This window comes from Sturnus vulgaris, chromosome 2, assembly GCF_052056855.1.
Source record: "Sturnus vulgaris isolate bStuVul1 chromosome 2, bStuVul1.hap1, whole genome shotgun sequence".
NCBI lineage: Eukaryota > Metazoa > Chordata > Aves > Passeriformes > Sturnidae > Sturnus > Sturnus vulgaris.
In genome coordinates, this window is record NC_142244.1 from 89,994,748 (window position 1) to 90,134,475 (window position 139,728).

The following is a 139,728-nucleotide window of genomic DNA, read 5'->3' on the forward strand; positions in this document are numbered from 1 at the left end:
GGTGACCCGTCTTGCCCTGAAGAAGAATGTGCTCCACCAGCGTGTCCTTTCTGCTTCTTCTGAGGTACCTGGGTTAACTTGTACCTGGTTGTACAGTTTTACTTGTTAAAAGCAAATGTGTGAGAGCCCAATGCACTTTAAAGCAGCCTCAGAATATAAGTTTCTTAATTAATGTCCATCCCCTAAATGGCTAGAGCCAAATTTTCTCTTGGCTGTTCTCTGTTTTCCTCATGACTTACAAGTTCCCAACAAGTAGCATCTCAGTTTCAGGATACAGGATGGAGTGTTCTTCCTCAGATATAGAAGCCCTTGCAGACCTTAGAAGTTGGGTCTTCTGGTTTCTGGCTAATTTTCTGTCTGAAAGCATTGTGGGCTTTGTGGATAGTTCTCAGTATGAGTTGTAAATCACTTCACTTTTATGAATCTTGTTACTGTCTGGGTATGCAGTGTCTGACCCAATCAACTCCACATCACCCACCTGTCCTGTCACATCTGCAGCAGTGTGGGAATGTCTGCATGGAGGCTGCTGAGGCAGTAGGGAGCACCCTCGGCTCAGCCTAGCCTATGATCAATGTGTTACCTAGTGTGCAGCTCTGTAATGTCACCTGAGGATATCAGGCAACGTGTTTAAGACACAAGAGCCTCAAGATCCTCACTGAGCTGATCAGTGCTCTGGACAGAGGGTGTGGCCCTCACTTATGCAATTATCTGAGCAAAACATTCAGGGTTGCCTGCACTTGCTTGGGAGTCCAGTACACATTGCACACTTAATCAAGAGTATGTGAGGGCTCACTTGCCATGATTTGTCAGTCTTTGCAGGATGAATATTCACTGAACTCATATGTATTTTTTATTTTTCTTTCAGAATTTTATTACTTACTTCTACATTAGGGATGTTTATCTACCTTGAGAGATACCAGCTTGTCCACATTAGGTGATAAAACAAAGTATACTTGAGTTTTCCTTCTTTTAACTTTTTCAGCTGTAAATAGAAAGGAGATGAAATATGGTTTCTCCTTCACACTGAGGTATAGTTTCCACAGCAGTGGAGGGACCCAGAAGCTCCCAAATCTGCTGCTTTTGCATGCACATTTTTTCCCCAAATTCTCTGCTTTAATGCTTACAGTCTGCAGTTGAGATGATGGCCCTGTCAAGCTGTGTGATGAGTCTCTAGCCTAGATCTTGCCTCTGTGGAACAATACTTCATATCTCACTGGCAATTTGAGCACAAGGCAAGTTTCATTTCCATTTGCACTGGCATGGTGCTGAGTGACCAGTTGGCAAAGCCCAGAAGGTGAAGCAATGCCTGTAATAGAAGACCATGGCTCTAGAGAAGTGCTGCTGAGCAGGATGCCTACAGACCCTATGTCCAGCCTAGGTGGGTGAACTGAGGTTTCAGCAGAGCTGTGTGGTGCTGTGGGACATTAAGTGGCTAGTCAGAAACACCAAGGTAGAGACTGCCAGAAAGCCTGTTTCTCAAAAGGGTTTTGACACAGTACTAAAACTGGGATTTGGAATGGGAAACTGTTGGCATAAAATATTAGGTTTCCTTGCTTAGAAATGCAAAATCATGCCACTTTACATTTATTCTCAGTGCTCAAAAGCCATCAGTTTAATTGTTGCCTCTCTGGAGAAGCATTTTTGCATATATCTGCATTATGCTATATTTCTGAGCCACAAAGAATGGAAATTTATTATTGTGAGATTTTTTTTTTCCCCTAGAAGGTTTTTCTGCTCCAAAGTAAGAACATAGGGGAGGAAAGGAGCAAGCCCTTCCCAAAAGCACAGCTTGAGACCTTACAGGAACAGATCTCCAGACTCTGCAGGAATTCCAGATTTCATAGAAAAAAATCCTCTTTTGGCTCTTAGCAGAATTATTAATTACTGTTCTTGTGAGATGTAATTAAATAACTGACAAAAATAAAAAAGGAATTTAAACTCAAGTGAGAGTTACCTATACTTTGCATTTCTTCTGTTTCCCTGTTCATGTAAGAAAATAAGAACTGTCATACCAGCTTGCACAACTTCCCCCACCTACCATCCCCAGGTCTTTATCCTATTGCTAACCAAAAGCACAAGCTATCAGTAATGAGTGAAGAAGAAACTCTGCCAGTGTCAACCACAGGGGATGGACATCCTCAGTTTAAAGCAGCTTTCCCAACAGCACCTTAAGTGGTGATCAGTGTGCCTCTCCTTGAGTCATGCCTCTTGAAACCAATTGTGCATTTACTCTACTAACAACTTCACATGGCAATTAGGTTTGGGTTTTTCTTACGTGAAAGAGTAGTGTTTTCTGCTTTGACCCTATGTTTGATCATTTCCCTGTTTCCTTTTTCATGAGAGGTACCGCAAAATAGTTTCCAGTGTAATTTTCCTGGTGCTGAAAGTCCTCTCCTTTCTCAGCCACACAGTGACAGACAATTTAGTTTATTCTTGTATCAAAAGCCCTCTTTGCCTGTGATATCCTTTCTGCTCTTTTTAATAAATTCTTTTCGGGCTACAATATCTTTTTTTGTCAGTAGAGACAAGAATCACACCCAGTGCTCAAGATAAGGATGTGTTGCATCAGTATAATAACATTTCCTGTATTCTGTTCTCTGTTCTTTTGCTAGTAACTCTTCACAATCTCTTTGTTCTCTTGGTAGCTTCTGAACATCAGGCTTTTTTCAGACAAAATCCAAAATGGCCTGAAGATACCCTTTCCATGTAGCAAAAGATGATCACTTTGTATGTGTTTGTAGGATTATTTCTCTGATTATTCTCTGAGAATAGGGCTTTGTGTAGTTCAACAGCTGAAAGAAACCAGATAAAGCTAGAGGACACCTGATCTCTTGGCATTTTCCATGAAAATTTATCTACTGTCCCAAAGCAATCATTCTGCTACAGAACTGACTGGCATTTCAGTTAGTTTCACAAGTTCAGGGAAACTTCCAACTTTGGGAACTGAGTTTGGGCCTCATCCTGGAGCTTCAGTCCTGGACTGATGTGTTTGGAAGAGACAAGTAGAGAGTATGGCTGTTGGGTTCTGGCATGTGAGGCTGAGGTGGTGCAGGAGGGCAGGTGACGTGCTCGTGTTACAGAGTGCAGAGCACACCCTTCACTGCTGGTGGGGGAGGTCTCGGACAAGCTCGTTCCTGCAGGCTGTCAGCTGCAGAGGATAACTTCAGGAAGTTTGGCTTACGGTCATGGACCCTGAGAGCAATTGGGCAGGAATGCTTGAAACCTTCAGCTCTTTGAAAGCACTGATGTCCTCAGAAGCTGCTAGCAGCCTGCAAGCTCTGCTGCTGGCTGTGGGGACGAGGTGGAACAGAGATGCTTACAATTGACATTCTTGGATATGAAACAGGTGAGAACTGATCTCCATGTCTGGCTCAGTGCACACTGAGGACTCGTATTTGTAGTGTAGGCGTTGATTAGCTGGGGGTTAATTTCCTCTTGGAGGAGGCAGGAGCTTGGGCTCCATTGCCTCAGACAACTGCCTCACAGAAGTCATGGCCCCAAAATCTGAAGAATAAATTACTTTAAACGTTTATCTTATGTTAAGTGACTCCATCATTCAGCATTGTTTTCCTGTAGAACTGTGGATTGCCTATATTGTAATGCCTATATCCTGTGGGGAAAGAACATGGGGTAGAGTTTCTACTGTGTCCTTCCTGCAATGTCTGCTTCTTACTGGCACCTTGCAGGACAAATTTTTGAACAAAGACTCGCAGATCTGTGAAGTAGTCCTGGTGAAGACCTGCCTATGTTTGCAGCAGGCCATATTTACATATAGGTTCTTTTCCATGTAGAATCCTAGAGGAATTAGGATTTTGGCCTGGTTGACAGTGGCAAAGTGAGTAATTGATATACCAAGACCATGTTATACAGTGGTAGTAGGCATGGTGGCTATGCATAAGAATAAACAGCTCATTTTATGTTGATGGGAAAAGAAGATTGGCTTCTGGAACAGCTCATCTCCCAAGAAGATGTGCAGGAAATCATGTGGAAAACTGTAAGAAGGCTTTTAATAAAGACAGGATTCTCAGATTGTGAGGGAAGGCAAAACAGATTATGTTGAGTTTCTGTTTTCATGGTGGAGAAACAAGCCTGAAATCTGGGGTAATAGGTGCTAAAAGGCATTCTGCATACCATTTGGTTTAGTTACAGTTTGCAGAGGTAGGCAACAGTCTACCTCTCATATTCTCAGAAATTTTTAAAGCTGGCCAAAGTGGGAACATAGAGTACAATTAACAGCCCAATTTCTGACATAGTCTATCCTAATTTTCATGTGAATAGCTGCTGAGAGCCAGGCCTAGAGAAAGCTTTCAAGTTTACAGCCCTCCCTGTTTTTACAGGTGCTCTAAGTTCTAAGAATTAAGTGCTCTAAGAATTTCTGAACTCTACCAGAGGAGTGCTTGGTGTTTGGATGGCTGGCGCTTCAACTGTAGAAAAAACTAACAAATACATTGATTTTTTTTGTTAGAGAAACAAATAACTTGGTTGATATTTCATTTTTATGAGAAGGCTTGTTTTTCTTTCCAAAATACTTTAAACTTTCAGGGAATGAAAACTCCAAGTTGCAGCCAGATCTGATAAATGCAGTAAGATAATATTAAAGAGAATAAAAGTTATTCCAAAAACCTAGTCCATAATCTAGAGAAAAAAAAGGAAGACATTTTCCTAATTAGTGGTATCATAATTTTTATTTATAACTAAAGCTCTGCTTTTGCATGCTGTCAGTACGTCATGACCCTCTTTATCAGTGACATTAACTTCCAGTAACTTGTAACATTACAGAACATACAAGACTATTTAGTAAGAAGTATTATAAACCACATATTTTGTCAACAGATTATCTTCAGTGACTTTCCAGAGAATTGAAATTCATTTTAGTTGTGGAAATTAATAAGAATTGTGTTTTATGCATCCAAGTTATGATTTCCAGAATGCTACATATTTGTAGATATATCTTCCTAAGAAATTGTGTAGGAAAAAGCCCTTTGTTCTCAAGGAAGAGGTCAGATAGGAACAACAGAGATGTGCTAAATAATTGTTTCCAGAGTAAAAAAAAATGGACTGTGTGCTGCATGGAAGGAAGTTAGCTTCCCATGCAGTCTGAGGGGAGTGTTGGCTGTAAGGACCTGGGACGTCTGGAATGAGTCTATGATGCTGCACCAAGAACTGGCCTCTTTAACTTAAAATTGGGAAGATTTCACTTATGGACATCTTGTTTCTGCCCTGAAGTTATTTGGACGTGAGAGTGATGGTTACTTCAGTGCTTCTTTTGTATATAAACTTAGGATAGACTTCTTGCTCAAAGATAATTGCCTGTTCAGACATGCTCACCTCTATACTGTAAGGCATTCTGGCATCTAAGGACAGGACCACCTGTGGGAATGGAAGATTCTGCAGACTCAGCAGAATGTTTGAATTTCTATAAGGGCAACAGATGTGCTGCACAGATCCTCTCTCTGGTGGGCTTTATGGTCTCCCCATGGGGATCCTGCTGGTGGCCTGGTGACATTCAGACATTCAGAACAGCTGCTGTTATTTTCATTCTGGTTGGCTGTATTCAGACCCTGTGGGATGGCAGTGCAGCTGCTTTCCTTTTGGGGCAAGGCATGGAGCAGAGAAATTTAGAATTTCTTTAGAAAAGGAAACTGGTTTTAAGATACAAAGGCTTTGTTACTGATGTTATGGTTTTTTGTTTGATTATTGTCCTTGGCCTGACAAGCATAACTATCATTGTTAGATCTTTTATAAACTACTGGTGATGAAATAGCATAGCGAGTAATGTATCAGTGTGCAAGCCAAAGGAAGTACTTGCCACTTGCAGGACACATATTGAGAAAGTAAGAAAATTACAGCCTGAAAAATATTCCAGCCTGAAAAATATTCCAGCTTTCCAGCTCTGTTCCCAGCCAATAAGCTGGCCCAGCTCAAGGCTAGGGAGAATTTCTCCCAGGGTGATAATTTACTCAAAATAAAAAGGAATTAATAACAAGATAGAACACCTGTTGTGGTGCATGACCAGGCCCTGGGAATGGGGTGTCTTCTCTCTGAACCGATCACCTTTCCTCTACTCTTGGAATTGCGAGTCATGCTATAAAACCAAGTGTGTTTCTCAATAAACTTGTCTCTTTCTTCCATGAAAGATGACCATGTAGCTGTGTCTTATTTCCGCCGCACATAAAGGGTTAAAACCCCTCTCCACGGCTACAGCCACCCACATAAAAAAGCCTTTTAAGGCTTATAAGGTTTTCAAGAAACCTTATACTTACTTGAAAACCTTATACTTAATATTTCTGGCTTGGTGGGATGAAGGAATGAGATGAGTAGGGTAAAAACACTGATGGCTTTGTAAAACTTAAATTCTTATTAATCCTTTGCTGTCTACATGCATGCCCTCACTGCTGTGTGGGAGCCTGCCGTGCCAGTTGACCTTGCCTGGCCACCATGGCCCCACCAATCTGCTCTATTACCCCTTGCAATAGGACAGGGGGAGGAAATACTACAAAAAGTCCATGGGTTGAGAAAAGGACAGGTGGATGACTTACCAATCACCATCAAAGGCAAATCAGACTCAGCTTGGGGAAATTATTTTAATTTGCCAATTATTAACAGAGTAGGATAGTGAGAAGAAACCCCAAACTAATCCCATCCTCTCCCAACCTCTCCCTTCTTCCCAGGCTCAATTTCACTCCCAAGTCTCTTACCTCCTCCTCCCAAGTGACATAGGGGGATGGAGAACAGGGGTTGCAGTCTGTTCATAACATTTTGTTTTTGTTTCTTCTTCCTTCTCTCACTATTCCCCTACTGCAAAGAGTGTGTCCCTCTCTAAGGAGACACTTCACAAATTTCTCCAGTGTGGGCCTTCCCATGGGCTAGAGTTCTTCACACACAGCTCTAGTGTGGGTCTTTACATGGGCTGCAGCCCTCAGGAACAGACTGCTCCAGTGTGTGTCACCTTCCAGAAAATCTGCTCTTACATGGGCTCCCCTGTGGCCTCAGTTCCTGCCAGGAACCTGCTCCAGCATGGACTCTCCATGGACTACAGCTTCCTTCAGGTCACATCCACCTGCTCCAGTGTGGCATCTTCCATGGCCTGCAGGAGGACAAACTGTCATTATGATTTTCCCCATGGTCTGAAAAGGAATCTTTGCTCCAGCACCTGGAGCACCTCCTCCCCCTCCTTGTTCACTATAGGGTTGTCTCAGCCCTCACTCACAGTTGCTGTGGAGTAGTTTTTACCTTTTCTTAAATGTGTTCTCACAGAGTACTTGCCAGTGTTGCAGATGAGCTGAGCTGTGGCCAGCGTGGGTCTCTTTTGGAGCTGGCTGGAACTGGCTCTGTTCAACATGGGGGCAGCTCCTGGTGTCTTCTCACAGAAGTCACCTCTGTACCCTCCCAAGTTTTGCCAAACCAAATACACTCTGGTTAGGAATGTGTCCACCAATAGTGTCTTCTTAGGGTAACTGTCTTGAATTTCCCAATGAAAGGAACGATCAGAACTATATAGGGACCAGTCCCTTTATCACCCACAATGTGGGTGGTACTGGGACTGCATGATCAATGATAAAGGCCAAGGGAAACCTTTGCCTTGGAAAAAGTCCATCTCTATTAGAATACTAGAAACCTTGAAAGATCTTTATGATTTGCCTTTTACACAAAACATGAGATGCCTTTGCTAGCCACAAGAAGGGCACCATGACACAGAGGAACAGGAAGAACACTGCAGCCTCAAAAAGGTGGATCCCCACCAGCCAGAAAACATTAGACCTGACACAGATGCAAGCACACCCAACAACAGCTTCCCCTGCCATCCCACCATTTGCCAGTTCCACCAGAGTTGCCTGGGTTGGCCTCAATAAATGGAGATAGTGAAACCTTTCCTGGCAGGGAATTCACTTATGTCTGAATGTTTCCCTGCTGTGTCCATTGACATTCTGCAAGTAGGGTGCAAAAACTGTAGCAGCAAATATTTCCTGGCTAATAGAGTTAGGTATTAGGCAAGCAGGGCTAATGTGCTGCTAGTCTAAGCACTGCTTCTTGCAGCAAAGTGAACTCTGATGTTGTGAAATTTCTGTTTCCCTATCTCTGCTTTTTATCTCAGGACTTTATCTTTCAATGTCATCGTTTTTCCTCTTGCATGGTTGAACTCCTAAGATACCAGTAACTTCTTTCAATCTGGGTTTTCATTTTTTGTATCTTGTGTGACTTTAGCTGTGTATTTTTCACAGCCTAGAAGAAATTTTGCCAACACCTTTGAGTTAAGTTCATACACTCATGCTGTGCCAAAACGGTCATTGAATCACTGATGGTTGAATCTCTGGGTCATTGACTCCTAGTACTGGTAAGGACCTGTGGGGCCAGCTACCTTTATCTTGATACCAATACTAAATTGTTCTTTAACACTGAGTGGCAGCTCCACTAGGTTCCCAGCAAATTTCCAGTGCTTCACTACCTTATCTTTTAAAAATATTTTTCTGCTGTCTTGCTTAACTATCCCCTGCTTCAGTTCAAACCCATTACTTACCTCTTTGCTTTGAGAGCAGATGATTTCAAAGAAATCTCGAGGTATTTCTGTAAGCTCTTTCTTTCCATGAATTTATCAGTAGGATTTTGTTTTAGAAGATGGGCCCAAAGTTATGAGGCATTCAGCATTGATTTTAGTTTCTTATGAAAGCTGTAGAATGGCTTTTGCTCAAATGGTAACTATCCTCTTTAGCCAGGAGCTCAGTTTCTCATCTGCACCATGATCTGGTAACAGCCTGGGCAGCAGACTACAGGATTAAGGGCTCTTCTGAGGTATGGAGCAACACTATAAGCACCTCTGATCTAAGCTTCAGTGGACTTTGTGATAGAATAACCTTTTATGTGTCCAGGCAATTGAAGTTAGCTTTACCTGACTGTATTTAACTTTCCCTAGGTGAACCTGACATTAGAGGATATTGAACCCACTACTGTATGAAGAAAGTTACTCCAAAATTTTTCTTCAGTCTCTCACATCAGGAAATGAAGAAGACCTTGATTCTCATGAAGCCTCACAAACTTGAGCAGGGAGTAATTTGTGAGCTTTTGAAAGCAGGAGTCTGAACTGTTTGACCAAACATTGTGAGATTTCATTGTTGCAGGTTGGTTGGCTTCTTTTTTTTTTTTTTGTCATATGGGAAGTGCAACCCCCAGACCACTTCAAAGGAAGTGCTGTACCAAGAACTGGGGAAATCGTGCATGTGACATAGGTAAGATTTTTGCATACTGGCATATAATTGCTACATCTTTGGGTATTGATGTGGAGTTGTTGCATGCTGACAGTAGAGTCCCAGGAACACTGGAAGGGACAAATGGAATTCACAGCTCTGCCAGGGAAGGGAAACAAAAGTTTGAATGACCATAGGATAAAATCTTCTTTCCCTCAGAGACTTCATTTACTGATGGTGCAGATAACTGTTTTTTCAGCACCTTCTTTGATCAGCTTAGCTTCAGTGAAGCAGTTTCCTTCATTAAAAAATTATTCCTGATTCTCCAGAGACTTTTCAAGCTGTTCTCAGGGAGCTGCTGCTTAGCTAGACCACACTAGGCTGTTACTTGTTTTCAAGCAATATCTGTTTCAAAGTGCCTTCTGCCATCTGAATGTCCCCTCTCTGTGCTCCCCAGACAGCAGATTTTTTGCACTATAATTGTGCTAAAAAGAAACAACTTGCAATAAAAGAAAACCTTTGCTAGTGGTAAAAATATCTGATTAACTGGAACTTTAAGATGCTATCTCTTATAGGCACTTAAAGTAAATTGCTACAGTAATTTCCATATTCTGCTCTATTCAGTGGGAGGTGCCTCAGAATGAAGCTGTTTATCTTGCTGCTACAGATATGAACTGCCCAAGCCAGATAAAAAGAGCTTACAGTAATATCTGGTACAAGTTAAGCAGAGAAATCCCTGCAAGAGACCCATCCACAGAGAACAAGCCATTTCTCTGTTTTCTGAATTTTCCAAATGGTAGGTTAAATTTTTATATTTTTTTATACTTAACCAGAAATAAGTAGAAGTATTTGATAAGAAAGTTTATTTCAGTTCACTTATGTGCTTCTTTATCTCAAGAAATAATATTAGATTAAAATAGTGGGTATGCTTCCATGATAGACAGTGTTGGGAGTAACATAAAAATTTACCTTGTAGTGAAGTGTATGTAGAAATGGATTTTGCCATCAGTTTCCTGGCATATATTTTTACTAATGAGTCAAATACACAGAAAATCTTTACTCTGCAACTGATTTTTCAGAGTTTAGTATATTTATGTTTTTTTTTGTTTAAAAAGATTTTTTAATAATAATGTGTATATCAGTTCCAGAAATTCCATGCTTTAATACTGAAATTCCTAAATTTTACACCTACTGCTGTAATTGTTAACTCTTGTGAATGCTAGTTCTGAAATAAGTTCTGTTTTATTGTTGCAGTTTTAATGGGATATTTTCAGTCAGAATGGATTTTCTGGTTTGATAGAAGAATGAAAGTCACTTCCAAAAAGAGTGTGGGTTGTATCTGTCAGTAAAAATCCCACAAAACTGCTCTTTTATGGTATGTTTACATTGTAATATCTGTTAAGTTTTTTTGGGGAGAAATTGCAATACTATTTCCAGGTTTTGTTAGTATGCAAGGTAATATTTGTCATTTATATAAACAGTATTATAAACATTTTGTTGGAAAATAAAATTTTGGAAAGAAAATCAGATATATGTTACTAACGCAGTTGGCTTCAGAGAAGCAATGAGTTAAGCCCACAGACCACTGCTTCTGCAATATGCACAGTGGGTTCCTTCTTCTCTCACCTTCTCTTGGTAGTGGATCATTAGGAGCTAGGTTTTGACCTCCTCAAATAGTTATCCCAAATTTTGGATCCAGTGCATTTTCAGCACCATGCTGAAGTTTTCATTTACAGAGCTTAGGCTTACACTCATACCACGCAGTCATTCTAGGCTGTAGGAAGAAGCTGTAAGGCACTGTAGAACCAGTCCTTCTCTTGCTGTTTTCTGTCTGGACCTGCAACCTCTATTTCACTTCATATTGGGGTAATTTGTTGTTTACTGCTGACTTTGGAAAATGCAAACAGAATTACCTTTTAATTGCATGAGCTCTTTGAATTTTCAGGGTACATTCGTCTTTTATTAGAGCCCTCTATATTGTACACATTCACACACACAAACCCCAAACCCTACTTGAACTGCTGCTGATTCACAGAATCTTAAAAATGGTGGGAAAATCAATAAAATAATCATCAAGTTTGGTGAGGATCATCTCAGTGCAAATATTTTGCATTCTTTTGGTGCAGGCTGGTAGCCCAGTATGTGTAAGGTCTCTCAAAGGCATATTTTTTCAGTAATCATAAAGCTAATTGCAACAACTGCCAAGTATGGAGATAGGAAATTATTAATTCCTTACTCCTGAATCATCTGGCACTTGTTAGAAAAGTTGGTGAGAGTAAGTAATTGGCTGTCTCCCTTCCTGGAAATAGATGTATCACAAAAATGGTGAAAGCACATCTCCTTGCAACTTTCTGGTAATCACCAGCCTTCCATTTCTAGGGCTGCAATAGCACTGGCAATAAGGGACTTGCCAGTGTCTCCGGCAGTGATACTACTCGTGGCTAAATTCTTAATAAACACTTAAAAATAAAATATCAAATGAGAAAAACCCCTTCATTTCAGAAAGACTCCAAACTTAGTCTATGAAATGATTTTCTTTAAAAATCAATCCGTTTAGTTTTTGTCATCTTGCTGAGGTATCACTCACTTCAACAGTTAAGGCAGTTAATGTAACTGCTGGCACACCTTGTAGGGGGCAAATAAGTTGCTGAAACAAAACCAAACACTTGGAGGGAAAACACTCCCAGTAGAGAAGGAATATTCTGGATGTTTTTGGTCCCTGCTAGTGATGCCTTGAGAGGCTACCTGGAACAGAGGCTTGACAGTGTTAAAGAATGAAGTAGGTATTTAATAAAAGGCCTTCAAAGGATACACCTTGGGCAGTGCAAGAGCCCGGCCATGGCTCTACCCAAGATGGACTCTGGGCCATGAGTTTTCACACTTTTTAAAGTTTTGGTCCATTTACACATTGGGGTTAATTGTCCAATTGCCACTTCAGGTGAAGTCCCATCCTCCCAGTTTGCTCAATCCACTGTTGTTTATACTTTTTGGGCCTGAAGCTGCAATGGTGTCCTTAGTTCTCAGACTGGAAAAGGATTGTTTTGTCCAACTAAACTATGAAGAGAGCTTGCTAACACTCAGTGAAGTTCAGAGTTATATACTAATGCAGTACGGAATCTGGAAAATATGAAAGCTAAAACTTAAGGCATGAGTAGTGTTAGAAATAACTTCTGGGACCAAGCCTCGTGTTCTAAATGATGAACAAAGCTGAATGCTTTACTATGCTGATGCTGTGAATTTCATTGTGCCATTTTGTGACATATCTTTTTCTCCTAAAGGTCTGTCCAGTCCCAGGTCATTCATGAACTCTGTTCTGGGCCACCTTGTTCATTCCTTCCAGGGCAAAACTTTTGATGTTAGTGTTGGAAAGTACCCTCTAAAAATCAGTTCACCTGGCCTAAGGTTTCCTTAAAATTAAAGACGTCAATCGATTTGCACTTTTATGACGTGCTTTTCTCCAGCAGTAATGAAAGCAAGTAGATCCTCACACATAATATTTCTCCAGACTGGTCCCTCACTTCCTGTAAAAGGCATGGCATCAGCTTTGCTGTGACATTGCTGAGATGCTGCTTTTTTTGGTCTAAATCTCATCCTTCCTGTGATTTGTGAATATACCTGCACAATACCTACAGTGGAATTCTCACACTTTTCTATTCGAACACTATATTTTGTTATTGTTTTTCCAAAGTTTAAGAATAAACCTCTGGATATTATTAAACCTTCAAAAAAGAAGAAACTTTCCATGTCAATACTAAGCCGATGATACTTCTGAAAGCTTGAAACTGAATTTGCTCTGAATTTCAGACTTGGCAAAAACATAGGACTTGATAAGTCTTGTCAATGTTTATTTAGTCTGGAAGGTTTTGGCACTGAAATAAAAATTCCTTGCAGTAAGTGTGATGACAGTACTTATATTTCTTGCCTGTTTTTCACTTCTCCCCTTGTTCTCGCTATCTGCAAGATAGATTATATTTTCTTTCTAACTTGATTTCACTTGAAAACAACTTGTCTACTGTCTCTAGGACTCTGTGACTGCTGCTTACTCATACACCACAATAGAACCCATTGCTCTGTGATCTGCAGTGAAGAATTGGATTCAAAGCTTCTTAGTGGTAAGTAGAATGCTTATGGCTGTGTAGTATAGCTGGATTGCATGCTTGCTGTCTTCTGAGGGTATTCCTGGATTAGGTCAATTTACTGCCCAAGATCAAATGGTCAGGTTTTTTTACCTGTATGGGTTTGCTGGAGAGTTCTTGAGCCACACCATGAGGTGTGAATTACAGCTGGTGTGTATCAGTTAGACACAAATGAAAACATCAATGAGATACAGGATCTGCCCTGCTGCTGTTAGCTAAGTAAAATATTATGCTTCTTTACTTACCTTTCTAGTCCATTTCTTCAGTTCCCCTTCATCTTAGCACTGTTTCTGACACTCATCTGGTTTTGATCATACTGCTAAACACTTACCTAGAGAAGCTGTCACTGAAGATAACTCACTCACTGCATGATATAATTTCAATTGTCTGTTCACTTCAATTGTCTGATGTACACTGATACAGCATTTCTGATGCAGTCAGATTATATTCTAAGATATCAATGTTTTTCTTCTTAGTTTAGAAATATGATGGGGCATATAGATTTGATTCTCCTATCTACCTTCCTCTCGGTTTCCATGACATCTGAAACATGTAAGTCATGTTTTAAAAATACTTTCGGATAAGGTTTGTTCTGTAGAAATGAGTAGGCTGTTTCCAAATTGGTGGTTTTATTTTTAAGCCTAAAGTTAGTGAGTTCACCTCAAGCCAGAAATCACAACTTAAAATCTAGCTTTTAGTGTATATTAAAATGCACCAAACAGTGTCCATTTCTATGACAGCAAGTCTAGGTTCAGCTTCTGCCACTTGGCAGAAAGAAAAGAGTCTTCTTGAAAGAATTTGAGAGTAGCTGGTGCTCCAGGTCCCAGCTAGGCACAAACTCCAAGAGCATGCTTTAATTGCACGGAGCAGCACATATGCATGTACACTTTGTTGAGTCAGGGGTGTAAATGGATGCTGTCCTCCGTACAAATGCTTTTTAATGTCCTGAACATTAATATTTGGGGGTGTTAATTGAAAAATGCAGTGTAACAATGATGTTTCCCTGCACAGGGGTGTGTCCAGAGCAGTGAACTATTTCTGATGGGCCAAGTCTACTGACTCAGCTATATAATGCTGACCAGTGACACAGTGTGGTACAGCACTCATGTACTTCTATTCTCTACCTGAGATGCTAATTTATCTGAAAAATTCTGTAGGATATGATCTCTAAATATTTATCCATATTGTCAATTTTAAAATAAGAATGCTAAGATTCAAGCAAATTAGATTTATTAAAATGCCAAATTTTGCTGGAGAATTTGCCAAGAGGATTTTCATGGATGTCATTGAGTTTAGATGAGGCCTTTCTTTTTCATTGTCTTCTCTCTCCACACTGTTTTTCCTCAAAGAAATCTGTATTTCCATTGTGTTCCACCTTTGGCAGGGCAATGCTGCCTTTTCTGACCCCATGATGTGTCCCAGTGTCTTTGCAAGGCTTGTGGGTGGGAACACTGTTAGAATGATGGGGTTGGGGCTACTCATACTCATACCTGGCTAATTTAGGAGCCCCAAATGAATAAGCGAGATGACAATACCGGTGGAGATGGACCACTTCTTTAGAAAGAGCCAGAGCAGATGTGTTCATCATGTGGAGACTCTCACCTCCTGATTTGTGCACCTACATGTCTAAAGCCACCACTGCCAAGTGTCATTTTTGATAGACACTGTCTGTTTTGGTTAATTGTTTGGTTATCTACTTTTATTTTCATGCTGCCTTATCTACTACAGTTCCTCTGCCAATCTCAATCTTTGTCCTCTCACCATCCTTACTGATACTCCATCTTTTTCTTTTCAGAATGCAATTTAACTTTCAGATTAATATTTGTTTTCAGTGGCCAGGACACTATTCAGGTACCTGAGCACTAAAGTATTTATCAAAATTTTTTGATTCTAGTTTCTCAGAATCATTTCAGTATTCAAAAGTAGAAGTATACTCAGTTAAAAAAAAAAATTAAAAATGTAGTGTCTTACTCCCAAATTTTCTAATGTGTGACCACATGTGGTTTATTTTTCTAAGCTTCTTACTTGTCTCAATTATTTTTGGTATCTTTTCACCTTCCCACTTTCTCATCAGATTCTTCCTTTCAGGCTATCACATTGGTTTCATTATTTCCCACCCTGTTTTCAGGAACTTCAGAGACAAGCTGGTTTTTTTGGGTTTTATTTCATTTTATTTTTCCTAAGGATCTAATCTACAGACTTCCTTCTGTGATTTTTTCTTCCAGGAAAAAAATCAATTTAATTTTTTTGTATTAAAAGGCAGAAAAAAAGCACTAATCTATTGCATAAATACTCATTATACTGAAGTAAGAAAAGATAACTGCATTAAAGCCATTATTTTTTTCTGTGTTTTAATTAGTGTTTTGAATAAAACCAGTATTTTAGGCAAAGATTTACATAATAAGCTCATTATAAGGAAACACTATTTTTTCAATTAAGTCCTCTTGTTTTTTACTATGTGTGCTTAGAACATAGGGATTTGTTTGTTTGTGCCCCCCACAGTAGTTACTGTTTTTGGTAACAAATGGCTTCATAACTCAAGGTAAACAAAATTTTTATAGAAAAACAATCTAGTGAAAATAAGCTTGCTATGTATCATCTCTGAAAGCTCAAGGAGGGTGGAGGGACATGGTTAGCCTACTGATCTAGGGATGCCAAATTCTCTGTTTCAGTGGACAAAGGTTTACTTTATCTGAGATTTTAATATTTTGCTCATTTGCAGTTGATCCTGTGGAAGGTGAGGCTTTAGTTATAAGATGTCCCAAATGGAGTTCATCTGTGAAAATCACCTGGTATTGCATGGATACTCATAAAGTAATTCCTGTGGAAGAGGATGGGTCACGAGTATTTTCCATAGAACAATTTCTTTTTTTTCTGCCAACATCTAGAGAGGATTCTGGGAACTACACTTGTGTAACACTTTTGTAAGTGCCACATGGAAAGTGGAAGGTGTAAGACTGGCAATAATATATATTTTGATAATATATTCTAATTCTAATTTGTGTAAATGATGACTTTTCTCTTAAGTTTTCACCCTGCAACTGCTATATTTATGGCAGAGCATTAAAATCAAGCTGTGACTGAAATACAATAATCATCCACATTTATAGAATGACACGCATTTGTTATAAGCATTAATATATTCAGTATAAAAATGCAGTCACTGACATACCTTATTCCATTTTTAAAGGTCAAGTAATCGCACCAAGTCCTACAATGTGAGTGTGCAAGTGCATTCATACAAGCCAGGAGCATGTTTCCCAAGTCGGACTCATTACCCAAATGACACTGGAAGAGGAAGAGTTTCTTGTCCTACCATTGATAACTATAAGAATGCTACCATTGTCCAGTGGTATAAGGTAAATAAAACCCTGATAGTGCCAGTGTAGGTCAGAATACTGAAAAGCTCTTTGCAACCGAATGTATTTTTATTTTCCAGGACTGCAAGCCTCTTCAGGGACAGAGATACTTGAAGGAAGGAAAATATATTTATATTGAGAATCCAAGAAGGGAGGACGATGGTTATTATACTTGTCAATTTATTTATACCCATAAAGGAAATATTTTTAATGTATCAGCAACAAGAATTTTCATAAGTGAGGGTAAGACAGTAATTCTGTAGCTTGCTAAGATAAAAAGACTAAGGTCAACTTAGAGCAAAGGAAACTCCTTTTGCACATTAAAAAGAAAAAGACTTTTGGTTGGTTTGCTTTATCATCTTGTCTAAGATTTAGATCAGCTTTATTAGATGAATTTTGTGGATGGTCATCCACATAGAGCAAGATGGGGTAAAGTTAGACCTGGTCTCATTCAGTTTTCTGTTTAAAATACTCTGATGACTCTGGTAAGGTACTGTGGTTGGTAGAGCTCTCTGGTAGCATATTTCTGAAATGAAAGGTCTCCTCAGTGGGATGCCACAATGCTCTGCTTTCTATTTTTTGAGGGCAGCAGAATTTGTGGCTAGTGAGAATTGTCTGGTGATCACTAGATCAGTCGTGTGTTGATGGCCTACAGCTTAATGCCTCTTGGTCCATCTCAATCGTCTGACATTTATTTGATAGTAGGACTGAAAAAAATTTTTAAATTTGTTTTGAATGAGATAAAATGAACAAGATATATACAGAAATAGAAAATAGGATGGATCTCAGTGATTACTATGTTTCTGTGATCTTGAACATTGCTAATATGACTGAGGTGTGTGGACTGTGGATTGCCTCTAGGATGCAGTCTCCTCAGGGAGGCTTTGTATTTGAATGGTGGTCAGGAAAGGGCACACAGCAATTTGCAGTTTCAGATTGCATCAACTTGCAAAACTTCAAAATGAATCTTCAATTCTGAAATCAGATCAGTAGAAAAATAATCAGAAAGATCTTTTCTTGGGGGGTGATGGAGGGCTTGAGTTTGGCTCATGTGGTGGTTTTGTTGCTGTTTAGTTCGTTAGTTGGTTAGTTAGTTAATTTATTTTTTAAAAAGTAATGTCCGTTTGCAGACTGAACATCAGGCCTTTTTGCTCTGGGGAGGCACACAGCTTGTGGGCAGAATGCAGACTTGGAGCGTGGGAGCCTTGGTTGCAGTTTTTGTTGCTGTGCCCAGATCTCAGTAGCAGAGTTCGTTCTGATTATTCTGAGTGGGACAGGAGACAGATTTGAGCAGAGACCTAGTTCAGGTCTAGCTGAGAAATGTGCTTTTCCTCCTTTTATACCTGCTGCTCTACATGATCATGATCATGCTTTACATGATACTTCTCTGCCTAGCAATTTTTGTTTAAATGTACTTGCATCAAAATTTCTCTAACTGTTCTGGAATACTGTTCTTCCTGGGTTACAACAAAAATTTCTGGGTTTTGTTTGGCCCAAAGACATTCAAATTAACAAGAGCCTTTTTTACATCCAGGCACATCTTGAAGTTATCTAACTTTCTGTTGAAATCCATACAGAAAGAAGAGATTGCAACATAGCATGTGAAATCTGGGCTGGGTCTGCTCCAGGTTTTGCTAAACTCAAAGTACTTAATGAAAACTTCTTTGAGTTTTTATCAGACCTTATCAGATGACTGGAGCTGTTCTGTTTTGTTAATATTAGAGAACTATGATGTGCATTCCTGTTGCTTTGTAGATCCATGCTGTTCCAGAGAATTGGAATGCTGGCAGCTAAGAACAGCATAGTCAGATAGCTGGGAAGTTACTGGCTCTCTCCTGACTTCTATTTTATCATATCCGGTCAGTCTGGGGAGCAGGAACTGAAATGTGTTCCTACAGATTCTTTTGGGTTTCACAGAGGTGCCTTGAGATGAAAAGCTTAATAAGGAAAGGGTTAGAAAGCAATATGTTTGGAGTTCAGATACTGCATGAAAGTACATATTAGCTATTTAATATAATGGATATGAGTAATTTCTCAAATGTCTCTTAAAAAACCCCCAAAACAGCTGAGAAAACATACAAGCCTATAATACCATTTGCTTTTTTTCACCACTCAGCTAAAACAGGATTTCAAAAACGAATATTTTCCTTACTTTCTATGTGCAAAAATTAAATAGATAGGGAGAAAATACTGAAAATATTAACATGTACATACTCCCCAGTACAGAGATACCTCCCAGTACAGAGATATTTGGTTGTAGGAATAAAACCAGATGATCTCAACAGGTATGTGAACACTGTTAGTTTGCAATTATGTTTTGTGATCACAAAATATTAATTGTACAGATTACAAATCTTATCTTGCAAAATGCATTTTCACAACTTGCTGATGTGTGTTTTATTTTCCTCTTTAATTTCTAAAGTGAAATACTCACCTCTACCACCTCAAATCATATTTCCAAAGAATAAAGATGTAGTAGAAGCAGAGCTTGGTGAGTACAAATTTTAATTTGTTTTTAAATTAACATGTTGTAATGGTCTAGGAAACATGGGTATCTTCAAGAAGATGTAATGATGGAACTTTTCATCACAGTTTTGCGCCCTAATATTTACCAGATTTAATTGCCTCCAGGTCCCGGGGTATGAAGTTAGGTGTAACTGATGGGTTATTTAGACATTAGGTGAAGTTAAAGAAGACTTAAATAACTTTTTCTACTTTCACTGGGATAGACTAGGATTATTCACAGAGTGAATCATTACATCTCAGCTGAAAGGTGACAGCTTCCATCCACTTCAAAGAGGGCTGTGGTGAAATCCCTGGAAACTGCTTGATAGTACCCCTAAGAGGGAAGGATGGACTATTCTTGTGACTAGAGCTACTCCTTGCTGCTTTCAGTCCCCATGTGGAGACAGTGCCTGTGTCTCTGCTGAGGGTTGAAGAGAGCAAGGAACTGGTTTCTGGCCCTGAGGCTGAGGAGCACTGCCTGTCTAATATCCATGTTGGCTAGCAGTGATCAGACCAGCCTGCTTGGAAGATACTGGGAGGGCTGAAGGACAGGACCAAGCAGTGAATTTGGACAGAGCCATTTGGACAGCTCATGATGTGGAGCTTGCACCTGGCTCCCTTCTATTCAGGGCTATAGATGTTCTCAGGGATTCAGATTCATTCTGTGTAACTTGCATCAGGACAAGGCGTTTCTGGTAGGAGTAAGAGCTCTCTGGGGTTTGTCTGTAGTCAGTGGAGAAAGGTGGAGCTCTCCAGCAAGAGATTAAACTCATCTGAAATCTAAACAGGTAATCCAGGATGCCTGTCTCCCAAGGCAAGTAGGATGAGGCTGGGCCAGTGGCAGAAGGGATTGGAACTACCACTCGTCTGTTTCTGTCCTACAGCAAGACTGCTCTGGTAGCAGATACTGTAGGGGTGCACAGCCCTCTCTGTGACACGTGCTGGGGATCAGAGACTTGTTAGTTGACTCACATTCCTGTTCTCTTTTTCCTCTTTCCCCCAGCTGTTTTGTTGCTCAGAAATTAGATGGTCTCTGCTTGAGGTCAAGCTTTCTCTACTAAGATGGTCAGTGCCTCTGTGGGCTCTGCCTGTTACTCTGGCACTGCTTACATGGAGCAAATTCACTTTACATTTAAAACCCAATTGCTGTACTGATTCTATTGTCTCCTCTTTACAGAAATGAAGAGATTTCTCCATGCTCCCTAATACCAATTCATGATCTAACCATAAGATTTGATAATCTTATCTAAGACCTGCTTAGAGGCAGACTTACATGGAAATTTAACATGTTTTAATTATACTTGCTTTCAGTGCAATTGTGACCCTTACTTTGGAATAAATATTTCCTAATGGGAAATATTTAATAAGTAATTTCCTATTTTAGTTTTGCTTGGACTGGTTTACTTTACTTTTGTCCAACTTGAATAAAATCCAAGATAAGGCTGTCTTATGCAAAATAATACATACTGAAATAATATGTAATATAATATAGAATAGAATAGAATATATGCTAAATAATATATACTGAAATTTAATTAGGTTACTTCTGTGTGCATTTGTGTGTCAAACACCATATCCTTTCTATGTTCCTCACTAGCTGATTACATGTGTCAAGCATCACAAGTACAGGGTACATTGTCTTCATCATGATAAATATAAATAATTCCTTTTGTAATCCTTGGTGTATTATTAGCTCATTTGTTGAAAAATTAATTTTACTATTTCTTTTTCTCTCTTCTATGTATCATTTTTTCAGCACTAGTTCAGAAAAATTTGTCAAAATTGTTATGAGAAAACTCACAAGTTGTATGAAGATTTGTAGAAAAAGATGTTACAAGGAGAATAAAATTATGTTTTTCATCAAGGAGTGTTTACATCTCTGTATCTTGATTAGGTGCTGCTTTATCTCTGAAATGTCAGGCCCGCCTGGGGATTAAGAAACAGCCACTGGCTGCTGTCAGATGGGATGTGGATAATATCCCAGTGGAAAGCCTTGTTTTTTCAAGATTTCATGAAGAAACTAATTCGTAAGTGCATATAACACAGAATAATCTTTCTTCTATGCAAACTGTGCTTAGCCAGTGAAACTAATGTTACCAGTTCTTTCTCTTTCTATTAGTTTCAATGGGCATGATCAAGTATACTATGAAGAGACAAGTTTGAATATTACTGAAGTAAAAAAAGAGGATCTGCAGTCAAATTTCACATGTATAGCATTGAACACAATGTACAACACAAGGGTCACAGTGACATTACAACTCAAAGTGCAATCTGAGGGTAGGATTTTTCATTTTGATTCTTTATACTTTGCACTTAGTTTGAAATGATGAGTTGATGAGTTTATTTTATTATTTGTTTCAGATAGTAAAAAATTTTCAGTTAAGAAGAAGCAAAACCAGCCTACTTCTTCCCTACATGTTCAAGCCAGTTTCAAAATTCTCGTGACTGAGTCTTGGGGACTGGGGAGAGGGGGGACATTATTCAACAGTATCAGCAAGAGATTAAATAAGCAGAGTGAGACTGTGATAAGAATATCCTATTTCTAGGATATTTCTCCACTGTGACAAATCAAACTATTGTTTCTAGTGTAAAAGTGTAGCAGAAAATATGCAAACTTTAATAAGAAGGGTTTTAGCTGCTGGTTTGCCAGTTTCTTTGCCTTCCTTACTATACTGGATCCACTGCAGTGCCCTTTTTGGACTGAATGTTGTGTGAATCACCTCTTCAAAATCACTGTTTATGTTCTCTGAGTGCCACTGTGTTCTCTCTGTGACACACAGTATGAGTAGCACTTCAAAGGCTTTCCCTTGATTTTGTTTTTAAATTCCTGGTTCTAGTAGTACCTGAAAGAGAAGGAAAATCCAGGGCAGTAAGTGATGGCAACAGGGATAATCCTTACCTCATATCAGAATTTTCTTTTTTGCTAGGGATAGCCAGATCCCTATGCACTGTTGCCAACACCTCTGAATCAGATTCCTATGCAGAAAATGCTATTTTGTCTATGTAGGCTCAAGAAGCAGCTGTGATCAATCGTTTTCTTTTTCATCCTTTCAGTTATGCTGAACCACCAAGAATCATGGAACCATAGAATGGTTTGAGTTGGAAGGGACCTTAAAGATCATCTAATTCCAACCACCCTGCCATGGGCATGGACACCTTCCACTAGACCAGGTTGCTCAGAGCCCCATCCAGCCTGGCCTTGAACACTTCCAGGGATAGGGCATCCACAACTTCTCTAGGCAACCTGTGCCAGTGCCTCGCTACACTCACAGGAAAGAATTTCTTCCTAATATGTAATCTAAAACTACTCTCTTTTCTCAAGGACTTTGAAAGTAAATGTCAAGAACTTTAACAGGGGGAAATATAGGTTAGATATTAGGAAAAAGTTTTTCATGGAAAGAATGATAAAGTACTGAAATATCTGCCCAGGGAGGTGGTGGAGTCACTATCCTTGGATGTGTTTAAAAAAAGACTGGATGTGGCACTCGGTGCCATGGTTTAGTTGAGGTGTCAGGAAACAGGTTGGACTTGATGATCTTGTAGGTCTCTTCCAATCTTGTGATTCTTGTGATTCTTGTGAAGTGCACTGTGATCACAGGGTGTGCACAGACCCATGTCCTGCTGTATTCTCAACTGCTCATGACTTTCTACAGGATCATGGCTTCAAAGCCTAGACAAATTTCCTTGCTAGACTAGACTAGAAGCGATGTAGGTGAATTGTAGCAGCAGAATAGCACCCAGCAGGAAGATGGCAGAAGATGATTTGGTTGGATAGGCAAGTTTGAGTGTAGCATCACTCAGGACACTGGAAGCACATCAGCTCTGCACTGAAGTACCTGAGTGTGGGAGTGTACTTGCAATGAGAGGGAATGAAGCTGAGTAACAGTCTCTGCTCACTGGTTTATCAATACAAGTCCATTGTTGGCCCCATATTACAGACTAGATGAAGGAGAGCATATAGCATATCCTGTATTCATCCCATGAATCATTTATCTAATTTCTGTTATAGACAAATATTTTGGTTTTTATTCATAGGTTTTCAGTAAATGTTCATGAAAGCTCTTGACTGTGACCTTGCTTTCACTGCTGCCTTTTTTGTATGGATATCTGTGCCCTTGTCCTTGTTGCTGCTGTTAACAAGGTGTCTGCTTCTCCTCCTCAGCACTGTTGGTGTCAGCAATGCTATGTCCAGAAGTGGCTGTGCTCTGCTTTAGTTTTCTTCACTCAGTCCTCACACAGCTCTGTAATATTTCTGCTAAAGCAATGCTGCTTGTTTCTCAGAATAGTAACAGTTCTATAGGATTCGCTTGTAGCTCTCATCTTGTTAATGTGTAATAAAGATGTGCACACTCCTTTTTTTTTGTGTTTTGTTTGTGTGTTTGTATTTAATAGGAAAAAAATTCCAAATATATGTTTGCTCCTTAGTGTTTCCCACAGCACAACTTGTGTCTGCTAGCTACTATCCTCTTAATGTTTTTTTTACACAGTCATTTAAAGCAGAGATAAAGTTCAGCCCAAAGCATCAGCTCTGTTCTTCCTCAAAGATGTTTAGCGCTAAAGCTAACCTTTTGGCTCATGTTTTGTAGACTGATGTGGACAGGAGCTCTACACCCAGATCTCTGCCTTTGCTGTCTGGAAGTGCATCCACCTTAGAAGCCAGAGAAGCCAGAAAAAACTGTTGCTCTTCTGGAGTTTGTCTGGAACTCCTTCAAAAGTTGCTTTCTGACATGTTTTCTCTGTCCTTTCCAATATTAGTGCTTGTGAGCTGATAGTTCTGTATTCCAGTCGCTCTTGAATATAAGTAAAAGACGGCTTACTCATGAACTCAGCTGCTAAATGATGCAGTAAAGTCAAATGGAACAACAGGATCTGTTCAGCCTTGTTCAGGGGCTTGTGGCACTTGCCCCCATTGTGCTGAATGTTTGCAGCAAATTAAATTAGTGAACATTCATTAGTTTATTCCAGAGAAATGAGAGGCTAAGCCAGCATTACTGGGAATTAAACCTGCCCTTCCAGGAAGACACCTCTGTGGGGCTCTTGTCTGGCATATTACCAACTGCATGGGCACATGGCTGGACACATGGCTTCTTTTCCAGCCTTGGTCTAATGAGTGCAAACACAATATAAACAGCGTTTTTTAGGTTCGTAATTGCAAAAGTTGTTGTTGAAACCTCTTTCTTCTCTAGATGTATATAAAGACTTAATGCAATTGTAATACACCAGTAATTGTAATGTTGCACACTGTCAGCAAATGCATCAGTAAGAAACATCTGATGCTTAGGTCAGCCCCTCCACATAGTGAAAGGGATTTCCTTACTTTGTGTGTGTGTGTGTATTGACCAGGAAAATGGATCAAATACTAAAATTTGAAGGGGTAAACAAGGATGAAGTTCCTTCATAGGCATCATGTGACACTGTTAAAAATATGATCAAACTTTAGAAGGAAATGATTGCATTCTTGCCCAATCTTATTGGAAAGTGTTTCCTCCTGATCTAGTTCTGGTGAGGTAAGCTTCATCACAAGCCTAACATTTCTTTTTCCTTTTAAATGCAAAGGAAGAAATTTAAAGAGTGTGCAAATCTTGTTAAGTTTACCTCACATCCTACCAGAGGAAAGGGAAAATACATATGTAAACTCTTCATTTATATACCTTTTCAGCAGAATTTCTCAGGCACACCCTCCACTAGACCAAGTCTCTTAGCACTCCATACAAGCTATTCTGGAACATTTCCAGGGATGGGGCATCCACAGTTTTTCTGGGCAATCTGTGCACAGTTTTACCACCTTCAATATAAAAAATGTCTTCCATAAATCTAGACTTAATCTAGCTCTGATAAGTCTTCATCTCTGAAGTAAAGGTGGACAGATTCTAGAGCCCTTTCATGAGGGAAACTGGAACTAAAGTGGGTGGCTCCTTTCTGTCCCAATTTTTCTTATTCATCATTGCTATTACGTACTCCTTGACCCTTTTGAACAGAAAAGGCAGGAGAAAACATCATCTGACTTCAGCGTAATTTATTTTATTTTTGATTGGGACATGGTCTGTTTTTCAGCTTGTCTAGTGCTATCTTTGTCTTACCTTGCAGATTTCCTTACTTACACATGCTCTTTGTACCCTATTTGTGCAATCATGCCAGAAGCCTCCATTTTTCCTTCTGTGGATTTTCATGCATAGGCTTAGATGTCTCACAAAATGGTTGTGTTATAACCGGTTTTTAAAAGTTACAAAATACTTAAACATCATTGTCAGCTATGGTTTTTAGTATAAGCAGGTCTGGATTCGACAAAGTGAATATTAATTATATACTGCATAATATGCTTCTACTTCAGGGGTCTGTGTGTTGGCTATGCCAGCTGGGGAAGGAAAAATCTTTGTCATCTCTGTTTTGAGCTCCTGAAAGCTGTAACAGAATTAAGATGAGGCTAAAGCTTCAGTACACGGTTAACTTCACTGTGACTAACCATGTATTCATCTGCTTTGCAGAGGTTCTTCCTTATGCCCTCCTGATCACAGGATCTCTAGTTCTGCTAGGTGCAATAGCAATCTCAGTTATTCTTTACCAGTCTTTCCGAGTTGATATCGTCCTGTTGTATCGGGAGATATTCCAGCCCCACCCAGTCAAGGATGGTAAGTGAGATTTGAGAATGAAAGTTTAAAAAAAGGAAAATGACAAATCATAGAGAAAGTAATTTATTTGATAGATGCTAACTCTTGACACCTAAGCCTGATGCTTCTCTTTCTTACACCTTTAGTAAAGACAAGTCATAGATAGCTCTGCAAGTACTTTACATTCCCTTGTTTCCTGGGTTCTGTAGCACTGAACTACATAAGAGTCCTGGTTTTGTAGTTTTTTAAATGAAAATATTTTCCATAAAGTATTGAATGACGTTGAAAATCTGATTAACAGTGCTGTTAACTGTACTTATTATGTGCTCTCTAATGCAAAGGAACAAACTTGATGGCTAACATGTTAAAAGCGTGAGTTAGAGCAACACAGTTTTTGTAGGCCAAAAAGAAAGATACCAATAGTGTAGAAGACATTTCTGGAGGAATACATCCCATCTAACTTTATTGGTTGCTTTCAGCTCAAGATTCACACATCTACATTTAGTTATATGATGTGAAAGTGTTCACATGCAAGTTTCCATCTTAGACATGGAACCTGGAGATCCGTGGCTGGGTCCAGCTATCTAACCATAAGTAATTCGTGCTGTTGGGGCTGCATTAGAGCTTAAGTGAGACCTGAACCCCTCTTCAGGGGACAGCTGAAGGGCAGGCAGTACCTAATGACATGATGAGGTACATGCTTTTAAGAGAACAAATCCAGCTAAATGGACAATTTTAAAATCTGAAGCTGACTCCTACCACAGATGTCTGCATGGTAGATATCTACAGCTGATCTAGTTACTTACCTTCTCATTGAAGAGGAAAGAAGTATGCTTTTTAGGACAGTTTCCATAATAAGTATTTTTTATGATGAAATTAATCAAACTCTGGAAATGGACATTTCATTATTATTACAGAATCACAAAACCACAGATTCACAGAATCAATGAGGACCTCTGCGATCATCGAGTCCAATCTGTGACCAAACACCACCATGTCAGCTAGACCATGGCATTCAGCACCATTTCCAGCCTTTCCTTAAACACCTCCAGGGATGGTGATTCCAACACCACCCTGGGCAACCCATTTCAATGCCTAATCATCTTTTCTATGAAGAAATTCTTCCTAATGTCCAACCTAAACCTCCCCTGCTCCAGTTTAGCACTGTGTCCTCTTGTCCTGGTTGCCTGGGAGAAGATGCTGACCCCCCCTTGCTACAACCTCCTTTTGGGTCATTATGGAGAGCAGTAGGGTCAAACCTGAGCCTTCTCTTCTCCAGACTAGACAACCCTAGCTCTCTCATCTGCTTCTCATAGGATCTATTGTTAGAATGGTTTGAGCAAGAACCTCAGCAACAAAAGAAAAGGATATGGCCATTTCCACCAGAGAGGAAGAAACATTTGGGATTAGAATAAAAGTGCTGTAATGGAAAACTTCCTTTAGAGAAATGAAGCAAGGAATGAAATAAATACTTGACTTTGTACTTTATTCTGATTGTAAGACTGTTTCCTAAGAAATGAGATTTTCACTTGGGAGTATGATATGTTGTGGGAATGATGAATAAAATATTCAAGATGGAAGAGTTTAAATGGAATATCTTGTGCTGAGAGACAAAGCCTGTTAATTCACTGAAATAACAAATGCTGAGCTTCATTGCTATATCATGCTAATATGCATTGATCAGTTGAAATCTTACTGCATATACTTTGGAATACAGCCTTCACAATACAGAGGCCAGGTTCTCCAAAGCTACAAACACACAGGACAAAACAACTGAGCATGGAAAACACCAAATATGCACAGTCTTTACTTTCCAAACATGTGCCAGATGATATACATGATTCAGATTGGCCAGAACTTCTTCTTAGATCTACTTCAGTGACTGATATTTTTATTTCTCTCATACTTTTTGCAATACACAGCTCTAATCCATGTTGACACAATACTCCTTCCTCTTGTTTTTCCTTATAGATGGAAAGATATATGATGCGTATGTTATCTACCCCAAAAACCACGCCAGTGAAGCTAATTTTGTGGAATATTTTGTTTACCAAGTCATGCCAGATATTCTAGAAAATAAATGTGGATATAAATTGTGTATTTATGGGAGAGATATATATCCTGGAGAAGGTAAGTTTCAGATCTGATGATGCACTGAATTACTTGTCAAGCTTGAGCAAATCGTGATTCTGTACACCTTTTAGGTGTACAGGAGGTCACTCTATGTTCCTCACCTTGAAGCTCATCTCCTCAGCAGCCATCTGTCTGCCCTTTCAGGCCAGGTGTCACAAGGGCACTCTGTGCTTTCCAGAGTGCTAGGAAAAGCAAGCTACAAGGAAGGGGCACAGACTTCTTATCATCTTGGAACGCACAGGAAACATGACCCTGAGTGTGCCTCTTTTAGACATACACTTGCTCTTTGGAAAGTCAAACTCTGCACAGCCATTATCTGGGCAAAGCCACAACCAAACTGAGCCTGAGCTGGCTTGGCTGACTATGAGACAAGGAAGAGGAGAAACCCACAGACTCAGCTGAGGAAACACCTCTGCTGTTACTATTCAGGAGTTTTCAACCTTTTATGAGGGTGTTAGAGTCACAAAAAGTTCAGCTTCTTTTCACTGGCATGTTCCATTTTCTCTTCATGCAGTTCCCAGCATTAGTTCAGAAGAGAATTGGTATGCTTTATTCCTGCTTTCTTGTCTTTCAGGATGAAGTAATGTTAATTAATCTGTGCTAATTTCCATATAGACACTCTCCACACTATTGTGTATTTTTGCTGCCACCTAGTTGCTATCTGCTCTCCTCCAGAGCTGACTTGTCTATCCTGTGCTCTGGTTCTTCTGTAGACTGGATCTTCTCTCTCTGTCATTGAGCAGGCATGAAACCTAAGCTGCTGCATTTTCTGTTTCATATTTCTGAATCATCTGCATTGGGCCAGGTGTCATTCATCTTTGATGTACTTCTCTTCTGGAAAGTTGTGAAAGGGCTGCCTGGCCTGGGCAGGCTGCCTGGGAAAAACGAAGGTAAAGAAAAGCTGCAAAAGTTGTTGAGCCAGACCATTCCCAGGTCCAGCAAGGAGCTACAGGAGTTCACAAATCTGTCAGTGGCAAAAATCTATACCACTTGCAGTGGCCTGGCAGCCCCCAGCAAAGGAAAAAAAGGTACATATGGAGCTGGCTGATACCTCTGCAAATCAGCTGCCTTGTTAAATAACTGGTGCGTTGAATTTCCTCAGCTGGGCTCCCACTTCTTTCTTTTGCCCAGCATCACAGTGATAGTAGCATTGATCAGCTGTCCCTAACATGCCAGTGGGAAATTCAAACACCTTCAGTTGTGCTGACACACAGATGCCCTGAAAGTCTGGATCTATCCCTGAAGGGTGAAGGCCAACATAATGTACAGATTAGTGTATAAATTAGCATGCATAACTCAGGACAATTAACTGTAATTAACTCTAACCCCACCTGGAGATAGGCCTCTTGGAAGCAAGTCACCCAAAAGTCTCCTAATGACTAATTTCCATGGGTAAGTATTGCAAGATCATCTCTAAGGCATTAAACTCTGCAACACAATTCCTTACATGGAGACTATTGATTAAACAGAGTTTTGATACAGTCAGATCTACTGAACTTGACCCTAGGTCACTGGACTAGAAATTACTAGCAGTAGTTAAAAACAGTGAAAATATTAATGTTCCAACCAATAAATCCCAGTTGAAATGAAAGGTTTGTGTTTTGGGCTTTTTGCTTTTCTCTTCAGCTGCCTCATCACCTTTGGTTGGTGGTTAGTTTTTTGTCTTTTTCTAATAAATAAACAAACTATGTCAGACTGAAGTGAGATAGAAATTACGTCTGGTTACAAAGCAATGAAAATGGAGTTTCCAATCTCAAAACAATTTAAAAAGAAATATCAATGTCTCATTATTTTCTTGTATATTGCTAGATGCAGCCAGTGCAATTGAGAAGAGGATGCAGAAGAGCAGACGGTTGATCATCCTGCTGACACACCAGCTGATTAATTCTAAAGAAGATGCTTATGATCAACACATTGCTTTATACAATGCCCTCATTCAAAATGACACAAAGGTGATACTTCTGGAAATGGAGGCAATTGGGACTTATGGGAAGCTTCAGGAATCTCTTAGGTTTGTTATTAACCAGCAAGGTACCATCAAATGGAAAGAGGAGCACACGGTGCACCCACAGTCACCCAATTCCAAGTTCTGGAAACAGGTGAGGTACCATATGCCACTGACACACCGGTCCTCCCACTCAGCTAACACCAGGTGAACAGGCTTGGAAAACAACGCTGCACTATCAGGGTGGACAAGCCCACAGCTGTTTTTCCTTTCAGCAGGTACATGACTGCACAGTCTGGAAGTGTGGCTATGTTTTTTGAACTTTATTCAGTCCTTCAGTTGAGTAATGATGGGGTAAGTTGATGGAAGACGTCTAGGAAATGGAGGGAACATTTTATAGGTGTGAGAGTTCTGTAAAGAAATAATTCTAGATTGTGTGGGGAATTTTGCAGAAAATCAAACGTACCTATGCTCTTTCTATATATAGTTGTATATAAAACAGAAAGTTATGATTGTGAATAACTGAATGCCTTGCAGGTTTACTTCATCTTTCTAATGCAGTTGATAAAATATGAATGTCTTCTGTATTATTTGACTTGAAAAAATAATGTGAATTTTGCAACTAAAAAGTATAATGTTATGCTTTTGTTAACCTTTTTTTCTGATACTTATTCCTTTTTGGTTCAATAGTGATACTCACAAGATGAAATTTTATTTTATCCTTGGTATAGATGCCTCACTAAAGGGTCTTTTGAGACTGATGTGAATACAGCAGTAAAAAAAAAGAAAGCAGTATTAAGGGAAATAAATGCACATCTATATCTATCTATCTATCTATCTATCTATCTATCTATCTCTATATGTCTATATATCTATACATCTATATATCTTTATAAATATAGTATGCATTGTTCCAGGGAATAAATGCACTGATATATACATATATATGTATATATTACATGCATTGTTAAGGGAAAGAAATGCACTGATACATATTAAGGTATTTTATATGCACTTTAAAATATTTTATATATCCATTAAAATGAATCTCGCACAAAGCGGAAATTTAAAATCTTTCAGGTACAATAATCATGCTGTTACTGTAATTATTATCTCCAGATAGAAATAACATGCTAAAATTTAGGATGTTCTTTTGATACACTGACAGCATTCCTTTAAGTTACTGAAAAATAGACTGCTTTTTTATAACAAGAATTATCCATCTTTTTTTCATGCCTTGGCCTCATGTGTAAATGTACTTTCTAATAGGAAATAACCTTAGATGCAAAGGTCAGAGCCAAATCTTCTAGTTCAGGGGAACAGGAACAAGATGTATTCTTTCTTGTATTATATACAAGATGTGGGGAGGTATCCCTGCAAACTTTAATTCTTTTAGGTTTTCAAACCCAGCAAATTCTAACTGTCAAAGAAGGCTAAGTTTTCAGCTTTAGACTTGCTACAGAATGGACTTAAAAAGTGAAAATTAGATGCAGAACACTTATTGTTACCAAGTCCAGGATTACAAATAGGCAAGTTCTTTCCTTTTACTGCAAGTTTTTATTGAATATGGATCTTCAGACTTATAGATAGTTATTTAGAGTAGAGAAACTGTGCATAAAATATATGTATAGATATTTTTCAGCATTCAGTTAAAAGATCTATGACAAACTAGGCAGTTTTTTATTAGTGAATTTTATTTTCAAGTGTTCATTCACTCGTTGCTGACTTCATTACAACTATAAAACACCAAATGTTGCATTTTGTTATTACCTCATTAGGTTGTGTGCAGTGTTGGGTTCTGTTCCTAAAGATGCCTCTGGATAAACCTTACAGTCTCTGCAGAGGCCCCACAGGATGGATTCATGCCAATGTGAGACTTGGTTTATTCCTACAGTACCATTTCTTCCCACAGAGAGCATTCTAACACTAAGGCATATGTAAGCAGGAAAGCCTGTTGCTATAAACTGTGAAGATTTTTCACATAAGCTACTGAGCAAGAGAGAATATTCACTTCCAAGATTATCACAGGATAAGTTTTTAACACAGTTTGAGTCCTGGGCTTGTAATGAACAAGAAAGGATGATAAGCGAGTATCTTGGAAATGGAAAATCTAGGATGACTTTTGAAGCTGAAAAGGGATGAGAAGAAAGAAAGTATAATGAGGAAGTACACAGGATCAGCAATGAACCAAATTACTCTGAAATATACTGATGTGTCATTGACTTCTGTTAGCCAGGCATGTAGTTATGGTGGTGAAAAACAAACTCACTACGAGGCTCTTGTGGTGATACTACTTTTTTTAAAGTTTCACAGTAAGCCCAGAAAAAAGATAAAAAAGATGAAAATAATTCTTATTGTGGTTTGCCAGCAGTGAACAAAAAGTGGCTTTGACAGAAAGAAAAGGGGCAAATTCAGACAGTGGCAAAGAACATTTACAGTATCAGGGGGTGAGTATGTGACCATAATTATGAAAATGATGCCATTGTCACAGGGTTTTTTGTTATTCCTTAGTGTTTAGTAAAGACATATGAGATATGCATTAAAATGGATATCTTCTACAGATATTATAATATTTGTAATGTTAGAGAGAAAGCACAAAAAGAGCCGTGGAATACTTTTACAGCATCATTAAAATATCAGCAACCCTGAGGCCACATCAGGAATTCTGCGTTCAGTTCTGGGCTTCTCAGTAGGAGAGAGACATGGACATTCTGGAGTGAGTACAGCAAAGGGCTGTGAGGTTGGAGAAAGGATTGGAGCATCTTTCCTATGAAGAGAAGCAGAGAGAGCTGGGACTCTAGCCTGGCGAAGTCCCTCATCTGAAGGGAGGGTACAAAGAAGAGGGAGTCAGGCTCGTCTCAGTGATGCCCAGTGACAGGACCAGAGGCAATGGGTGAGAACCTAAAAACAGGAGGTTCCCTCTGAACATCAGAAAGTTTTTTTTTTTAATGGCGAGGGTGACCCAGCAGTGGCACAGGGTGCCCAGGGAAGTTGTGAGTCCCTAGCTTTGGAGATACTAAAAAACCTCCAGGGTTTGATTCTGGCCAGTCTTGAGCAGGGGATTTGACTAGATAACTTCCAGAAGTGTCTTCCACCCTCAATTATTTTATGATATATAACTTACAAACAACCTATATTTTTAAAAACTTTTTTTTAAATTAAAATTGGTGTTTTTTACACTAAGAAATCTGCTTTCATGGAATAACAGAATGACAGTCTGCCCTGTTCCCCCCCGCTCCCCCCCAAAAAAAACCCCCAGTGTTCTTTCAACATAGAAATAAATTAACATAGAAATAATAACATAGAAATAAACATAGCTTATAGAAGATCCAGTTTGGATGCTTTAAGCTTAAACTAAACAGCAACAAGGCAATTTGTTTCTGAATTATATTATCCACAAGGAGTTTTAATGTTCTTTAGTTTCTGCCCTCTGCTTCTGTTGTTTTGGCACCTCAAGGGACTCTGGAGAGCAGATTTGCTTTCGCTTCTTAATAGAACAGAGTCATCTCACCCTCTCGTGGGTGAACAGGCACCCAGAGATTCTGACCAGCTAGAAATCCTATAAGGTTGAGATTTGATGTTCCTACAGCTTACATGGTTGTGAAGCCCAAGAGACTAACCACTTAAATTTAGGAAGTTTTTAGACGTTTTCAGGAGTTTACGTAGCAAGCTATTATTTGTAGTATATGCTATATTAATATCATACAGCACTGGACAAAGCTTGTTTGGAAGATGAAGTGTAAAATTGATAGTATATTGAATTGAATGTACAACTATATGTTCCTGACTCTTTCAAGGGTTGTAAAACTACAGCTGTTGTTTTAGACACAAATCATGCATATCCAGCTATGTTTTGGACAGTGAGAGGGCACTGGATGCTGCATATCTCGTATTGAGCAAGGTCCTTGACACAATCTTTTCTAGATAGACAAATCCACAAAAGTGATCAGAAAAACAGTGGGACCAAAGTCCCTGTGGGACTAACAGATTATGACCAGCATACAAACTTCAGATCACAGCTAATCACTAGAGGCACCCCTCAGGGAGTGATATCAGCACCTGGAGTGTTTAGCGTCCTTACTGATGACCTTGACAATGGGACAGACTGCACAACCAATGAATTTTCAGGCAGAATATCAAACTGGGGAGGCATACTTGACCCATTGGAGCACAGGGCTGCTGTTTTGGACAGCAACAGGCTGAAGAAATGGACTGATGAGAAATCCACAAAGTTCAATCCAAGGCGTGTGCAAAGTGCTGTTCATGTGAGATGGAATAAACCCATTCAGCAACGCAGCCTGGAGGTCACTAATGCAAAACAGCTTTGCAAAAATAGACTGGATGTCCTGGTTGACACTAAAGTGAACACAATTCAGCAGTGTGTCATTGTGACTAAGATCAGTCTGCATCTTACTTATGAGAATGTAGTTGTGGAAAGTGGTTATTCCCCTGAATGAAGTATTTGTGAGATCATCTCTGAGGCACTATGTCAAGTTTTGGGCTCCCAAGTACAAGTGAAGTACTGACATACTGAAGTCCAGGGGAAAACTACCAAGAGCAGTCCCTTTTCTTCAGATTACTGTAGGTAGAAACAGGGCCTCTTGTCCTCTCCTTGTATGACCTGTGATTAAAATTGGTCATACAGGGAGAGGACAAGAGGCCCTGTTTCTACCTATAGTAATCTGATGAAAAGACAGAGAGAATGGATGGAACAAGACTCTTCTCAAATGAGCCCAGAGATGGGATAAAAGAGTTCCTAATTAGAACAAGAGAAATAATTAGAACATAGGAAATTTATATTACATATTAGGAAAAAAATTCACCATATGCATGTTCCAAAACTGGAACATGTGCCCAGAGAAGCTGTGGAATCCCCATCCTTGTACGTGTTCAGGTCTCATTTGTGTGCACCCTGAGGAGGGGCTGGACCTGAGGACTCCCAGAGGTCCCTTCAAACCTGAATTATCCTGTGATGCTGTGATGTGGAGGAAAGTTTGAAAGTGTCCAACTTCTCTATTTTGAAATTTCTGAGAAACATATGAGGCTCTAACAGACACATTTTATCAGTTTGTAAACTGCTTTTTTGATACCAGGGGAAGATAATGCTGAAAAACTATTGAATATGACTTAATGTCTGCTAAGAATTAATATAACTTGTATATTGAGATAATGGCTGTAGTTTAAGAAGGACTATTGCCACCTAACAGCAAACAGATTTAAACTGTGGTTACAGGAGTTGGATGTGTTGCAATTTATGACGGAAATAATTTCAGTTTTTCAGTTAGCACCTTGGTATAGTTTATGTTGGATGGAAAGGAAAATGTGAAATCCTGTGTGAAATAACTGGTCTTCTCTAACTGATTCTCAACTGGTTGTCAGAGTTTCGTCCAAATATCTGTTTTCCAATATTAGTGCAAACTTTCACGTTCATCATGACATTGTCAAAATTAAAATCTAAGCTGTAGCTATTTTTAGTCAAGTTACATATCAATTACCAGACTATGACTTCTCCATTAAAATTGTATTAGTCTGAGAACTAAAAAGTGTAAAGTTTATTCTCTGTTCACATATGTTCACATACCACAGAGCTAGATATGACATTAGTTGAAAGGACCAATTGAACACAGAACTTTCTCCAATTTACTTTCTGCAGATTTACATTAAAAAACGAGAGTATTTCAAAAGAATATGAAAGCAAATAAATGTGAGAAAAGCTCATGGAAAATATTGCTGTAAAATATGGACTCAAAAAAAGAAGTTTCCAAACTATCACTATGAGGATAGTAAGTGAAAGTAAAAAGCTGATGACATTTTACTTTACCATTTTATTTGTTGGCTACTAAGTAGTTTCCAGACTGTCATGTAGAATCATTATCATCTTTATGATATCGGCTTTCTTTTAGGTTTTAAAATCAGGCACTAAGTCATAAAACCAAAAGCACTGCAAAGAATCTTCTGCACGTTTTTAAAGCAGTTGTAGTTAGTTAGATCCTTAGCTTACTTTCCTGGAATTGTGCTGACTTACATTATCCAAAGGTCTAACTGTTATGTTGCTTCATTCTGTGATGAGGAAAACAAATAAGACAGTCAAACACTCTAAGGTTTCTTTGCTTCACTTCTGCAATGAAAATATACAAGAAAGCCAGCTCTCTGTAATCCCTCCCTCCTTTTAAGAGTTACCTGCTTGTTTTACCTCTAAACTGTCCCCTCCTGTTGAAATGGGGAACTTCTGCATTAGCAGTTGTCCTGGGTAAAAAACCCAAAAGGTAGCTGTCACCAAGCAAATTTCAGAAGATGAAAAGGGTGATATGCAAGTGAAAGGATTCCTGAGGGAATTATTTTTTTCCTGCTGTTATCAAACGAACTTTATTTAGAAGTATAGTGAATCATTGCACAGTACTTAGCAGATAAAGCATTCATGGAATTAACAACGGCAGGCATTCATTTACATAGGAACGGGACTCAAACAAGAAATATTCCTGGTGGAACCACAGTTCATATACCAACATTTGGCTAACAAGCAAACTTGACTAACGGCATGATGGCTTATTTAGAAGTGAATACATACACTCACTTTGCAGCAATGGAGCTACAAAATGTTTCACGTCTTCAAAGTTTTCATTATTATCCCCTTGAAGGGGATAGCAGCACAGAAAAAAATAGCACTGAAATGGGGACATTGCTCATAAAAAAACCAGTGTAGAATCGTATCTTTTGCCTTATCTCTTTTCCTGCACACCATAGTTTGTTATTCTTTTTGGCGGGATATTATTTGTGTGTGTGTGTTCTGAGGTCTTTACAGAGTATCAGCCTTTCACTGTTAGCTTTTGGCACGTCCTCATTCTCAAACCAGGCAGCAGAGATAAAACCTGCTATACTCAGCCCAATATACTCGTTCCTAGCACTCTGTCCTTCTTCCACCACACTCCTCGGAAGAGTCCTACAGTGTGAGTTCAGCGGAAAAGAGAAGGAAGAGGCGTTTCGGCTAAAGCCATCGGAAGACATCACCTCCTTACGCCTTTTCTTTCCCTGAAAGGTCGTGAGAGGGAAGAGACGCGCACACCCCACCCCTCTCCGCCTCCTAAAAAAGTCGATCATCTCTCGCCGTGCTCTCGGGGCGCGCCTCTGTGTTTGGGGGTCCGGCTGCCAGCGCAGCCCCCTCGCCGGCCGGGCAGCACCGCGGCTGCTGCGCTCCGGGCAGCGCTGCCTCCCTGCCGGGCTGCACCCAGGTAGGGCGGGGGGAGCCAAAGCTGGGCAAGGACACCTCCTTCTGTCCTCGCTTGGAGGAGCCGAGAGCCTACCCCGCTCAGGGCGGGTGTGCGGGGGCCGCCCTCGCTGGCCGGGGACCTCTGCGGGACATCCTGCCCGTCCCCATCCCTGCCCTTCCCCATCCCTGCCCGTCCCCATCTCTGCCCTTCCCCATCCCTGCCTGTCCCCATCCCTGCCCGTCTCCTGCCCTTCCCCATCCCTGCCTGTCCCCATCCCTGCCTGTCCCCAACCCTGCCTGTCCCCAACCCTGCCTGTCCCCATCCCTGCCCTTCCCCATCCCTGCCCTTCCCCATCCCTGCCCTTCCCCATCCCTGCCTGTCCCCATCCCTGCCCCCCCAACCCTGCCCGTCCCCATCCCTGCTCATCCTCAGACTTTCCCGTCCCCATCCCTGCCCTTCCTCAAACTTTCCCGTCCTCAACCCTGCCCGTCCCCAACACTGCCCTTCCCCAACATTGCCCTTCCACAGCCCTGCCCGTCCCCAACCCTGCCCGTCCCCATCCCTGCTCATCCTCAAACTTTCCCGTCCCCATCCCTGCCCGTCCCCAACCTCGCCCGTCCCCAGCCCCGCCCGTCCCCATCCCTGCCCGTCCCCAACCCCGCCCATCCTCAAACTTTCCCGTCCCCAGCCCTGCCCGTCCCTAATTCTGCCCGTTCTCAACTCTGCCCGTCCCCATTCCTGCCCATCCCGTCTCTGTCCATCCCCAACTCTGCCCGTCCCCAGCCCTGTCCATCCCTGACCCTGTCCCTCTCCCACCCTGCCGTGCTTCCCTGCCCGCGGCACTGCTCGCCTCTCGCCGGTGCCACTCAGCTCCTACACCTCTGTCTGTGCTCCATGCTGTACTTTTTCCTTATTACCTAGCTGTCATAAACAGTTTAGCCCTGAAAATGGCTTATTTCGACATACAGCCCTGTCACCACTCTGCGCTGTCCGCAGCCCTTTCCCTCACCTGGGTGGCTTTGGAGAAGGATGAGCTCCTTCAGCATTGCTCTAATGGTAGGCGCAAAAGATTGTGCCGAAAACATTTGTGTACCAGATCTCAAATGCCTCATTTAGAAAAAATATTAAGGACTTGCTATTAGCTTTCCATTAATGTTAGCAGAAATTAATTTCTCACGTCTCCCTTTTCTCTTTTCCTTCCTTCAATCAACAGTTCTCTTTTCCTTTTTCAGAAGGTTTTTCAAACTGAAATATCTGTGTATTGACTCACTTGCTGAGAGAGACAACTCTCTGTTTCAGTGATGAATGAGATTCAGAAGAGTTGCAAGTTCAAGTTGCAACTCTCTGGAGTTTGGAATACTCCCTCTCCATCCACTTTCCACCCGGCAAGACTTGCATAGTAAGTAAACAGCTTTGCTTATGTTCTTTAAAATTAAGACAGATTTTCATTTTTACCAAGACTTTGCAATCCTGGCAGAATGTGCATTGATCTAGTATGGTTAAGACGACTGTTTGGTAAATATTTTTGTTTTCTTCATCAGTGCTGCACAAATTATGGCACTTTTGGTAATATTTAAAAATACTCACACAAGAAGCCATTCTTAAAGAGGAAAGAGTCTTTCCTTACTTGACTCCAAGATGATTGTTAGAACGTCTCATGTTCAGGATAATCTTTTGTGGTTTTTTTAAAAAAAGGAAATCACAACCCTTCAGGACAAAATTGAGTTTTCCAAAAGCGTTGATCAAAATTAGTTACTTGTCCAAAATTGAGGATCAATCACTTCTATGTATCAGCTCCATTTCATTCCAAATTCTTCTGGTGATTCTAAAAAAGTGGGGAACAATTTTAATGGTGCACAATTTTCTAATTCATGAGACATTGGTAATACACTTTACAGAACTTAGACTTTTGGTTTGTTTAAAGTTTTTGTTTCACAGTGGCACAAGTATTTTAAAGTACCATATTTTATTATTAAAACTCCATCGGTGGTTTAAAACGTATAAAACTTTAAAAAATTCTTAAAGCTATTGTTACTTTGAACCTTATAGACAACTTGTAATTTAATCAATTTTCATTGAAACTGTCATTTCCCTCTATTGCCTTAGCATCTTGCCCATTAGTATTCTTGTAATCCTTTATTAGGCAGAGAATTTTTGCTTTTACTTTAAAATAACTCTCAATTTTTTTTCTGAAAATCAAAAATCTTATTCTGTTTCTCAAAGATTTTATTTGTATTAGCCATCTTTCACTAAAATAACTTCTTTTTTTCACCTTTCCTCTCCCCTCCAACTTGTCATTGAAGAATGCTCAAACTGTATGGCTCAAATGTAAAGACTTTTAGCCCACAGCAGAAAAATTTCAGACAAATTGATCAGGTTCAACAGCAATGAGAGAGTAAAATAAAGGTCCTGTGTCTTGATTTTTAGTAGTCATGAATCTCAAACCTGGTCATTATTAAGTTGCTTCCATTATATTGTGTGCATTTGACCAACCTTCCACTGTGTGCTGATGTGATATACCAAAACAGAAGTGGATTTAGAATTAAAAATCTGATGTTAAATAATTTTGTCTTTATGTAGTGGATCATAGTCTTGCAGTCTTTAACAGCTGTATTTCTTCTGAATGTGAAAGGATAGAAAAGAAAAACAAAATTCAAGAAATTAAAGAGAGAGGCCCTTCTTTCCTCATGAAGTGTAGGAGTTTGAATCTCCATGTGTAAAAAGGAACTGAAATTGCTTGTTGCAGTACTCAGCATCCATCTTTTAGCTTTCTAAATCTGGATCTGCCTACCAGGATGTCTGAAAAAAGGGATGTGAAACGCTTCCTTCATTTTACAGTGCTTTAAGGGATGATGACACACTTGTAAAGAACTGAGAAGAAAGATAAGAGAGGGAGAGCAGCTACACAGTTTGGTGTCCTGGAATAATGCTTGAAATGCAGTAGCCTCCTGCCTCCAGAGTCTTCAGGCCACAGGAACTTTCTGACTCTAAATCTTAGGGCAGTCTCTTAAAGTTTGTTTTCTCAAATTGTAACAGGTTTGCTTCATAAAAAAGAAATGGATTGCTAATGACATTTCTTTTGGCAGATCTCTGAAATATGTCTCGTGTCTGTGTGTGTCTCATTTGTCCATCCATATTTGTGTCACACTAAGCAATGTTATCTGTTTTGGGTTCAGGGGTTGAACTGAGCTGATTGTGTAGCTCACCTGTTTGCTTTGTAAGCAAAACTGAGGCAGAGTCTCAGGAGTAGCTCTGTCTTTGGTTGTCAGCTAACCTGCTCTTCTGAGGAACCTCAGGTGATGGATGATCCAAGCTGGTCTTAGTGATGTTTTTCTCTTGCCTTTGAAATCAGTTGACTACACATGAAGAAACTGAGTATAGGCTGCTTCGTCTCCTCCCCCTCAGTGGAAATTTTAGCACTCTCAGCTGGAGCTTATTGCCCCCACAGACCAAATTGTTTAAGAAATGACATCTCATTGTTTTCCAACAGGCTCAAAGTTAGCCATCAAGATATCCAATCTACAACATTATGCTATTCTCACTGAAGGCAAGAGAAGTTTCCACTAGCTGTTTCTACAAGGTCAAGTCTTGCAAAGTTTATTTTCTTTGTGAATAAAAAAAGGACTGTACCTGTCCTGTGGTAAGTATCTACTAGCTCGGGATTTGAGAGCTCTTGATAATACTGCAAAATGCATCTATTAAATAAGAACATGGAAGAAGGAAATCCTGCAGTGCTTTCTGAATCTGAAATGAATTTGCAAAGAAAAATCTTAATACATTACCTGATGTATGAAAATAGCTGTTATGATACAAATACGTAACTTCCCATTTGGAAAACCCTCTTCAGCAGCAGGCAATAGTTACCCTGCTCACATGCTCAAAGGAACCTGTTTCACTGCACTTGTGGTGAATTGTGAATCTGTTTTTTCTTCTTAGGCTTCCAGAACAAGCAGGAGCTTTTCAGTTTCGGTTGTTTTTGGAGAAGAAGTGAGAAGTAACTAAAGAAAATGACTCTGATTATTTTTTTTGTAATGTTGATAATGGAATCTGCTGCTGGTAAGTAAAAGTCTTGAATAATAGAAGCTTCAAAATATGTGCCAGCTTCTTGGCAGTTGCTTGGAGTAGGATAAGTTTTGTGTTTTGCAACCAAGAACAAAAACTTAAAGGTTTGGCAATTACAGCCCAGCTCCAGACTTGGGAAATCTGTTCCCAAGCGCCAAAATTATGAAATGAAAAAGCAAGGATGCTACCTGGAGAAACCTGATGATGGTTGTATGTGACCATGACTGTAAGAAGAGAAATAGAAAACAAATCTGCTTCTTTGTGTGCCATTCAGAAGTGTGGTCACAATGGTTGCTAAACAACAATAATCTCTGAGAAGCTCAGGAGAAAGAGACTGAAGGCTGATTTTATTTTTGACCCTTAATCCTAGATCATGGTTCCTTTTCTGTACTTTTAATAACTTCTGTATGCAAAAGTAAATTTGGGAAATTTGTTTGGAAAAGCAGACTTGAAGGCTAAATTTTACACACATAACCTCATTCCAAGGTAGCTTTCCAAAGATTTGAAGTTTTTCAGAAGTATATCTATATAATCATTTAGTTTTAATTAAGAAGGTGAGGAAATGCAAATGTTAATTTGTAGGATCTGTGCTTTTATCTCAGACATGTTTGTCAAGTCAAACCATACGTGAAGAATTTCTCCTTTCCTCTTCCATTTGTGGCAGCTGCTTCACTGTAGAGTGAGGCCAGATTCTGTCCTTTGAACCAATTTGATTTGGACACTGTGGAACTCCTGGGAAAGAATCATACAGACAGGGAAATGTCCTTTTATTTTCAGCTCCCTTTTCCTTCTGGTGCTTTTGTAAGATAGAGTAAAGGCTTGGAAAACTGATTTTTTTCACTAAATATAACAGGAATAAATAAATAAATAAATAAATGCTTCCAGACCATTTTTCTGAAAGAAGCATTTTTATAAAATACCAGTAGCACAGCAAATCACTTTAAAATCAGGCTAATGCAATTTTCTGAAATAAGTACTTGGCTTCCTAATGTATCTTTTTACCCTTTTCTCTGAAGAGAAGCTGTGCCCCCTTCGTGCCTCCATTGATATTCTAGAAGGAGAATATTTTTTCCTTTGTTATCTTGAGTCAAGGCAAGAACATTTTCAGGAAGAAGCATACACAATAAATTGGTACAAAGAAACTGCTGGAAAGCAGCAACTGATAAAGGAAACAAGCAGAATTGTTTCACAAATGAATTTTCTGGAGTTTTGGCCAGCTGAACTCAGTGACTCTGGGAATTACTCTGTCATTCACAGGTGGGTACATAACACAATGGGGAAATGTCTTGCCTGTGCACATGTCTATGATGAAGATAATTTCTTTGTTTTGTTTTCTATAGCTAGTGGCATCCATATAAAAGGGGCTTAGGGAACTGCATTAACTGCAGTGTCATTTCCAACTTCATTTCACAATAACTATCAAGGTGGACCTGTAATATTTATAAATATCTGTAGGGAGTTTCAGCCTTTTAAATGCTCTGTAAACCTTTTGATAAGGCAGGTGGCATTTTTTCTGGCTTGTGATTAATTAGCTAAGCAAAATGAGTGTCAGACAACCCTTCTGTCCACTGCCAAGAGAAAGGAAAAATTTGCTTGTCTTCTTGCCTTTGCTTGTCTTCCCTTCCCAGCAAGACTTGCTCTTGCTTGCTGTGTTGAGTGGATCTCATGCTATGAGGCTTGCCAAATCATCTAACTGTGTATTAAAGGTTAAACATAGCATAGCTGAACTCTGCTTTCTGTGCAAATCTTTGCCTCCATGGAGCCATTTAAAGAACAAATGAAATAATGGGATTTGATTTCTTACTGCTGTAGAACATCATGGGTTAAAAGGAGAAATAGGGATGGGCCTCCATTATTTGCTTGCAATCTTCATTGGAACACCCTGAAAGACTAAAGGATTAAAACAAAGGTTTGCTGCACAGAGTTCTTATGACTAACTTGCACTAAACCCATAATTCAGCATTTACAGTTGAAACATTAATACATTTGAAGCAGATTACCTTGCATGTAATGATTTGTGCTGTTCTCCAAGTAATACTTTTAAGGTTCTAGTCAGGTTTGTAAAGGGTATGGGACTATGGATACTAAAAAAGGCTCTCCATGTTTTTCCAGAAATATTGCAGACTCAAGTTTGATAGTTTACAGCTCTAAGCTAGACTTCAATTGTAACTTCCAAGTCAGCTTGGAAGCTGAAAACATATTTTTAAAATTTTTAAATTTTTTTCTATGTATCATTACTGTTATCTCCTTACTGATAATATTTTAATAAGTAATACTTACGGTACATGAAGTGCAAAATATTTTTAATTTTAGGGTAAATACTGAGAAAAATTTTATTCATCTATGTTAAATTCAAGAGGATTTTCTTTAAGGATGATGAATATGGTAGCTTGTCTAGTTTTGTTGTGTTCATCAGTTGTCTATATGGTCACTTCACAAAAAAGCTATTAAATCTAAAAACTTGCTCTAACGCCACCTAATCAGTGGCACAAAATGCAGACTGACTAATTTAGGCATGGAGAATGATAGGTGGAGGTCATACCTCAATTGCCAGGCTACTGAAGGAGACTGCCATGAGTCTAAAATACAGGGCAAAAAGAAGAGAGCTATGATAACCCAAGCCTTAATTCACGATCATTGTGGTCTTCTGATTATTTTAAGGTCTTGGGCTAATGACAGTAAATCCACAGTAAATCATAAGAATTCTATAAAATTATTATGAAAAAGTGTGAACCTCAAAACTGAAGGGAACAGCCTTACATATAGAAGAAGTATGATGACAGGAAAAGAAGTAAAACCATTAGAATGAATTTTGTTAAAATAAGTAATTGTTGGAAAACACAAAAATATCAGAATCCATTATGAAATGTCTTAATTTATTCATTTGCTTAAGAGAGAAACTCAGAAAAAAAGTTTTGATACATCAAAGCTTCCATTTGCAATTGAGAGTTTTGATTTTCTGCCTCTTCCCCTGTCTTCTAGAACTATGTTAACTGCTACATTTTAAAAATCAGTTTTGAAAGAAAAGAAATTTTTTCCTCAAAAATCCTACTCTGAAACATCTTTCTGTCTTTCCTTTTTGTTTTTTTTTGTTTGTTTGTTTGTTTGTTTGTTTTGTTTGTTTGTTCTTTTAATTTCTTTCTGTTAGGATCAGAATAATGCCAGAATCTTGCAATCCTCCTATGGGAACTCTTCACAGGTCTCACTGCTGGAACAATAGGCATAAGGGATTTTTTTTCATGGGATTTTAATGGGATCATGGGCTTAGTTTATATGATGGTTCTCACTATTGGCAGGCATATTAAATGAGTTACATTTCAGTAAATACGGAAGATTACTGCAAAAACTGTTTTCTGCAGAGACAGAGGACTTTTAGAAGTCTCTGTAGGGAAAAGTTGTGAGCTATTGTGGACTACTGAACTTGTTTAAGATATAACAACAATGACTGAGTGGAATTACTTCAATTCCAGAGTATTTATGTTAGGTTAAGTTTTACTTTTGAAAAAAGATATGCTAAGCATATTTTTATTTATCTTTTAAATTTTCGACTATTTAAATTAGAGATAGGTAGCTATTTAAATTAGAGATGGGTATTTGTAAGCTATATGGGAAATAATTTTCAGAATACTTGTAACTGCTTAGGCAGTTTCAGGAAACAATGTGACAATTACAGATACTGCAGATTTTCAAGAAGACAACATGTTGACAGATTTTGCAAACTAATTAAACGTAGGATTGTTTTTCTGATGTCTTACAACTGACAATATGCAAGAAGCAAGACGTGATAGTGATGTAACAATGTTTTTATGATGTTTTAACCACTTATTTTTTGCTTAAAGAGGAATCAGAAATTTTACAGTTAAACCAGAAGTGTCCTGCTGAGACATACATAGTGTGCCTGAATGTTTGTTGATGTGTTCACATGTGTTTGTTAGTACACTAGACTTAGGATGTGAATTCAGGAATCAATGGATATCACCTATAGGCCTGAATGTGTCCATCTTCAGAGACCTTCTTGAAAATAAAAATTTCAAGTATACTTGTAATTAGTGTGGTAAGCAGCAAAAACTGTGTCACAGATCTTTGGAAAGATTTGTAAATCGTATGGGGTGGTTTGTGGTTTTTTGTGGTTTTTTTTTTTTTTTTTTTTTTTTTTTTTTTTTTTTTTGTGTGTGTGTGTGTGTGTGTGTGTGTTTTAAATAGCCTGTATCCTGCGGTTGTCAAAGAGAAAAACAGAATACAAAAAAGCAGGTCATCAGGTTGCTCTATTTTGGTGACTTAGAGGTTCCTGGAAAAAACAAAAACTACAGAAAACCATGATAAACACATGATAAATTTTTAAATCCTAATATTGCTTTATTTTTCAATATGTTTAGAACAATTGAAAGCTGTGGGAGCATACATACAGAGTTAATAGTGCAATTTTGAAAGCAGAGTGACAGTTTCTTCAGAAGATTCTAATCTCAAGATAACACTGGCTTGTTGCAATAAAATAGCTAAGGGATTACTTAGAATTGGCAAATATCCACTAAACTTGGTTTATATTCTCTAAAGACTTTCACTTCCCTGTATCATCTTCTGAGTTAAGCTAGATTTTGTAGTTCCTTCTTGGTGGGCTTTTTAGGGGAAGATTGAAAAAACTGCTAAACCAGAAATGGTTTTGTACCTGACAAAGTATCACTGAAGACTCTCAACAAGTAAAAACCAGGATAAAAATATATAACAATTAAAACACTAGCAGTTTAAAAAATACAACTAAATTGTTTTTTGTGTGTGTGTTTTGAAAACCATGCTGTATGGCAAACAACTAGAAATTATGTATGAAAAAAATTCATTTTTGTTTGCACAGGTGTGGTTTCAATACCTTCTAGGGACATTCTCCTTGGAATTCCAAGGACAATCTCCTCAGATTTTGGCTCATCAGGTAGAATATCTTGATCTACTTTGAGTGATTTCCCCATATGGGATCACAGAAGAAAGCCTATGTGGAGTAACAGTGCTGGGAGAACATGTGGCTTTATGGACCCTTTTCTTTCATCTGCTGAATCTAGAGAGTAAAATCATTTGCATTTCATGGCTAGATCTGTAATTAATTCTCTGATAGTATTCTGAGTAGATTAGTAGATTAGTAGAGTGATGCCTTAAGAAACACACAGACTCAGAATTAATTGGAATTAATGTTTATGTCCACACCTAAACTTATCTTAGGTACCTTTGCTGCCAGGGAGAGAGAGGCCTTTCTGGGTCATAGATAATATTGTCCTAAATAAAACATATAAAATAGGTTGTATAAACTGCACTGGAACAGGGTGACTTCTGACTATGATTAGTAGCTCTGATTTAAATGTGCAAATAAGATGTTGAAGAGTAGGTGAGAAGAGCTCCGCCCACCATGAATACCCATATGAGCTTATCTCTGATGGAAAACTTTTGGTAAGGCTTTTCCTGTTTGTAACAGCATAGTTAGCTGATTCACCAAAACCACGTGTTGGCTTAAAGAGTCAATTGCAATTAGGAGTAATGAACATCTCAAGTGAGTAAGGAGAACCTGTGTAGCTTGAGAAAGGGCTACAATACGAAGAGGATGAGCAGAATACATAAATATATTTGTCTGGGGAGCTTAAGAAGCAGAAAAGAAACAAACCAAGGCTTGGTCTAAATTCATCATAAAAATGATGTCCTAATGGCTCTTCTGAATCTTGTACACTCAAAAGGTATTTCAAGAATGGTGTTCAAGCTGAAGTACTCACCAGGGACGCTTCTCCATGTGAACTGCTTTGTCCTCTTGGCCTTTCTTATTGAAACAATTCTTGACTAGTTGCAGTTCTGGAAGAAATTTGTTTTTCTTTTCTTGGAGGCAGAAAGATTCAAACATATTTATGAAGATATGACTGACATTGGAGGGAAGTGCTCTGTGGTTGCTGCTTTTCCTTTGTCAGGCCCTGCTTGTTCAGAAAACAAGTGAGAGCTTTATGCACTAATTGCAAAATCTCACCATTAACTGACAGAATCTCACCCACTAACTGACAGCAACATATGGCTTTCTCTTAAGCTCTAACTTTGCCAAATTTAAGTCAAAAGTCCTCCAGGTTCCTTTCCCTTGGTAGTCATGTCTTTGGATATATCAAACAGTGAAATAACAGCTATAATCTGATTCTTTAAAAGAATATATGGATAGAATTTAGTAGATATCTACATGGAAATGATCAGCTCCTAGATATTGAAAGGAAATATTTTTGGAGCATATTTGTGTGGTCTTTTATAGGCGCTGGATGGGATGTGATGACTCTGCTGCAGAAGTGATAGTTCCTGCCACTTTCAGTCAGCCTGGGGCGCTCAGCTGCTATAGATCTCTGATCAGTCCAGACTCAAAAACAAATGGATGCATCCTTTCCAAAGTGCCTTGTTTTGCAGACATGCTTGAATGACAATAATGCTGTAATTAATGAGACTTGTGGAGTTTAGTAATATTTCCAAAATACCATTTAATTCCAAAATATTCCAAAATACCCGCAGAGTATCTAACAATTAATAATTGATTAATGTTGCTCTGTGAACAATACCAGACTTGCCTATCTTATTTCTCATTTTACAAATATATTTTTCTGTCATGGCTTTTAACCTTAGCAGCACATAGGAAATTAAACCTGCAAAATCCTTAGTTGATTCAAGGATGCAAAAGTCTTGGATGCTCTCTTGTAACTATGGGTGATGTCACAGATTGTTGTAGCCTTGTTCAGGTCAATGTAGCATACATTGTCATGTTCCATGGGTATAATTGTATTGTCAAATGTTTTGTGACAGTGCATTTAGTTTAGGTAACCTGTTTGGTTATAGGAAATTACACTCATTTGGGAGTGGGAAAGTGATAAAGAGGACTAAAAATAATTGGGCAACTGTAGGTGTGCTTTTTACCTAACAGAGGTATTTGAGAATTTATTTCTATTTCGTAACTCACTAAACTGCATTATTTTAAAAAGCTCCTAAAACTGATTTTACTAATTTTTTTTCTTAGCAATGGAAAACAAAATGTCACAATTCAAAAGTGGACTTTGAATGTACTTGAAAGAAATAAAAGCAGCTGTTTCAATGAAAATCATTTAACTACAGAAATTAAAAGTGCTGGAGTTGGTCATTCACTGAAATGCAATGATTTGTCTGTCTATGAAAATGACAGCATAACATGGTACAAGGTAATTACTGAAACACTGTCACTCAAATCATTGGCTGTAGAAACAAAACATCTGATTGCAGGAAATATTAATTGCAAACAGATTTTTAGAAGCATCTACAAACTTTGTAAAGCTTTAATTTCTCATGGGATTCGGGGCAAAAAACTTCAGACAGATACACGAAACAAAGCTTTTGTCTGCTCTCAGATTTGTTAAAAAATATACCTGTGTCAGAAGTTATTAAACTAGTAGTTTGGAATGATAAAAGATCTGATGTGCATGTCTATTTGCCGATTTAGGCAGCAGCTGGTTTAGCCAGCTGCTGCTTTGCTGATACAGATATTGTACTGATGCTAAATGAGGTGCCAAGATTTTTATTTTACTGTTAGCACGTATTCGTAAAGTAATTGCAAACTTTTTCAATTTTGCCATTTCTGAACAGTTTTTAAGTGTGTAACAGATCTAGTTCTGTTCATTTTTGTCAAGTTATCTTTTTGAGGCGTGTTCCTTATTCCTCTCAGGGCTCCTGGTTGGAGTCAGACCCTGTTCACTCCCAGATCAATCAGATTTGGGAAGGGATTTTGACTGATTTAGTACAGGCATCTGGAGCAGCCTGGCAAGAATGAACTACACCCCTGTTCTCCTGTCCTTGGGGGCCTGGGAGGATGAGATAATTGATGGATAGAGCCATAGGTTATATTTTTCTCAACTGCAGTGTTCTCAACTTCTAATGGGGTAAATGTTCAAATGTTGCATTTAAATCACCATGAGTGAAAGTTGAGCCTGCACCTCTTTTGGGTCAGACACGTGTCATTGAGAAAGTGAAAAGGTGATGGTGACATTTTGTTTCAAAAAAATAATCTTAATTTCTTTGATGTTTTCAATGCATGTTTGCTACAGAATAGTATTTTCTGGTTTTATTGATGCAGGACTGTAAGAATTATGAACACGAAACAGAGAGGGAACTAAATTTTAGATCCTTAACAGTCCAGAACTCTGGGATATATACCTGTAAAATTTTAATCAGTCGTGAAGGAACGATATACCATAGCACAAATACAATTAAACTTGTAGTAGAAGAAGGTAAGAAATCTTTCTAAAATTTTGAAGCATGCTTTTTGATTCACTTTACTATGGAGATATTTAATTGCAGTTCTCATTTGATAAATATATACCAGGGAGAACAAGTCTGGTAATCTGAACTACTTCAGAATAATTTGAGAAGTAAAAAAGCAGAAGTTAAGATGAAATATTACCAACTTTGGAAAATGTATTTAGTATGTTTTCCCTGCAGTTTTATCTTTTCAAAATAGCTGCTCTAAGTAAGTCATACAACTTTACTAAGAATTTTGTACAACCATTACAAATTGTACTCTGTATATATATATGTATGTGAAAAAAATTCATCAAGACATACTGGGTTTTAAGCTACTCAGTAATGCCAGAATCCACATATTGTTCTGTGAATTAAATGGAATGTTTGTGATTAATTTTATATATAGAGCAATTAAGCACAGTAACTTTTACTGTGGAAAAATGTAAGTAAGGCATTACTTCAATAGCAATACTTCTATTTTAGATGCACCAGAGGCTTTCACTTTGGAGATAGTTGGACATCATGAAGAAATTGAAACAGAAATAGGTATGAAATTAATATAAAAGTCTTTGAGGTAGCTACTCTACCTACATGCTTTTGTTCTGATTTCTTTCGGGTCTGGATAAGTGTAATCAAACTAAGAATTGTCAGTGCATCCTCCTGTATGTGATCTAACCTCACATCTGGTAATGCTTTCCCTGGTGTATTACATGATTGATACACTAAATATACCCTTTCACAGAGGCACAAACTGCTTCTTTCTCTTGCTACAACCTGCAAGAGAAAGTGATGGTGGTGATAAAACATCTCTCCATGGCTTTCTTTTGTAGATAGTAAACCCCATGAAGCAAAGTGTAAAAGATGTATGGTTTACTCAGTGAACAGCTGTAATAAGTAATCCCTCTGGTACCTGATGTGGTTGAGCATGTTATTCTTCAGGGAAATGAGGAGTGTGAGGTGTGAAAATCCTGGCAATGTGTGCATGAATATCTGTCTTGATGAGACCCTACCTGTGCTTCTAGCTGGAAGTAGGTTAGATAAAATAATCTGGAGGCTTCATATGGTCTTGGATGGGATCCAGGATTTTGTGATTGAGGCTGTAATTAATTTTTAAAAACAGAGATTTACCTGTTCCTCTCCTCTCCTCTCCTCTCCTCTCCTCTCCTCTCCTCTCCTCTCCTCTCCTCTCCTCTCCTCTCCTCTCCTCTCCTCTCCTCTCCTCTCCTCTCCTCTCCTCTCCTCTCCTCTCCTCTCCTCTCCTCTCCTCTCCTCTCCTCTCCTCTCCTCTCCTCTCCTCTCCTCTCCTCTCCTCTCCTCTCCTCTCCTCTCCTCTCCTCTTCCTCTTCCTCTTCCTCTTCCTCTTCCTCTTCTGGTTACCTAATCCTTCCTTTCCTAGTCTTACCTCCTCTGTGTCTCATACCTGCATCTCATTTATTCATTTAGGACCTCAGATGCTAATTTTCCTTCCTTCCTACAGATCTCAACCTTTCCCAATCATAGTACCCCAATCCTATGATGCCTCATGCCTTCCAACCTCCCAGTACACCCTTCTTGCACATTTCCTCCTCCTTAATGTGGTTGTCCCAACCCTTAGAATTTAGCAGAGTTTGGCATCAAATGCTTATGAACTACCTGTCTTCCATCCCTAATCTGCCTTGATAAGATTGTTTGATAAGGTCATTGAACTGCTGAATGATGAGACAGATGGCATGGTGGAGAGTGAAGGGAATTTAGGATCAGTCAGGCCCATGATCTTTAAAACCTATCATTGCTTAGGATGGTGTTCTATATTTGCCTCCAAATAGGTGTTGTGTATGGTGAAAATGCTAGAGTTGCAAGTCAATGAATCTAGGTTAGGTCTGTGCAACTGTAATTTGGATTTCTAAGGTCTGAATCTATGATGGTCAGTTTTTCAGCTGGATCTTGCTTTGAAGGTTCCAGAAGTATCTGATAAATCTCGAGGTGTCAGCTTTGTGTGCTCTTACAGAATTGCTGGATAGAGCCTGCTTACTTGAAAGTACTTGTGCATGATGGTCTGAAGAAGGACTAACATGAACTTTTCCTGGCTTAAAAAAGAGCATTCTGGACATGTTTCCTGGAAATGATGCTGCAAAGCCTAGAAACTGTGCTTGCAGCTAACTTCAGGTCAAGCTTCCCATGACAGAGTTTAAAAAATCTCACACTCCGTAGCTGCAGTCTTCTGCCCTTTTATTTTTCAAGTGTACAATTGTCATTTGAGTTTTGCAATTTCTTAAAACTATTGGAACGTTATGGGGTGGTTCCTGTAATTTACAGTTAGTGCTTTGAAATGGGACAAGTAGCTAACTGAATAAATTACTTGTTCGTGTATTCAGGAATTTCCAGTTGTGATATTGAGATAAGAATTTGTTCTTTGCATGTTCAGCAAGGGCTTTGGTTTTGTTGAGTAATCGTATATGGTTTCCCTGTTATAATTAGTTGGTTGTAATTCCCCTTACCAGTTACTTACTTTTACCTGGCCCTGGAGCACTGCTGATAGGTTTTCCTCTTCTGTTCTCAGCTTGCAGAACAGAGTCGACTTTATAGAATCATAGAATACGTCAAATAGAAGAGATCCATAAGAATCATCAAGTCTAATTCCCTTTATCTCCTAAAGCCTGAAATTCTCAAGTCTATTTAAACCCTTCTGGCTGTGATGGTTTATCTGAAAGAAAGCAATGGGTGACTGTCACTCTGCAACAGTGCATGATTGCTGAAACCACCAAGAGTACAGGTGTAACACCTATAAAAAATTGAGCAGGGGCTACAAAATTCAGAAAGGAGTACAGCTTATCAGATATATTTCCTGGAAAGCTGACACTACTGCACTGTGTACCTGAGTCCTACTTCTCACTAAATCTTCCCATGTTATGCTTTTTTTGAAGGTAAAGAAGAGATACTCAATTGCACAGGTTTCTTGGGTAATTATATGAAAGAAGATGCCAGCCTCTACTGGTTAATTAATCAAACATTTCCAGAGCAATGCACAGGTATCCCCGAGAATGAACCTTCAATATGTGAAGAAGAACTCAGAAAACTACAGTAGGTTTCCTGAAAGTGCTGCATTTAATATATGATAATGTCCTATACTTTGTGGAACCACAAATTCAGTAAAAACCACAGTCTGAGGGTTTTCTCTAGAACCTTTTTCTCAAAATCTGCCTCTCAGGTGGTTGTAGGTTTCTGTACAGACAGTGTTGCTAACATCATTCCTTGTTGCAGGTTGGGAAACAAGTTCTATATCACAAGGTTACTACGGATTAAAAAAGTAAGAGATGAAGACATGCATCATAATTTCACCTGCATGTTGCAAGCTGATGAAAGCACACGGATAAAAATAGTAAAACTGAAGAAAGGTATGGCATAATCTAGAACTAATTTATTAATCAGTCTTCTCAATCCTGAGGGCATTTCAAAACACTGCTCCAAGTATGTCTGTCTGCTTATGACATCTGGTGCTGGACCTAACTACTCCTGGGTTATTCCTCCTGCTCTCACACAGGGGCAGAAGGAGTGCAAAGCAGAAGAGTTGGATTAAAATGAACATGTGTTGAAAGTGTCTTCATGAAAGCTTCACAAAGCTTAAAGTGTTTGAAATCTGTATTTGAAACTAAAAACCCAAAAGATATAATAACAATAATATTATTATTTTATTAATAACAGCAATAATAATAATAATGAAGAAAAGCCTGAAGGAGAATAGAGCAAAAAAATATAAAAATATCTCAGCCAAAGAGATTAAAGACATTAAGAATTTATGGATAGGACAGAGAGAGGGGTAAAAGGTAGATCATAAGAGGAAATAATAAAAAAAAACGGAAGGAAACTCATCACAAAAGTGACTGACCATCATTTTGGGATGCTGTACATCTATGAGGATATGTAATGCCAATCTTAGTCTCACATACCCTGCACACATATAAATGAACTGTATGTGATTGCGTCCAAGATTGTTTCTCCTGTTTTTACAGTAAAAGGAGTTTTGTAGTTTCTCTCTATCTTAGGACCAGTGGCATGCATAAGTGCTAGAAGCATTAGCAGGAAAGGATTCCCATCAACACTGTGATTTTTTTTAGGTGATTTTTAGGTGCCGTTAGTATTTGATACAGTAATCTTGTCATATAATACTCTTTGTGAAGGCTGTAATTTGCTTTGTTTCTCTTTACAGGGAAGACTCAAGACCTGCCTGTGCACATATTTACCACTGGAATGGTCCTTGCTCTGCTATTTCCATTTGTTGCTGTAGCTTTGGTGTTTGTGTTTGTGGTGTTTAGGGTCGACTTCGTTCTATTTTACAGAAGTATATGCAGGAGAGATGATACTGCTGGAGGTATGGCTTTACTAATGCTGTCATTGAAATAAGCATATTGATGTAAAATATTTTCTGGCAGGTTCTATGAAATAATCGGCTTTGAGGAAGATAAAATTATCTTAAATCCAGGAGCAGTGTGAGAAGAAACAAAGAATATATAAAAGAGAACTTGATGGTCAGGTGTTAATGTGTATTTGTTATATACGTGTGGCACTGACAGCAGATAAAGACAGTGAAGAAGCCGCCTCTGGAGTAGGCAGCGGAAGGGATGTGGTTGGATGCTGTTCAGATGATCTCTGTTCTGACATACTCTTCATCACAAAAGTTGATGGGTGGAGAGGTTTGCAGTTGTCTATCCATGAAGAGGATGAACACTGGAGTTTTCAGATGGGCAGACTGACACAAATTTGTTTTCATCTCACTGATGCCCTTCAGTAAGGTGAAGCTTAAAATGTTTCCTTGACTGTAGAGGCCATTGCATGTTTATAGGTTTGTCACTACATGCACATAAGGAGAGCAGGAATGTACATTCCTGGTATCTTGTCAGGCAGCAGCTCTGTGGCCTTCACAGCAAGAAAACCTGACAATTACTCAATTTTAGGAATTGTTTTTCTGAAGATTGTGGTGGCAAAACTTGCTGTATATATGGGTCTGATCTTCTTGGCCTTCCTTGGTCTCCATCAGTTTGAATACAGCTTGAATGAACTGCAGTGGTTGGAGATCTTTCATTAATGGGTGGCTGTAACTTTTGCCTGCCAGTGTTATTATCTACTTGTTGATATCAGCTACCACAGTGTACACTGACTTACACTCACTCAAGAAGGATCTCTGAGAACTTGGACTATGCTGCCCTGGAGGAGCTGCCTGTTGGATAGCAGGCTATGGATTTCCTACTCCTAGAGCTCTTGAACGTGTAGGGTTTCATGGAGTTTACTTTGTGCTCTCTCTTATGAACTACATGCAGTAAAGTATTCAGAAGGGGAAGCAAAGAGGTACAGTTTAAGAAGCAAAGCCACATGTGCTGGTCTATCAATCCTGATAATTGCTCTGTGCCAGTGTGATGGACCTGGATCTGGATTGGTCTTTGATTTCTGTTTGTAAATTAGTGCCCAAACCATGACCAACATGGCATACTCTCATAACAAAATAATTAACTGGTTTGCTCTCTCTTTTGCCAGTACCCATTCCACTTGATACTCTTACACACAGTTGTACAATGAATGTTGAAATCTGCAATATCAATTAAATAACATTTTTTTCAGGTTACAGTCACTTTTTTTATTTTCTTCATATCTTGATATTCACAGATGTGACATCAATTGCTTAAATTAATCTAATTTTATTTTAAAAGCACTTTAATATAGAAAAGAAATATTTTCAAGTATTTTCCAAATGCAATCAAAATCTTTTTGTATCAACCTTAAATTTCTTCAGGACATTTTTTGAATATGATGAAGAGTGTTTGAAGACTGTTCAGAGTCTTCAGAAGAAAGATAAGGGGTTTCTAGACGCTTTGCTATTGATCCACTAAGTTTGAAAATCAGAATGGTGAATTAGATACTGGATTTCTAATGGTTAATAACAAGACAGCAATTGTTGGTTTATTTTCAGATGGAAAAGAATACGATGCATTTGTGTCTTACCTGAAAGACTGTGTTTCTCCTATTGAAGAAGAGAGAGAGTTTGCTTTGAAGATATTGCCCATGATATTAGAAGAAAACTTCGGGTACAAGTTATGTATATTTGAGAGGGATGTATTCGCTGGAGGAGGTAAGTGTACTGAATATTCTTGTCATTAAATAGGCTCATTGTTTTCACACAAAGGTCAAAGTCCATAATTAGAAGGAATTCTGTCATGTGTTGTACATTGAAAGGATACATTTTTCATTTAATCTGGACCATGTGCATGTGTGCATTCAGAGTTTGCTTGCAAACATATTACATGTTTTGTAGTTATATTTATGAATTCATATACACTTACACACACATGCACACATATATCACTAATTACAAAGAACCAAAATGAAAAGATCAAGGAGCAAACATCGAGAAGGTTAAGGTGAAGACACAGAAGATTTCAGATATTTCACAGTAATAGTGCTTTTGCTCTGGTTTTGCTGAGGGCCAGTGAATGAACTCACATTTATACAGAGAGCAGCTGGTGACTCTGGTACTAGTTATTCTTAGATAAATTGTATGTTTGCTGTATCTTTAGTGTGGTGGTTGAAACCATTTTCTGAATGAAATGGAATTTGGTTTGGCCTATGGATGTGCCTTTTTCTTGGATAAAAGGTAGTATGAGTTCCCACTTAGTCCAAAGATCCAGCTGAGAAATAGAATTTCATTGTTCAAACCACAGAACAATAAGATCAGTCAGCCTCCTTCATTAAGCAGGATTTTATCTCTTTATATCCATTCCTGACAAATCTTTCTAACCTGAGGGGAGCCACGGCTCTTCCAAACCCTTTCTTTCTTATTTATTCTCTTTCTTTAAGTATTAAAAAATTGTTTACTGAAGTGTGCAGTCTGATTCTGTCAATAGTTTTAGCTTACTTCCTTTTCTCTGGTCTGATCCATTGTGAACATGTAAAATAGAATATGCTCCTTCTTTTTACAGGAGCCTTTGGTGTTATAATACTCTTGTCAGCCTCCTTTCACCCTCAGTTTTCTCTTCATTAGGTTAGTTCTGCAGTCTGCTTTGCCTTTCTCTACAAGTAATGTTTTCTAGATCCCTGGTTTATGTAGATTTTGTCCCATGGTGCTAAAACAAGCATTGGAAGCTGTGTGTGAAAAGTCAATTTGATATTTAAAGGGTATCACCATTCACTTTCATTCATCAGTTTTCATGCCAAAAGTCATCAATCTAAAACACAGTTGGAACTCCTGTCATCACATGCTGGTCTTCTCAGCCCTGGATTATTGGAAATGGATTTGGGTGTTTGGTGTCAAAAAGGAAGGGGTAACCCAAGGTTACAGAACTCTTGGAGAGAGGTTGTTGTTTGTGCCTTTCTGTGGAATCACTCCAATGGTATCTATTAGGAAAGAGCAAAGGGGTCTCTGGTGGGAGGAAAGTGAAATTCTGCTCTAACCTTCTGTCCATGTGACTACTGCCAGACAGCAGTCCAGGCTAGATGGAGATTATAAGTAGGTTTATGTCTGCTCTAGAGAGCAAGCTTTGACCAAATCTGAGTTAATTTTCAGAGACTCTTAATCTTTAACACATATTAATCTCTTCATAAGGACAGAATTCTTACATGCTGTCACTTTATAAGAGGAACATTTTTGCTACTTATGTGAATTTAAAAGATAAGTTGATTTGGTGCCTATCCTTTCAATTTAATATAACAATAAATTTATCTTTAATTTGCAGCATTTGTTGATGATATCCATTCATTCATTGATAAAAGCAGAAGATTAATCATTATACTGAGCCAGAACTACGTTTCTGACAGAGCCATATATGAACTTGAGAGTGGACTGCATAAAGCTCTAGTTGAAAGAAAAACTAAGATAATATTAATTGAATATATGCCTATAAGTGACTACAATTTCTTGCCAGAATCACTGTCACTTTTACCATCAAAGAGGGTGGTGAAGTGGGAAAAAGATAAATCTCTTCCCGTGAATTCCAGATTTTGGAAGAACCTTCGGTACCTGATGCCAGCAAAGCCTATCAAGATAAAGACCAGGGGGCACTATAATAATCTTGATTTAGGCTCAGAAGCTGATCAACCCTGGAATGAGGGCTGTGGCTTTAATGCAATTGTATAACAATTCTGGAGACAGAAGCTGTAGCAGAAAACTGTATGTTTTGCTAACTAATAGAACGAAATAAACTAATATTTTGGGAAATAGGTTGATTAAGAGGACAGCTCTGAGATCCGAGAAGAGTGCAGAAGTTATTGCAGTGGCCAGGATGATGTTAATCCCAATTGCTAAATCCTATCTCAGAGAAGGTTTCCTCAGCAACTGCACAAGCAACAGAAGTTTCATTTTGCTTAGGAACTACCATATGGCACGAAGCACAATGCATTTTTATTTCACAGTTTTCAGTGATGTAGAATGATACTAGTTTTACTTGCATATACTCTTTAGGCTCTTCAATAAATAAATCAGTACTTGCAATCTCTTATTATTATTTAGATGCTCTTTGTTTTGTATTTTGGTATTTTCTAAGGATTCTGATTGTAAGTAGACCCGAACAGCTCCTGCCTTAAAGAGCTTGGCATGCAGGCTTTGGGCAAAATCAAGTAGAAAAAAACCCAAACCAACAGAGAAAAGAGAGGTTAGAAAGAGTAGGGCAGTTTGGGATGCTTTAACAGTATTTACTACTGAATTGTACATGGTCTACAACTGGGAATCATTTGAAGGAATGGTAAAGACTGTTTACATCCTGTTTCACTGAGAAAATTGTAAATGCTCATTTTGACAGGGAGAAGAGGGGGTTGGGATATAAATAATGGTATTTTGTTCATGGATGCTGACACCACACTGGAACTAATTGCACAGAGAGGGTGTGGAATCTCCCTCACTGGAGATATTTAGGAACTGACTGGACACAATCCTGTGCCATGTGCTCTGAGATGACCCTGCTTGAGCAGGAGGCTGGGCTGGACCAGATGTCCCACTGTGGTCCCTTCCAGCCTGACCCATTCTGTGATTCTCTGATACCCTGAGCTGCCTTCAGCTGTTGCATGCAGGAGATTTAGGTGAAAATGAGATCTTTGGTGTGTATATACACGTCTAACCCTTTGGAACTCCCATCTTATTATTATTATTATTTAAAATAAAGTTAGTAGTGCTATTCAAAACTATGCTAACCCTCCCTTATTATTAGCTGTCTGACAGAAGATACCTATCTGACATAAATTCGTGGATAAAATGGAACCATATTTCCTCCTAGCATCAGTGGGGAGAAGTCTAGGGAGAATCATTTTGGAAGATCTTTTGTCAGGTTGCTAGGAGATCATCAAGGCTCTTCCCACTCTCGCAATTGTCTTGCATAACTGCTGGTTTTGAGAAGGCATCTCTTTTACACTGAAACTTAGTTCACACATGGAGGAGCTGCATTACCTTCTCAGTGCACTTGAAAACACAGTTGGAGTGTTGGGTGTCATGACAATGTCTCAAGTTTTGTGGGAATGAAAGGTTATTTGTCAAATATCCTTTAATCATGCACAGTTTCTGGAAGACGTTTAGGTGAAAGAAAAGGCTAAGTATGGATTTCCAAAATGGAGACAACACTGTTGCCAGGTTAACAGGTAGGTGGGAAGGAACAAAGGAATAAGGCAAACATCTGTAGATACTTCAGAGGTCTCCTTTCTATCAGACAACTAAAGAGTTATGTAAATGTGGCTCATAGGCAATAGCCATTCTATGGTGTAAGCTTTTACTGAAGACAATTTCTCCTCTGCAGCTGTGTGCCTTTACATTTCCAAATCTCAAATATTTCATGATGTTCAATTCAATTCAAGAGCTTCCCATGTTTTCTAGTCACAGATAATTTTTAACATTCTCTGTCAGCACAGAAATGACATCAGACATACTAGGCACAACCATTTTCTGGCCAAACATCTTAGAGAAGTATTAGTAACTTTCCCAATACTTAACTGAGGTATTAAACTTTCTCCTCATCCACGTAGTTTTCATATACTGTCACCAATGTATTGCCTAACTAATTAAAGGTCATATGGGTTTTACTACACATGTGACTATGGATAGTGCACACGGTTTGTTAATAGCTCTGGACCAAGCCTACCCTCTATGAGAATCAGCTACTCTAAATTGAAATTGAATTTGCCATGGGTGTCCCCTCATCTCAGCTTGGAGAGACAATGTGACTGCATATACCTGCTACACCTCATGAAAATGTACCCTGAAGCCTGTGACACCATACAGAATTTGACTGCCCTGAGATTTCACAGAATAACAGAAGATTACACATAAGGAAGATTGAGAGCTAAATGGCATTAACTCCCAAGTTGTTTGAATGCCAGCAAAACAGACTCATGTTGAATGACTCAATATCTGTAACAGGGGAAGTATTTTTGCACAGAAAGGTATCATGACACAGTCACTTTAGAGATGATCCTCACTTCCCATGATGCAGAGGTAAAGAGGGACAAGGGAAATTAAGGATATGCATACTCATACTAAGGCCAGGTTTTGCTCTTATTGATCTTCTATCCTGAATTACTGACATTAATCAGACCTTGGAAATGGTTTTTGTTTGCCAGTCCATAGAGAAAAGGAACTGCTAATATTACTTTTTATGGACTGCAGTTGTGATGATTTGCCTCATGTATATGTCAATGCATAAGTGAATTCACATGATAGTTGGTTTGAGGTAATGGGTCATTTCAGTGATTTATACTGTGGGTTTTGTTCACTTTTGCACTTAATAAAACTATATTTCTCCTTCTCTACATCTGTGGCTTCCAATTTTGCTGCAGCTAGACAGAAGTAATATCATCAATGAGTCTTTTAAGGTTGCTTATAGAATCACTGACATATGTATTGGCAAAAGCAGATTTAATATGAAAGTGAAAGGGGGAAAAATTCATTTGGCAAGGTTCACTCTACTACTTACTAGGTGGCTAAAGCACACAGACAAAAATCAGACTAAAAGCTAAAATCAATCAATCTAACCCCAAAGTCAACTCAAAAATTATCTATGAGGAGGCTGGAGGGGGAATGGGGGGAAGAAAAGAGGGCAGGAAAAGGTAAGGATATAAAAGAATAAGGAAGACCCAGTTAGCCACAGCTAAACTGAGCCAATCTTGACTAACAGTTTAGGCCTAAAGGTTTAACAGCACTTAGCAGCACTTAATCGATAGCTTCAATTAAACAATTTAACAAAGAATTCATGTAGAATTTACTACAGCACAACAGTAACTCATTTAGAGGCCTAGCTTACAAATTTAAGTCTTTTAGGAGAGTAACATTCATAGTACATTTGCTACAGCATATTCACACTCATGCACGCAGACCTAGACAAGTATATATCAGGTATACAAGTGAAAAATGCCCCTTGAATTCAGTGAAGTGCTCCCATCAGATGAATTTGCATCTTCTCAATGGACAAAGGGTTGAGGCTGGAGCTGTGGGGGTGTCAGCCCAGGATTTGTTGTTGTCTGGTGATCCTCCAAGTGCAGAAAAGTTGGGAGTTCACTGGCCCTGAGAGGGAGGTTCTGGCTGCAGCCCACTGTGGTCCTGGAGAGCTCAAAGGGTCCTGCTTAGGACTGCTGTTTATAGGGTTGCAAGAGAGTGGGCTTTAGTCATAGTAATTTTCCATCCTAGCCACAATTTGGGTTGGAAACTTTCTTCAAGAGAGCTCAATCAAGGTGCTGTTCAAGGCCAAGGCAAACTGAACATTTCCCAGCTCATGGTGCCACCTGAGGGGTGGTGGGGAGAGAGGCATCACCACAACAAGTGTCAAAAATCAGGCTTGGGGTATGAGGAAAAGATGCAAGTAAAGCAAATGTGGTTAGATCACAAGCAACAAATGTCGCAAGTATAATTTAGGAAGATTAAAACAAAGCCAAATCCACAAAAGCTGTAGAAATATGTAATTTCCCTGAGGAGGACACAGATGGGATCAGTAAGGAGACAGCTGTTGCAAGCCACTGGTCTTGAAATTTCTTGTCTCTCTTGCTTTGTACTATAAGATAGAAACTGGCTGTGAGAATACGGTCTGTGTCAGCATTTTTTTAGTGCTGCTGGCTGACTGATTTCTTACCAGACACAATACGGGCTGGAAGCAAAACAGTATCAAATAACTCTTCTTGTCTATTGAAAATTGTAACATAAATGTAGGAAGAATTAGGACTATTGTATATAGTGTCATTGCTGTAGGGTAGTACTGTATAAGGGCTGATAACTGCATAAGGTTTGTCAATTAGAGGGTTTTTTTCTTACCATAAGTACTTCTGTTCCTTCATGATCATTTGCATTCTTTAGAGACATTGGAGAGGTAGAACTTGTGAAACAGGAGTAAATTCCCCATAAGGACAAATCCTATCAATTCCACCACTCTCCATATTGTAATGAATGCAGGAGATTTGCAGAAGGGCTGGACAGAGGGAATCTTAAGATTTGCTGGTTTTGTTGCAGAGCAACTGATGATGCCCACAGAAGCAAGCTGTTCCCAAGTTGTGTTTACTGAGCTGGAAGTTGAACATAGCAGTTGCAGTCAGCAGTCACAAAAAAGTCACAAAAGAAAGGAGAGCAACGATAAGGATGCTCCAACAGATTCTGGGAGCACAGCTCCTGTGTGTGCAGGGCAGGGTTGGTGCTCACTGAACATCTCAGACCTTAAGGGAGTACATAGCTGATTTATGCAAAATGGTCCAGAATTTTATGTGCCGCATTCAGAATTCAGTAGATTGATTCCTCAGGTAATTAAAAATGGTTAGAAAATAGAGATTAACAGTTGTGCAAATAGATGTGTGTGTCTGGTCTGGAAGGTTACTGTAGAACTGTGGTTATATATTGAAGCTGCCCTTTTCTATCTTAATTTCTCATAAAAAGTAGAAAAAAGTTGCTTTCTTTTTAGACACATCTATGGTCTGGCTTGCAGACTTTAAGAATGAAATGTTGCCTTTCCTAATGAGATGCTTGTGATGTACTTGAAAAGCATTCAATATTTTGAAAAAGAAAATGCGATTGCATTTTAGGGAAATAATTTTCTGAACTAGAATTAGATGGGGTGTCTGGGTGAAGCAGCAGTTTCTGAGATTTCTGCAGTATCCACAACTTACAGCTTCCTGTAGTTCAGCAATCCAAATTTTCTGATTTTCAGCAAAAGCAGCTGCAAATAGGCCACAATAGTATTTTTTTTGTTTGTTTGTTTTGTCAGCTAAATATATAAAAAAGTCATCACAGAGTTTTGTCTCTTATTGTTTGATCTCCCATCTGGCCTCTATGGGTGAGAAATAGTGTGTACATCAGCAAGACAGCCCAGTGTAATGTATTTGTTGCTTGTAACCCATCCAATACAAAAATGATAGAGTTCGGTACATTGATGCCTTAAGGTATTTCTGAAAGATAATAAAATAGATTTATGGGTTATTGCTCTCTTACTTTCAACCACTACTATAACTAAGCCAATTTCAGTGGTGTGCTGGAGACCTCATTCTGCTATATGGCTACGAAACTCTTTTAGGGGTTTTGACTATGCTGAAGGAATGCTGTTCCATAAGAGGTTCCAAAATAACTTTTAATGCTGTACAAATCCAACTTTTTCGAAACAGTTGGGCAAATTCTGAAGTGTCTGTGTCTAGTCTTGAAGGCCTGGCAGTATATACTAGGAATTATCTGAATATCAGTAGCAAATAGATCTCTTGAGGACTTCTTTATGAGACCTCATTTATGGATTTTGGCTTTTCTAGAGACTTGAAAGTAAATATTTACCTCTCAGCTGTGATAGCATTTGTGCATATTTGTGCATATTGGCTTGATAAGCAATACGTTAAGCATATTTATTTATGTAGTACATAAGGAAGATACTGCCTTTATGGACTAAAACCAAAAATTCTTCTACAAGGAAGGAACTCATACCCTGGAAATTAAAATGTGAAAACCTCAGAAGTGTCTGCAGCTTCCAGCATGGTGAAGGAAAGACAAATACAACTGAATTGCTTCTAGTGAAACAAGACCTTGAGACCTGTGAGGCAGAGCCATGAGGAACAGCAGGGGAACCAGTAAAAGGGATACTAGAAGTGTTTAATTGCCTAGGTTGGTAAAATAACCAGTGAAAGGAATAGGAACATTGTCACCAAATGCAAACAGGAAAAGAAAAGCAGCAGAATGAAGAGCTGTCCAAGCTAAGGAATGATATCGATACAAGGATGTGTCCTTGAATAAATGTATAATGGACAATAAAGTTATTAAAAGAGTAAGATCTCGTGTGAGAATAAAGGAAAAACTTCTCTGACCTACTTTTAAGCTGGATTACAGTAAGTTTCTGAGAAAATACCAGAAATTCAGCAGTAGTCATTCCTGTCAGGTTTATGTTTCTTGGCTTGCAATAAGCAGGCTGGACTATCAAGGAAGGCAAGAAAGAATTTGAGGTGCTAGACAATAATTTCTAATTAACTGATAAGAACTGTGAGAGTTCAAAGTTTCGAAAGGCTTGCATGGTGAGATTTGGCTCTGCTCTTTCTCTGTGGGCATATGGCTATTCAGTTATTAGTGTATTCAAAGTACCTTTGGGCTCTAGACATGTTAGTCCCTGGTGCCCAAGGCAGAATTCACTGTAGTGCAAGAATCACCCACAAGTTCCAGAAGCCACCCATGACTGTTTGTCATTTCACTGAGTGCATAAACTGATACAAAATCGACAGAGGTTCACGTTTAGATATTGTTCAGGCACCTCCTGCAACAGCAGAACCAGTACCACTGACTCAGTGTAGAAGATAATTGAAGTGGAAAATTTCTTACCCACGAGTTGTTAACCATAGCTGGGCAGAGGAGAAGGTGATGTGTAAATGTGTAGAGCCAGAATAACATCAGAATAGTAAAAAAACTTAATCCCCTGGCACTATAACACTACACTGCATACACACTGAGATGGTACATTTTCCCCACCTGAGCAGAAGTGAGATGGACAAGGTAAGATAAACCCTCCAAACTTGACTTTCCACAGGGGTGGGGAGGTACAATTTTCTGGAGCTATAGCATGGGAGGGTAAATGATTAAAGGGGAGGAGAAGATGGGGAGACAGGGGAAACGGGGAGGATATTCTGGAGTCATCCTTTACCATCTTCTTTATGAACTTTGCACTTTGCCAAGCAGTCAAAAATAAATATGAACCTTGGAAGTGCAAGTGTGTGAAGCTGCTTTTTTAGTGCTTTTTAAGCTATATTACTTTTACAGAAGATGTATGGGTGAATTGCAGCGGAGGCTTAGTCAAATATTTGGTACTACATGCAAGATTTTCATCCAGTGTGGTAGCCAGTATGACATACCACTCAGACTTCTGGTAGCTTTTCTGGCTTTCAAAACTCTGTGTGACTGTTGCTTCTGTTGTATTTCTAAAATGAATTTCTGATATAATGGTTGGACTGTTATGCTTAATTTTTTGATTGTGGTAAGTCTTATTACTTGGACACTATGACAATTTATACTTAAAATGAATGAAGTATATTTTATGTCTTAAAGATGCATCTCTGTGAAAGAAACACTTTTTCTGATAATCTGAGTTTGAAAGAAGAAGGGCTTTGACTTCAGCTGCATTGCACTTCCTTTAAGTGAAGAGGGAACAAAAGTGCTTTTTTTTTTTCTGGTCAGACAGGGCACCTTCAAAAGCTTAATTCTTTATACTGAAATTTCTAGAGATAAATTGGAGCCTTTTGCAATTTATAAATCAAACATATTTTGCAATGGGGCAAAACATTGAATACAGTTTAGGAGACAATCACCAAGGTTGATCATCAATGAGCTCAAGTCTGGAATAAGCAGAGAGCTAAAAACATGGTGGAAATTGAGAATACAAATCCTTTATCTCAAAATGCTCAGAACCCAACAGAATCAAGCATTAATACTGGTCATTGCATAAAGGAATATGTGCATAAACAGAGGCAACATTAAAATCCCTTGTCATGTAACAACCAGCCTTTTTTACATATGGAAAAAGAAAAAAAAGGAAATGTTACCCTTCTTAAATGAAGCAAACTAAAAATACAACACATTTTTGCACATAATGCAAATAGAAGATTTTAGAACCCAAGAGGCTTTGATCTCTAGGAGGTGTTTCCCCTGTTCTTTTTACAAGAAAGTGACCCGGAAATTTTCAGCTTAATGCAACTAAACTGAGAAAGGAAGGGATGATGACAGTGAGGTAGAGGAAATTCCTGTAAAGGAAATAGACTCAACACAGTGCACAGCTAGAACTAACCACAATTCTTACCATGTTGTGTAGGATGTGCAAGTTAGATTTTAAGATAATTTTTTTAAAAATTATATGTTTTAACTTCAAATTTTAGCCCTCCCTACCCCGTCTGCTTGAAGGTGAGTTTGTTTTATTGCCTTTGAATGTGCAATTTGAAGTAAATTGGCTTTAACTGCTTGGTCAGGCAAACAGCAGTGTCTTAATAAGTAGCTTCATTAAATATTCTTTTCCATTTTGTAGACATGGTAAAGCTTTTTTAATCTACTTTATGGCTATTACTAGTCTTAGTCCTAGAATCAGATTATGCTTGTCTTTCCATTGATATAAGTTGAATACCAGACATAGGGATTGACAGCTTTAATAGCTAAGTGATTTTTATCAGAATCAGAATTGTATGATAGTAATGATTGTGGTATGCCACTCTTTACTAGACTTCAGACATGAAACTTGGCACTTTGATTTTTTTTGCTTATATTTTATGTAAAAAGCTGAAGAAGAAGAGAGAGGGAGAAGGCCTCATCACAGTGTACAACTGATCACTGTGACAAGACCCAGGGGAATGGCCTGAAGTTGTCTCAGGGGAGGTTTGGGGTGGATCTTAATAAGAGGTTTTTCACCCAGAGGGTGGGTGGGTACTGAAATGGGCTTCCCAGGGAAGTGGTTATGACACCAAGCCTGTCTGAGTTCAACAAGTGTTGGGACAACATGGTGTGACTCTTGGGGTGTCCTGTGAAGGGCCAGGAGTTGGACTCGATGATCCTGATGGGTCCCTTCCAACTCAGCTTATTCTATGATTTTATGATCTATTTCTCTGTCCTCTGCATTCCACTCTCCCTTGACCCCAGGCAAATGGTCCAGTCTCTCTCCCGTGACAGCTCTGGTCCTTCCTGATGGCTCACTAAGCTGTTAAACCACCAGAAGCTATTTGAAGAGTGCCTGACCTGCACAAGATAAGCAGTGGAAGTGTTTACTTCCCAGCTTCCCATCTGTGTGTAACTGGGGACATACAGGCCACATCGAATGAAACTACATGATGTGCATTTAATGCCTGTGATGTATAATCTCTGTGTTCTGCAGTTTGGTGCCATACCAATGATACCTTCTTTAAGCTCCAAAAGGTCACCACAAATGGGAAAGAAGTGCCATAGGGAAGGCTGACTAGTGAATGTTACAGCTTTAGCAAGCTTTTAAATTTTTCTATTGTCTTTAGCTAGGCATGGGCAAAAGCACCACTGTTGGGTTTTTTGAATTTGTTTGGATTTTTCTGTTTGTTTGTTTGTTGTTGCTTTCTTTTTTTGTTTTGTTTTGTTTTGTCTTGTTTGTTTGTGTTGTTTTTTTTTAAGGATGTAAAATTAATAATTGTCATCTTGCAAGTGTGCTTGAGAGGAACAGGTAAATTCACAGCAGAAGCAGACAGCAATCACCATTTAGGTGTATTTGCACTGCAAGTGGACTCAGGTGATTTGGGGACTCAGTTTACTCAAGAACTCATTTCTCTTTATCAGTATCTACCAGAGAAAGAAAGGACTCTACTCCAGGCAACTTATCATCAAAGGTCTCTCTACCTTCTCCTGCTGTGTACACAGCCATAATATCATATCCTTAGTCCAGGGATTTAGGGTGCCACTTAATTGGAAAGTATTGTATATACAAAGGAAATTAACGTGATCTTCACATAATTTCCTGTGCTAAAAAAATGCAAGTAAAAATAGGAATTGTATTATATTGCCTATATTTCAACTCTTAAAGGACTGTCAGAAGAAAAGAGTAAACTTCTATTTCATAGAGTTTTCACAGTATCACAGAATAAGCTGAGTTGGAAGGGACCTATAAGGATCATTGAGTCCAACTGATATCCAACCTGAACTTACACTGGCAGTTTCCTGCTGTCTCCTTGAGTCATGTCACTGGTCATGAAAATGAAGAGATCAGTGCTTGCTCCTCTGCTTTTGAAAACAGCAACACCTGCTCCCCTGCTCAAGGGACTACAGCACTGAACCACACAAAAAGTCCTTGGGTGTTGTTTGCTACTGGCACCAGCGTGCCTTTGCCATGTGGGCTGTTGGATGACATAACTCAAAACACCATTCTTGGTTTTAAACAGAATTAACATGGCTAGAGATGAAGCCTCAATGAATGCCTTGAGCAAGGTCTTCACACGTCATAAACCCAGCTTTGAGAGTCAGGATCCATTTCTATTTTTGCAGTGGATAAAAAAGTTGGATAAACTTATGGAGGGCTTTTTCCCAGTGCTGGTAGCAAATTCAGTGTATTCAGACACACACTGAGGCTTGGAGTTTCAGAATGATTTAAAAAGGTATGTGGGATGATGACAGTTGGCAGCCAACCTGCAACAAGCACCAGGATGGGGTTAGACAAATGAGTTAACTTACTTCCTCTTACCTCTGAGCATAAAAATAGATCATTCCATTCACTTGCAAGGAATAGAGACATTCTGAAGAGAATGGTGACTAAAAGTGCTCCCCTCTATACAAAATAGCTGCCTGGAAAAGTGCAGTGTGGGAGTTCTCATCACCTCTTTCTCTAGCTCAGAGTGCACTGGATGCTCTGTTGATGGTAACCAGTATGAGTAGTGTCTGATTTGCATGAGTTGCCAAAAGACAAGGGACTAACCTTTCCCCAACCTCTCTGCTTCTCCCTTGGGCTGACTCAGTGCCTCTCTGACAGCATTGCAAATGCAGAGTCACTCTGTGGCCAAAGGAAATAAAAAAAACCCTGAGGGCTCTGTTGCACAACTCACAGCTTCGCAAATTGAACAGTAGCAAAGTACATGCCCTTTACTCCTGAGCCAGGCACTCCAGACATGTCAGTCATAGAGCACAGGGTATGTCCTTACTAAATACCCAGAGTAAGCCATGGCTGTTGAATATGAACACCGGGCAGCCTGCAGCTGAGAAGGGATGCAGATCAGACTTCTTACTAGAAGAGGGAAAACACAGCAATATGATTTGGGGTTTCACCTTGTACAGAGTACTGTCATATAGAGGCCTGGATACACCTGAGTGCTTTGTGGACCTGCTCCAAATCCCCTGGGCATTCCCAGTCTCAGCTGACAGAGGTTAGCCCACAGAGCTGGCCCCTTACAGTGGTGTGAGTGTTATCCTGCTCAGCAGGGCTCTGCCATGGCTGTTCAAGCAGTGCAGCACAGCACTGGAGTGCAAAAGCCAGGCCTGATGCTGCACACCCAGGTACACCAAGGAGGAGGAGAAGGGGTTTTAGGTTGCTCTGCTGCCCTAGTAGACATCCTAAGCATGTCCATTTGGCTGGTAACAAAGCCCTCTGGGAGCATGTCTCTTGGGTGAAAGAGAGAACCAAAGACATGTGCCCACACAGGACATGAGGCTTTGAGGGCTTTACTTCTGCAGAGTTCTCCAGTCTCATGGGCTCGATGCCATTTGCAGCCGCAGCACATCTTCAGATTTGGTTTAATTGCAAAGGAATCCAATCAACTCACTCTGGGCCTGTTGACCTTCAAGCACCAACAGTGCTCCATGGATTTTTGGTGCCATTTATACCTATCTCAGTCTGTTGCTGATAAGCATCATGAGCTGAAGGCTGATAATATTTGGTATCTTACCTCTCTTCATAGACAACATGCTCCTATCAAAGGAGGAAGGATCTGCATTTCCACTCCAGAGGTGGAGTTCTGCATTGCTGTGGGTATGACTTGGAAATCCATTTATAAGCAATTCTATGCAAGGTGTATTTAGAGAGACTGTTTCATAATCTTGAGTATTATCCATCCTGTATTTCTGTGAAACAGTATGAGCAGGAAAAGCACAATATGCAGGAAATAGTGTTTGCAAACTTTTATAGAGGTACATGATGAAATATGCAATTATCTATTTTGTTGGACTCTTATTTACAAAAAAACTCTGTTTTCCTCTTCTACAGAAAGCAAGATGATTCCTAAAGAAAATTTCTCAGAATGTCAACCAAAATTGATAGAGAAAATAATGCTCACTTTTTGGTGGATACTAACACTGTTTATCAGTGGGGTAGAAGTTAGAGAGATTCACTTGCCAGGTAAGAATCTGCTCCAGTGATGTTTGGTGTTTTTGGTGCCTTCTGAAAACTTAGAAAAGAAGATCTTCATTTTTCCTTGCTCTTGTGAGTTTTTCCTGCACGAGTCCATGCTTGTGTCAGACAAATAGCCTTTCTGCAAGCTTCTGAAGTATTGGTAATACAATCTACCCTAAGTTTGACTCAAAAATCAGTTCCCCAATGAAAAGGATCAATGTAAGGAGAATCTCTGAGGCCCAAGTGGAACAAATTAATTGCTTCTCTGACTTAGGTCTCCAGCATCTGGTCTAGTGAGGCAGGGACTGGGGAGAAGGAAGACAAAAGCAGAAAGAGACTGATTTATCAAAGTCTTACACACACACACACACACACACACACACACACACACACACAAAACGTATCTGGAGGAGCCTGATCCAATTTAGTGTGCAGAGAGAAAATGGAACTGTAAAGAGTTTCCCAGGTGGGCAGGTGAGGAACAGATTTCATGACCTCCCTTCTGCCTGGAGTGAAATCCTGCCATACATTCAAAGGTCACAACAGCCTGACTGGCAGGAGGGGCATTAGGGGCATTAGGACCATACCTTTCAGAATACAATTTTAAAAAGTGTAATTATAGGGACAATTACTGAAACATGGATAAATATCTAAAAGCAGAGAGACAATAATGTTTGTCAATCTCACCTTAAACAGGGCATGTTGTGGGCAGGTTCTGCTTCCTCAGGCTTATGTCAGTCTCTTCTCCATTAATACAAGGAGATCGAAAAGAGCTGCATCTGCTTTTTACAGAGTTGAAGTTTGACAGGTCAGCACTCATGCAAAAGTCTAAACATCACTAAAACTCTTCACATTAAGCTTTTGAAAAAAAGATCTAATAAGCCTTTGGAAACCTTTGAATAAATTTTCAAGAACACTGGCAAATTACATATTCAAGAAAACCTATTTTTTATTAGTCCATCTTTTGATCACATAAAGAAATATTCAACACAAGAAAGGTAAGGTTTTTTATTTTTATTTTTATTTTTATTTTTATTATTTTTATGTTTAATTTTTTCACCATGACTTTGCATTATTTCAGATAGTAGTGATATCTTACTGTCCTGCTTTTCAGGATGTTCCCATGTTGAACCTCAGATATGGTATCGTGCAATTAATGGTGAGGAGTTTGTTCTACAATGTGCTTTGCCAGATAGAGATGCTACCAACATTTATAACAACTCACTTCTAGACCAACATAAGGTGAAATGGTTCTGGCATCAAAAAGATAAAGAAACACTGAAGGCTATCAAGGAAAGCTCAAATCTGACTTTCCAAGGGGATGCACTTTGGTTTAAACCAATAAGGGACAGTGCTTCTGGAGTGTACATCTGTAGGATATGGTAAGTAATGGAGCAAAAGAGTAGGTAATGGAGTAAATGAGCAAAAGGTTTCTATTTCTAGAGGAGAATTATTGCTTTGGTTTGGTTTGTGTATTAAATGTATAACTTTATTTTTTCTTTATTTTTACATCACTCAGGGGAAAAATCCCATGTCTCAAAATTGTTTTGGATGTTCAAACAAAGAAGGCAGCAAAATGTTCAGATTATGACACAAATATGTTATATCTGCTTGCTGGCAGTGGGAATTCAATAACCTGTCCTGGGACAAAATGTTACAGCCACATAAAAAAGGCAGATGTGAAATGGTACAAGGTAAGAGTCAGTCTATTGAGTACTGAAAACAGCTGAGTGGAGGTGGAGCTTCAGGTCTCGTTCAAGTCCATGTGCCATAGTTCTTGAACTCTTCTTTGGCAGGCAATGCATCCTGAGAAATTCAACACAAAAGTAGAATCTTGAACTGATATCAAGTATTTAAGGAAGAGTTTTGAAGAAACTTGCCACACTCAAAATATTATATGAAACAGAAGCCAAGAAATGCTTTCTTTTCAGCTAAGAAATTGAAGTAATTGAGATTTGAAATAGTTTTTTACAAAACGGACATGATTGAAATGTAACATTTAAGTTTTTAAGTTTTGTTTTAACATTTCAAATTTTGAACATATTCAATATACCAAAGAAAAACTGGCTTTATTCGACACAAAATTATTTTAAGAATAATGTTTCAAATTTTTCTTTCCGAGACTCCTGTTTTTAACGAAACACTATTCTACTGAACCAGTACTGACTCAGTGTTTGTAAGGATAATAATATAGCATCCAAACCTGTATAAACAAGCAAAGGAAAATGACTACATTTGCAATTGTGCATTTTCTTGCTTGGTATTATTTACATTATTTTTATTCCATCAAGCAGAATTATGATCTAGTCAAAGTTATTCTGCATTTGCTTTAAACTTTTAAATGAGGTTTATCTTTACCTACATCTTGATCTGAAGCCCACTGAAGTTAAGGAGCTTCTTCACATTTGCGTTACTGGATTTTTTCAGGAACTTGATTTAAGGAAAATTCTTGTTGGCCCTGGTAGAATATGAATATGTTAAGCTGAAAAATAGGGGTGCTTTTCAAAAATAGACCATTTTCATGCTTCTAAAAATAGTGGCAGTGTTCTCAATCTCAGACAATCCAAACTCATGGTTTACTTTTCATAAAATAACTTGAAAATGGTTTCAAAATAATTTCTTTACAAAATAAAAAATACCCAGTCCATCCAAAAAGTGATCTTTTTTTTGCTCTTTAGCAATGGGAGCTTAATTTAGATTAGCTTCATGATTTCATATTTTTGCAACAACTATAGATTTTAAATAATTTTTGAAAAGTCAAGGTTAGTCACATATTTTTAGTACAACTGAAAAATGTCCTCAGACTCCTAATACATCCCTTTTTGAGCTTTAGTGAAAAGACTTTGGTTTAACCCTACAGCCATGAAAATCCTGTCCAAATATATTTAAATATAATTCAATAACAGCAACAACATCAAGAAAAAATACTTTAATTCTTTGATATTATTTTCTTTTCATTAGGATGGTCACCAGATAAAATACAGGAAAACCAGACCAAGCCTAAAGCTTAAGCAGAATGAAATCTACTTGAATCCAACCTATGACAAAGATGCTGGAATATATGTGTGTGATTACTCTCTGCGTGACAACATTACCAAGTGGACAGTGAGAACAGCAGTAACAGTAGAAGTCACTGGTGAGTAATATAATAACTCAGAATAAAGTACCTGAAGTAAATTATGTTTTATTATGTTCATTTCTGTCTTTTGTTCAGGCTCTTGTTCTGAAAAACACATAAACTGAATTAGCTACAGGATCATTAAAATCTTCTTCCAAGTATTCTGAGGACATCTTGGGACACCAGCTAGAACATCCAATAGTGATAGCAATAGGTCCTGTAGGATAAATAGTATAAATCTATGAAGTATAAATCTATTCTATATGCCGAACTGTATGGATGCAGTACAGCTGTTTCTGTATGAAGACAGCACAGGACTATTCCTCAGCATCCCGATGGAAGGCAGGCAGGCCACTCTGTTAAAAGGAGAACAAATTTTAGGGAGCAAAAGAAATGTATCAAGTGAGGCAAACTGGTTCTATGGTCTAGTGAAGAAGCACTCCTTTGAAATTCCATGGTCTAATGAATATAGCACTTCTCTGAAATAGGTGATCCTTTTTTCCCCAGGTATTTTTAGCATTTGGTTCTAAGAATTCAAGGGAAAAATATATCCATCCCATCAGAATAAGAAACCATGTCTTACCAACCTATGAGAGCTCTGTGTGGTGGCTTAAAATATCTTTAGCTCTTTCACTCTTCCTTCTGGCTTTATTCCCACAATATTCTCTGGGCAGGCTTGGACTAGCTCTACTTTTATTCTGATCTGACTATATTTGATCTGACACATTTTCCTTCTCAGTCCTTTTCCCTGACTTCCTAGTGCATCAGAAAAACCCTTGAAAGGTGCCATATGAATCAGTACTACCCCAGTAGTAGGGGAGAGAAGAGAAGGGGCAGACACTGATCTCTTCTCCGTGGACCCAAGGGAATGGCCTGAAGTTGTGTGAGAAGAGGTTCAGGTTGGGTATTAGAAAAAGGTTTTTCACCCAGAGGGTGGTCAGGCACTAGAACAGGCTCCCCAGGGAAGTGGTTACAGCACCAAGCCTGACAGAGTTCAAGGAGTGTTTGAACAATGCTCTCAGGCACATGGTGTGAGTCTGGGGGATGGTTCTGTGCAGGGCTGGTTGTTGGACTAAATCCTGTGGGTCCCTTTCAGCTCAGCTTGGTCTGTAATTCTGTGATATATTTCTCTGCTGTGGCTTGGTAAAAAACCAAAAAAACAAAAAACCAATAACAACAACAAAAGGTGTTATGTGGCAACATTTCCTGCAGTATGGGACTTTCCTAGAATATCAGAGCTGTGGGTTTTATTGTGCAACCCGTGAGTATCATTATCTGTGCCCTTTGGCAGCCTGAGTTTTGAGAACAACATGGATATTTTGGTACAAGCATCTGTGCTTGAGAATGGGGTGAGCATGTGCTCTGTTTGTGCTTACTGGGCATGAAAAGAGGTTTGACAGGGAGCTGATATGAGAATTGCACCCTTCAGGGGGTTTTTCAAGGGAGGTTCCTAATTTTTGTATCTTAAATAATTTAAAGCACAGACTGAACTCCCTCAGCAAGAGGACAATACATCAGACTAAATGAGATAGCAGGTGCTTAAGTAGCTACACAAGTTTTTCTGTCATCTTCTAGGACTTAGGTGTCTAAATTCCACCTAAAACTTGAAAAAATACATTTTAAGCTATTTTCTTTGGTCTTCTGCACTGACAATAACTTTATACTTAATGATATTCTTTTTAATTTCAGCAAAAAACACTGTTCATCCACCAAACCTTTTGTATCCCAATGGTGTTGTGATCCTTGAAGTAGAAGTTGGTAAGTTTCAATCCCTCCCCTAAAAGCAAATTAAAATATTTAAATGAGGTATTGATAAATAATGATGAATCTTGATAAAGCAAACCAGCTTTGCTTTCTAGGCTATTTAAGAGAATAATACTCTGCAGGCATGATTTTTCTGTGTTCATTTTTTCCAGGCAAGCCACTTGAATTGCAATGCCGTGTACAGTTCGGGTTTGAAACAGTTTCTCCAATGAGGGTAACATGGAAACGAAACAATGAAGAGAATGTAAATGAAAAATTGAATCAGAAAACAAGGTGAGAACCTCCTCCCTCATCCCCTCTCTGTAGCCTAGTTACTACAACAAGCAACTCTAAAAGTCTTTCTATAACAACTTTACTGAATACATTTTGCTGAAAAGACATCAGAAGGCTTTTTTCTTTCACCTAGTAATGTGTATGTCCATGAGCAAGTGACAGGCACACGACATTCACACACAGAAGCACATAGGGATGGCCACAAAATCAAGAACTCAAACTCTGCATTATCTTAGCTCTTCTTCTTAAAACTTTAGCTCATAGACAGATTCTACATTAGGGGTTCCTGGTTGCCTATCCCTGCATCAGTTTTTTCATTTGTTCTTGTTTTCAAGTGTTCTTGAAAGCATGGTCTCTGTTGTGCCCTGCTAGCAATTCACAGTCTGTCTTTGGAAGCTGTCTCTGAGTGGAGAATAAATCAGATCAGCAAAACAGTACTGTGCACATTGAAAGGAGTTCGTGTGTCTCAGACATTGGGGTGTTACAAACTAGGTCGGAGCACTTGCAGCACTGAATTTCAGGGCACTGAACTGTGGGACTCCTCCCTGGTAAGAATTTATCAGACCCTGCAGACAAGAAACGTGCAGGGGAAAGGTTTCCTGTGACCTGGGGACAACCTCTGCAGTCATTACTCTTCCCCTTCCTTCCTGTTTTCATTCACTTATGCAGTGCTCGACTTGGGCAAGCAACAGAGTAGAGGCAACACAGACAAGTGTCTTTCACCACACAGCCCTGAGTCAAGTTTATGGGTAAACTTTCTGTACACTGGGGGAAGCAAAAGACCTCATGTCAGTGCTAAAATCAAGTTCATAATAGGAGCCATGTGGAAAAAAAAAGAATTACACACACACAAACATGCACATACTCATGAGGTAGACTGGAAATTGCATTTTCCTAACCTCAGAGTATTTAGATTTGGAATATTCTTGTTAACAAATTTTTAATTTATTCATGGGTAGAGTTTCTGTTTATTTTTAAAAATTCAAACAAATGGAACATCCCCAAAAGACTTTGGTTGAATCCTTGCCTATGCTCATTCCTACGTATCTTGCAGTAGCAGAGGTAGAGCCATGGGATACTGTCATTTTGCATTGGCATGATGTGAGACACCCTTTAGGATGACCCAGAGATGCTTATACTTGTGGATTTCAAAGGGGAATGCTGAAACTCAGAAACCTTAGCTATTCTGGAGTGATTGCAGACACAGATCTGTTTCCCATATCCTTCACTCAACCCTGAAGGAATTCCTCAGTTATCTCTTCATTTCCTATACTTCTGCCCCTTATATCTATCTATCTTATTCTGTTTGCCTATCGTGTCCTTGGGCTTTTTACCCCTGTGCAAGAGGCTGAGGTGCTGTCTTTTGCCCAGCTAATTCTCTCTTGGGGCTCCTTTTTGAAGTTTCATTTCTCTGCATTTCTGCTGGGGGGATATTTTACACCTTATAAAACCACAAGGAATCTTATAGAAGTGAAAGGGACTATATATTAAAAACTAAGCAAGTGGTAAATATTTTGCTTAGTAGATTAATTAAGAATAAACCTTTCAATCTTCAGTATTTTCTTGCAATGTTAGTTAGTATTTTCTTACCACTTATAAACCAAGTGGAGGTTCCAAACCAGAATATTGCATTACTTTTAAAAGTTCAAGATGAATGTTAAAAAGTTGCAAGCTCCTCTATTTTTGTAAGATATCCGGAAATTGTGTGAAAAATATAGTGAAGATACACATATTTTTCTCTCTAGTGTCTGTTCAAAAAGTTTGAAGGGGCACACACTTCTTCACGTTGCAACTTTGAAAGAAGTTACTGAAAATGACCTCAGAAGCAACTTCACATGCTTTGCTGAGAATTCAGTGGGGAATGCCACTGCTGTGATCCAGCTGAAAAAAAAGCAGAGAGGTAAAGCTATCAACTGGTGACTACTTATCCCTGAAGACACATATTAATTTACTCTACTGCTGCTCATTAATTCCCCACTGACACTGGATTTTAGCCAGCAGCAGAATTTTCCTGAACCTGGGTGGGAAAATTCTGATTTGTCAGATGTCTTGAAAGCCACAGTATTTTCAGTATTACTCAGAAGGACAGGGCTATCTGGGGGCTTACTTCCACAAGTGAGTCAAGTGGAAGTTAGAGAATAACTGGAAGGAAGAAGAGGAGAGTGTAATCTCTGAACATTAATAGGCAATCTGAAGCCTTTAAATACTAAACTGAAGCAGAGAGGCTGATGAAAGCAACAGTATTCCCTGATTTTCAGAGGATATTTCTGTTTATTTTCCAGTCATTAGCATGCATGTTTCTGAGAAGTTACCATAACTGATATGAATGTCAGCCGTTCAAGCCTTTCAAGGCCCAAAGCAGAATCAGTGTGGAAAATAAAGTGTTAAACCATAGTTCACAGTGGAGGCTCATCACTGGAGTGCAACAGGAAGCTGCCAGGAGGGCACTGTGTGCAGCTATGTCTGTTCTGATGTAGCTTTTCCATCTCAGGCAATGACTATTTTCAGCATTGCTGAGTGTACCAGACACTATTTTCTCTGTGCATTCTGTCATAGATTGGCTTTTCATAGCACCGAAGAAATGACCTGCAAAAAAGGTCACTGACAGTAAACTGAAATTCTGTGTTAAGGTTTGTGGCTACCTGAAATCTTGACTTCCCTGAATTTTGCCAGTGGGATAAGAAAAAAGATTGTATGATGGTTTGTCCCCATTTCTGGGCTGATTTTTTAATCTAAGTGTTAATATTATTTTGGAAACTGGAGTTATGATAGATTCTTTTCTTTCTGCAGTGCTGTTCTTATATATACTATGCAGTGCCATTTCTACTCTATTTGCATTTGTTTTGTTCACTGCCTTTATTTACCAGCACTGGATTGAGATAGTGCTGATGTATCGAAGTTATCTGGTCCACAACAAAATTACAGAAGGTAAGAAACCTTGTATAATATTAATTTGCTCCAGTTTTTATTACTGCCTTTTGCCATGTGGGGTAATCTGGTATGAATTACTCATTTAATTAAGTTATTTTAATGACCCTGTTCTGTTTGAGCCAATACAAAGACTTAAACCTTACAAGATGCTCAGTGAATGCAGATGGAAAAAAGTCAGATAGCGTGCAAGACCAACTGAAATGTCAGTTAGAATTTTACCTTGATTTACCCATAGAAGATTAGAGCAGGAAGTTGAATTTTGGCAATCCATTTGAAGGGAATAATTTAGCATTTCCAACATTTCAAAATCATTCTCCGAAAAAGTTTAACAAAACCTTTGGACAAGGATGAAATGACAAAGTGAAGGATTCCGGGGTCTTGTACTTTTCATTTGAAGCCAAAAAGTTTCTCAGAAAAATAAACAAAAGAGAGAAATAAGATTCTAAAGGACACCAAATGAACAAATTAATGCTTTGGAAGTATTAATATTTCCTTTCTAAAATCTTTGGAAACAACTTGACATTTGAACCTGAGGGATTAGCTTTTGATTTTTCAGGTCTCTGTAGCAGCATTGCCCCATCATCTCAGCTAAACCAGGCCCCTGAAATAGAAGACAGAGTAAAAATGTATCAGGAATCACTACAACTACTCCAAAGAACTTAATGTATGATTTTAATACATGGGTTGAAAGAATTCTGATATTTGTGTCTGAGAAAATTTTTCTAAAAATTCTTGCATCTTGATGCAGTTTGAGATAGAGGTGTCTGAGTCTGTTTTTGTGTTTGCAAATGTATTTCATATGTGAGTTTTAAACAACTGTATCTAGATACCTGTAAGTACATGCACAGTTAGAAAATTACCTGCCCTTTTGGAAAACATTTTTTGCAAGCCCTAAAGCATTTGTCAACAGCAATTTGGGATATCACTCAAAATTTCCCCTCTATCTGGTAACAAAATGATTGAAGGACCTGTGGAAAGTCCCTTTAGAGCACACCCTGCATGTCAGTAGGACAGAGACAGACGTGCCAAGGCCTGTGCACTGAGGTTGAAGACACTGCTGGGTTCCACCTTGGCAGCCCCTGTTCCCCTGCCTGTCCCCTGCCTCTCGTGTACCTCATGCACACAGCACCATCTGTGAGCGGGAGTACAGGGGCTGTGCAGACCAACCGTGCATGCACAGAGAGTTTTCTGCCCAAGGAAGACACGTTCTCACCTGCAGGATTAGGTCCTTCTCACTTCATGGATTCCTATCCAGTCACCTGAGGTCTGAGAGGACTTGCTCATAGAGCAGCAAAGCAGCAGTCATGGCTTGATTTTGCTGTTTCTTCCTTTCTGTCCTTTCTTCTCTCATGTCCCTCTCAGCACAGGATCAGACAACTGAAGAATCCTAGATTGGAAGGTACCCTGGGCACCTGCTCACAGCAGAGCCAACCTAGGTTGTGCACGACCTTGTGGACAGAGAAACCATAACCTCTCTGGGGTTAATTTGCCTCCTTAGCCAATTCAGATATATCTCTTAAAAATCCTGCCTTCTTCCACACGTGGAAAGAAATAATGCAGGAGATTTGATACTAACATTTCTAGAACATGGATGCCATCACTTTGCTTAAGTCAGGTATTCTTCATTTCCTACACTTTCAGCATCTTAAATACAGTACCCAAAGTTCCTCAGCTTGTAATTTTCCTGTACAATTATGTGAAAAAATGGTCCAATGGTGCTTATTTTGTATTTATTTTTAACTTGCTATTGTAATAGTAATATTATAAAGGCGTGTGTTTTTTAGTGGTTGTTGTCTAATAAGATTGTAGTGACCTCTGTGGGTGAAATGAGGAATACCTGGCTTGTAGTGCAATTTATTGTCATTTAAAATCTGCTTTCAAAGGAGCTTCAATTTAGGGTATAGATGAATTGAAATTCAACTAAAGCAATCTAGTGACCCTCTGGCCTGCCTTTAATTCTCACATTAGTTCTGTGTCCCTACTGCTGGTGATTCACTCATGTGAACCTAAATTGGCTCGACTTGGCAGAAAAATAACTCAGTAAAAGAGAGTGTGCAGCCAGCAAAGTGAATAATCTTCCTCTATCATCGCAAGAGCTTCAGCACCAGTAGAAGGATGTGATTGAAAGTGTGTGGCCAGGAGCAGAGGGGAGGAGCAGAGATGTAACATGTGTTGTCTGATCACATTCCTGGCCTCCAACCCCAATATTCACACCTCTGTTTTGTTTTGATGACACAGTTTCTGCTATGTGCTGGTTTTGAATTTAAGTGTTCAGCCCCAGCTTATTCATGGTAGTTTTCTGAATTTGCTTTCCATATGGGCTCTTCTAGACCCTGTGGGAACTTGGTGACTAGCTTGTGTCTGTGATCCTGATCTTGCATGTAGGGATAGAAACTGGGAGGTTAACACCAAGGCACGTGGGTCATGATACTCAGCACTCAGGCGTCTGTGCTGGATTTAGGAGTCTCAGCTCCCAAGCAGTGAAGGTGCAGTCAATATGGTGAAATCATATAGATTCACCCTGCAGTGGGACTCTGATCTACACTGGGGAATTCCTTTCTGGTTTCTATTCATTATATTGTCATGTAATACAATTCAGCTAATTGAACATAGGTGTCTGATGTCATTTGAGCTGCCTGAGGATGTCCTGCCATTCCAAAATGCTCGAGTCTCCAATCTTCCCTGTCAAATCTGGCAGTCTTAGGATATCTTAAATGGCCTCAAGTAACTGGGAAACTGGAGTGAGTCCACCGTGCCTTTTGCTTTCACCAGAAATTATTTTCTTTTCTGTTCCTTCTCCTTCAAATGTAGTTCAAAGTTTATTCAGCAAATAGATACAATTTACTTTTGCCTTGTAGTTAAGAATGGACATAGGTACCAGGGTGATCAAAGCTAAGAAAAATTCTTTACTTATGTTTCATCTGCACTGTACAAACGTTCTTCAAAGGAGGCTTAAAGCTCAACAACTGGTCAGTACTCGGTGTCAGAGCTGACATTTTTATCAGTTAGCTTTTACTCCTTACAGAAGTCTCCCTATTTACACACATAACAGTGTATGGAAACAATATATCTTTTGCAAGCAACTGATATTCAAGAACGTTGATCCTATAAGCTTCATTATATTTTAAAAGAAGATTTGCCATTGACAAGATTTTTTTTTTAATCAGCATTTGGGCAAATGAGAGAAAAGATTGAGAATCATTCCCTACCACATTGCTTTTGCCTGAAAGGGACCAGATCTTTAAATTACCTTGCACTAAACATCTCTAGCTTCCTTGTTTGCTTTGGTAGTACATGTCTACAATATTTGCAAGGCAGCGAGGAGCAAGGTTGTCTTTGGTGACTGAATAGCAGTAATTCGTGAACAGGTCATAATTTTAGGTTTGTATTGCACCTACTTAAACAGATATAAATGGAAATAGAGCTTTAAGAAAGAAGCTGAATGTTTCAGCCAAACTTGTTAATGTATGTAAAGTCATTAATTAATTCATTAATTCATTTATTTTAGATGGCAAGGAGTTTGATGCGTTTGTGTCCTATGCAAAACTGAACTCTTCTGAACGTGAGTCTGCTTTAATTAGTGAGGAAAAATTTGCCCTGGAGCTCCTTCCAGATATGCTAGAAAATAAATATGGATACAAGCTATGTATTCTTGAAAGAGATATTCTTCCGGGAGGAGGTAAGGTCCCTGGGCATGGTAGAAAATCTTCAGTTTTAATAAAATTGTGTTTCACTTTGCAAAAAAATATGCACCAGAGCAATAAACTGTATAATTAGGTAGTGGAATTTATGTTTAAATCTCACAATGTTTTGATCTTTGTGTCTGGTCCCTGCACCTGACACATACATACTTTGGAGTGAGGTCACTGTGAGCTGAGACGAAGCTTCTTGTGGAAGAATTTCTTTGCAAGCAGACTCCATTCCCTGGAAAGAAGACTTCAAATATTTCAGTAGTTACTTTTTGAGCAACTTTAGGCAGTGCTACCTCAGTAATTAGAAAGCCCTGTGTATCTGCTCCTGGGAGAGACAAAGACAAGTCCAAGTGTCCCTTAAGACCCTGTGGAAGTGTGTGAGCTGTGCCCTTCATGTCCTGTGCAGAAAGTTGTGTACTTCAGCTGCATAAGAACAGACACGGTACCTTCTGATAGCAAACACATTTCTAGGCATTATGTGTTTGCTCAGCATTCCTGTTCTTGACTTATTTCTGGGTTTTAGCTGTTGATAAAGGAACTGATAAGATAAAAACTCCTTTGCAGATTGCAGTAACTCTCACCATTTCCTCTCCAGCATACACAGATGAAGTTGTCACAGCTATTAAACAAAGCAGACGGGTAATAATTATTTTGAGCCCAGCCTATGTCAGTGGACCAAGCATCTTTGAACTGCAGGCAGCAGTGAATTGTGCATTGGAAGATAAAGGGATCAAACTGGTATTAATAAAGTTCCAGGATTTCCAAGAGCCAGAGACTTTGCCTCCAGTAGTGAAGAAAGCACTTCGGATTTTACCCATCGTTACCTGGAAGTCTTCCATTTCTGCTGCTCCACACAAGAAGTTCTGGAAATACATGCGTTACCATATGCCAGTGAAAACTACTAAGAGGCTGGAAAACTGCAGCCTCAAGGGCTTATCCCAAAGGTTATTCAGACTGGTATATTGATAGGAGAAATTCCCCAGGGGGATGACATCAGGAATGATAACAGGATTATCAAAGACCTTTTTTTTATTGTCTGACCACTGTCAACTGTTACTACAGCAGCAGTAGCTCGCTCTGAAAGAGTCAGAAAGACTGAAGTTTGACAGTGCACAGCAAAACTGTTCCACTGCACACAACCTTAAATGTTTAAAGATTAATTATATTTAATAAATTAATATTTTATTTCAATTTTTATTATATTTATTATACAATTTCACTCTGATTTTGAGACATACAATGTTCTTTGCACTGTATTCCTTTCTGGAATATTTTAACACTTGTTTTCTAGAAAAAGATTAATAAAAAGGAACTCCAGAGGAAGCTTGCAGTTTAATTTTCTGATGCAATCCAGTGGGACATATCCAAATTCTTCATATGGGTTACTTTTTCCAGTGGGAAGAAAATACTATGAGAGACTGCTAGAGCTGGATATGCCAAAGGGATTCAGAAAAGAAGGACAACTGTGTAGGCTTATCCCAGGCATCTCCATCCTTCCTTCCACGAGGGGAAGAATTCTGCCAGTTGTGAAACATTTCACACTTGGGGACACCTGCACCTGATCATTGCTGATCCTGTCTGGTGCTGGTCACTGGCCACTGGCCAATGCCCACTGAACCTGTTGGCATTACGGGTGCAGGTGTAAATCAAAGCCCCGAGTGTCACAGCTAGTAGACTTGCAGGGACTCTAAGTCTTTCCCTTGCTGTCCTCTGGCTGCGGCTCTCCAGAGCTCATACCACTTATTCTCAAACTATCTGCAGTCTGTGTGTGTATGTTTATAGCTGAGTGAAATGCAGTGGTCAGTATTAAGCAATCTGAGTGGTATAGCCTCTGCTCTGTTGTTCTGCTCACTTCATTTGGCCTTCAAGTTAACTAATCCTTGTTTTATAATGCTAATTGAATATCTCATCTGGAGATTGCTTGTTGGAAAGGGATTCCATGAAATACTGCTGTTAACAGGACCACTATACTGAAAAAAAGAACTCTTTTCCAAGCAGGCTGAGCATTATCTACCTAACGCTATATTGTGTTCAAAGCTTTTGTGGGAGGACTGATGTTGCTGTGAGGCTGTCAGAAGATAGTGCTTCATGTAGAAGCAGAACATCAACGGGTACTGGCTGTACCACAGAAAATGTTGACATTACAGTTGGAGATTTGTTACAGATCATTATAATTTTTGATTCAAATTTACCAGCTGTCACTATTTGTTGCCTTTTGTTTTGCATTATAGACCATCATAGTTATACACACTGGATCCTTTCCACAGGAAGTCATGTGGAAGATATTCTCCATCCATGAAGGGATATTCAGTCTGTGAGACCAGTTGGTTTGAAGGAATCCCCTTCCAAGCACATGCAGTGTGCTTTGAGGGTCCTCAGAACTAGTTGTTTTGGCGTATCACATCTGTTCTCACTATCTGCACTATTCTAACACAATCAAATAGTCGATGAATTTGAATAATTTGAATAATTTGTCAGTAAATTAAATGCAGTCAGTTCTAAGATAGGTAATGCAGGTTTTAGAAGCTTCTAATCAACAGCACTGTGTTTGCACACTCTGTTATCCTTACACTAAACATGGCAGTTTTTGTGGAGGAGAAAATATGCCGGCATTAAAAAAAAATGATCCATAAGAGCAGTTGCAGAAGGATAATGTGTTTGCCCAGTAAACGCCTTACTGATATGAGTAAAACAAATGCCAAACACAAGACAACTCAAGATCCAATTTCAGGCAGGTGTGTGACTCAGCCCTTCCTCTTTATGTTGATATTACCTGCGGAACACGTACAGGTGTTTTAAGAAGGGGAGCCCCTTTCCAAACGCGGCTGTAATTTGCGCGGTCTCCCACCAGATGTCCCTTTACACAGTCCCTTTACACAGCCCCTTTATTTACACACCGAGCAGTTTTGTTGCCAGCGTGCCAGGGCGTCGTGCCAGGTGTGGTGCCCGAGGTGCCGCTGGCGCTGGGGAGCAGCCGGGGAGCGAGGCAGGGAGGAAGGCACGAACAGCCTCTCCTGCCTGCCCAGGCTGCCACCACCTCTCCCGGCTGATGCTGCTCCCTCCTGCTGCCCTGGCTGCCAGAACGGTGAGCACTGAAAGTTGTTTTGTTTTGTTTTGTTTTGTCAGTGGAAAAATCAGAGAGGCTGCATAAGTAATGCAGTTGGAAAGATCTTTTTATTCCTCAACAGGGTGATGCCGTGGCCAAGGTTTTTCTGGGTCAGAGGAACCTGCACAACCAGTATCTTCATACAAACTCCAGGTCCGTCTGCAGCACAAGGAATGGGACAGGCACATAAGGACTCTAAAGTGACCTCTAACAGGCAGATGAAAGAGCCCTGAGGAAGAAGTGGCTGTGGGCAGTGTGAATCAGCAGAAGCGACTGTGCACACCTTCATGCACCCGCTATATGCTAAATCTGTAATAAAATCGACACAGCCCCAGACATGGGCTTTGCCGTGCTTGCACATGCAAAGCTTTCCAACCTGCTGCTATTGAGTGTGGTATCCTGTTCTGCTGCTGCTTATGGGGATGAGCCCAGCCTGGGCAAGAGGTCCTTGCCTCACTATGAACATGATTCCAGTGGTGTTGACTCTTCTCAAGACATCAGGCTACATGTTTTCACGGTGGACTATGACTATGTGCAAATTCCCTATGAAGTTACCCTTTGGATCCTCCTTGCCTCTTTTGCAAAAATAGGTAAGTAGAAAATGTGACCTCGGGTACTCCTAACTTTGAAAGAAGTCAAAAAAGGATAATGTAACCAAGTAACTTTCATTCATTTTGTAGCTGGGATTAATTTTATAGCATCTGTCTTCAAAAGAACAGGTGTGTTCATTAGCACAGCAATGCCAAAATTCCACCTTGGAATGATTCCATCTTACTTAAGCTAACATATGACCTCTAGCCTTCGTGTCTCTTGGGCTGTGAGTAGCAAATAGCAACAGAGCTCCCTGACATAGTGCTGTCCATTCATTTTCCTAGTCCTTATAGATCACAAGATACTGGAATTTGCAACCTACCACAGCTGTAGAAATCAGTTACACTAGACTGGGACTTCAAGTGTATTGAATTTTGGGGAGAAAGCATTAAGCATTATTCCTTCATATGAATAAAAGGAAACTTTTCCCTCTGAGTCTTTGTTTTACATATTTTCTCCTTCAAGTTGGTGTAAAAAATAATACCAGGAAGAGAGAATGGGAGTCTCTGAGGGTGTGGATCATCAGAGATGTAGGCTAAGTATCTTTTGAATACATAGCCATGTATCTAGCTTCTCTTAGAGCTCCATATGGGTATCTGAAAGGGGAAAGGCAATTCAGGGAGCAGTAATTTCAGTAGGAACTGTAATTAACATAGCAAAAAAGGCTCATTGTGCCTTACACATTTTCATCACTGGGCTGAAATTATTTTGACCATTTAGAATTAATGCAGTAATATCAAATAAATGAAGAATAATGGTAATGTGAAGAGTTGCACACGTAAAATCTCCCTTTTCTTTTGATCTTTCTGTGGGATTTTCAAACTTTTCCTTAGAACAAGCTGGTAGGTGAGACTGGTGTTTTTTCTGGAGGTGGCCTGAAGATAAACATTTTTCTTGTCATAGTCACCCAGCTGACAAAAATCATTACCACTATCCATAATTTACCAGTTTCATTGTAGCTGATGCCCTCAATATGATTCTTACAAATGTGTTCACTGGTAGGATAACAATCAAAATTTTCACAAATAAAATTTGTTATGGCATCAGTAGAATGTGTTAATAGTAAATATATTTACCAAATTCTTTATTTATCATCCATAATAGCACAGGACTTGACACATGGCACATCTACACAATATTCTTGTTTTGAACATGAAATAGATACTTTAGAAGAACTGTATGATGCCTGCCAGGTGGAGTTTTCAAATAATATTATTTTTTGATGAAAAGTGTGGCGCTGTTGATTTTAAATATATTTGGAAGAAAGAGTTAGTCTGAATAATCTGGTGACCCTTGGAAGAAGATTTCGAAACTGTTAAAGTTGTCAGTGTTTTCTTCAGGTATTATCTTCTTTCTGGGTTTCAAGATTTAAGGGTGGGACACAGTTCCAGAATCTTGAAAGGTAAAACAATCCCCTTATCTGCAAGACTGACAGAAGACTTTTAAATTAAAAAGCAGATGAGTAGAGTTACGTTATAAACATACCTCTTGGTAAAAAGAAAAAAGTAGTGTCCTAAAAAAATTATTGAAACTTTCATTAAAATATTTTTATGTTCCTTTGCTTTTGAAGACTGATAATTCAAGGGTCACAGAAATACTGTCATGGTTGAACCTTCTAGAGTTGCAAGATGAAGGCTGACCTAGCTTCAAGCATGGAGTCACAGACATTGGATTTAAAGTTTCTTAGTTGGCCTCATTCTCGTAAATTTTAAAAAATGCTGCATTTTTAGTACAGGCACATCTCATTCACAGTATGATATAGTTCCTTATGTAGTGACTAGGTGAGTAGCAGGTGGGCAGTAAGGATTCTTGAAGAATATTTTCTTTCCAAATTGTGGAGGATCATTCAAAGAAGTTTCTGCCTTCCCAGAAGTGGAACTTAAACTCAGGCATGCTTGCTCACCAATCAGGAGCTGGGCAGCAGGAAAAGAAGAAATTCATGGTCAAACTCTTGCCTTGCTTTAGTGATACAAGCATGGGAATGTTTAGTTTTGAAGGGAACAGTACTGCCTATTTTTACCTTCACAATCCTTAGAACAAAACTGTCTGTCTGAAGACAAAGTGTCCAAACACAGGCAAGACAATTGTCTGACATCAGGTTAATTTAAACTTGAATAATTGCCTAATGTTTTATTCAAGGTTTCCATATCTTTCACCGATTACCAAGACTTATGCCTGAAAGCTGCATCCTGATTGCCATTGGAGCACTAGTAGGAGCAATCATCTTTGTTTCCCATCACAAATCTCCACCAGTGATGAACACTAGTATTTACTTCTTGTATCTCCTTCCACCCATTATTCTGGAGGAGGGTTATTTCATGCCGACTCGACCATTTTTTGAAAACCTTGGATCCATTCTGTGGTGGTCTGTTCTGGGATCTCTGCTAAACTCATTTGGGATTGGCCTCTCCCTCTATGGAGTCTGCCAGATTGAAGCCTTCGGCCTGACTGACCTGAACCTGCTGCAGAACTTGCTCTTTGGCAGCATGATTTCAGCAGTGGACCCCGTGGCAGCTCTGGTAGTTTTTGAAGAAGCCTCTGTTAATGAGCAGCTTTACATGATGATCTTTGGAGAGTCATTGCTAAATGATGGCATAACTGTGGTGAGTTTCTTTCTGCTCCCTGTTTTCCCCTCTTTGGACTCTTGTGGCTTGTAGGGTCACTGGGCACAGGAAAAGAACAGCTCAAAGGAGATCCTAATACGTTATTTTATGGATACTCTACGCAATTGCATGCAAGAGTTTTTAGTGTAGGCAAAAATGATATATTACCTCTTTCCAAACCATGTATTTTAGAGATGCTGGAAGAGGGAAACACACACATATGTGTGAGATGTGCTCTTGCATTCACTGAATGAATGGATAAGCTACAACTGATTTTCCTGGTCAGATCAGTGTAGGACCTTGGAATGTTCTTGACATTGTGCAAGCAAATAAACAGAGAATTCTACTGCTTAAGGACTGAAGGCAGCAAGGGTAGAAATGCAGGAGACCCTACTTTGTCATATACCTGAGAGAGTCCTCTGGAAAAAAAAGGCAAATCAGATGTGGATAACCTCTGGAGGCCACATTCTATCCTCCAGCCCCTTCCAGAAATATCACCAGAGACCTTAGACAGGAATTCCAAATGCCACTAAGAGCTTTGCATAACTCTGTTTCTATCAGTAAAAACATTGACATCTGACAAATGTTTGCCTTTTTTGGCTGTCTTGTCATAAATACCCAGAAACAATGTTTCTTGAAGAAGAGAGATTTGTTTGGTGGTTGTTGTTTGTTGTTGGTTTTTTTGTTTATAATAGAAGAGTGTTTTTACACAGCTCTTTTTGCTAATATTTTTCCCCCCCTTATCTCATTAGTTCTGCTAAAATTGGAGCAAACTGAAATCGTAGCTGTAAGCAGAAGTGACAAGAACATTTAAAACGTGTTTTTCAAGGAAGAAATTTCAAGCAGGAAATTTATTGCTCAGAAACCAACAGGACTGCTCATGTGGTACAAGTTAACAGCAGGTTAAGGAATTCCACTAGATAAGATCTTTACAGAATTTAAATCGCAGGAATCTAAAACACATAAAAGCTACTCAGATACTGCTATACATGAGCCCACTTCGGACTTGTAAAATCTGTACAGAGTTCACTGCTGAAAGGCTTCATGGGAGAAGTGCAGTTTATGAGCACTGAGAAAAGGAAAAGAAGCAAAGTAACTTCTTGCAGCCACAGTCTAAGGATCACGAATCCTTCCACTTGGACATCAGAGATACAGGGCTGATGTACAACTGTGGGGCAAGTGCAATTTAATTTACATTCAAGCTACTTGGGTGCTACAATTGTAACAGAAAAATCCCCCATACCTCTATCTCTTACACTTATCTCTTTCGTTCTTTCAAATACTGACCTCAAAAAAGAAATACCTCTTTTTCACACTGGAAGAGCTTGTTTCATGTTGTTGGGGTGTTTTTTTGTTTTTTTGTTTTTTTGTTTTTTTTTTTTTTTTTTAATTTGGTTTTTTTTTTGTTTGGGTTTTTTTTTTTTGTTTTTTTTTGTTTTTTTAATGGGCTCGCTACCTTGCCTTTCCTTTTCTCCCAGCTATTTATCATGTGGGTCCAGCTCCTGATGGTATTTACCTGAGCTTTCAGTCAGGATCCTGTTAGGGTATGAACGTGCAGTGACAGAAAGCCTTTCAAACAGTGGACTTAGGCACTGCCCAGCAGCACTGGGTGTGTTAGTAACCGAGATGAAAGGGCTGTACATGGGGTATGTTGGGTGCACCCCTGAGAGTTCTCCTTGCCCCACACACTCTCATCTCTGGGGCTCATCTCAGAGCAGCTGCATTGCCATCAGTTTGTCCCCTCCTGCTATTGCATCTCTGCATCCACCACCATTCATCCCCTTTCTGGGCATTTGAGCTTTCAAAATCTCTACCTGGCTTCATGCTTAAGAAGACTCAAGTATTTGTCACCTGAACGGACTCCAGTAGGTGACTTTCTCCTCTCTGATATCCCACTTACTTTTTTGCAAGATTTTAAAACTATTTATCTTGGGTGTCTTCTCTTACCACTTCCTTCTCTTTCTCTCTTAACAGTTTCATTTGAGTTAACTCTAAGTGTTTAAAAAAGATAATATCACCAAGATATATTAAGCATGCATAATTTTTTATTGTTTAACTACAGATATCCCCTGGTTCTCTCCAGCCTGCTTATCAGCTTAAACATTTTTTTCCCCAGCAGGAAAAACTGGTATGAGTTTTGTTGAACTTGTGTGTTACCTTTGGGGCACCAATAGCTCTGTCTCCTATATTTAGTTCAATATCCTGGTATATAAAAAGATATTACAAAATAACAGAACTAAAATTATAATCTAGAAGTTATTACTTCCCCTTAAGGGAGTTGGAGAAAAGTAAATGATTTACTCTTTTTGCCCATTGATACCTTTTCTTATTTTCCTTGGTAGAGCCATATCTGTGGATGGAAAAAGAAGGTTCTGAGTCCTGTTAATTGCTTCTTTCCCCAGTTATTTCTGATTGGGCTGTTAGCATCAGAATAGTTCAGACAGCAACAGGGCTGGACCTACAATACATCATACATTAGTGGAATTTCAAAGCCCTGTTCAAAATAAATATAAATCCAGTGCAGATCTTATTCAAGCCTGAACTCAGGTGGAATACCCTGATTTTGCTGTGAAGTGAAACAGTTTGAAGTGTTTCAGCCATCTGAAGCTCTGTTCCTACATACACACACAGACAATTTTGTTTCTAAACAGGAGCTGAGCACCTGTATGCATCAGGAAATGGAATATTCCCTGACTGCTTCATCTCTGAGGCTTGATTTTAGAAATACTGAGAACACCTATATATCATGCTGTACTCAAAATGAGTAGCATTGGCTGTATTCTCTAATGGAACCCTCTCTCCTTTGTATGCAGCAGAACTGTTAAATCTAATACCTGTTAAAGACCTAAGTAATTTTTTTTTTTATTTGAGGAGATTTGAAATTGCCTCTTTGTCATCATTGAGAAAGACTTGACCACTGGTTTGGATGCTAGAAAGGAGGATAGAGATATTCTCTGCTCTTGCTGTAGAAGTTGTTCCACTGTGCTTAGAGTAAAACAACTGCAGGGATCAGAAAGAATTAGCAGTGTGGTAAGAAAGAATTATCAAGACAGCCTGTGTCAGTGGTTAAGGCAGTCACTTTAAAATCTCTTCTTCCAATCCTTCTGATGTGGATTGTATGTGCAGTAATTGTGCACAGACACCTGGAGCATGGAGCAGTCCCTGGGGAGTTCCCTGTGGCAACAGGGTCATACTCTCTGTTCCTCTCCCTGTTTCTAAGAACTGCCTGTGGTACAAAATCCTCTCCAAACAGCCCAAAGCATGACGTCCTCAGAGCTGCTGCATGAGACTACTACCAATCCATCCCTTTGTTTTGTGTGAACAAAAGCCTCCTAATCTGATTCAGGCTTTCCTAATACATAAAGAATTCTAGTAATTGATTTACTGCCATGAACACTGCAATGTAGCGTAGCCAAGCCTTACTTACATGACACAGTGCAGGTTGTGGTACAGAACAGTTTGCTCCCACAAAGCATATTACAAAAAAAATATAAATTATGTCATATTTCCATAATTTTCATTTTTATGCCAAATCAGTTAAATCATATAGGTACTTTGGGAACTAGAAAAGTGAAAAAAAATTCTTAAGTCATTTGCTGAGAATCTTTCATCATTGTCAGCAGAGAATCATATTGTGGTATCATTTATAAAGAATCACAAGTCTTAGGAAGAGGTCAAAGTCTACAAGAAAGGGAAACAGAGACAAAACAGGCTCTGAAATTTAAAGCTATAAGGTTGGTAGGGTGAGGTTTGCTTACTATGAAGACATGAACTCTTTTCCTTATCCACCACTGAAGAGACAAATTTCATACATTGGCCTTAGAAAAAAGAACTTCTGGGTATTTTCTTAAATGAAATATTTTGTTTGGCTTTGTCTGTCTCCCAGAACTATTAGCAGTGAGCCTCCTGGAGAACAGACTGTGTGACAGCTCAAGGTTATACATCCCCAGCAGCAATTTAAGATTAGATAGTAGCTGAGCAGTAATTATTATCTTAATGAGCTTGACTCTTCTACCTGCAAATACCTGCTTTAGTCTTCTTAATAACCTTCTGGAATTAACTGGATGAAGAAGAAAGACCAAAGAAAACCATAAAATGCAAATTACTTTGGTCTATTTATTGTTTTTGAACTAATGCTTTAGAGCAACAATTTTGGAGAGCTGGTGTCTTTAGTTGCTTCCCAAATTTTCTTCAAAACTGAAAGGTGATTTTCATGTGTTACACACTCACTGTAAACAGATATGACAGGACTTAATATTAACTGATTGTCAGCAACCTCTAAGGCCTTTTTATTACTACAACACTCTGGAAATTTTCTATTAGTTTCTAAAAGATGAATGAAAATGGAATATGCTGAAAATTTTTCATTAAGAGTTTCTGCAGAATAGAAATTATTGATAATAGAAGCTTGGTAAAGTTTTCTGCTCTAAGATATTATTTTTACAGATCAAATTTTATAATACATTATATAAAAGTATAGTTTGCATTAAATTGAACCTTTCTTCTAATCTGTTTTTTTTTTTAATTTTTGTAACTTCAGGCTTTCTAGTCAAAATGTGTAAATGTGCAGGGTCTTTAGAACATTTAGAGTGTCACAGTATTTGGTTCATATTTTGAGTTTGTTCTCTGAGGAGATGGTTAAGTGGCATCAAACTCTAAATATATGATGATAGAGAGGCTTTTGTTACCTAGCTAGAGACAGTATGAAACCGAGGTCCTTCCCTTCCCAGCGATGTTGTGTGATTTTTTTATGTGCCAAGTACTATTGAAAAACATGTAACATTCCCACATGCATCTAATGAAGTTGGTTGAGTCTACTGACTGATCCTATAGACAAACTACATGGGATTTAAATTGAATATGTGATTCTTAGTCCCTGCCCCAGCCTGAATCAGAAGGAGAACTTGGAGGGTAGAGCCTGAGGTTTTTAAGATACCTGGATAGGCTTTTAACCTCTGCTACAAAGACCAAAAATTAACTGTCAAACAAACCAAAAAAGAGAGTGTTTTTTTTAAATTATTATTCAATGGCATGTGGTCCCCCAGTAATTGACTTATATTCCACAGCGATTTACCTTTTTTTTTTTTTTTTTCCCCTCTTTTTCAGGACACTTAGCAGACACTTATTTCTGGGACTCGTTAAAAGCCAGCTGAGATTTAGATTTCAATTGTTACTTTGCTGCTCTGTCTTATCTATCCCAGAAAAAGCAATTTCTGGGATACATAGACACTGAAACATACACATATTGTTTCACCTATGAAATGAGTAAGCCTATCAGGTTCAGAAAGATGCTTAACTGCTGTCTTCTTATTTTCACATGTAGGTTTTGTATAACATCTTCATCGCCTTCACCCAGATGCATAGGTATGAAGAAATTGAATCCATCGATATCTTTGCTGGCTTTGCTCGCTTCTTCGTGGTGGGACTGGGTGGAGTCTTGTTTGGCATCGTGTTTGGATTTGTCTCCGCATTCATGACTCGTTTCACCCACAACGTGTCTTCAATTGAGCCCCTGCTGGTCTTCATGTTCAGCTACCTCTCATACTTGTCTGCTGAAACCCTTTACATCTCTGGCATTTTGGCGTGAGTATTCCTTACTTGGATGATCTCTTTGAGAAACTGGCATTCTTTTGTGGTGGCTCACTCAAGGTTGGTACAACATAGGCATTCAGTCTCTGGCTTAGAGAAGCAGTGCACAGCTTTTTAGAGGTCTGTAAAATGCTGTGGTAACTAGGAAAAGCAAACCCACAAGTCAGCGTAGGCACAGACATGCTACTGAGGAGTGTTGGCAAAAGTACTGCAAGTCGTGGGTAAAGTGGCCAGTGCTGCCACTATCTGCCTGCTATCTCTGATAAGATCAGCAGCAGGAGACAATGATTTGATAATACATCAGTTTATCTCTATTTATTTCTAAGCAGCCTCACCATCAGATTATTAGAGAGACATAAAGCAATGGGTATGTGAAACATAAGAAAGCATGACAAAGGAGGTATGACTGACACCAAAGAAGGCTTCGAGCATCATCACTTTTATACCATTTGTCTTACAAGCATTACACCAGTGTCCCCTCTCTCCCCTTTTGTGATTGGTCAGTACACCTCAGCATTCCATGTTTCTTTACCTTCATTACTGTTCACCTGTCCTACACAGTTGTAGCCCATTAGGGAAGAGGCTCAGCCATAGCCCCATTCCCAGTCACTGCAAACTGTGTGCCTACAATTCCCCCTTTCCTTTCTTTTAAATAAATGCCATGTCTACCATCCTTCTACAGGGCCCTTGCAAACGTGGTGCAAGTATCCCTTGTGTAGATTCCACTAACTCTGGAATGCATCTGTGTAATAACCTTGATTCATTCCCCAAATCTACATTACAAATCATCAAAGGTATTATACTTACGGGATAGTAACAAGCACCATCAATGTCTTTATACATATGCCTATGGAGTTAACTTTCATACTAATGCCTATGGAATATTGACAAAGATTAAAACTGCAATTCACAAACACAACATATAGGTTTTGCCAGAAAATAAACATGTTGTATTGAATAATAGAAATACTGTCTCTAGCTCCCACTGCTGCTTTAGTAAATGCTCTTTCAGTTCTTCTGTTTGGTGAAGCAATGTCTCTGCTTGCTGCTTCTCTCTCTTGCCTCATTCTTTTCAATGCTTCCCCCTCATGCAGTTTCATACTCGTTTTCATAAAATAAACTCCCATCCATAGCTATGAGGGCAAGGCTGTTCCCACTCTTTGGTAATTGGCACAGCTGCAATTTATCAGGAGTGAGTCTGCTTTCAGAACCATCTCTATCTGTCTTCCTACAAAAGGACATCTGAGTTCTTTGTGAATATCATCTCTAACAGAATTTACTGGAATTACATTACATTTGAATAGTATCACTGGGATGGAAACTGGGCAAAAAAGAGAACATCACCTACGCATGCATACTTACAGTCACATATATGAATATTGACATTCATTTTTTTTTTGTGGTCAGGATAGCTTGATACTGCTGGGGACATGTTCCTCAGAGTATGTGATGGCGTGGGTGCCTGCTGCAGAGAGAAAGCTAATAGATTCTTGACTGGAGTAAATGCAGAAAAGGTGAGAGTTGTGAGAATGGAAGATGATGACAGCAAGAAAGGAGCTGGAAGAGAAAGGAAGGAATAGGGATGGAAGTGAGAGACTTAAGGAAAAAGCTGCTGGGAAGTGACTTTCAAGGATACCACATCAAACATCCCATCTGCAGGGTAAAGCATAAAGAGATGGAGACTTCATGTTGCTGAATGCTTCTGCTGGCTGCTGCAGGCTCAGTGCAGAGCTGGTGGGTAGCAGCAGCTTTGCATGGCCTATACTGGCTCTGAGCTTTCATGATGGATCTTGGAGGACCTCATGTTCCAGAACGTGCTTCCCTTTACAGAGGGCAAACCAGTTAAATTTAACAAATACGAGCATATGGCTGCTGATATCTGGACAGGTACATTTATTCACCTCAACTTGTGGAGCTCTGATTTCATAGAATCACAGAATGGTTTGGGTTGGAAGGGACATTTAAAGGCCATCTAGTCCAATGCCCTGGCAGTGAGCAGGGACATCTTCAGCTAGATCAGCTCGCTCAGAGCCCTGTCCAAACTGGCCTTGAAGGTTTTTACAGATGGGGCATCTGCCACTATTCTGGGCAACCCATTACAGTGCTTCACCACTCTCATTGTAAAAAAGATTTTCTTTGTATCTAGTTTAAATCTACCTAAATCTTTTCGTTTAAAACTATTATCCCCTGTCATATTGCTGTAGGTGCTACTAAAAAGTTTGTCCCCATCTTTCTTGGAGATCTCTTTTAAATGTCAAAATATTTAAGTAAGGTGTTCCTGAAACCTACTCTTCTCCAGGCTGAAGAACCCTGGGTTATTCAGCTTCAGAGCAGAATTGCCTTTTTAAAAACAACCTTTGCAGGATGGCCCTGGGAAGCAGTATTTGAATATTTAAGCATGTTAAATAAGTTGTTAGACTGGATATAGATTATCTTGAGCAATTAGACAAAGCAGATGAGTCTTGTACTATGTTTTGTATACCCAATGCATATGCTCAGATTGAGGTGACTGGCAACTTTAGTTGAGCAGGATTAGATCTACTGTGCAGGCAGCAGTAATCCCATATGGACCCTTTCCTACTTGCACTGCCCAAAATACTGCTTCTCCACCTATTGCTTGCATTAGACTACATAGCTCTTTATTTCTTTTACTTCTTATTTTCGTAGGAGTTCTGAAATTCTTAGTAATATGAGAATGTTAATGTAAGTTGGATTTATTATTCTTACTGCTTCATTAAGGAAATTATTGCTTGTTTTAGAGATGGGAACTTATTGTCACCTTTCTGAATTATTGAGGATTCATTCATTTTTCACTTGGATCATGAAAGTCTATTATGTATGTGTATCTGAAAGACAACAGTATTAATCATTAATGCCTAATGGCCTTGTCTTGGAGTGTCCTTGGACATGCTAAATGACTCAGCTCCACCAGGATACCCTTGAGATTTCTTCAGAGGAAATTAAATGAACTGAAACTAGAGGAAGGTTATTTAATGAACAGTCATCACTCTCTGAATTCACAAGTTTGGAAAAATGTCATTACAAGAAGCCCCCAGAGACTAAAATCATATCAGGAGAAACTGGATAGGTGATGGAATATGTTAGAAGCACAGCACTCAATCTGTGTATTACCCGTGGAAAATGTAGAGTGGAACAGGGAATCCCCTTCAGTAGGGCTGATCAAAGGCTGCTGCTCCGTGTGATTGTCACCAGTGTCTGTGCTGAGTGGGTGCTGATGCCTCTGATGCATGCTCTAGTATTCATAAAAAGTGAAGAAGTGGAAAAGAAAACACCCCTTTGCTTCTTTAGGCACATTCCCCACACCCTAAGTAACTAAAGGGAGAAGGACACCTCTGTAGGATAACCGAATTTTCTCCTGCTGTGCCACAATGGGCTACCGTGGTTGCAGAGTCCTGAAGCTTGCCCTGGCACTGCTGATCTGCCAGGGAGCCATGGGAGCTATGGCCCTGGCATGGGACTGCCATAATCTGCCACTGCAGCCTCAAGGGAGAATGTCACCAAGAGGCAGGTTATGTCTCTCTAGCTGATCCACTTGTAGGCTGGTACAAAACCGACCTGCCTGCTGTTTGAGACAAATATTTGGTGCTTGGTGGCTCCAAGTTAGGCATTCAGGATAAAATGGACTTTGAACTGGTATGTGATACCCTCACTTCCTTGTCAGAAAGGCTGACTAGCTTGCTTCCTTTATCCTGTAAAACAGATTTGTTTACAAACCTTAATGAAGATGCTTTTCTATCTAAAGTAGCTAATGTTACTGAAGAAACAAAATGCTTCTTGTTATGAGGTCAGAATCTGGTGATGGAGAGTGGAGGTAATGATGGCTGATGTTGCCCTTAACTGAAAAGAAGTACAGGTTGTAGCTGATCTCTGATGTTTTGCTTGATATAGGATGACAGCATGTGCGGTGACGATGAAAAAATACGTGGAGGAGAATGTTTCCCAGAATTCTTATACTACAATAAAATATTTCATGAAGATGCTAAGCAGCATCAGTGAGACCCTGATTTTTGTGTTCATGGGAGTGTCTACAGTGGGGAAAAACCACGAATGGAACTGGGCCTTCATTTGCTTCACTCTGCTCTTCTGCCTCATTTGGCGGACACTGAGTAAGTCAGCTTTTGCAGACAATCTTCTCTGCACCTCTGAGAAAAACTCTGGTAAAAAGCTGTTAGAAAAGTCTGTGGAGAATGGCACAATTGGTTTAACAACAAATTTACTGGGTTTATATTAGTGACAAGCAAATTTCAGAAATCTACACACAGAGAAAAAGGGGAAAAAGCCCCACAGAAATCTGAATGCCAATCTCCAAGCATAGACTTTATGTTTAGGTGAAAATGGAATTTTTAAAGCAAAATTAAAGTATTTTCATCATTATGCTTATAGAGATGTTTATATCTTAATTTATTATATGTTCCTTGGGTAAGTGGACCTCGTAATAATTTCACCACACACTGTCATTAACTTACAAATTAGATAATGTATATCATCACACTTCCAGTGCTATAACACTACAGGTCCTGGGCCAGGAGAGCTGGAGGCATAGAAAAAGAAGGAAGGTGAAAATTAGCACTGATAGATAACTGAACAAAGACTTATACCCCATGTGGGCTGATAGCACTATGCTACAAGTCAGGTCTAAAGTTTCAAACTGCTAAAAAGTAGTGCCCATATTAAATTACTCCATTTTTGCACATGGTTTGTTCCATTCCTGCAAAGGTCTATAATTCCCTGACCTGTGAGACTGGGATTCCTTTAGCATGGGCAGGGCAGTTTATAGATAATGTCAGACAAACTGTGGGACACAACTTCTTATCTTCTCCTAATGTCCAGGATTGGTTGAAAGGAATGCTGAAAAGAGGAAAGGAGTAAGAAGGCTGGTGGTTGGTGTTCTGGAGATGGTGTCTAAAAGAAAGTAATTACATATTTTCTTGCTATCTTACATATCTGGACCAAGTGTGGCCTCTAAATTTTTAAAGGCTTGCTGTCCATTTCAAAACATTCTTCCAGTTAAGACAGAAAGAGTGCTCTCCTTATATAAAAGCTGTTTTCCAGCCACATGTCCATCCTTCTCTCAGACACCAAGGGGAGTGCTAGAGCTTTCCAGAGGAAAGCCAAAAATATTTTCTGCTGAATTTGTGTGTTGGAGTCAGTAAGTCAGGAGTCTCTCTGATTTCTTCAGAGAGAAGTCAGAGTGCAGGGATTGAATTAAAGTCTTTGGATAGAATAAGTAAGTGAATAAATAGAGTAAACAAGTAAGTAAGTAAATGGAATAAGTTTTAAGCACTTTTAGTAAGTAAAAGGTCTTAGATGCCAGAGAAGTAGTACATGTTCTAGTAAAGGCTGAAAAACATACCAGTGTTTTCTTAAAGGCTCCAAGAACCTAGCTTCAGACATAATAAAGTTAAAAATATTGCTTGCATTTTTCAGTTAGAACAAAATAGGCCATGCACGTAGTCTATACCTAACCTGGCGTGCTAAAAAACGAAAATTCTAATAGGTTAAGTAGTGGTCCGAGTTTATGTCTTAGCTAGTTGAAAAGTTTCTATAAAAGAACATGCATCAGGAATAGCTGGTGCTCTATGCCATGGCTTTATTCTATGTGCATTTTGCCACTGCAGTTTTGCCTTTGCTTTATACCATTGCTTTGCTTTGTTTTTGCCTTTGAAACTAATGTGCTTCTGCAATAAATAAATTTATAGCAACTATTAACTTGCTTAACTTTTTAAAGAAGAATAAGCCCGACAGTGTGGGTGCCCTAAAGGCACCTGGAGGTTTGCCTAAACCTCACATTTGTGTATTAAAATGATATCATCATTTTGTCTGAAGCTTGAATGAAGAGGAGTGGCCTGAGGGTGATAGCTCACACAGGCTGTTTCAGTCTGAGTACCTAATGTCTAGCATAGTTATAAGCAGCCAGAAAAGGTCTTGCATTAAGTGGGATCCAGCAGCCTACATAAGAGGATACTGCTTCTGGCTTTACCTATAACAATCTGAGTGTCAGTGACAGCTATGCAAAATAACATCAGTAATTATCAGCATTTGTCAGCTTTTATGTCAGTAATTTATTGGTTTCCACATAGTACTTATTTCTTATGGAAGATGAAGAAGATTGACTAAATCAAACAAATTGCTAAAAGTACTCTATAAAGAAAAGTTGCAGTCCTTACATAGCCATAGATTCTTATTAATTTTAAATTTTATTAAAAATAAAATGAAATTTGAGAAATAAACAAAGAATTAGAGACACAATAAGCTTGAGGATTAAAAATTAAAATGCTATTACTCTTTGTCTTTCAGTGAACCTGTCTACAGGACTTGTTGATAAAGCACTGTTCAAACACTTTAGGCAGATACTGTGTGGAGAGCAGGAAACATTGTAAGGGAAGGCACAGGGAAAACTCTCATCCAGTTGTTTTTCTTTTCTCCAGAACACTTTGGAGAAAATTATGCAACATAAATATAGGCAGTAAATATTTTCCCATAATCTCTCTCCTAAACTGTGCTAGTGAATTTAAATCCTGAAGCCATTAGGAACCACAGTATTTTATAGGAGATATTTCACACAAGCCAAGTTTAGCAGTTGGTCAAAGAGAAGCTACAGGAAACAAAAACTGAAAAAACGCAGGGTGTCAACAGTTCTCCAAGCCAAGACATTGTTTTTCTTTTAATATTTAATATTTTCTTTTTCTCCTTGATTAATAATAACTGTGGTTTTTTCCCCCCTTCCTAGGTGTATTTGCTCTCTTCTACATCAGTAACAAGTTCCGAACATATCCTTTCACCTTCAAAGACCAACTCATTATTTCTTACAGTGGCCTCCGAGGAGCCAGCAGCTTTTCTCTTGCATTCTTGCTTCCAAGGAATCTTTTCCCCAGGAAAAATTTATTCATCACTGCCACTCTTGTGGTTATATATTTCACTGTGTTCATCCAAGTACGTATATTTCTTAATGGATAACTTTCATGTAATAGAAGTGACTGAAAGCTTCATAGTGAAAATTGCATTGAATTCACTCTTAGACTAGGACAAGTTATTGCATTTTGGGGCCAGATTTAGCACTGCACTGTGTAATTAGCCTTTTTAGGGCTTTTAGGTAATACAAAAATTCTATATTGAAAACATGTCTCTTCTAAAATATTCAGGGGAGAGGGCACTTGGTGTCCAAAATTCCACATGTATTTCCTGGCATTTCCAATTTAAGAAGTATTTTAACTTTACATTTCAGCTCTCATTCGTTTGTTATTGGTGATATATCTCAATCTGACCAAAAAACAGTATGTCTGTTCTGTGACAGATTTTGAATTTTATACTTTTATCTTTGTCTGTCTTGGAGACCAAATGCAAATATTTTGAAATCCTTTGTAAAGGAATTAAAAAAAAATATGAAGTGAATAAGTCACATTTGTAAGTATAGGTGTCTACTTTAGATATTTGAGTTATTCCACCTGGCTTACTGTTGTACCAGGAAGAACTGAAACTTATAGACAACTTGCATCCCATATTTTGCAGTTTCCAATACCAAGATCTCAGATCCTCTAGGGTGCCAATGGGGCACTATGCACTTGTGATAAATAAGGCACTTACATTCCACCAGAATGTTTCCGAAAAAACCAGTTTGTTTCTATTTGCCCTTTTAAAATGGTTTTCTGTAGCAATGCAGGAAAGAAAAGGGAAAAAACTGAAAGTCATTTCTAAGTGAAAAACCCCTGGAATGTTTAATCCTGAAAACGTTGAAGTAAATGGTTTCAAGATTTCAAGATAATATGGAAAACATTTTCATAAAGACAATATTTTCTTTCAAATTACTCCTCTTTTGAAGATGATTGACAATGAGTCAGTTACTTTACATAATTAGAATACACCAATAAATAGAATCTCACTTTAAAGATCCTCTTTAAAAAGTTTTTGATTTTTAATTCTCTTCTGTAGCTTTCCATACAAATAATGGTTAATTTCTGTACTATGGCACAGCTTTCCTAACTGATTAAAATTATTCCCTTTGGCTTTCTTTCTATTTTTGCCTAAAAGATAATTAACAATTCAACTCATCTTTCTAAATGCAGGGAATCACAATTGGACCATTGGTCAGATATCTGGATGTTAAAAAGACGAACAAAAAGGAATCTATCAATGAAGAAATACATGTGCGAGTAAGTTTTTTAATCAGTAACTGGTATCCCAAAAAAGAAAAGAACAGGTATTCTAAAAGAGCTGAAAGAGGGAGGCACTTGGAAACCTGGCATTCAGTGGATTTGGATGCTCAATGCTTTTAAGAATGTGTGGAGGTAACCCTAGGCATAATTTTCTAAGATATTGCATCTCATTTATATTCATATTTACTACGATGTTAGGCTTTCATCCATGGTGTAGTGGGTCCCTTATTTATTGGTACTTTGACCATGGGAGGACAGAAACAGAAAAACAAAAAGCACTCACCATCCTTGCCAGCTGGATTAGTCAAAAACATTTGTTGCTGTCTTTTGACCAGTTTTAGACACTGAAGCCTTAAAAGTCTTTAATCTAGTTTTATTGAACTGAACGGAACCATTGAACTGCAAACTTAGTTTCAAATTATTCTGAGTAGTGATCTTTTCTCCTCTCAAACATTTACTTCAGTTCCCTAATTACTATTATATAAAATAACAGGAAGTTACTCAATCTGATTTATTCTAGAAAAGGTAGGTACATTCTTTCATTTTGAAATTAACAGAAACACTGTGCCTTAAAATGAGCCACAGGCTGCCACAGTGGCATATTTGCCTTGATTTTTAGAGAAATGTACGTGCTTCAATAAAAAAATAAATCTCAAAATCATATCAACAAGTGCATATTTGTGGTAATATTCTTTTTTTCATAATGGCCACTTAAAATGTTTCCATGTTTTTTTTTTCTGTAGTTGATGGATCACTTGAAGGCTGGTCTTGAAGACATATGTGGACATTGGAGTCATTATCAGCTGAGAGATAAGTAAGTGTCTCATATTGCAGTCTAAGATAATAAAATAACCTATTTATAATGTAAAATATGGTAGGTAAATAGAATAGGAAATTAAAATGCTGGGGTCATGTGCTGTATCTCTTTTTAGAAACTGAACTCCTGAGTAACTATTAACTCTTGAGAGTGCAATGCTCATACGTTGCCTGCTGAATTGGATCTGCTCAAGCAGAAAATAAGCCTTCAGAAAGAAAAACATAGCATGGGAACTCATGCTGTAGACTTTAGCCTGTGCATAGCCCTTGGTATAAATCTAAGATCCCAGAAAATGCTTTTTTAACTCTGGATTTAGAATGTAAGCTACACATGGTGTCAGTGCTTCACTGACTTTTGCTGTGAGCCTCCACAGCAAATAGGATCTCCTGGTAGTAGGGAACTACTAATATTAGTCACCTGTTCTTACAGGTCTTTGCATTCAGTAATATCTAAAATAAATAAGAGTACTGAAGGGAATGTTTGAATTTAAGTAGCCAGTAGCATAAGCAGATACTCTCAACCTAGTGTTTACTCGGAAATGCAGAGCCTGCATCGTCCCTTCCATAAGCAGGATGAGGTGGCTTTGTGAAGCTTTGTGGCTCCTCCAGGCTCTTCCCAGAAGAGATGGATCTGCTGTGGCCTTTACCTTTTCCCTAAGGGAGTCCTGTGGACATGTTGCCCACCACCACAGCATGTGAAGGGAAGTAGGGAAAAGACTGATTTTTCTTTACCTCAAACATCTTATTATGATGCCGTGGGCTAAAAGCTATCCCTAGTTTTGCCTAGGCTTCTGTGATGGAATCCTGTCTGACCTTTCAGTATTGGGCTCCAGTAATCCAGCCAAGGGTGTGGCAACTCCTTTCATGACTGGGCTTCTCCCTATGAAAACCAGAAATTCGGAGTGGGAAGAGAATGACTAGTTTGCAACCAATTCTTGTCCCAATGGGGAGTGATGATATAATATACTAGGGCATATCCAGAAACTAAAATGTCCTCTTGGCTCTGAGTACAGAGACAGCTTTAGGACATCCATCTGCTGGGACCACACCACTGGCTGTGCAGTCAATGAAGTGAACAAATCTCTGTCGGAGCAGTAAATCCATTGAAATAGCTGCATTTACACATATCTGCAAGTAAATGCTACCCCTTTGTCTCACATCTACCTGATAGCTCTGAAAAGAGAATTTGCCCAAACTAGCCATAAATGCAGCATTTTAGTTCATGGACAGATTCAAAAAACACACTGTATCTGAAGACATTTAATATAAGAAGATTTATTTAAAAGTATTCCCCAAACTTTTGTATTCAACTTTAAAGTTGTGTATCAGAATTAATTACCTAAGCAATGACAATCCAGGAGGCTTTCTGTTACACAGAAAAACATAAAGAGCTCTAATCCCTGTGCAAACATTTGTCTACCTTCCTCTGCTATTAATGAATAAAAAATGGCCTTGCTAAGAAAAAAAGATACAAATCCTGTAGTGCTTTTCCCAGCATCGTGGAGCACCTTACCTTGCTGTGGTAAACTGTTCCTTTGAAAGAAACAGAACTGTTGCTCTGCTGAAGATCTGCTGTTGTTCTACTAAATGTCTGCCTGAAATCATGTACCTGTTCCAAGGCACCCACACACATTCACATTCAAATTATGCCACACATTAGCGATATTTTACAATCTGCAGCATGCAAGCACATAGTATTTTGGGGTCCTTTCAATTTCTCTGTTATTCAGAATACAAAGAAATGTATTTTCTCTGCTCTAATTGTCAGGATTCAAAATTATCAGCAATGTAATGGGCCCTAACTACTGTAACTGCTGGGCCACTTAGAGCCTCATTGGTGGCTGGCTGAATAGGCCAGGATTACAGTAAGAGCAGCTGCTGCTGTTATGCCCTACTATAATGCAACATTTGTACAAAAGCATGGAGACTGGCCGTATTCTTTTCTGACAAATGTGGCAGTGTAATATGCAAACATACAGCAGCCCTCTTTTTTGCTCTGATTGCAGCTTGTTTCTTTCTTTTGTTTAGCGGGCTCTGCAATCTCTGTGGACCAGCAGACTATGCCAAATATCCCCCTAAAGGTCTCTGCTCACCAGGCCTTCAGGAGTCCACAGGTGCCTCTAATTTGCATTCAGTTTCCACCACTGAATTGTAGATATATGCATTTGAATGAAGATCAGCTTGTACTACAGAAATGAAAACATATTTCCTTTTCTACACTTCGATTTTGCTATCTCTTTTGCAGATTCAAGAAGTTTGACAATAACTATTTGAAGAAAATTTTAATTCGGGAACACCAGCCGAAATCCAGCCTTGTGTCATTGTACAAAAAGATGGAGATAAAACTGGCCATCGAGATGGCTGAGAGTGGCATGAAAATTTCCAAATCATCCACTACTTCTTTACAGTGAGTACCAACCTCCTGACCCTTTGCAGAGTAGGGACAGGAGGACAGGGACAAAAATAAGGAAGTATCCAAAGTATTCATTACTTAATTGAAATGTAATAAAAAAGAAGACAGCTTTGAAAAGAGAAGGTGCAATTTGGCATTAATCATATTTACACTTTGCTCAGAGAGTGAAAATTAAAATCATGGTCATTTTGTCTGTTTCTTTTCCATGATGAGTAGTCCTGAAGAGGGATCATGAGTCAGGTACAGAAGTCACTCTGATTGCTTTAAATCGCAGTAGTGGCTCAAGACAGATACACTTATCACTTTCCTGGCCAGTGGGTTTTGTTAATCCCTGTGAAGTGCTGAGAGACCTGCAGGATGGCTTAGAATACAGGTCCTGACTCCACTATCCCAATCATGCCTTTTTGCTGAGAGCAGATTTCTTTGTAGCATTTTCAATTTTTGCTGCTCCAGTTTGCGATCCCTCAAATCATCTTGCCATATTTTGGTATTTCCAAGACAAATGAATTTGCCCAATTAAACATTGAGAGCAACCTGCCAAGAAGGACTTGAGGATACTTGTAGTGGAAATGCTGGACATGAACTGTTGGTGTGCACTCGGAGCCCAGAAAGACGACTATATCCTGCATCAATAGTAATATGGCCAGCAGCTGTGGGAGGGGATTCTCCCTGGCTCCTCTGTCCTTGTGAGACCCTACACTGCTCTGTCCATCTCTGGGGTCCTCAGTGCAGGAAGGACGTGGACCTGTTAGAGCGGGTCCAGAGGAGTGCCACAAACATGATCAGAAGGCTGAAGCATCTCTCCTTGGAGACAGAGAAGGCTCTGGGAACATTTCTTTGCAGCTTTTCAGTATTAAAGAGGGCTTACAAGAAAGATGGGGACAGACTTTTTAGTAGGATTGTAGCAGCAGGACTAGGAGAAGATAGATTCAAACTAGGTACGAGAACTTTTTTATGACAAGGGTGATGAAACTCTGGAACAGATTGCTTTGGCAGGTAGCAGATGCCTCATCCCAAGAAACGTTCAAAGTTGTGTGTGATGAGGCTCTGCACAACCTGACAGAGTTGAGGATGTCCCTTGCTCATTGTGGGGGATTTGGAACCAGATGCAAGCCATTCTATGATTCTATCAAACAGTAATGCAACTTGGCATCAGAGACCAGGGGACAAAACAGATGGGATCTCTGAAGGGAACTACCCTCTAGGAGAAAAGTGCACAAATCTTCCATCCTGCATACTGTAATTGATAGGCATGTATTTATCCTTGCCTTGCAAAACACAGTCCAGAACACAGGTATTGCTGCAGGCACTTACCTCCATAATTTCTTCCCTGGGTTCTTGCTGACCACTGTTGCTGCTATTGTCTGCTCTTTCCTGTTGCATCCTTAAACTGCTCTCCATTTTGCAGCAGCCTCTGGTAGGGTCCAGCATATTACCTTTTTTGTGTGATGATCTCTACCAATAACAGAAAATCCAAATATCAACTGGATATTAAATTAAAATCTTTCTTGAAACTCTGGCTTAATCGTGTCAAGATTTATCTGCTTTCTTGTACTGATGTCAGCATGCCGTGTAAGACCTAGCCCATTTCTCTCTAAATTATTCTTTGCTGACCGGATGATATTAAAAAAGACTGCATGTGTATCAGGCTCCTTTCTGTCTGCTGTAATCCCTTAACCATTCTGAGAGGAGAAAATGTGCAAGGTTATTAGACAATCCATGGCAAGTAAACCACATCTCTCTTCTTTTCCTGAGGGAATGAGAAAAAAAGACAAATCGCTCCAGCGTAGTTCAGAAATTTTCTCTGGAGCTGAGAATTTAGATTGAAAAATATTCTTTAATAAACAGCTGATATGATGGACTAATTTTTGCTCTCTCTACTCTGGCTATAATTGAATTTTACTGTGCATCATCCTCTGATGAGAAAGCCTTTTTAAAAATGAAGTGTCAACTTCAGAAAAACAGCCTGCAGCTCAAAAACCATTCTGATCTTGCAGGCGGTGAGAGTGTTCTAGGAAAATACACAATTTCCCACCTTTGTTCATTGGTAAGTGCCTGCTGTTGAGCACTGCAAGAGACAGGATATTGAGCTAGTTTGTGGATCTTTGGTCTGAGCCAATACAGCAGTTCTTGTTGTCTTTCCACACAGCAATTAAATGAACCTGTGTAAACCTTCTAAATATATTTCTAAATTGTCTGATTGCTGTTAATGGTTCAGTGTGTACCCGAAGCCCCTGTCTACAGTGAAGATACAAAACTCTGGCCATGAACAATTTTATAGCATGTGAATCATTATTAGCAGTGCCAGAGTAGTGAGAAAATTCTTACTCACACTTCTGATCAGTTTTTGCAGTCTTTATGCACACAAGGAGATTTACTTTATATGAATCAAAGCAGATCTCCAATGCTGTGAATTAGAGAATTACATTCATGATGGTGTGATTCCTGCAGGTGGAGTGGGTGTCGAATTTACAGTAAGTATTTCCAGTGTGGAGTGAAAAAAATTGCCCATGGATTGTGCAACAAAGAATCCACATTAGAATGAAAGCAGAGCATTTGGTTATGATATTTTCGAGAATATAAGCCTTATAAATATGGATGGAAACGGCAGAAGTGGAATCCAGGAGATATTACCAAAACTGTGGGTTTATGGCTGTTTTTTTTTGTAGGAAATACAACCATTAGAAAGATGGTTTGATACTGAGTTTACTTAATGCTGGCTTCATATTGTTGCAATATTTACTTTGGAAAATCTTAGAATATATCAATACAGTACAGGTCAGAACCAACTGTTGTGTTGTCATTTGTGGTGGTACAGTCCTGAGAAAGTTGTGCCAAATAATGTTATTCCTTCACAGGATGAGTGAAGATTATTGGAGAGTTTAAAAAGTTCAAATCTTTAGATATAATATAAAAGAAAATATTAAACAGATTGTGCAAGTATCAATGTATCAAGTATCAACCATCTCCAGATCTAAGGAAGAAAGAAAATGTCATGGCAGTCATTACAGAGAGACAGTTTTCATGGCACATTATAATATAACTTTTTTTTTCACAAATACATATCCTGTGCTGTTTTTTGTTGTAACATGTTGGAAGATTCAATAAGAACAAAGGAATTGTTTCAATAAGGATTACTTTAGGGGTTTGGTAACATACTGAACATGTTTGGGTTTTTTTGAAAGCCCTTTCTTAATGTATTGCAAAATGTAAAAGCAATCTGTTCCTTATTAACATATGCATGCATTGTTATCAGTTGGGTAGGGTTATTTCCAATCCCATGAAAAGAATGACGGTTTTTCATTTGTACTTCAGAACAATATAGATTATCTTCATGCTATTTTTTCTTTTGCTACTCCAGCTCAACTGAAACTCATGGAGTTTTATTTATTCTATTTAAATTTACTTAAGAGCAAAATAGTAAGATTTGAAATGACTTAGAACTGGCTACTTCTGTGCTGGCATGTGGAGAAAGTCAGGTTTGCAGCTGGAAAAGTAAAGAGATAATCTGATAATGTCACCAGTGGAGTTTAGCTTTTTCCCTGTTTAGATGCTTTCCCCAATTTAGCTATAAAGACCCTGTGGACACATTCAGTGAAGCACAAAGCAGGGAGGTAGATGTTCCCTGTGATATAAAAACCACCTGCAGCAACTATTCCTGTTCCATTTGCATTACACAAATGAGCCAAGCCTGTGTTTTAAAGACCAATACTTGTTGACAGTCCCCAGGGCTTGTGTTTGTGTATATTTTCCAGGTGTACCTAGGTCTCCCTATTGTCCAAAGGGACATCAGACTGGGGCTGCTGACAGCAAGGAGTCTGGTTTCCCTGCTGTGGAGGGCAGCACACATGGGCTGTGCCCCAGTCTGAGACACACCACACCCAGTAGGGAGTAAAGGTGCAGTGCACCCAAGCCTGGAAAATTGGTAGCATCCCCAGATCCTCTCAGTGTATCTCTGAAAACTGAAAGCAAGTGAAAAAGGAACCAACCAACCAATGCACCCACCCTCTCAGTCAGCCTGGAACTGGGTGATGGTGAAGGTCTTTTTTTTTCCTTGATGGTAATAACTAACTTAGTTGTTATTGCAATTACTGAGAATTGATGAATGTCAAACATTTGTTGGGAAGGATTGATCAGGGACAAGATAAGATTTCTGGTCAAATCCAGAAAGGCAGTCCTTTTCTGTCACACTGACTTGCCAGCAGACTCATGCTTCTGTTGCTTATCCCAGTCCTAGCTCTAAAACTACACCTTAACCTGTTCTTAATTTCTCTGTTTGTCTTTGTTTCACAGAAAAAAAGTCAGATCTCTGTTTTAGTTTGATAGCAGAATGAAAACACATTCCAAAACCTTGAAATATATCAGGAATTAATTCCTATATTCCAGGGGCTTTGGACAGGGGCCAGGGCACCAGGGACCACTGTCTACTTAATGATAAGAGGCAGTAAAATATAGAATCCAGGCAGTTCATGTTGGTCCTACAAGTTTTCAAGATGTTCATGGTAGATTAGAGAACAAAACAGCAGTAATATTGTTAAACTAGATGCAAATCCCAACCTTTTTCCTATGTTTACATCATAATCACAGTTTAGTTTGAATCCATCTTCCTTTGCCATTAAAATTTTTAAATTTATTTTAGAGGAAGTGTGAGATAGATGCACACAAAACTTTGTCAATACTGTACATTGATCATCATTGATTTTTTAATTGCGCGATTTACAGACAACACTTTAAGGACATCACTTAGCTGAAAAACACCACTTGCAATCACTTTTTTTTTTTTTTAAGGCGAGAAAGGAAAAAATCAGAAACAACAAGATGAACTCAGACTGATTCATCCTGGATGACCACTATCTATTTCCCTTTCTTTTCCTGGGAATTCATCTGAACACTAACTCTCACAGTGATGGACTGATTTAGAGAAACCTGATAACATTTCACAGCAGCCTTTCTCTACTGTTTTGCTAGTGAAAAAGCCAGGCAGCTACAAGTGACTGTGGGCTTGTCAAAGATTTTAAAGACACAAAGATGACTATCTTTTAGGTGGTTCTTTCATTTCAAATGGAGAAACAGGTTCAGTAGCAAGGAAACTCTGTACGTTCTCCTCACCACAGGGCAAGTCTCTCAGACTTTGTAATTGACAAACTCTTTTGTCCTTAAGGATTTTCTTCACTTTCTCAAAGTACTAAAAACCAGTAGGGGGCAAGGCCCAGAGTGCTAGACGATGCTGAGGTCTTTATTCAGACAGAGGAGGAAACTTGGAGTGCTTTCCTGAGCTGGTTATGGCCTAATCTAATCCTTAAAAAGGAACTTTCTTATGGAGGTTTAAGAAAAAAGAATTTCTGCTGCCAGCTCTATGAGGGCTTAGGGCCCAATTTGACTATTCATTATATGGATAAAACCAATAAAAGAGCAAAATTTCACCTTTTTTATTCATCTTTGGATGATTTCCAGGTGTTGCTGGCCACTGAAAGGTGTTACATAGCCTTCTGTTCTATCACTAAAAATAGACCATGCATGATTTCATGGGATTAGTGTTTAATCAGCTCATTAATATCATATTTAATTTCCCCTTTTATGTACAGGAGCGGCAGGAACCAGCGCGCACACAGGCTGTCCCCGGCAGAAGTGGAGTCCATGAGAGATGTGCTGGCACACAACCTGTACCAAGTGCGACAAAGGGTGTGTGATGAGAGCCAGCGCTCTGTTTGCCATCCCGCAGCCCTTGTTTGCTCCCGGAGCCGGGAGCCCGCAGCCGACCGGCGAGGGCAAGCAGGGAAGAACCTGGGGCTTGGGCACTGACCGGGGCCGAATGAAGGAAAGCTGGGTTGGGTTTTTTTTTGTTTTTGCTCGTTTTCCATCAGCTTTTCGCCCTGACGGCGGCGCGAAAAGGCAGGAAAATCCATGAGCGAGCTGTAGAGGTCAGGCTTCCCTCGCCGCACGGCTGCCGGGCTGGGAAGCCGCTGGGATCCCGGGAGGGAGGGCAGGCTGGGAAAGGGGAGGCAGGAAGGTCCCGGGAGGGATGGCAGCCTGGCAAAGGGGAGGCAGGAAGGTCCCGGGAGGGATGGCAGCCTGGCAAAGGGGAGGCAGACAGGCTGGCAGGGCTGGCAGGGTTCTCCCTGCAGCCAAACTCGGCTGCGGGGGCGGGCGGGCAGCGCCCGCAAACACCGCGCAGCCCTGCGTGGGATCGGCATCTGCCCGCGCCGCTGGGGGAGAAAAACGAAGGAAAAAAAAAAATTTCCACGTCCTCCGAGCTTTCGTTTTACACATTTAAGCGGGTTTTCTTCCCTGTAAAGGTGGTGTGGTAATACCTGAGCGGGGATTTGTTTTGCAGCCCAGGGTATGGTATCTGCTCAGTCCAGTCTCGGGCGCTAAATAGACACTTGAGAGCTCGCCCACAGTGGTAGAGGATACATTACAGTAACTTGAAATTAGGCTGATAAACAAGGCTAACTCATGTAACACACGTGTATTAGAAAATGCTAGGGCCTGCTCATTTAAATGTGGCATTATTAATATGTTTTTCATTCCTAACGTTGTTTGATTTGCCATAGCTAATTATCCTTATGATATTAATTTCTTATCTTACCAGCATCAATCTGCATATGTGTTTATCTCTTAGCTTACTGAAATGAACTTTTTCTCCTCAAAATCAATTACAGTAATGACTATTTGGACAGTAATTTCCTGTGTTGTATTAAGAATGGTGTGCTTTAGGAAATGAAAGATTGGAAGGAAAATAATGCCACTTCTAATACTTCTTTTCAGCTCTGGAAAGCCCTTGCTTGCCAGACCAATTTTACAAGGACCCTTGTAAATGAAACTGAGATCAGATTCTACTTTTTAAGGGCTTATAAACTTCAGTGAATTTTTCTCTTTAAGGCAGACAATTATCTCCTTCATTTCACTAGATGTATGTGATAAACTAAAAAGCTTGTCTTAAATTATGCTCAGTTTTAGGGTAATATTAATATGTAGTTTGTCCAAGTATGGAAAGGAAACTCAGCTGTGCATCTCATTCTGGAGATACATTCTTTGTTCCTGAGTCCATTTGAAGCTTGCTCTAGGCTCAGTAATATTAGTACCAAAGCTCAGAGCTGAGTTAAACAATTATCTCTTTCTTGGGACCTGCCTCATATCTGTAGCTCCCAACTACAGTTGATGAGATAAGAGATGACAAAGACAGGACAAGCTGAGAGATGATAACAGCCTTCCTAGGCAAGTATATCTGCACTTTGAGCAGGCAAGAGTCTATCAAAAATGGCACCAAAATGCAGCCCTTGAGGTTTGAGACTCGCAGCTGTGTTCAGGCTTCCTCCCATCTTGCTCTGCAGCAATGAGATTTGTGCATGGCTGCATTTTTCTGTGTGATACCAGAGAGATCTGTGTTGGGTCGGTGACCGAGCTGAGGCAGATGTCCCCTTGGCCCTGTGATTGATCAGTCTGATTAACATTGCAAATGCAACAAAAATGAGCTGGCTGCAATTTCTGTTTCAGGCACCAGCATACAACCGGCACAATCTTCCTACTAACACAAGTGAGAAACAAGCGCAAGAAATCCTCATCCGTCGGGAGCACAGCCTGAGGCAAAGCTGCAGGAAGGGAAACAGCTTGCCTTGGGGTAGACCGGTACCTGTTATCCATCTACTATTTATGCAGAAATGCCTCTGCCTCTCTGTAAATATGGAAAGACACTAGTTTTAATGTGCTCTTCGCTGTAATTAAAATGGATATTTTCCCGGTGTGCTCATGCAGCACTTAAGCAGAAAGAGCTTCACTTAGCATGTGAGCAGCAAAGTTTTCTTGTCCAATCTCTATATATTGGTCAGAAATCAGCTGCTGTGGTTCTATGTAGTAAAATAATATAACTTGCATTGATTTTTGCATGTGCAAAGTGTAGTGTAAAAAACCAAAAAGCCTGATGCAAAGCATCTGGCACGTTGATGATTTGGGCTCTCAATCTCTAAGAGATTTGTCTGACCAAAGGTAGGCATTGAACAGCACAGACATTTATAGCTGAGATAACAATGGTTAAGGAAGAGAAAGAAGTTCTTGTTGGATAGGTTAGTTGTATTCAAAATTTTTACCTGAAATAAGAAATGTAAATCTTAGAAAAACACGTTTTCCTCTGGTGGCAGTAAAAAGCCCTTCGGCTGTTATATCAGACAGACATTTTCACTGGAGCTGATGTTGAATTCACCCATCCAAACCAAGCATTGATCTTATTCATACCTCTCAAAATTTGCCTGTAAAGGTGCAGCATATTGCCATTCCTCTTTACTGTTTCACCAAGTTAAGTGCCAAGTGGAGGCAATCACAGGCACTGGACACACTTCTGTCTCCTACACAGGTGAACACCATGGAAGTGCGCTACCTCTCCTTGCCTCAGGGTCCACACCAGCCCACCAGAAGAAAGGCCAGGCATGTTACTTTTACAGGTAATGGAAGTGCTTCACTCTGTTTCCTACTTCAGTAGCGAGAGAAACTTGGCCAGTTGTTTGGTGGATTTAACAGTACTACATGCACACTCCCATGGAAGTCAGCGGCCTCTTTAAATGAACTACACCCTTCTCTCCTTTCTGTTTTATCGGTGTTGTTTATATGATCATTACTGCACCAGTTTCTGTTTTGTTCCACCACTTCCTGCTTTTTTCTTTTTCCCTCTTGAACAAATATTCCTGTTATCCCTGCAGTTATACCTTGCCAAGATCAAGAATACAAATCATCTGTTCCCTGCAGCCCCACAGAGCAGTATGCAAAATTATTATGACTCACTGCACCTGTAGCCCAGTTCAGGTGAGGCTGATGGAGCTCCATGGCCCTAGGTCCTGCAGGTACCGAGATTGATCAGGAATTCCCAACAGGCAGTCCTACACCAAAATTCATGCATGTGTACACACAGCCAGGCAGAGAGCAGCACAGACATGGCACAGGGCTCACACTAATGCAAACAGCATCAGTGACCTCATCCTTGTCCCCTCTCTGACTGATGAGTCTGTTAGACTGTTAGTGAAAAATTATAAATGCATACATGATATCTGAATCTTCAGTAGCTGGCCTGAGATCCATGCTCTGCTCAGTAGCTGGCCCTGGACCTTCCATCTGCCCGTTTGGTGGCACTTGGGCATGTAAGCCCCAGGGTACACAGACCTACACACATGCACACAGAGACATGGTCTTACACTCCACCTCATGTATTGTAGGACCCTCTGGTAGCTGGCCTTGGGCAGCCAGTCTTCCCTGGAGCAACTTCCTGGATCCCCTGCTCTCCTCCTGCCTTGCACACAGGGACACACATGCAAACCTGTCTCTTTGGTACCCAGTTCAAATTATGGCCTTGCTAGTAGCCAACCACAGATTCCATGCTCTCTTCAGTCACTGCTCTGGACCTCCTGCTCCCTCCAGTAGTCAACCTACAGACCTTCTGCCCTCCTCAGTCTTTGTTCCAGACTGATGGTTCCTCCAATAGGCAGTTCCCAAACCTCTTATCCTATTTAATGGCTACTCTGGCTTGATGATTGCCAGCAGTTTTGCACTGACAGATGCACCCTTCCAGATGCAGTCCTTCCAGCTGCTGGCACTCAGGCGTCCATACACACAAGCACACACTGTGAGGAGCTGCTGATAGAGGAACAGTCAGAAGTGTAGTCAAACGAAAAAATAAGACAGACTGTGTTGATCAAGTGCAGGACGTTACTGGACATATGTACTGACTGGCCTTTTTTATCCTCTTTTTCCTTTATTTTCCTGCACTTGCTTCTCCCTGGATTTCCCAAGTCTCTTCCTTTCACTGTCTTTGGTTCCTGCCCTAAACACTCCATTCGAAGTCCTGTATGGGCACCCACACATGATGACAGCAAAATGAAAACCCATAGGATCTACTCAGAGGAGAAAATAAATGTTACTCAAGAGGATGTTTTTGGTCCTGTTTATCAGGACATCATCACAGGAGATATGTGTCTTTCTAGAAGAGTTAAAGTATTTCACACAGCAGACTTAGACCTAAAATCACTGCAGATACTTTCAAGGGACCAAATGCTGCTATAAGAGGTAGGCGTATTACTTTAGAGGGGAGAGAGCTAAATCCTGAAGCACTGGCTGCAAATACTTTTTTTTTTTTTTCCTACAGATAGGACAGAATTTAAGCCCTACCTTGTAATTTGTCCAAATAAGTAGACTTTTTGGTCCAGCCTCCATGTTAAGCCCATTGTGTGGCATTAACACTGCTTTAAGTGTCTTCAGCAGGAAAAAGCCACCCTAAAGTCCTGTCATAAATTCTTGGGATGAGATGAATTGCACTTGGAAACTGAGAAGTACTCAGTATGTAGGGAATTAGAATGACAACCTCATATATGCACATATGCATTTCTAGAGATAAATGTCATCCCTTCTCTCTATGCCTGGAAGACCTTCTAGAAAAAAAAGTCTTCCAGCAAGCTTGGTTTAGGTCTTATATAAAACATGTCCAGAAACTTGAGAAACTAAAAGGTCAGAAATGACCACAAATAGATCCTTAAGTCACCTATCAGCTCTTTCTGCCACTCATATAAATGAATTATCCAGAGAGGTTGTTGTTGCCCCGACAAGATATGGACTCCCCACCCCTGAAGGTGTTGTGAGCAAGTGCATGGGGCTGGCAACCTGGTCTAGTGGAAGGTTCCCTGCTCATGGAAGAGGGACTGGAAGTAAGGGATCTTAAAGGTCCCTTTCAACCCTAACTAGTCTATGATTTTATGAATTATTTCTTTGGCGGTATATATCATTGATACTTGGTAGCAGTGATGCTCTCAAAGTAAAAGCCCTGAAAATCTGAGAAATCCTATCCTGCTTAGGGTGTAGTATGTCCATGTGGCCTATGAGCAGCAGTGCTTTACTCTGCCAACTGTGAAATAAACATTTGCTTAAAATAAATTAAAAGTTATGGATCTGCAATAATTTCTTTAATTTTGACACCGTGACCGTAGTCAATACACATGTACTTTAATTGTAGCAGAATCTGGACTAATTTTACTGCTCATAGACCTTTGTGCTTATATCCCAGAACCTCCTAGCTTAGATTGTTAGGAGTTTTTTCTTACATTAACTACTTTGTTACTGTGTAGTTAGACTACAAGTGGCTTTAGGAAAGTGAAAAAGTATATATATATATATATATATTTAGAAAAATGAAAACGTATATAAATTCATCAGGATGAGAATGTCAGTTATTGGCCTCTTGCAGACTAATTTTTACAATGTACTTGTGGCAAAGCAAGCTGGTAGGAGCAGATCTGACACACCCAAAGTAATCAAAGCACTCCTGGTTTCAGATGAAAATGTTCTCTTCCCACTTGTTAGTCACAAGTCACTGGCAAACTTGATTTTTGATGGACCTGAGTTTTCTCCTTTGTCACATTTTTATTTTGTACCATGGGTTTAAAAATGCTTTTGAACCATAGTGCTAGGTACACTTGTGAAATTTGAGGAAAATTCAAATTACATAAGGGAACACTCTTGCATTTCACTCTTGCCCTTCACCCTTGCAGTGAAGGCGTCGGACAGGTCTGTGAGACACCAAAAGGTACGTGAATGTGCTTATCTTCTGAGGTTTCAGAGCTGAAATAAGGTAAATAAAATATTTGAAACATCAGCTTTGAAATGAAAATAAAAATTAGGGCTATTTTTAGTTCTTGACTGCTTCCTTATTCTGCAGTAAGTTAAAATGCTTCAGTTCCAGGTATTGTATTGTATTGAATATCCTTTATCTCTCCTTTCCAGTACTACAGCATTTCTCTTTTCTCTTCTTTAAAAAATTAATTATTTGTCTGTTTTTCTTCAGATCAGCATAGAAGTGGCTCTGATGCTGAGTTCCCATTAACACGGAGATCCCAGCCCCGGCTACGGCCCCGTGAAGCAAAGCAGCACCAAGAACTGATTCCAATGGCACACTTGGATAGACGAGCAGGTCCATCCAACCTGGCAGGGAGAAGGGGAAATTCAATCAGCCGTCATCGTTTCACCAGAGCAGACAATCTAGCTCCAGTGCCAAAGGCTCGGTTCACTGTCAGAGAAGTAGAGGAGTATGAGTCAGAAGAAGAGACAGAAACAATGGCACCAGCCAGGCCATTAGTTATATGAGGAGCAGAGAAGATCAGTGTTTGCATCTCTAGGGCCCCTGGTGCACTGCTTCAAAAGAAATAACAAAGCTTTTATATGAACTAAACTTTGATTTTCCTCTGGGGATCAGAGTACTTGTTCTCGTATCACTTTCAAGAGTTGTATTAAGGTACTTAGTGGCTCAGAGAAGACTCAAATTCTTATGTGCTTATATCAAGCTTTCTTTCCAACAAAACACTGCACGAAAGAGGAGAACATGATATTTGTAGGGGTTTGGACGTGGATTTAAACAGCAGTAATTGGGTGCATGCAATGCTTTGGTGGAAGCTGACACTACCTTTGTTTTATATTATGGTCTGCATCCAGAGGATAGAAATATATAAAGGTATCCCTGACATGTGAATGCACAGATTACATAGAGCTTTTGATTTCAGAGTAGCTGCATTCTGGGAAAGAGTTAAAAACAGGCAATTTTTAGGGCATGTAAATGTCACTGAAGATGCCTAAGCAAGACCTTAAGTCAAAAGGATTTTCAGTGGACATTTTCAGCACTTGGGAACCTCTTGGTAGCTCAAGTTTTGGCTCTGCAAAAGTGTGTAAAGTCATCAACTGTGATGATCCATGACTCCAGCTACTTAAATCTATTTCAATACCTAGGTTCCTATCACTCACCTACAGCTGTTTTGGATTAATAAAGGAGGTATCCTTGTATGTACAAATCCAGAGGAGTTTTCAGGCAGGAGTGCTATCAGGATTTTATTTCTAAGCATGGAATGGCAAGAACCTACACAATATTTTCGTGATTCAGCAAGCAGAAGGCTTCCTTGTAAGGTATCTCCATTCCCCACTCCCACCTTGTGTGCCTTGAGGCATGAACCATTTTTCACACTTCAACTGCACCAGCCATGCAGATAAGAAGCAAGAAACTGGGATTAGAGGGTGCCTAACCCTAAAGCCTGCTGGCTAGCCAGAATGAGAGGCCCTGTGTCTCCCAGAGTTTTGTAGTGTATCTTCCTATATGTTGTACAAATAAGCTTTCCTTAAAAAAAAAAAAAAAAGCAGAAATGACCAGAGGGATGTTCACTACAGCACTTGACCTCCCAGCCTTTCTATGGAGCTCCCTTCCAAGTGGCTCTGTGTGTCCATGCTCCACTCAATTGTGGGTTTCCTTAGCAGCAGGAGAAACAAGAAGTCTGATCTTTAGTAATTTTAGCTAAGTCCCAGACACCTAGTTTCTCTGAAGAAGTTCCTTCCTGCAGAATGGAAGCAGCATTGCCACTGTGTTCTGTGTGTTGGTGCTGTAGTTGAGCTGATTTTATCTAAAGGGATGAATTGAGTCCAGAAGTCCATAAACCCGCCCTTATAGCTGAACTAAAGTCAAATCTACGGTTAAGAAATGCACCAAGTTCAGTCATGCTTTTGTCAAGTTTCCTTCTGTCTTCTCCACTCAGACCTTGCTTAGCTGCCCAACTCAAGGTCTGCAAATGCTACTCTGAGAGTCAGAGATTCAGGAGGTAGAGATAGCAGTGCTACCTGCATGTTTCTCTTTTATATATTACTGGTATTGCTTGTATGTCCTGGTCCATAAAAGAACTTATTCCTCTAAGTTATGATTTCACAATTTTTACAAAGTGTTTCTGATTCAGGACAGGTAGAATCTAAACTAACAAACTTGAAAAGCACCTCCAGAGGAATAAAACCCTACAAACCCTTTCCCCCATTTTCTCATGTTTGCAGCTTTTATGCTTGGCAGCTTATAATGAATTATCTGTACTGAAATTGTACAAAGCTTTATGAAACTTGAGTTCTGTTTGTATTTCCTTATTGTGCCAGAGAAATTATATGACTTCCTTTTATGAAAACAGTGGTACATTATTAAAACAGGGTAGGATTTTTCTTCTGTACCGATACCGATACTGAATTAGCAATGAAATACAGTACTGTACCTGAAAGTCAACAAATAAACCCAGCTCCACCAAAGGAGGAAGTGCTCTGCAGAGTTTTTAAACAAAAGTCTAGCGCCAGATCTCAGTCCTACAGCAAGTTATATTGACATATCGTAAATCTAAATTAAAACATGATATTAAGGGAAAGAGTTATCATACAAACTCAGGTCTTAAATTGCACTGTGAACCACATGGTTGTCACATGATATTTAATTGAGGGCAAAATTAGTACCCGTGTGTTGTGGTCTTATGCCACAGAGGTGCATGGAGTCGGGCAACAGAGGTGTGAAATCTGCTTCTGCATCACAGAGTTGTGGGGGATTAGGGTCTCTGAAACTGGCTGATGGGTGATATGAACTGCTGGCAATCCTTGGGCACAGAGAAAATGTAGAAATCTGAAAAGAAGGTGAAGAATCTTGTCTTCCAAGGGAGGACCATGAGAAACAGCTTTAATGGCGGAATTACTGTGAGCTGCAAATTCAGCATTTCCTCTTTAAGAAGATTTAATCAATGAATTGTCTGGGGGAACTGGACAGAGACAAGCACTGTAAAACAAGGATTAATGGGATGTCAGAAATGGCATGGGAAGGGACTAAACATACATAATGAAAAAGAGAAATCTGTGCATTTTGGCCAGTGTATGTTTGACAGATATGCTCAAAATTGACTCCTGAATTCCTTTAATATTGTAGAAGTTGTAGAACATTGTATAATTACCCATCAGAAGTCGGGAGCAAAACATTCAGTTTCTAATTATGGGTTTATATTAGGACTAGAGAAAAATAATAAAATACTAAGAGAATAAGTGCATAGGTGGAGTCAAATCTCCCTCCTTTGCTTCATTCCTAATCTTCTTGTTGATGAAATCAGTGACCCAGGACTTCAGAGAGTGTAAAGTTGTAGAGCACCTAGAAGTTAATAGAGTGCTCTCAGATTTTGCAGTCTGGCTCCTAAACTTGTAACGTCTATTTTTGGTTTTCTTTCCTAGCAATTAGTAAATAGTACTGGAAGAAAATTTCCTTCTGTGCCATTAGTTGCTGTTAATGGCTTTGCTGGCCATCAGCCAAGAAGCAATGCTGCAGATGCCTATATAAAATATGTTCCAAAATATAATGTTGCACATTTTATTCTTTTTTAATAGTTATTTCTTACATGTGGACAAAAAATTCTCCTGAAAAAAACCACATTGCTTGTATTTTAAAGAGCAATAACTACAGCAGTATTTTATTACAAGTAACTTAATCTATGTCTATAGGCTTTCGGGCCTCACCATAAAGAAGGCTGAAATGGTTTAGGGCATGAATCTAAATCAGGGTGTGGGCATTCTTAAACTCTCTAACCTGGGTCACATCCAGGAACCTTGTGCTGATAATTTACAAAAGTAAATTAATTCAAGACCTCCTTTCTCTCTCTCTCTTTTTTTTTTTTTTTTTTTTTTTTTTTTTTTGTACTGATACAGTGCTATTTACCAAGGAATTTAAATTCCACACTGATTTAAGGGGAACTGACGCAGGAAACTCATGCCCAGAGGGTGAAAAAAATTTTTCAAAATCCTGAGAGGAAATAAGAGCTCAGAAAATTAAGACTATTTCCTTGGGCAGGAGGATACAGCAGGACAGGTGAGCCTCAGGAAGGAATAATAATGAATAACCTTTACCTTTCACAGTAGAGAAAATAGGAGATGCACCATGTTGTGGTTTAAGCCCAGCTTGCAACTCAGCCCCATGCAGTCACTCATTCACTTCCCTGCGGTAGAATGAGGGAGAGAACTGGAGGAAAACCTTGTGGGTTGAGATAAAGACAGTTTAATAAGTAAAGCAAAATTCACACACACAAGCAAAACAAAATAAGAAATTCATTCACCACCGCTTATGGACAGGCAGGTGTTCAGACCCCTCCAGGAAAACCAGGCTCCCATAGTTGTAGCAGTGACTTGTGAAGACAAACACCATCTCTGACTGTCCTCCTCTTCCTTCCTATTTCCCCAACTTTTATTGCTGAGCATGACACCACATAGTGTGGGATATCCCTTGGTCAGTTGGTCAGCTGTCCTGTCTTGACATCCCCAGCCTGTTCAGTGCTGGGGTGGGATGAGAGGCAGAGCAGGTATGTGTTCTGTGTACACAGAACTCTGTGTAAGCATAGTTCAGCAATAACATAAATATCCAGTTATCAACACTGTTTCCAGCACAAATCCAAAATACAGGTCCATATGAGTTACTATGAAGAAAATTAACTCTATCCCAGCCTAAACCACCTCACAGGTGAACAGAGCTTGTTAATCAATAGAAAAATAAGACAATCGTAATGAGAACATATTTTAGTAGTAAAAGCTACAACGGTCAAACAGAATATCGCAGAAAAAGGGAGGGATTTATTGAGGTCAGTAATATATTGTGAGCAGCTGGCAGTACTTTCATATTTATTGCACAGTGTAATTAACTGATAGATCTTGTTGGTCTTGCTGCAGCTATTGCTTTTCAATTAATATCCCTGGTGATTAAGAATGTGTAGTAAAAGAAGACTCTCACTCTTAGAGAACCTAGCAAGAAGGATGCAGTAGCAAGGGGAATGCCAGCAATCAGGACAAGATATCAGCTTGTGCAGGGAGCATCCAAGCTGTGACCTCCAGAAATACAAGTTAGCAGGATGCGCTGGAAGAAGGCATTGCTTTGGTCTCTCTTCAGGGGACAATGGTGCCCACCCCTGTTCAGCCAGGCCTGCTGCCATCTGTACAGCACACATGGGGAAAACTGCTGGTTATGGGATAATGCCAGCAAGCAGGATAGGGAAGGATGCTGTGAAAGAACCAAAAGAGTTCTGACTCACTCTAGGGCAAGACACTGGCAAAGGATGCAGAACCAGGGGCTGGGGGAGGCCACTCCCCTTGTAGCATGGCTCAAAACTCCAGTGAATGGAGCAGGCATGTGTCTGTCAAAGCCAGAGAGAAGAAGCTGCAACAGATGGAAAAGAGCAAATGTCCTGGCAGGAATTCTAGGTGGATTGATTTAGTGCTGTGCGTGTGCCAAGGAAGTACACCGGCTTAAATGACAAAAGTTCAGATGTGTTCAGAGCAGCAAAGCAAAGTTATATGAGATTCAGGAAAGTAGGTCAGAGTTTCAGGCTGGAGAGGCTTATAGCCATCATGGTTAATGTGAGAAGGATAAAATTCATATGTACGACAGAGGCAGTCAAAGAAAGAGGACCAGTGATAGCTGTAGAGGAAACCATCAAATGGCTGTGGAAGCAAAACACAACTTATAAGTAACAGAAGATGCAAAAAATTGTGAAATGTTCCTTATTTTCTTGCTGGTGTGTCAGTTTTGAGAACTAACACTTCCAAGGTTTTTTTTCTGCAGCCCTAAGACTTAGATCCCAAAAATTCATATGTTATTGTCATACATGAGTGGAAACTACTATTTAAAAGCCTGTGGGTGACTGAAAAATAGCAACAAATATTTTCAAGCTTCCTTTTTTCATATGTACTCTTTTAAAAAATTTCTATTTGCATATATGCATAAAACACAAACACTGAGAGTGGAAAAACAGATTACCTTATCTTTATATTTTGTTTACTTTTTAGGTAGGACAATTATATTTGTTGTTTTGCCAAACTCACTATATTTAAGAACCTTAAAATTAGAGGTGTTAGGTTATATGAGTAATACTCTGAACCAGTTAAAATGACTGGAAGTCTATTGAGCTAAGTTGCCTAGTTAATTTCATTTTGAGAACCTGTCTCAATGTTAATCACAAGTGAAACTCCTTTTTCTTTCCTTCTTTGGTTTCATAGGTGTTAAATTTCAAAAGTTAATATAGATTCTTGTTTATTTCATCAGACATCCTTGTGGAAAAATCTGACTACCTTTCAATCATAACAAAAGTGACATGGACGGAAGAAAACAATGTCAAGTTCTGATTTTCAGTTTTCTTTGGCAGGGCAGATTGCAACCACAGCGACAGTGAACAGCTGGTCAGCAGTAGGCACCCAAACTGAACATCATACCTTACTTATTTTTCTACCATCCATGTGGGAGAAATGTATTAAAAAAAGAAGTATCTGTCAAAAACAGCCACAGTGAGCTGTGGGCACAGTTATTAGTCATCTGCAACATCCCTTTTACATGTGCAAACACAAGTCAGATTATTAGACATCTGCTCAATGCTTTCTCATCAGTAACGTGTTCTGCTAAATATAAAATTATCATAAAAATTGCTTGAAGTGGAACTGCTGGCACCTTTGCCAGGTATTAATTTAGAGTCATTATTTGGTACTAATCTTAGCACCATTTGCTCCTTGCTATAATGAATCATCAGCAGCGATAAGGGGCGAAAATAATGAGTTACTCACAAATGTCAAAACAAAAGGGCTCTTACTATTTTTAGGCTACCTTGGAATAAACCCTATAACCATTTAGATAGCTATAATAATAATTTTATTTGGGTGACTTTATGATGCTTAATTGTATCCCAAATCATCTGTTCTGCTTAGGCTGGATATTGAGTTCTGTGCTTTTAAAACTAGATGTGAAAGTGAAGGGAGGCAGAGGGAAAAGCGGTGGAATTTTTTCGTGGCTGTAGTCAAAACAGAGAGAGGAGAGTTTCGGCTCTCTGTCCTTTGGTGTGCGTTGTCTTCAGCACAGACAGGGAGCAGGGAGCTTTTAGCTAGTTTTTTAGCTAGCTGAGGCAGAGAAATTCCCCAGACTGGGGAACTTTTCTTTTTCTTGGGGGTTTTCTTTTTCTTGGAACTGTTCAGCCCTGCTCTGGACTGAAAACCCAGAAAAACACACCTGTGGGAGCTCACACCTGTGGCCTGCCGGGGCCCGGGATGCAGCTTTCCAACACTAGAGGGATTGAGAGACACCCGGAGCTGAGAAACACCCACAGAGGACCTCTCTGAACTACAGAGGGACTTTCTGAATTTGCCATCTCTTCAGAACAGCAAGGGGTTTTATTGTTTAATATTACCCATTTTTTATGCTTGTGTATACTTTGCTTGTTAAATAAACAGTTTTTTCCACTTTTCTCGAAGGAGGTTTATCTTCTGAACAGGCGGAGGGAAGGGATGCTGAATTTTGCCCTTTAGGGAATCATCCCTTTGGAAGTTCCCTTCCAATTTGTCCCAAACCAGGACAGTAAATTTCCCATCACAGAAGTGTCGACTGGGTGATGAAACAATATACAAATGAAAGTTAGCTACTCACATATATTCAACTTCAATATTGCATGATGATGAATATTGATAATATTTGCTGCGGTGCAGTGTCTTCCAGGTGCTGCATGAAGGCAAAACACAGACAGTTCAGTGCCAGGGCATCCTGAGATTTATGCCAGTGTTGAAATCCTATGTGTAAGGTGGAGAAACTTGCACAAAAAAATGAGCCATGTGTACACGTGACACAGAAACAGTGTCAGGAACAAGAGACATTGGTTCCTTGACCCCAAGTCTACCTTTACTTCCCTTTGGCTTTCAGGTGACTGAGAATTACAGAAAGGAACAAAAGAACAGGCTGAAATTTTTCATTCATCTCACACCACAAAAAAGGAAATAATTCACACAGAAATTGTGCACTGCTTCAAGCCAGACATCAGGACTTACTGCTTACAAACACCCAGTGTCCTAAAACATGTGATAAAATTTTGCCATACTTAAGATGCATATACAAAATATATGTAATATAAAAAAAATAAATTTTCATTTATTTTTCCCTTTTGCATTCTCTGTTATTCCTTTCAAAAAACTATATATGTTCTGCATGTTTTGCTTAGTTCCAAAATCTGGTGACATGATAGGAAGTGAATATACTATGGAAAACACACTTTTTTCTTGGAAAATTAAACAGAACATCTTGGAAGCTGCTCCTCTTCCATTTTGGTCTGATGAGGATGGGAAGCTGGGGATGTTTAGCACAGGTGTTAGAACTAGGACAAATCTCTTAGGGCTAAAGACACTCAGGGCTAAGTCTAAAATGCCACAAGCCATCTGAGTTACCACGTTTGGCAAAGGAACCACAGAAGCTCTTTGCCCCCTGGATCAGCAGCCAGAGTTTAGAGAGGCCCCTTGAGGCACCTTTAGGGCAGCTGGACAGAACCCTGGGGCTGAACCTGGTGGGGATCTGCTCAAGACAGCCAGTGGCACTTAGGGCATAAATCCATTGAACAGGTGGCTACCTTGGCTACCTTGCAGTGACCTGCGAAACAGCTCTGCCTCCACTGACTCCAATGACTGCTTAGACACCTCCCCCATGTTCGCCTTAGTGGTGAACATATGAATGCAGCTTACTGTGCCTGAAATATTGTCCCACTGACCTGATCCTTTTGGCACTTATGAAAGAAAAGCGTCCATTCAAAGAAATCTTTTTTATCTTTGAGAAAAATTTTCTTTTCCTCCTTAATAAATTAAGCTATTTCTACATGTACACATATGTTGTGTACATATACACAGATATAAATAAATATAAATATAAATATAAATATAAATATAAATATAAATATAAATATAAATATAAATATAAATATAAATATAAATATAAATATAAATATGTCTTTAACAGTGTCTCATTGTGTGCAACTCTCATATTCTCTTCATTTCTAAAAGACTCTCTGTCTGCAAGTGTATTTGGTTCTGTTAGCTGTAATGGCTTTAGCGATAGAAAATTGCAAGGCTCATATTACTGCAGTCTCAGATGGACCCTTTGGCTTGAATTCCACTTAATGATAAATATTCCAAAATCATTCCTCATCATTTGCATAAGTATGCAAACATAGATTCAAATGAAAGTGATGACTGCTGAGAAAAGTCTTAGCAATTTGAAGGAGCTTTTTCAGGAGCTTTTTTCTTATTTTTCCATAGTGTAGAAACGATACTGATTACCAAGAACTGCAGAGCAGATAGAACAGCTGGTGCCAAGATCAGATTTACATGTCTTGTTCCTAGGTAATGTAAAGAAAGATAGATGTAGTGACCAAGCTCAAAACTTCATATAAACAAGTTTACATGAATTAGATTAAGTTCCAAAGCTCAGATGAGCTCATTTTATTATTGTTGTTATTGGCAGGGTTTTATTTTTGTTTGTTTTGATTTGTTGGGTTTTAGCCTTCCACTATGTGCAAATTTTCCTATATTAATTTTTCTGCTTCCAAAATAATGGATAACTTAAAATTCTGCTAGATGACAGCACTAATTATGCTTTATCAGAGGAAGAGGAATACTTTCACCAAAGAGGAAAGGAGCTGCAGTGACCTCTGTTGATGGAATTAAGCAATGTGTGTAAAGAGCCAAAAAGGAAAGGCAACACATTCAAATCCTCTGCTGTAAATCAATAGAACAAAAAGCAAGCTGTGCTAAGAAGAAACAACTTTCTTTCAGGCTGAATACAAAAAACTGATACCCACACTTAACACCCACTGAAGCACTAAAGTCAGAAACCTTATCAGGGTAGTTGCCTTTCAAAAATTAATTTTAGAAAATTTGGGGGGTTTTGTTTGTTTGTTGTTTATTGTTTTTTTGCTTGGTTGGGTTTTTTTTTGTGTGTGTGTGTGTGGTTTTTTGGTTGTTTGTTTGTTTGGTTTTTTTTGTTTGGGTTTTTTTTTGGTTTTTTTTGCTTTTGTGGGGGGGGGGTGGGTTTTTTTTTGTGTGTGGGATTAAAAACCATAGGCATAAAGACCGAGGATATAACAGAGAAGGGAGATGTGAGTTTTTTTGCAGTGTTGTAGTGCATTCCAGGAGTTTGTATCACCAAAAGAAAACATCCTGCTTCTATGTATTACGTGATCTGAATTTAGTGACCTATTCCCCATGCCAGATTGACACACGGTATTCTTGAAGTTTTGAGGCAAAGAGGCTTTCCAGTTGGCAGGCTGCCTGTGGCAGAAAGAAATATCTAGGAACTGTCATGCCTTTATGACCAAGAATTTGGAACGTGTCTTTATGGGCTAGTTCTGATACGGGAAAATAATTAAACACGTAAATACCCACAAGGATCTGGACCTTAATGCTTAACCTCAAGGTTGAAAGGCGTCTCATTAGAGCCAAGCATTTAAGGATTCATCCCATAGGAATAAAGTTATTGAAATCAATAAGAAAGCTTCCATTAAGAGCTAAGTAGTTTGTGGAAATAGAGTAGTATATTCTTAATTTTTTAGGCTTGGGCCTTTGCTAAGGAGTACTCAGTATTAAACAAAGGCATAAATGCAGTCATCTAAGAGCCTTTGTGCTCTTAGAGTTATTTTATGTTTCCAAACTGCCCAGTAAACAACTGGTACCCACACTGTTTGTCTTTTCCAGGAGCCCAGTGATTGAAATTGGTGTCAGTTTCCATCAGTGTCAGGTGTTATGGTAGGTCTGACCATGACCATTAAGATGGAATTCTTCCCAGTTCAGGTATTTCAGGTAATGCCTCTACCAGAGCCTGAGAAGGTTCTTTTAGTGTACTTTACAGAACCACTGCTGTGCCTAAAACATCCTACTCTCAAGAGACAAATGGATATTGCTAACGACATTTTAGTAGTGTCTACTACAGTGTTCTTGTTCAGGATTGGTAGCAAATGATTTCTGCAAGTGTAAGGAGGGAAAAATACCAAGGTCATTCTGGTTTTTATAAAAAATACTAGAAAATGTACATAAAGAAACATCTTATTTTAATACAGATAAATATAAACCCCAAAATAATAGATCGGTGCACTATGATATCATTAACTAGACAATAATTGCGTTCTTGATCTATCGAACTAAGAATAAGATACACAAATTGTATAGAATTAAAACCTATCCCAGTTTGCATTTTTTATAGATGCCATAAATATGATGGTGTCTTTATACAAATTTCAGAGTAAAGCCAAATATTTATAGCTGTCTCTTTGAGAACTACATGCTGCCAGGCATGAAGGAAGTATTTATGTGTCTTTTATATAGAATTAATTATCCTGGTGAAGATCTTCATTGGCTGCCGGGAAATTATGTCCAGGCATTGTCTCTGCATGAGTCTGACAAATTTTTGTGCAGGTATAGCTGGGTGGTAGTTAAGAGCAAAGATTTCCTTTCCTCAATATGTTATTATCCTACACAGACCTCTACATGTTAAAGGACACCAAATACCCACTCACCATGCTAAATATAAACCAAGAAAAGACTATTCCTGGAAGAGTTCATGTATTAAGTAAATTAATTCCATGTTAGAGTAGCACATAGATCCATTCTATATAAAGAAAAAAAATTCTGCTAATTGTTATCTTACTTTGTGGTAAGAAATTTTTTTTAGGTTGCTATAATTATAAAAGGAACTTTTGTAATATTGTACATAGCTACAACTTTTGCACTGAGGCTGAAATCACCTATGCTCTGACATCTGAGCTAAAACTGAGCTCCAATTCCACATGTATTAGCTTTGTGACCTCAGGTATCATTTTAGGAAACAGGTTGTGACTTGAAAGGAATCATATCTTATTGCTGCTTTCTACTGTGCATTCTTACTACCCAGCATGCCCAGGATTTATAATTTAGTTCTTTTCCAGTTTAATTTTATAGTGCATTTATGAACAAGTTCCTGAGCTGTTATTTATGTACCAGTCCTTAGAGGTCATCTCTTTTGGCTTATCTTATAGAAGAGAAAGAAAAAAGTCAGCCGTCATCTTTTTTTACATCTGCAAAAGTATCTTTTTCATACAATTATAACTGTTTGACAGGAATTTGCTCAAAGTTAATGAATATCTTTGGATAGAGATTAAAAATGGAAAATTACAACTTCAGAGATGTACTTTTCTTTAAATTACTAGTATGTGAAAACTGTTTTGGAACTTTAATTGCCGCTACAGACTTACTACAAAATAAACTTTGCAATAAACCTTGGCTGATCCTTATCTATAACCAAAAAATCTCCACACTGGCAATAGCATAATGTAGGGTGAAATCATACTTGGAATTGGATTTTTTTCTTGCAACTGAGTTCAAAAAAGTAGGATTTTCTCTTCAAACAGCCCCAAACTTCTCCTCTCTGTATGTAGAGATTATCTGGATCCTGCAGTAATTGCCGGTTTGGTCAATTGCTTGATTTTCTACAGTGAGGAGACTTGCATACTTTCTGGTTTTGGCCTTACACAGAAGCATTTGGGTATGATTTCTCAGGGTAAACTGGACAGTTTAAACCCAGAATTTGAGTGACCTCCTGAGTTGGAAGCCAACTTTTCCGCTCAGTGCCAGCTCTGAATCATAACAATTATGCCTGTTTCCAAAAACTGCATCTGAATCTGCCATTCTTTTGACCTTTGTGATTTTGGCAACTTGTATCTCTCCGTTCATCCTGTTATAGTGTGATACAGGTGAGATAATCCTGAGTCTCAATTCCAGGAGAAAAAGCTTCATCTAATGCCCCCAGAGAGGCAACCACCACACAGGTGATGGGTAAAATCCCTTATCATCACAGAATCACAGAAAGGTTGAGAAAGGACCTCTGGAGATCATCTACTCCAGACCCTCATCCATGACTCCCCTCTAGTGAGTGGTCAATTGGAAAATACCTGGAGAATGCACACACCTACAAGTTCCTTAGCAAGGGTCAAAACTCATATTCCATCCCAGCACTGTAAGAAAAACTTCAGGAAAAGAGGTACATGCAATGAGCCATGAAGAGGGAGGCACCCTGCCTAGGCTGCTGTGATATTTTAATAGTAGCTGTGGGCAAGTGTGGGATTTGAATCCACCACATTTGTGTTCAGATGTGTGCCCAGCTTATCAAGGCAGGGCAGGGCATATTTGTGCCCAGCTCTAGGAGGCAGCATCGACAGGCAGTGATTGATGGGCTTGGGCAGCAGCAAGCAGGCGTTTTGGAAGTGCCTGCTGCTTTCTGGGAGCCTTAAATAGATCCCGAGGTGCCACTGCTACAGGACAGATGAGGCACCCTAAAAATAAAATTATGACTACATTTTTCTGAAGAGTTGAAGGAGGTTTAAGAGATTTTGGTCTTTTTTAGACCAGCATCTGTACATATTTTATGTGATGCTAGGGCTGAACTTGAGAGCAATTGTTAAAATACATGTTGAGAATTTTTAATCTAGTTCTGCACCAAGATACTCGCATGGGCTCTAAAAAAGCAGTATCTAGAATCAGAGCAGCTGTATCATCACCTGTGTCATGAGCTCCATGCTCATGCTCATTTAAGAAGCCCATCTATTTTGCCTTAAGAATGCATCTGCTCACATGTGTGTGGTACTGAGCTGGCCTGGAAATCCTGCTGCTAGGACTGGACTGCATGCAGGATCAAAAATTCATGAACTCTTCACTACTGGATTTACATGGCTTTGAGTTTCAAGGTATTTGACTTCTGAAGTAGAAAACACAGATCAGAGAGATTCCTCTTTCCTCTCTAAGGTTTTACTGTTAAACAGCTGCTCTGGTTTATTTCACACATTGTGGGATGATGTTTGCTGCCATTACAGGACTGGCACCAACTGAGATGAGAACCAAACTGCTTATGTGACAGCTTTACTTCACCACAGGACGAGCAGTGGTTAATCCTCAGAACTGGCATTTCCCAAGGCACCTGCAAATGGAAAAGAGGATTTACTTATTTCTATGCATCAAGAGGTGATAAACCTTGCTGCAAATTATGCTAGAAATTTTGCTAATTCTGTATTTTGGCAGTGTGTTCCCTGCTCAGAAGGTATAGGCGGAGTGTCATGCAGGAGGAGTTAAAAAAAAAAAAATACTGGTAGTTAATGACTGTGAATGTAACTGCTCCACCTTTTTTTTCCGTGACGCAATGTTCCAAGAGAGACTGTTGCATAAGAAAGCAATCAGAGGCAGGTTAAATTACAAGGAAATGGATACAATCTTTCAATAAAGTAAAGCCATCCTAATATGGCTTCCATGAGTAGATTCGTTTGTTGTCAGCATTGGACACACTTTACCATTCCTCTTCACTTTTCTTCCAGGGTATTTAGTATGGTTTTCTTTAGGGAATAGTTTTTTGTTTGTTGGATTGTTTTTTCTTTTTTTTCCTAGGGTGTTTGTTTGTTTGTTTTCCCTGTGCAGCCTTTTCTTGGATTAAAAAGTATGTTCACATTTTGATGGCCATATGCAATTGTGGGATCAAATCCTACTGCTTTTTTATGACTTTTAAATGCTTGCAATTTATTTGAGAAGTCTAACATTTAAGCATCTATGCCTAGCTGAAATGATTTATAAATACAGGAGCAGATTCTATTTGCAAGGTTTGCATTAATGAAAAAAAGAGAAAAAAATTTCAAGCATAGGACTGCTTATTAGAGCTAATTACATGGAAGATATATAAAATACAAATAAAATTATACTCATATATACGTGCATGTGTGTTTGCATGTAAATGTATTGATATGGATAATAAATATATATATAAAAGGAAAAGAGGCTGTCTGTTAGTCATTGATGAAGCAGTAAATTTGTTCTGTACTAAACTATTGGCATTTGAGTATAACCAAAACCAGGGTATAGATAGATGAAGAGGGCATGGGAGCCAGTGATAGTGATTACCAAAGGATTGTTAATACTGAAAATGTTCATCAGAAAGTTAACTGAAATAATTTCACTGAGACAAAGAAAATCTGGCATCTTCCTCATTATGCCAGTGTATCCAATTTGTTTCTATACCAATGAGCGAAATCATTAGTTTATTAACAAAAATTTCCACTCTTCTCAGAGCTTTCCAAAGAAGTGTCCACATTTTCCATTCCTGAAATCTCCTGTATGCATCTTCCTAGTTTAAAATGCCATATAAATTCTTTGAGAAGTTTTATAATATCAGCAATTTTTGCTATTACTCTTCTGGTTTTTTATTTGGAAAACTCTGATAATGATAATGTTGTGCTTATTTCTTTACAGTCTTTTTGGACTGTTAAATGAGTCATAGGGTTCAATAGCACCATCTTTGAAACGATGATAAGGCTCTTTCTAGGAAAAAAAAAAAAGAGTTTTTGATGCCTGGCTGCTACATACTCTAAGCACTGCAACTTTGCTCTCTTAACCCCACACACCGATGCCATTCCACTTTGGATGTGCTAAAATCCAGGCTGTAGGCTGGGGAGGGCTTCTTTTGCAGCTGAATGTCATACCCTTTATCTCTGGAGTGCAGAGGCAAAATTTAACAGTTGTAGTCCTCTTGACTCTAAATTTAGGGTGTCTTCAAGTCAGAGGCTTTCTTCTAACTCTCACAGCCTCACTGACTATTCTACCAAGCACACCTCCTGTTTAAGAAGCAGTGGGAAGGATGGATTTTCCCATGATATGTCTTCTTGAATGAATGAATGATTTTCTTTAATTTCTTACCTGATTGTTTTGTGCTAACTTTCCCAAGGACAGGATTATGTGAAGAGGCGAAGAAAATTTATTTTTACACATGAATCATAGGAACAATGAACTGGACTAATTTTTTTTATTGAGAACAAACCACACATAACATTCTGTGTAGAATTTAAAGCCAAACTCCACCAAGTCAAGTGAAAACCCTGTGTTCACACCAGCTGCCTGTGGGTCATAGAGCTAAGCAGCTGAGATAAGCACTTAAAGATTCTGCAAGAGTTTATGAACCTTCTGCAGTGAAAATATAGTGACATAAGAGATGCAATCAATGGCTAATTGACTTCAGCAGGTAGGCTGGATAAAGAGAAATAAGTAATGGAAAACTGAGTAGAGATAAATAAAACACAAGCCAGTGAAAAGAAGAATTAATCAAGTCTTGAAATGCATATTTCTGAATCCTAACAGAAAATTATATACAATCTATAAAAATTACCACCTATTCTAGGTAAATTCTTTTTCTAGATAACATAGGCTTACTATTTAAGTCCTGCATACACAGTATTAGTGTAAAGACACTTCTCTGGCTGACCACTGCAGCAATTCACAAACTACCTTTCAGTGCAATTTAAACTGCAAAATACCTTCTTTGTATGGGGCTACTTCAGCTGTCAGGAACACTTCCCTGGCTTCAGTCATGTATGTATGTATCAGGGATACATACAGCATCACTCAAGACAGTCGGCTTTGAGGTTTGTAGAGAATCTAAGGTTTATTTTTATGCCTTTGCTAAAGGATGGCTCCTTGTAGCTAGTGATGACCTGAGGAAGCACTGGGTGCATTTATTTGTGTATTGCAGGTGGATTCTTGGGATAAAGAGGAGAAACAAGAGAGTGTCAGAAACAAGGCACAGATGATAAAGGGGCGTGGGATGAACAGTTCCCTATACCACATATTAATGTTGTTCCAGCTACTGTTATCAACTGGCCTTTATCACTGCCACAGGATGGCATTCTGTAGGCATCCCAGAAGACATTTCTAGTCTCCTGCTTAAGATCTGAGTCTTAGAAATGTCTTTATCAAGGGCCTAAATGTGATGTACCATACCTTTTCAAACCAGCTCATGACAGTGAAAGGGGAAGCAGAAGTTAGGCTGTGCTTAACTGAGAATAAGGGGATAGTTGATTTTCTACAAGACAGAGCACAGCCTGGACACATTTTTTGCTTGCTTCAGAACTGCTTGGGAAACATTGTAGCATTTATTTTAAAATGAAACTTTTTCTGGGAAAAAATCCACAACCCCTCAGCATTTTTAGAGCAACACTTGTTCAACACACTTGTGCCATTAATCTAGTGGCAAAGAGGGAGCTGGAAATGTAGCTTAGCAGGACTGGGTCACTCTTTACCTTGCCCTTTGCAAACAGAGGTTACACCTCTATGCTTCAAAGGTTGTCAGAGTTGTAAATATGGGTTACAGCACTGAAGGAATCACTTCAGCCTCCAATTTCAACACTTGAACTCATGGGAAAGCATTAAGAAATATGTTTATCATATCTGCCATAATCTATCAAACTCTGCTTTCAAAGGGAAGTTCTCATTGTTTTTGATGGCATTGTAAGGCTAAAACTGGAGGTGTTCTTTTAGTCATTAACTTTTTTTGCCTCCAAAAGTTAAACATTTAAATTAGTATTTCTGTATTCATGGCAGTGACAGGTGCTAAGCTTGAGAACAGTGGCTACTTTTGACAGCCAGCGTGGGGACACAGCCTCAGAAATCATTCAATGACTAAGCGTCCTGGTGCAGAGTGAGCTAAAGAGGGGATTTACTGTTTAAACATTAAACATGTTGCTTAGCTATTAAACAATTAGATTGTTCTAAGCCTTAAGAGAAGGAGGCCAGCCTATCATCTTAAATTCTAGATTTTCAGCAAATATACCCAACAATGTAACTTTTCAGTGATATCTAGATCACCTGAAACAGAAGTAATAAAAGGAAAAACACTACAATCACTCTCTGGGCAACTCCTCTTGATTTTGCCTGTCTTATGAACTGAAGGATACTTTACTTTGAAGTAATATCCAAAATTAACTTCAGGCGTTATTAGTCTTTCAGGGTTATACATGTCCCTCTGGAGCTAGAAAAATCACTTAGCGCTCCTGCAGTAGTTTATGACAGGTCTCTTTTTTGTTCTTTGGGATGATATTTGATTCTGATGCCCTGCAGTGCTGCTGAAACCTCTCTGTTATTTGGTGTGAGGCACAAAAGGCTCTCCAGAGCTTCCTGGTTGAATCTGCTAGAGATGCTTACTCATGGTGAGCAGAGTGCTGTGTACACACCTGCTGGCTGGGGAAAGCCTTAGGAAAAGCCTTTAGGAGAGTGTTCACATGGGTGCAATTACCCTGACACCAGATTAGTCCTGGCTTTGGGGAGGTGGTTGCCTGTAATCCACAGAAGCAGCAACACTCTGCTCCCTCAGGGCTTCACGCTGTGACTGGTGCTGGGGCTGATGCTGAGTGTGGCCTAAAGAAACCCCAGAAAAGCAGAGTCCATCACTCTGAATTCAGCTCTTCATTTATGGGGGCTGCTTTTGAAGACTAATAAAACAGTTGTGCTTCTTCCCTCGTGTTCTGCACCTATAACCAGGTGGTCTGCTGCTTCTATGATTCCTGGAGTCCTGGAATATTAGGTGGCTGAGGGTCCCTGTCCCCTTTCTCAACTCTTTCCAGTTAAGTAAAACAAGTTGTGCAGACACAACAGCTAATAGACCAAGGGCCTTAAAATGGCTAACCAAAGTTCAGACCTGCAGAGCTAAATTGCTGCCATTAAAATCCCTACATAAGCAAGGTATAATGCCTCTGGTGGACCTGGTTTATGGGGGCAGTTGCTAAGCAGTCCTGGAAAGGTCTGTGGAAAAACACATCCTCAATGGACAGTTGATCTTTTATGGATAATAAATCATTTGATAGTTGATATATTCATTCACTAATTAGTGGATTTAGAGACAGAGTTATTCAGCCAAGGCCCTGATGACACAGCCCTTATAAAAAGAGTCTAACCCCTAATGGAATAGGTTTTAAGAAATGATTGTTAACATAACGCATGTAGGTGAGTGACTAGCCCCACTCCCAGAGAAAAAACACTCTCAGTCAAGCTTGTTTGTATTTTATAATGCTTAAATCTTCAATGAGGCTACTTCTAAATGAGTGGAAAAAATTTAAACGGCTAAAATGAGCAAAAAAAATTTAAAAATCTTGGTCTCCTCTTTGGTGTATGTTTTCACTTAACTCCTGGAACATCATGGTTGTATGTACTATGGGCACAGGCTTTCCTTGTGTAATTGTGATTCCAATAGAGCTGCAGGTGTCAAGATAAACCATGTCTTTGACTGATATAGCCCTGAAACTTCCTTTTTCTAATAAAAATATTAGGTTTTTAAACAAATTTATTTTAGTACCACACTAATGTACTTCAGAAAGGTGGTCTGTGTTTAAGTCTCCTGTGCATTAGGGGAAAATACCTTTGGGGAAAACTGGAAAAGGTCTTTGGCTGTTTTGGAGAACTTCCTAAGAAGAATGGTGAAATTTATACTTTTCTTCTGAACAAGGAGCACAGATTTTACAATACTGCCATATGGGCTGTGTCAGGGAAAATTTAAGAAGTGTGTAACAGTAAGCTTCTCTGCACAGGGCTAATTTTCATCAAAATAAGACATCAACAATAGAATATAACTTTCTTTTTTTATTTGCTCAAATTGTCTGTCAAACTAGAACAGCCATGAAACTTACAGACAAATATTTATTAATATATTTATGATTTTCCCTCCAACCGTTTTGATTTTTGATCATATTTACAAGAGAAGACCTATAACACTTCTTGTATGGGATCTAGTTACCAAAATAGTTACATTAACATTCTAGAATGCTTCTCTGATGACCAAGACAGTCAGAACATCAAGAGTGAAAATATGACTTCATGATTCTAAGGGAATCCCTAAAATATGGAACTAAATTTATGATACAGTGAAAATTCTCTTTCTTTTTTTTTTTTTTTCCAAATTACTACTTTTGCTTTTCATTGTGAAAGCAAAGATTTTATAATAGCAATAGACTGATCTTTCCTACTAAAAAGATAAAGCTGGATTCAGAAACAGACAACATACAGCCCTGTAATTTAAAGCCATGCTTACAATAAGGAAGTCCCAGTGCCTACTCCAATGACAGTAAAACCAAACTGTCCTAACACCTGTATGAACCACTCAGGCTACTCAGACTTGTGTGCTGTATCTGCCAATGCCTCCCTTTCCCAAACAGCACTCTGTGGGTACCCTGGGCCGCCCCCTGCTCTGCTAGCAATTTCCAGTAATAATCAATAAACGGATTAAAAGGTAAACAAACTGCATCATGTGAGTTAGCATCTTGATGTATGAAATAACATGCACTTTGTCACGTGAAATGCTGTTAGCGCTGTATCTGGTAAGCCAGACAATGCCTGCGAGCAGAATTAGAGAGATGAAAGTGCGCCGGGCGCAGATGGCACAGCGCAGCGCGGCCAGGGAGGCAGCGGCGGGGGCACTGCGGGAAGGTCCTCTATGGATCAGCTGGAATCGGGCGAGTGCGGCGTACGTGCTTGCTGTTTGTGCTGTCATTGAAATGGTGCGGAGCGACCTGACAGAAAATTGTTCTGAAGTGGAAGCAGATGCATTGAGCTGTCAGGTGCAGAGCCATGACGAGACACTGCGGCGCCAGGAACACACCTTCACGTCTCTACAGCTCTCCCTGAGCCCCCTCCCTTCCCTTCTCGGGCACCATTGAAGAGCAGGGATATTTTTCCCTGTGTGGTGAGGTCTCCAGTCATGGCTCCAGGAGAAGCTGCTTCTTGCACAGATACCTGCAGTCCCAGGAGCAGTGGAGGGCAGTGAAGCTGCTGCTGCTGCCTCACACAGCCTGCCTGGGTGAGGCACAGGTAATAGGAATATCATACTCCTTCTGCTGTCTTAGGCAAAGCTCTGCCTGGATTCAATGACCTTCCACCTGTGGTGAAACCCCCAGCATCTGTGGGACCAGGGCTGGATGCAATCAAAAGCGACATGTGATAAAATATTGGCAGAATCCTCACAAGCAGTTCAATACCTCATACCATGCTGAGCTTCACTGCAAACATTTCAGCTAGGAACTAAGCCAAATACGGTCCACTCCCCATCATTCTATTCTGTAAAGGCAATTCCTATTCAAATGGTGGATATTCTCATCTGTACAATCCATTCATAAAATATATTACTTTGGTGTAATAATAAACTATCATCACTAATAAATTAGTCTTAATTCCCATTTTCTATATTCTCTAAGTATTTTAGGATTTGTGTCAATGCATTATTCCCCTTTTTATTACTGGCACGTAAGTAAGTCTCCAGCCTCAAGATTAATGACATCTTTCCCTCATTTTTTTGATTCCCATTTTCCAACTTCTCATTTTCTTAATATAAAAAGAAAGTTAGCCTATTAACCAGACCCACAGCAGTGTCAGAGCTAGAAGGATTTCTGGTGTCTGTGCCCTTTTATTTTTGGAGTTGAGGACAGTAAGAGGACATAATGGCAAATAATGGCAAATGTCTGGATGGTGCCCCAAGGAAGGGTCCATTTTCCTTGTGTGGGTGAAACTTTGTGACTAAAAGTGCATGACCTGGGTGCTGAAGCATCTCTCTGTCTCTGCCAGCATGCAGCAGCTGTGTTCTGTCATCCCTCACTGCCTTGTAATGAACAGGGCAGCAATGATTTTCCATGAGAAGGGACCTTCCTCCACTTTTGTATGACTCAGTCTTTTCCCACTCAAAGCCTTCCTTCCCTTCTTATGGCAAAGTGAAATTCCTCAGGCAGTTCACAAATTTCCAAACACTGGCCTGGCGGCTGGTGCACCTGCAGGGCTGCTGCACAAGGGCTCAGTTCCCTGCTCTACAGTGTGTTTTGTCTGTGTTATTGGAAGGGGGTATGAATTCCAGCATAGATCAGAATTATGAAGTGATTTTAGAGAAAAGGGTCAATGGGATAGCTTGCTCCTGCCAGTACTCGACACTACTGAAGATAAGTCTCAGTTCAGAGCAGCATCCTATAGGTAGATAGCTAGAAGGGATCCTAGGATTGATGCTTTTGTAACTGTATTTTTCAGAATGGTTTTCTTCATCTGCAGAAAAGATCATAAAATGTGACATGCAAGTACCATTACAGATCTTGTAATTTTAGATTGAATTAAATTTATTATTTATAGTAAATAGTGCTATCATCTTCACCTGAGGGTTAAATTTCTCTTCTTATGGATGGTATGACTGGGACAAGGAGATTCACAAATGAAAGACCATTTTCTTTTTGTATTCCTTTTCCATATAAAGGAAATATCCTCAGAATTGGCAATATTTATGTGTTTCTCTTATATCAGAGAATCTAATAAATCTAACAAAAGAAGAGAAAAAGATGATGCATCAAGCTAGAGACTTAGATGGTGTATATACTGGTTTGATGCGAAAACATGTTTTCCTGACTGAATTGTGGATAAAGAACAATTTTTTATTAATATCATGTCTTAAAAACCACAGGCTTAGTGCCCTTTTTTCAGATTCTGAAGGCAAATGACAACTACAGATACTCAGCTAATTGATTCTGAACTTTAAGACCTTACAGAAACAGTAGCCACTGATAAACTTGTGGAAAAAATAACTCCTACTTCCTGCTTTAGTTTTATTGGAAAGCAAGAAAGATATGCTTTGCTACAGAGGCACGCAGAATGGTGTGCTCTAAAGATTTTATGAGTTTGAGCTTTGGAATACTGTCTTACTCATAAGTGGTGAAGTCATGAGTAAATCACGGGGGAGATTCCATTCTTTCAGGAAATACAGAAACCTGGTGCTCAGCAGTATCTGATGGAATCAAATCCCAGTGCCTTTAGAAACAAGATTTTGCCAATCACATGTTCAATATTTGCAACAAGCAACAAGATGCACATAAATATGTTATCAGTTGTATATTTATATACAACTATTTATGTATTTATATTTATATACAATATTTATATATTTATATGAGAATATATGTATGAGCAACCATATATCTGCTAATACAATGTGTACTTTTAACTGCCTCAATTTATAGAATGCATATCTCTTAATTAACAGAAATGGGATTGTGCCTGTCACATGTTTGAGAGGAGGAAACATATAGGCAATATACTATATGTTATTTTACATATTAAATATAAAATATACGACTATATCATGGAATATAAAATAACAATATTCTATATCAGGTATACACATATATATGAACCTGCGTACATATATGTATACAATGCGTGTTTGCTGTGGTTTCAGTTCAGCTGGGCAGAAACAGCAGTTTTGTGTAGTGGTTTTGATTCTTTTAGCTCTCCAAATTAACAGAGTTTTACTCTTAATTAGTGTGAACAGAATGCTGTCTTTCATTTATGTGGCAGAAGCGCCTTTTCTGCATTTGGTAAAGGCAAAATACATATATTCATACACACATACATATGTAAAAATTACTTTAATAATATATATACATATATAAAAAATTTATATATACATATGTATATACACATATATATACATTTAGACGTACGTGTATTGATGTATATGCATCCATATAAAGTCCCTAAATTGCTTTTAGATACATGCATTT

At 39.2% G+C, this 139,728-nt stretch overlaps 4 protein-coding genes across 15 annotated transcripts; all 4 read left to right on the top strand.

Moving 5' to 3' along the window:
• Window positions 1–1,713: 1,713 nt before the first annotated feature.
• Window positions 1,714–35,411, top strand: IL33R (interleukin 33 receptor). 7 transcript variants are annotated; one of them, XM_088160056.1, is made up of 14 exons: window positions 1,714–9,116; window positions 9,807–9,978; window positions 10,437–10,557; window positions 13,205–13,294; window positions 13,800–13,870; window positions 16,041–16,242; window positions 16,509–16,677; window positions 16,758–16,920; window positions 19,100–19,168; window positions 21,077–21,209; window positions 21,302–21,459; window positions 25,668–25,811; window positions 27,762–27,920; window positions 29,733–35,411. In XM_088160056.1, exons 5-14 carry the CDS (start codon window positions 13,804–13,806, stop codon window positions 30,077–30,079), a joined length of 1,611 nt encoding a protein of 536 aa, XP_088016182.1. In that variant the 5' UTR covers window positions 1,714–9,116; window positions 9,807–9,978; window positions 10,437–10,557; window positions 13,205–13,294; window positions 13,800–13,803; the 3' UTR covers window positions 30,080–35,411. The 7 variants fall into 7 exon arrangements, with proteins under 7 accessions (XP_088016182.1, XP_088016183.1, XP_088016180.1 ...); XM_088160054.1 differs by having other exon boundaries at window positions 1,715–9,224; window positions 13,795–13,870; XM_088160053.1 differs by having other exon boundaries at window positions 1,715–9,116; window positions 13,795–13,870.
• A 2,426-nt stretch (window positions 35,412–37,837) lies between these two features.
• IL18R1 (interleukin 18 receptor 1) lies at window positions 37,838–57,588 on the top strand. 4 transcript variants are annotated; one of them, XM_088160061.1, is made up of 12 exons: window positions 37,838–38,475; window positions 40,567–40,716; window positions 41,013–41,132; window positions 42,155–42,395; window positions 48,154–48,331; window positions 49,240–49,393; window positions 49,890–49,952; window positions 52,310–52,466; window positions 52,647–52,780; window positions 53,593–53,754; window positions 55,348–55,506; window positions 57,107–57,588. In XM_088160061.1, exons 3-12 carry the CDS (start codon window positions 41,084–41,086, stop codon window positions 57,505–57,507), a joined length of 1,698 nt encoding a protein of 565 aa, XP_088016187.1. In that variant the 5' UTR covers window positions 37,838–38,475; window positions 40,567–40,716; window positions 41,013–41,083; the 3' UTR covers window positions 57,508–57,588. The 4 variants fall into 4 exon arrangements, with proteins under 4 accessions (XP_088016187.1, XP_088016189.1, XP_088016188.1 ...); XM_088160063.1 differs by lacking the exon at window positions 37,838–38,475 and adding an exon at window positions 39,873–40,112; XM_088160062.1 differs by lacking the exon at window positions 37,838–38,475 and having other exon boundaries at window positions 39,873–40,716.
• An 11,957-nt stretch (window positions 57,589–69,545) lies between these two features.
• Window positions 69,546–82,636, top strand: IL18RAP (interleukin 18 receptor accessory protein). 2 transcript variants are annotated; one of them, XM_014893318.2, is made up of 10 exons: window positions 69,546–69,673; window positions 70,782–71,049; window positions 71,187–71,361; window positions 72,629–72,803; window positions 74,475–74,543; window positions 74,702–74,822; window positions 76,568–76,722; window positions 77,613–77,750; window positions 81,262–81,432; window positions 82,041–82,636. In XM_014893318.2, exons 1-10 carry the CDS (start codon window positions 69,550–69,552, stop codon window positions 82,409–82,411), a joined length of 1,767 nt encoding a protein of 588 aa, XP_014748804.2. In that variant the 5' UTR covers window positions 69,546–69,549; the 3' UTR covers window positions 82,412–82,636. The 2 variants fall into 2 exon arrangements, with proteins under 2 accessions (XP_014748804.2, XP_088016186.1); XM_088160060.1 differs by lacking the exon at window positions 81,262–81,432.
• A 1,796-nt stretch (window positions 82,637–84,432) lies between these two features.
• SLC9A4 (solute carrier family 9 member A4) lies at window positions 84,433–118,813 on the top strand. 2 transcript variants are annotated; one of them, XM_088160065.1, is made up of 13 exons: window positions 84,443–84,530; window positions 84,634–85,141; window positions 87,282–87,745; window positions 93,069–93,328; window positions 97,244–97,461; window positions 100,086–100,288; window positions 101,419–101,505; window positions 102,252–102,322; window positions 104,570–104,731; window positions 110,323–110,419; window positions 112,235–112,366; window positions 113,088–113,175; window positions 116,556–118,813. In XM_088160065.1, the coding sequence occupies exons 2-13, from the start codon at window positions 84,889–84,891 to the stop codon at window positions 116,852–116,854; spliced, it is 2,334 nt and encodes a 777-aa protein (XP_088016191.1). In that variant the 5' UTR covers window positions 84,443–84,530; window positions 84,634–84,888; the 3' UTR covers window positions 116,855–118,813. The 2 variants fall into 2 exon arrangements, with proteins under 2 accessions (XP_088016192.1, XP_088016191.1); XM_088160066.1 differs by having other exon boundaries at window positions 84,433–85,141.
• Window positions 118,814–139,728: the final 20,915 nt, after the last annotated feature.

What these genes read in the sequence shown, in the direction of transcription:
- IL33R (XM_088160056.1), top strand. Translation starts at nt 13,804, where the DNA reads ATGATGGGGCATATAGATTTGATTCTCCTATCTACCTTCCTCTCGGTT. An exon ending in AAGAATTTTCATAAGTGAGG is followed by an intron (nt 16,921 to 19,099) that starts GTAAGACAGTAA and finishes TAATTTCTAAAG; the next exon opens with TGAAATACTCACCTCTACCA. An exon ending in GCCCCACCCAGTCAAGGATG is followed by an intron (nt 25,812 to 27,761) that starts GTAAGTGAGATT and finishes TTTTCCTTATAG; the next exon opens with ATGGAAAGATATATGATGCG.
- IL18R1 (XM_088160061.1), top strand. Translation starts at nt 41,084, where the DNA reads ATGACTCTGATTATTTTTTTTGTAATGTTGATAATGGAATCTGCTGCT. An exon ending in GATAATGGAATCTGCTGCTG is followed by an intron (nt 41,133 to 42,154) that starts GTAAGTAAAAGT and finishes TTTTCTCTGAAG; the next exon opens with AGAAGCTGTGCCCCCTTCGT. An exon ending in GGATGTATTCGCTGGAGGAG is followed by an intron (nt 55,507 to 57,106) that starts GTAAGTGTACTG and finishes TTTAATTTGCAG; the next exon opens with CATTTGTTGATGATATCCAT.
- IL18RAP (XM_014893318.2), top strand. Translation starts at nt 69,550, where the DNA reads ATGATTCCTAAAGAAAATTTCTCAGAATGTCAACCAAAATTGATAGAG. An exon ending in CAGATGTGAAATGGTACAAG is followed by an intron (nt 71,362 to 72,628) that starts GTAAGAGTCAGT and finishes TCTTTTCATTAG; the next exon opens with GATGGTCACCAGATAAAATA. An exon ending in GCTGAAAAAAAAGCAGAGAG is followed by an intron (nt 76,723 to 77,612) that starts GTAAAGCTATCA and finishes TTCTTTCTGCAG; the next exon opens with TGCTGTTCTTATATATACTA.
- SLC9A4 (XM_088160066.1), top strand. Translation starts at nt 84,889, where the DNA reads ATGGGCTTTGCCGTGCTTGCACATGCAAAGCTTTCCAACCTGCTGCTA. An exon ending in ATTTCACTGTGTTCATCCAA is followed by an intron (nt 100,289 to 101,418) that starts GTACGTATATTT and finishes TTCTAAATGCAG; the next exon opens with GGAATCACAATTGGACCATT. An exon ending in ATGAAGAAATACATGTGCGA is followed by an intron (nt 101,506 to 102,251) that starts GTAAGTTTTTTA and finishes TTTTTTCTGTAG; the next exon opens with TTGATGGATCACTTGAAGGC.